General features: G+C 38.8%; 8 protein-coding genes and 1 pseudogene across 16 annotated transcripts in view; 5 read left to right on the top strand and 4 right to left on the bottom strand.

Annotated features, from left to right (window-relative positions):
* Window positions 1-1,077, bottom strand: part of LOC116266921 (F-box protein At5g39450) — a 5,866-nt gene extending 4,789 nt beyond the window's left edge. For both annotated transcript variants that reach the window (XM_031648421.2, XM_031648422.2), the window contains exon 1: window positions 1-1,077. This exon is cut by the window's left edge. In XM_031648421.2, the coding sequence (XP_031504281.1) occupies window positions 1-486 (486 nt within the window). In that variant the 5' untranslated portion in view covers window positions 487-1,077.
* A 5,270-nt stretch (window positions 1,078-6,347) lies between these two features.
* LOC116266861 (disease resistance protein RGA2-like) lies at window positions 6,348-11,441 on the top strand (annotated as a pseudogene).
* A 206-nt stretch (window positions 11,442-11,647) lies between these two features.
* Window positions 11,648-14,583, bottom strand: LOC116266860 (farnesylcysteine lyase). The gene is made up of 5 exons (XM_031648299.2): window positions 13,848-14,583; window positions 13,509-13,676; window positions 12,402-12,761; window positions 12,133-12,308; window positions 11,648-12,060 (listed from the first exon to the last, which is right to left on the bottom strand). The coding sequence occupies exons 1-5, from the start codon at window positions 14,373-14,375 to the stop codon at window positions 11,793-11,795; spliced, it is 1,500 nt and encodes a 499-aa protein (XP_031504159.1). The 5' UTR covers window positions 14,376-14,583; the 3' UTR covers window positions 11,648-11,792.
* A 26,765-nt stretch (window positions 14,584-41,348) lies between these two features.
* On the top strand, window positions 41,349-47,910 carry LOC116266873 (protein disulfide-isomerase-like). Of its 2 annotated transcripts, none has more exons than XM_031648317.2 (11): window positions 41,349-41,654; window positions 42,885-42,915; window positions 43,059-43,346; window positions 43,433-43,621; window positions 43,788-43,913; window positions 44,436-44,573; window positions 44,672-44,791; window positions 45,030-45,147; window positions 45,786-45,898; window positions 46,012-46,238; window positions 47,645-47,910. In XM_031648317.2, the coding sequence occupies exons 1-10, from the start codon at window positions 41,452-41,454 to the stop codon at window positions 46,216-46,218; spliced, it is 1,533 nt and encodes a 510-aa protein (XP_031504177.1). In that variant the 5' UTR covers window positions 41,349-41,451; the 3' UTR covers window positions 46,219-46,238; window positions 47,645-47,910. The 2 variants fall into 2 exon arrangements, with proteins under 2 accessions (XP_031504177.1, XP_031504176.1); XM_031648316.2 differs by having other exon boundaries at window positions 41,351-41,654; window positions 46,012-46,225.
* Window positions 47,911-51,229: 3,319 nt separating this feature from the next.
* LOC116266880 (uncharacterized) lies at window positions 51,230-65,443 on the bottom strand. Its single transcript, XM_031648329.2, has 10 exons — window positions 64,802-65,443; window positions 64,494-64,591; window positions 64,368-64,413; window positions 62,870-62,952; window positions 61,956-62,020; window positions 61,172-61,233; window positions 58,100-58,159; window positions 57,353-57,385; window positions 51,519-51,584; window positions 51,230-51,441 (listed from the first exon to the last, which is right to left on the bottom strand). Exons 1-10 carry the CDS (start codon window positions 65,213-65,215, stop codon window positions 51,397-51,399), a joined length of 972 nt encoding a protein of 323 aa, XP_031504189.1. The 5' UTR covers window positions 65,216-65,443; the 3' UTR covers window positions 51,230-51,396.
* Window positions 65,444-71,220: 5,777 nt separating this feature from the next.
* LOC126410673 (uncharacterized mitochondrial protein AtMg00810-like) lies at window positions 71,221-71,826 on the top strand. Its single transcript, XM_050081137.1, has one exon. It carries the CDS (start codon window positions 71,221-71,223, stop codon window positions 71,824-71,826), a length of 606 nt encoding a protein of 201 aa, XP_049937094.1.
* Window positions 71,827-75,669: 3,843 nt separating this feature from the next.
* Window positions 75,670-83,130, top strand: LOC116267170 (BTB/POZ domain-containing protein At4g08455). The gene is made up of 2 exons (XM_031648766.2): window positions 75,670-76,017; window positions 82,518-83,130. Exons 1-2 carry the CDS (start codon window positions 75,751-75,753, stop codon window positions 82,968-82,970), a joined length of 720 nt encoding a protein of 239 aa, XP_031504626.1. The 5' UTR covers window positions 75,670-75,750; the 3' UTR covers window positions 82,971-83,130.
* An 8,325-nt stretch (window positions 83,131-91,455) lies between these two features.
* LOC116266537 (uncharacterized) lies at window positions 91,456-109,327 on the bottom strand. Its single transcript, XM_050081136.1, has 4 exons — window positions 109,175-109,327; window positions 106,474-106,638; window positions 91,878-91,985; window positions 91,456-91,584 (listed from the first exon to the last, which is right to left on the bottom strand). The coding sequence occupies exons 1-4, from the start codon at window positions 109,325-109,327 to the stop codon at window positions 91,456-91,458; spliced, it is 555 nt and encodes a 184-aa protein (XP_049937093.1).
* Window positions 109,328-125,535: 16,208 nt separating this feature from the next.
* The window catches only part of LOC116266916 (uncharacterized), a 26,148-nt gene continuing 7,504 nt past the window's right edge, over window positions 125,536-144,179 (top strand). The window contains exons 1-5 of one of the 7 annotated variants that reach the window (XM_050081227.1): window positions 125,536-125,771; window positions 125,863-126,098; window positions 127,760-127,956; window positions 128,064-128,155; window positions 135,538-135,637. In XM_050081227.1, the coding sequence (XP_049937184.1) occupies window positions 127,817-127,956; window positions 128,064-128,155; window positions 135,538-135,637 (332 nt within the window). In that variant the 5' untranslated portion in view covers window positions 125,536-125,771; window positions 125,863-126,098; window positions 127,760-127,816. Of the gene's footprint in view, window positions 126,099-127,759; window positions 127,957-128,063; window positions 128,156-135,537; window positions 135,638-144,179 lie in introns of all 7 variants that reach the window. The other 6 variants (XM_031648405.2, XM_031648404.2, XM_031648403.2 and 3 more) reach the window with 6 other exon arrangements.

Raw genomic sequence — 144,179 nt, 5'->3', positions numbered from 1 at the left:
TGGAGCCCACAACAAAGGACCATCGAAGCCGAGCGGACCAAGCTCTTGAGGAATTACCCTACATGCGACGACTGACATGAATCCCCACATCACATAGACTACGTTTCCTAGCTCAGGGTTCTGATGAACCCAAATCCCGATCAACGGCTTGACCTTAACAAGGAACCTACAGATCGCCTTGTAAGAATCGACCACCTTTCTCCAGGATATGAAGTCGTGAGCATCAATCAACCCCAATTTCTCGCATTGCATGAACCAAACCTTATCAGAAGCAGCCAGTCCGTTGAGGCTCCGGCAGCAAAGACTCAAATTGCAGAGATCAACGGGGTTCAGCAATCCCGAAACAAGGGCCAAAACGTCTTCTGGAAGAGCTAAAAGCAAGCTCGACCCACAGTTCATGTCAGGATCAATTCCGTGACCTAAAATTCTCCCGCAATCCGGCGACATCGCCGCAGAGTACGAGCTCCCGGGCAATATGCAAGTCATGTCTCACAGCTAAACCGAACTTTAAGCAGGCCAACATGCAAAATTTCACGCACCCATCACGAGAACAGCCTTGAATTCGCTTCAGATTTGATGAAAAGCCGTGAGAACCACCCCAATGTCCGAGCTTTTCACGTCCAATTGATCGACAAAGATACTAAAGAAGGGAGTCTCACTTTCCCCGCACCAAGCAAGCTCAGATTCTGCAATCGTAGTTCCTATCCAGACCCGCTACCAACCTTCCACCTCAGAGGTTCAAACCAGACCGCAATAGAAACTAAAACCGACCGAAGGAAAAAAAAAAGGAATCGAAACGGAAAAAGCCGCCATCGTCCGAGAAAGGATCAACGGAGACTTACAGATCGGAGTGAGTGGGTCGATGATGATTGACCAACTCCGTCAAGGAATCATTCCAACAGTCAGATAACCATAAAAAAAAAAAAGTGAAAAAAGGTAAGAAACCCTAGCATGGCTGCATGATTGGGATCTCATTCCTACTTAAAGGGGAGAGGTTCCCTCTCTCTCCATCTCCCTCCTCTACAGTTCAAGGCTTCTAGAGAGAGAAACAGATACGTCATCACCGAAAATATTCTCCCCTCCTCCCACCATTGACGTTATCTCCCTCTCCTGCCAATTTGGTGAACGTGCTCGGTTTCCGAATTACTCCCTCAGTATCTCAGAAAATTTCCAAAAGGCTACTAATGGTTTTACCGAATCGGGGCAATGCTTGCTAGACACGTCTCTCGGGGACATAACCGTCAATGCGCACCCACGCTACCACCCCATTGTTTATCATTCCTCTGCCCTGTCCTCGAGAACATAAATAGATTATTTTCATTTTTAAAAAATTTAAAATGCTGCAAAATTTTTCCGTTTTTCTTGGGGGTTAGGATCTTGTTAGGATCCAAATATGGATCTAGATTTGAATAAGATCCAAAAGGTAATGCAAAAAAAAAAAATTGGCTCATAAAATATGCTCAACACCACATTGATGGAATGTAAGAATTACATTATTTTACATTTGAATTTTGATCTGCTCCCAATATAATATGAACCAATGAGGGCGAATTTGTTGGAAAGAGATAATATATTCTCTGTGCAAGAAGGTGTCCACGTGTATGTGTTGAGTAACTTGAACGGGTTCGGCTTGATTAAGTTCGGTTTCAACTCGACTAAATAATGGAAACACCCATCATTTTTTTCTTATTTTTCTCATAAATATTCATCATGTTAGATCAGTTCTAAAAAATTAGAATCACAATTTAATTTTCATGTACATATATATGTGTGTAAAGTGATATATATACAAAAAAAAATGTACAACTAAAAACAAACCAGTTAGTTTGGAGAATAAAACCGTACCTATTAAATACTGGCTAAAAAAGTACTTTAAACAAAACACAAACGTCATAGTAGTTTTTGTGAAAATTAATTCAACTTAAGACATGCCTTAATTCAAGTTGTTGTCTTGAAAAATATTACTTATACTAAAATTTAGATGTTATAAGATTAGTTTTTTTTTCTTAATATTATAACATGAATAAATTCAAAACATTATTAATTTAATGTATATTCCTTATTAAAACTTTCTTTAAAATCACATCTATACAGTTAGATTGTGTAAAAAGGATTTTAACAATCAATCTTGAGGGATCTGATTTTTCCTCGACCTTGTCCGAATGGTATAGGACATACCAATTATACTCTACACCTGTGACCTAAACCGTGGGATCAGATGGTTCTGATTGAAAGTAGTGATCACTATTTGTTTATTTTCCCTCACAGCATGCTCTACTATGCATTATTTAAGTGCTGTGCTATATGGATGAAGCATTATATATATATATATATATAAAGAGATTTGGCCTTTATTTTGCAGTGTTTTTTTCGTGTGCAACCTTGAGGGCATCTTCGTCACTAAAGAAGACAAAGAGCGAAGGGTAAGTGACCAGTGAGAGTGGCGATCAGTTTTGAGTAAATGCTGAAGACATCGTCTTCCTTCCGCTTTGCTTATCATGTCATTTGTGCGAGTCTTCCACGTACACATCTCAAATTCTCCTCGCTATTCAATAGCTGCCGCTGATTCTAATTAATCTTTCTTTTTCCAAGTCTCCAAACTGACTTTGACCAACGCTCATAAAGTCGGATTCATGCAAAGCATGATTTGATTTGGTGATAAAGAGTGGCTCCAGGAAAATCGATCCCCTATCTTTGAGTTTCCGCTTTATAGATCTTTCATTTTTTTTTTTTTTTCATACAATCACGTCGTGAGCGAGAAGTTAATCCTACCGTTCCCGTGAAGGCAGACGCATTCACTTTTTCTTATCTATCTTTGTATAGTTCAGAGCTGCTTTGGTAAGTGTCTCGTAATGCACCGTTTGCATATCCGTTGATCAGTGTTCTTCCTTTAGCAGCATAAAAAGTTAACACTACAAGAGATTGAGACAGTGTTTTTCAATGGTATGTTTAACTTTTATTAGTTAATAAATAAATAGATGCTCAACTGTCGAAAGAAATTGAGCCGCCTACTGATAATTAACCTTGGATGTAGAATAACGAAGGTGAATCATGAAAAGTTGGTTGGCTGATGAAAGAACTTTTTTTGCTCTATTTTCACCATTTTGTAGCAAGAATTAATGTTTTCTATGGTAACCGCGGTTTAAGAATTTCTTTTAAAAGATGAGTGCTTATATATTAACTTTTAAAAGTTGAACAGTGGTTTATTATTTTTCCTAAAAAAATTCGTACATTTGCCATAGTAGACTGGCTTTCGACCCTAATGTGGGCATTGTGTGGCTAATTGCCCACACAGACCAGACCAGACCAGACCCACAAAAAATGCTTATTTTCATATTGATATTTTAAAATAATTTTTATCATTTACGTATTGATAGGTCTTAAAAATTTTAAATTTTATAACTGGTGCTCCTCACCCAAATTTTTTTGAGTTTGCCTTTGATTAGAGAGGATCATTGAAAACCATACCCATCATGTGCTTATGTGTGTTTGAACATGGTGATGAGAGAGAGGGAGAGAACCTTGCGGGGGTTTTGGATCAAGTATAGCTATTACCATATTCTATTTGGAATTTGGTCCAAGCTTAAATGTAGATTAAAATATACAAAACCGTGTATCAACATATACATGTAATTGTGTGGTAAAAATTGGATATCTATTGGATTTGATAAGAAGAAGCTCATCTCATGACATCCACGTTCAATTACTAATGCAATGAATTTTTTCTCTTATGGAATTAACTACTTGAATCTCGAGTTGGGTTTATTGTTAGACTATGTTTTGAATTAGTGTTATCAAAATTGAGTAGAAAGCCAAATTCATCCAGTGAATCTAAATAAATGCAATTGTATGCAGATGCTTGTAAATTAATTGGATTTGATAAGAATAACCTTGCATCTCGTATCCGTCTCCAATTATTGATGGAATGCCATATTTTTAATGGATTTGAACCGCCAGAAATTTGATTCACGTAACCATACTGTCATACATATGTAATGTCAAAACCTCATGGATCAAATCAGAAGGCCAAATTATTCAGTAAATAGCCTGAATTGAATTATAAAAAAAAATTGTAATTGGAAAAAAAGTATTGTCGTTAGGGGATTCTAATGCATCCCAGCCCAAGCGTCCTCAACACTCTTTTTACAAATTTCCAAACTAATTCAAGCTTTATAATATCTGTTGGATTGTAGATCTAGATCTGCACATGATGGGTTAGATCCAAACCCACACTGCAACTCAATTGAGTTACTTAACCACCCATATAAACCAACCCTTAATGTGGTGGTTATAGTAAACAAATATACAAAAGGATAGAGCAAACTAAAGAAAAAAGGCATATGAGAGGATTCTTCAAGCTACTAGGGTTGTAAAACATTCAAGGTTTTTCCAAAAAAACTGGGAAAATCTTGTCACCATAAAGCAAGCGCCTATTTCTTCTTCATAAAGACTAGGACTGCACCATTTCCTTTTTTTTTTTTACCCGTTTTGTGATGGGCTCAACATCTTTATACAACTGCTTTTAATGTTATCATCTCCAACATTTTTTCTATGTGGGTGGTTCATGACATATTACTCGGTTCGAGCATGTGTCGAGCTTTACTATGTCATGTTGAACTCGACTCGCTAGATTGTATTGGAGCTCGAGCTCTACTCAGTTAATCTCGTGAATCAAGAATACTTAATTTAGTTCGACTTGAGCTTGATAACAAGCTAATGGTTGAGTCCACTAGACTTGGTTCAGCACTATAGGACACAAACTGGACCTGGATCCAGCGATGCGAGTTGAGTTGGCTCGACTTCTTGAACACTCCTAGCCGTACGCAAGCATACTTGAGTCGAGTTCATGTAACTCAAGCTTGACTTGTTCACAAACTCAAGTTTTAATATTTTTCGAGCTTTATCTTTTTAACAGATAAATCGAGCTTGAGTTTAAGTTGAGCCGGCTTAGAGTTCAGTTTCACTCGTTGCATAACCACAAACGCACGCACATACACAAAAAGAAAACTAGTTTTGCAAATGTAACGGATAAGCAAGTAAAAAAATCACAGCAGTTTGATGTATAGATTAAATATGCCAACAATCTCTTTTTGATCAAAATCCATAGTGTTTCTTTATTCCTAGAGAAGTTCACACACTCCTCCCGGTAGGTAATGTGAATCAATATCGACGAAAGCGCTGTTGTCTCAAAAAGTGCTACAAAAGAGAAAAGAAATGTATAAAATTTCATTCTGTCCAATCGAATGAATGTCGTGAACAACTTTCAATTAAGAAAGCAACAAAATATTCGTCTGTGTTGACTTGATTAGTTCTCACCTTTAGTCATCAGATTAGTCTATTACAGGGAAGGCACTAATTTAAAATATGAAGGAAAAAGAAAAGTTTATTAATGGACCAATTTTAAGGGTCAAATGATCAAAATGCCCATGTGTTTGGAGACAGATCTCCCATTTTGTAAGGGCAAAAATGTAAGAGGGGAGTTTTTTTTTAATAAAATGAGCAAAATACCTCCTTTTTTTTAAAAAAAAAAAAGAAACTGAAATTAATACCCTTCATACAAAATTGTGATAGGAGTCGAACGGCTACGGCTATGATACAGTTCATGGTGGCACAATAGGAGCTTCTCTCGATCTAAACGATAATTGAAAATGAAACAAGTATAAGAAATGAGTAATAATACACATATATTATGGTCACTAAAAAAGTATGTGGGATCCCAATGGACTGATCATCTGTTGTCAATGTTGTTAACGCAGGTTCTTCAATCAAACTGGCTGGCAAAAAGATTCAAAGAAACAACTTAATTGAATGAAAAATTGGAGTTGTTTGCGAATTAGATCCAAATAGAAGATGGGCAATCCATTATCAAATGAGTAAAAGGAGCAGAAGAGAACTCAAACTTGAAAATGGAGTTGTGGAATGACGGAATCTGGTTTGCAAAATTATACTCGGCCTTGGTTGCTGCTCACACTGAGATGGACCAACATCCATGGTACCTTAGACCTAATTGTGGCCACTTTGAATTTTTCTTAGCTGTTCTTAGGGACAGATTCTTCATTGTGGAGAAGGATATATAATTAAATGCAATTGAATAAATTTTCATATGAAGATTTTGAAAGAGCGTCTTGCCATGAAAGTGCAGATCAAGTGATAATAGGATTCTTCTTGGGAAAAGTGAAACCAACTCAATTAGTGTAATGGACATTACCATTCATTTTCCAATCCCCGGGCACCGTTAGTATAATCAATAATGGTGACATGTCACAACAACTCAATATCTTTCCATGATAATCTCAGGGCCCCACATGTCAAAAACAAAAAAAAAGAAAGGAAACCGGTGAAGCGTGACAAAACAGAGGTTGACCCACCTCCAATTTTTCCAGCCAACATGGCCCATCCTTCTAACTCGCATTGACAAAGGAAGCAGAAGCGAAAGAAATGAAGATCAGTAGGTCAGTATGAACCACAGAAAGTAAACGCTTACTCTTCTTCTCCTTCTTGTTTGTGCAACCTGCTCAAGTTCAACCTTTGTGATCTCCAAATTTAATTTGTCTTCATTTCTGAGGAATGGCAGAACCATTCATTTCACTGCTATTGACAAAGGTGGATGCCCTCATCGCTGCTGAGGTTGGACTCATCTACAATCTGAAGGACGACTTGGAAGATCTGAAAAGTGAGCTTCAAGCCATCCACTCGGCTGTTAAAGTTGCAGATGGCATGCCGTATTTCGCGGCTGCTTGTGGGGAAGATGATTGGGTTCAAAAGCTCAAGGATGTTGCTTATGATGCAGAGGATATCATTGATGAGTACCAAGTTAGCATTGAGCTCAACAGGCAGAGGAGGTCCAACAAGAGCAACAAGGTATACAGAGCATTGATATGCCCTATTTCTTGCTTTAGTGAACATGTCTATTCTCGTCACCAATTTGGCAATAAAATTAAGTGTGTCAATCAAAGGCTTGGACAGATAGCCAAAGAAAGACAAAACTATAGGCTTGATGAGTCTGTAGTAGGAAGGAAAGGAAGCAAGAACAACATCAATAGGACCATGAGAGCAGCCGATAGCGGTAGCAACAGAGAGACTAGTCCTCACATGATTGAGAAATACATCATAGGTAGGGGTGATGATAAAGAAGCACTAGTACAAAAATTGTTGCTTGAGAATTCTGTCAGTGTGCCTGTGCCTGTCATCTCTATAGTAGGAATTGGAGGCATTGGCAAAACGACTCTTGTTAGGATGGTGTTCAATGATGTCCGAGTTAAGGAACATTTTGAAGGAAACACATGGTGGGTGTGCGCATCAGAGAAACCAGAAGCGAGGGAGATGGCTAGAAGGATATTGGAAGTGATCACAAAGGAATCCATCCCTAACTTGCAGTTGAGCATTCTGTGCGAGCAGCTTATAGCAAATTTTTCTAAAAAGAAGTTCCTTCTCGTGCTAGATGACATATGGGATCTAGATTGGTGGGGTCAGTTAGAGGCAACCATTGTAAATGCTGCAAGTGGGAGTGGAATCTTGATCACCACAAGGAAAAAAGAGGTTTCCGATGAGATTAAGGCAACTTACGTGCATGAGCCAAAATGTCTTCCTTTCGAACACAGCTGGTCGCTCTTTTTGAGCAAGACTCTAAGAGAGGGTGAAACAGAATGCTCCTTGGAAGGGGTGATTGATATTGCAAAGAGCATAGTAAGGAAATGCTGGGGCTTGCCTCTAGTTGTCCAGGCTGTAGGCAGAGTCATGTACTTCAAGGACAGAACACGGAAAACATGGGAGTCCATTTTAGACAACAAAATATGGGAATGGAAATCTTCTGCATCATCTTCAGACGGCATTCTTCCTGGCCTGATACTAAGCTATGATGATTTAAGCCCTACTTTGAAACGTTGCTTTGTTTACTTTTCTGTATTTTCAAAAGATTATGAGATCAGAAAAGAGGAGTTGGTCAAACACTGGATGGCTCAAGGGTTCGTTGCAAGCAGAAGTGATCAAGATATGGAACTCACTGGAGAGGGATATTTCAATGATCTGGTGGGTCGTTCTCTGATTGAACATGGGGGCTATGAACAAGTATTTGGCATGCATGCTGTTATTCATGATCTTGCCATGTATGTTGGTAGAACGGAATATGGTCTCGATCTTGCTAATCAACAAATACGCCATTTATCACTCACAAACAAGGTGCACGAACACTCACTAGACCCCTCTAGATTACAAGTGCCTGAACTGCTACGTACACTATTTTGTCCACTTGATTATTTAGAAAGTTTGCCACTTGAGAAGGTGTTCAACAGTCTTAAGAGGTTGAGAGTGCTAGACCTGCGTGGAAGCAGCGTCAAGGTGTTGCCCGAGGCCATTTGGGAGCTCCCCATCCTGAAGTATCTCAACCTTAGTCATACAAAAGTAGAAGAATTGCCTGCTTCTGTTGGAAGACTTCACAGCTTGCAAACGCTTAATCTGGACTATAGCAAGATCAAGAGAATCCGCAAGGAAATCAGTCGACTGTTTAACTTGAGGCATCTAGAGTTGCGTGGCACATCCCACCTGGAATTCATGGCAGAAGGCTTGGGCAAGCTTACTGGCTTACGGACCTTGGACAAGTTCATTGTATCCGATGGCAACGATCAGGTGCATGCAACCTTACGGAATTGAAGAATCTCAACAGGTTAAGAGGGAGGTTGGTAATTGAGCACATGGAGAGAGTAAAGGACGAGTGCTATGCAACAAAGGCACAACTTCACAGAAAGAACAACCTCACCAATCTTAAGTTCGAATACGACCGTCAAATGGATGTCACCGAAAGGAAGAAGGTAGAAGCTGTGCTTGAAAAGCTAACACCTCCTACCTATCTGGAATGTATGGAGCTGAATGGCTATGTGGGTAGAATGCTGCCACTCAGTTGGCTTGCCAACAACAGCAGCCTGAGAGTGCTGCGACTTGAACACTGTATGTCCTTGGAAACCTTGCCCACACTCCCTGTGACGCTAACGGACTTGGATTTGTCATACTGCAGTGAGTTGGTCGCCATTCCACCAACAGCGCCGTCATTGAAATCATTGAGCATCTCCTTCTGTCCCCATATAAGCTTACTACCCTTTTTCCCATCAATGGAGACCACAGAGGTGGCATCATTAGACAGTTGGGAACGGTGGGCATCTGGTAGAACAACAGCCGGTGAAACAGTTGCCTCCATGCCCTGCCTGCAGAAACTAAAGATATTGAACTGCCAAAGGTTGAAACACTTACCTCCTCCCGTCTTCCCTTGCCTCGAGTACCTAATGATCAAGGGATGCGTGCAGCTTCATGTCCTCTGGGAGGACGAGCAAGATTCAAATTCCTCACAAAAGGAGGCAATCGACCTCCCCAGATTGAAATTTTTGAAGTTGAGAGAACTGCAGGAGCTGTCTGCCTTGGCAAAAGGAACCACCAGCCTCCCCATGCTTGAAGAGCTGAGAATAGAGCTCTGCCCGAGACTCACATGGCTTCCAGAAGGGCTGATGGAAGACCTGCCTAAGTTAACAACATTGCTGCTATTGGACTTGGAGGAGCTTGCTTGCTTGGCACAAGGAACAATCAAGCTCCCCAAGCTAGAGAGATTGTGGGTCGGTGGTTGTCCCAAGCTCACTTCACAACAAGTGGACATGTTGCTGCAAAACCACACACAGTTAACTCACCTGTGGTTAAAAAAGCTTGAACGATTACGGAAGCTGAGTGCCTTGGTTCGAGGAGATGCCAGCTTCCTCAAGCTTGAAGAAATGAGAATCGAGTTGTGCCCCATGCTCAGCTCGATACCAGATGGGCTGCTAAAAAGCCTTCCTAAGTTGAGAAAATTGGAGTTGTTGCAGTTGTATCAGATGACTTCTCTGTCTGAACAAGGAACTGTCAGCCTTCCCAAACTAGAGAGCTTGTGGGTCATTGGATGCCCTAACCTCAGCTATCGACAATTGGGTAGGTTGACGCACGACCTGCCTCAACTGACAAGTTTGTTCTTGGGGTGGCTGTCCTGGTTGAGATCCTTGCCTCAACAGATCACCAACATCCCCAAGCTTGAAACTTTGGAGATTTCTCACTGCCCCAATCTCGTCTCAGTGCCGGATGGGTTAACACGCCGGCTTGGAAGTGGCCTAGAAATAAGCAACTGCCAGGGTACGGCAAGTCTCTCTCTCTCTCTCTCTCTATCCTCTTTTCCTGCCAATTACTTGCTCATCATGGTACATAATATTGTGCAGGGCTTCTTTGAATACGTCCAACTGATAGAATGCATTTGAGCAGTTCAGTGCCCTGCACAAGCCCCTGCAACTGATGATCAAACAATGCGGAAGCAAAATATGGCGTCTGTGCTCGGGGTTTGACCTTATTCATGATTAAAAATTTAAAAACCATGCTACTTTCTGGTTTTCTGTCTCTTCCGTCTTATGGCTTAAGATAATTCCCAGCCCGATCTGTATCTCACATTTTTTGTCAAGGTAAGAGTCCAAAAACAGTAACAAACATGATTAAGAAATGCATCTAACAGTAATATACATGAATTGACTGGAGCGCTTGGCTCTGCTCAGACTTCAGGAGCCTTAAATAAATATACATTGCTATTGTCTGCTCTGAGCTCGAGTCTGACTCCTTGCTTATCCAGTTCTTCTGCTATGTTTCTATTGAAGTTTCTGAATATGGTTTCATGTTGCAGCAAAAATTGTCCACCAGTTATTCAAAGGAGAGAAAAAGGTGAAGCTGCAGCTTCTGTAAATTATAGAAATTGCTCTGATAAGAGCTCTATAAACCCTGTCAATGTTGCATAAATTGGTAGGAATGCATGCATATACCTGCAGCCTGCCAAACTGCACTGTTACTAAATGCCTTTCTGTAGCAGAGCTGGTGCTTTGGTTTGTGGAGAATGAAATTATTTGATATAGAGTATCGTAAGACATTAGGCAGAGAAACGCGCTAGCTATACTTGGGGTAAAGCACTATGTGCCTATGTGGCATCACTTAGTTTTTAGGCAAATTTTCAGTCAGCAAAATGTTAAGCAATTGTAATAAACAGACTTAAATTTTCAATAGTGTTAAAAACATTATAAATTTTTTCATTGTTACTTAAAGAGGTTGTTGAGTTAATTTTTCCTAGAAAAAGGATCCAAGGACGCACCCTAACTTTTTGAATAATTTTAAGGATGTGTAAGCTATAGGAAAATAAAGTCAAAATTTACGTCAAACAATTTGGTAAAACTCGAAAATTATTCTTCAATTTCTATCTCTATTAGAAAAGCAGATAGGTAACGCGATATAACTGAAAAACATTTAATTAATTTGTATATAGATCAATATGTATAGGTAAAGAAGCTGACAGAGAACTGTGTAGGTGTTTATGTGAAAAATTTTCAGAATTGCTATTACCTTTAGAACAAAAGGTCCCTTGGCGGGAAATCGCTTTCCTGCAGAAAAAGGTATGGGAGCCCAAGCACAAAGAATGTTCTAAATTCCAGTAGGTGATGTGAATTTTCACAGATTCATTAGCAGACTAATTTAATTCTGGTGGAGTCACTTAGCAGTTAGCGCATACTTTTCAGGGACAAACAGCAAAAACAAGTCTAAGCGAATTTGAAGAGATCCTGACAGCTGAATGCTGCACCAACATGATATTAAGATCTCTTCTATCTACAGCCTGAAGCAGAATACATTCAATGACAAGTTTTCTTCAACATCCATACACCTTTTTTCCTTCCACCGTCTGGCAGAGGATATCTGACATAATTGTACAGAAAAGGCAAAAGCTCAACATCGCTCATGCTGGACCAGTATTCTCACAGATCTACATGCAGATTTTCAGGTCCAACACCTTGAAGCTCCCCCGATCTTGATCCTACATGTGCAGAGCTAGAAAGCCGGGACAGAATAAGACGGGCAACATTTTCAGCAGCAACGGCACTTGTCTCTATTGTACTTGCTGCACTTTCAAATGCATTGATGTAGTACAAATGTGACTGATCCAACATGAATGGTGCGAAAACCTCTGGCACTACATAATGTGGGTAAGCAGGCCAGTTGATCATTCTTGTGTCACTTCTAACACTGCAAGAAAAATTACACAAGCATAAATTTACTGGAGTTAAGTGGAATAAGCTCCACAAATACAAACAGTACCTGAAAAGCTTGTCCAGTAACTCATCTGAAATTGGTGCGCGAGAGAAAATTTTATATGTTTTATCTTTGTCACTGTATCTCTTAAGGACAGATACAGATGAGAAAGGCAATCCTTTAACTTCTAGAGTGGCCACAAGATCAGGAATTTCTGATGATGGAGACAAGCCAAAATATTCCTAGACAATACACCAGTACGTTTCAGTAAAATCTTCACTATGATCAAGATGCATTTCATATTTAAATCTCCATACTACATCAAACAAACTTACTGGATTTAGAAAGCCCCTAACAAATGTGGCGTATGTATGCTGTGTTGATCGTTTTGGAAGTGTGACTGGTGGCGAAAAATTGATGCGAACCTCATCTAATGGAGTAGCAACAAGTGCTACTTCACAGTGGTATGAATTTTCTTGGGTGGAATTAAGTTCATAATAGTCACCATGATTTGATACTGATACTATCTCTTCATGCAGATGCAATGATGCATTTGTGTTATTTATCAAGCCAGCAGCCAACTGCCAGTTTCCTCCTTCAACAGACCACAATCCACCACCCGAACCTGCCAATGAAACAGCCCCAGCAAGTCCGCTGATGCTTACATCTTGGCCATAGTTAATTCTTGTGATAACCTGAAAGAGCCATGGTTTTAGCAGAGCATAACACTGAAAAGTCCATTTGTTCCTTCCAACAGGATGTGCTCACCACAAATTACTAAAATCAGCCTTAAACATGTCAACAACGTTGATCATATTTAGAATTTTATCCAAGAGAACAACAAACGTTCAACTTTTGCAACAGATACTTCAATGAAACCTTGAAGCAATGAGTAACCATGAAAATGGCCTTTTAGGCATTCCCAGGGTTCGCAATAAAAAAAACAGTCAGACAGAAATAATGGCACTCTGTTTCTTAGATAGGATGTTGCGGACTCCCCATCTGAACGGTTCACACTCAATATCCGGCGTGTGTCCACAGCAACCGGAGACTTTCTAAGTAGACAAGGGAAAGATAGTGAGGGTTTTACATGAAGGGGCAACCAGAGTAGGGCATGGGACACGTATCTCTACATCAGCAACCCGCATTTTTAGAAAATTCAACGATTTCGCGGATTATGGGACAAAAAAATACTCTGTGCAGATTAAAATCAGGGAATGAAACCAGATGAGGTTCAGATAGCTCTAACAGCAACACCGTGACAACAATAAAAAAACAAAAGCAGCAAGAAGAGGAGCGAGATTGCACCAGCATGAAAATGGAAGAGAAGCAGGTCAGTAGTTATGCAACAACGACGACTGCTCCAACAAAATGTTCGACAGCAAGGAAGCATTCAATCAGAAAACCAAGAAAGCAAGTCGCGAAGAGGCGCGGAAATTCACCGTGACAAGTTCAGATATCAACAGAGACGACAGCCCAGCATCGTCCAGTTCCTCCCGCAGAGTCCGCTGCGTGAGCGAGTACAAACCTGCCCACTTCAACATTTCCTCAACCGAGCTAAAAACCGGTCGATCTTTTTCATAGTACCTCAAGAAGCTCTCCAACATACCCTGCCAAATTCCAGACGGAAAAGAAAAGAGAACAAAACCCGAAAAATCGATTTCAAATCCAACTAAGAATGGGAATCCCAGAGCAATGAGGACTGCAAGCGCAAAAAGGTACCGAGATTCAAACACTAACATTCAGGACTATAATTTTCGGGAATCCAAGAAGTGCCATACCTGGACGAACCTCTGCATTCGTATCAAGGAGAAGCCGTACCGCCTAAACAACGTAACTGTGTTCCAAAGGCGAGCGATCTGCTTGGAGATGAACGATTTCCCCTGGGGAATTGTCTCCAAGACGAAGCGCTCACCGTCCCAAATTCCAAACCACCCGTCGTCGACGCCGTCGTCGTCTCTGCCGGTGGTGGTGCTGAGGTTGAGCAAGGAGGTGAAGTTAAGGGCATGGAAGTTCTTGGGATGGAGGATTGTCCCTCCGGCCTCGAAGGTGTCTCCTCCGATGCTGACGGTGGCCATTCGGCCCCCGACTCTACCGCGCTTCTCAAATATCAGGATCTCGATGGGAAGAGAGTTAGGAGAGAAAGTGCTCTTCCCGAGGTCATGGAGGAAGTGAGCCGCAGATGAGCCGGCGATTCCGCTACCAATTATGCAGATACGATGGGGACGAGAGAAAGAAGAAGAATAAGTAACAGAAGAGAGGAGAAGCAAAAGACTGGTGATTAGCAGAGTAGCCGCCCACGGCGCCATGGAAGAAATTGTGGGAGAAAAGTGGAAGACACAGCTATTTGTGCCGATTGAAATATTGACTGATGGAAGAAGCCTATGGGAGAAGCCTCTTGGGGCGACTAACGAGGCTTCCGAGTTGCTGTCGTCATTTCAAATCTCTGATCGAGGTGAGCGGGGTTTTCTATCGCTATCGCTAAACCGTAGGCTCAACCTTCGTTCAATTCATTCCCGTATCTTCTTTTCATACAGGTTTATTTTCGATGCAATGGGTAGTTCAGTTTGTACTCCTTTTTTTTTTACAGCATAAAAGATTGACTTCACCTCCTTGCTCAACCTCAGCAACAAAAACCAGTCGTTTAATCTCCACCCCCTCTGTTGCATCAACCCCTAGGTAGGTTTAGATTGAAACTTTCAAAGGAAACATGAGTTCCTCTGTGACAAGCTTTGTTGGAGGGAGAAACAGCAGCTGTCAGTCTTGGAATTATTTCATTTGCACATCTCAATATTCGCCATGAACTGCAATGCTGGAGAAAGTTTACTTTATTGAATAAACTTCATTTTGTTTGTGTAATCTGTGTTCTGTTGTGCACATGGGGATGGATTATATAAGCCAAAAATATTCCTACAAATTGAAATATGATTTCCATGTGATAGCCCATCAGTTTTCGGAAAGCCTCATGTGACAACCACAAGTTTTCACAAAACACCTTGAAATTCCCGGGGAGTTCTGTAAACTACAGTATTGAAAGCTCGACACAGCCATTTCCTTTTCTTTTAGTTGGGAAGCCATGAAGCTCGATCCAGATCAGTGGGAGGGTAGAAATTTTTGGCAAAGTAAAGGGCTATCAATTCAAAAAATTTTAGACCCAGCAAATAAATGGTGAAATGATGGCATAAATAAATAAAGGACTGAGGGACACTAACGATATAAATACAGCAAATAGTTAAGGCTAACTAATATATAAATAAATGAATTCAAAGAATTGTTTGGTGAACTGCCCACACAATCTCACATGTAGCTCATTGATATTGTCAATAAATATAATACTTATTTACGTGTTTGCGTTCTGTATTTAAATTTCTAGCTCCACCAGTTTCTGTTTTAGGGAAGGGAGCCGCATGTTTTAAAAAGTATGTTTAATAGTCTTGGATCTCAGATCTAGAATTCATACGGAACTTATGATTTATTGGTAAACTCATTGTTTAAATACAAAGTGACGCAAAAAGAGACCAAGTCACCGAAGACTTTAGCTAAACTCAACCTTTAGTGATACGATCTAGCTTCACGTTACTAAAGGACCTAGGGGAGTTCAACCTTCAGTTGCACGATCCCGTTTTCTGTGGTGACGTGATCTCATTGCACATTACTAAAGCACCTGGTTGAGCTCAACCTTTAGTTACACGATTTAGCTCGTTTTGCGTCATTGAAGATCTTTGTGGGCCTCAAACCTTTAATGACAAGACCACATCACTGGACCATGACGGGGTGAACCTTTAGTGACATAATCTCATTTACCAACAGCATCCAGTATCAGTCACTGTAGTGACATGATCACAGTTTGCATTACTAAAGACTGCGGTGGGGTCAAGATTTAGTGAAATGATGTCATCTCATTTCACGTCATTAAAACCCTATCCAGGCTCACTTTTTGTAATGACATCTCATTTTGCATCAGTGAAAACTATGGAGGATTCAACTTTCATTTGTCGTCAAGTTCATAACCATGCTCAACCTTTATGCTCTCACTTTGCATCAAGTTCGACTTTTAATAACGTGATTTCAACCTTTAGTGACATGCACAGCCTTATATGGCGTCATGAAAGCCGTAGCAGGTTTAACACGAATTCATTTCATGTCACTAAAGAACATGAGCTGGGCCTTTACTCATTGCTTGTGTCGCGTCAAAGAATGTGATCAAATCATCAATGACACTATCTTTTCCTTGCGTCAGTAAAAATGTTTTTCCTTTCTCTCCCCCGTACCCTTTCTCTCCAACCCTACCCCCAAGTAGACCAGTGGTTTGTAATATTATACACATGGGCTGGTGACCATGGGCTTTAACCGTACCTCAACATTTTTTGTTTTAATTTACATGTAAATTTTAAAAAATTTTACTTGTCTTGTATAAAAATTTTAAAAAATAATATTTTAACCTGTGTCAAAATTTAAAAATTTTAATTTGGACCCCTTATAAAAAATTTCTAACTCCGCCCCTGATTATACAAGTCATTCTAACATATGATTAGTGCGGGTTTAGAACATGAGCTGTGGAGATTTTTTGAGTTTTCTATCCAACTTGAATTGATTGGTCTGAAAATCCAAAACACTTTCTTTTCTTATTAGCCAACCATAAATGAGTACGCAGAAAAATAATCAAACTTGCCCTGAAAGACAGTTGGATCTTTTGTGTAATTCCTTTCTTTAATTTCTTAATTAGTTGCACTTCGTTTCTCTGTTTTCTTTTATTTAATTTGAAGGTTAGTACCCTACGGCCTTTGTCTTTTTCCTTCTTTCATATTTAGCCTACGTATTAGTGGCTAAACCAAAATTTTCTGGCCGAGGGGCACTTGAGTCATCGGCTCAGGTTGGCATCAATTCCCAATAACTAAAAAATGTATCATGCCTGAATCTAACTGGGGTTCACGATGGTTGAGGAATTGAATCAGGAAAAAAAAAAGATTTTAATTGTAAGATATCTAATGAAGCAGTAGCTGGAGTTGAGATCTCATCCAAAGAAAAAGATATCAAATATCTAGAGTTTTTTTTTGTATCCTATACGGATGATCCAATCAGTAAGGACTATGGTTGGGAATTGTTTGACCCCTATGTAGAGTATTACACAATTTTAATCATTTCAATGAAAATTTTAATGCCCCCATGTATCTCCACCCTCTCTGTCTCTCTCTTTATCACTTCAAAGGAGTCATTCACAGGTAGCCAATCTCTCTCTCTCTCTCTCTTTCTCTCTCTCTCTCTCTCTCTATATATATATATATATATACTTGGAGTAATGACGGTGTTCTGACAAGGCCTCATGGCTACGACTTGTTGATGGTCTAATATAAGATAATCCTAGGTGATGGTGTGCCGAGTGCCTAACACTTTTCGTTTAATTCGTGGTTCCAAAAAATTGATGAAAGCTTCCGCTTCATTAAAATTGAGTTAAAGTTGATTGAAGGCTTGAAAAACTTTCGGTGCTGCGTGGGCCAAATAGGCTTGAAAAAGTCAACACACACTCTTTCTCTTTATTCATGGTTGGACCCAGCCTCGTAATTAAGTGGTCTGAGCTTGGATGGCCAGCATGAGCTTCAAGCCTGGTTTTGTCGAGCCTAGAACAGGTCCGGCCCATATGCCCAGCTCTATTTTGTGGTTGGACGATTCGATTCTTTTCTCTTATTCCACTTCTTTTCTCCTACGTTGCTTCCAAATTTCTCATGCCTTCCGATACTTGAAACCTGACTGTGCGATCATTTCATCCTAAAGCTTCCTCGTGAGCTGGGTTTGAATTAGCACGCCAATTCAAGGAATAAGTCTCCGACTGGCTTTATATTAAATAACTCAGTTTCCTTATTACAAAAGCAAAAATCAACCTGTCATTTCATTCACTATAATAACCTCCCCCAGTCTGTCTGTCAACCCCCAGAACTTGACATTTGAGAAAGAGTTGTGGACGTGCATGCAAGATTATATACACAAAAAAAAAAAAAATACGGTAAGGGTTGAGGGTATTTTCAAAATTATTAAAAAAGTCTTTTATATTTTTTTTAACTTTTTGGTTTTTTTTTTTTTTTGCAAAAAAGTTTTCTTTATCTATTAATCAGGGGTTTCTGAACAAGATTATGCACCAGCAGGCGCATATAACCAGTTCCTATATACCTCTCCAAGCACCACCTTCCATATTGCTAAATATGGAAAAAACAAAATCAGATTTGATTCGGTCCCTGAAAAATGTCGCAATCACATTAATTTGGATCTTAGTATCATTATCCATTTCTATCTCCATATTGGAATTGGTGTAGTTGAATTAGTATGTCTCGCCAATATGTAGTTTGGCCTTACAATCTGCCAGAATTTAATTAAGTAAGACTTGAACTTAGATGTATCCGAGTTACCCTGCCAAGTTGGATATTCAATTGGACTAGGCCGTGGTTGAAGAATTGGATTTGGATATTGCTTGTTTTTCAATTCATTTGAAATGTCATATATATATATATATATATATATATATATATATTGATAAAAGCCAGACAGTTAGGTTAAGGGTAAAAACCAAACCCTTTGATTTCGAGTTTTCAAGTGTTTTTTGTTTGCAATCTAACCTTATTCATATGATTGTAAAAATGAGTTGATGCAAAACATATATTAAGGTCATTTGTTAGACCTTAATGGTGTTTTTATAATAAGAAAAAACGAACGTCGTCATGCCATGACATGATAATAAAAAAATCAACATTTTTTATTAAAACAACTTGAATCAAAGCATGTTTTATATCAAAATAGTCTTTATAAATATATTAAAATGTTTATATTGCAATTTAAAATAGCTTTTGAACAAAAAAGTCAATGGGTTTGACTTTTTATTTCTGACGTAAGTGTTTGGTTTTTACGAAATTGTATATATATAATATAGACTATTTTGATATAAAACATGCTTTTGAAAGATTCAAGTTGTTTTAATAAAAAATGTTGATTTTTTTATTATCATGTCATGTCGACGGCAGTTCGTTTTTTCTTATTATAAAAACACCATTAAGGTCTAACAAATGACCAACTTAGTATATGTTTTGCATCAACGCATTTTTACAATCATATTTTTACAATCATATGAATAAGGTTAGATTGCAAACAAAAAACACTTGAAAACTCGAAATCAAAGGGTTTGGTTTTTATCCTTAACCTAAGTGTCTGGCTTTTATCAAAATATATATATATATATATATATATATATATATATATATATATATATATATATATATATATATATATATATATATATATATATATATATATATATATATATATATATATATGACATTTCAAATGAATTGAAAAACAAGCAATATCCAAATCCAATTCTTCAACCACGGCCTAGTCCAATTGAATATCCAACTTGGCAGGGTAACTCGGATACATCTAAGTTCAAGTCTTACTTAATTAAATTCTGGCAGATTGTAAGGCCAAACTACATATTGGCGAGACATACGAATTCAACCACACCAATTCGAATATGGAGATAGAAATGGATAATGATACTAAGATCCAAATTAATGTGATTGCGATATTTTTCAGGGACCGAATCAAATCTGATTTTGTTTTTTCCATATTTAGCAATATGGAAGGTGGTGCTTGGAGAGGTATATAGGAACTGGTTATATGCGCCTGCTGGTGCATAATCTTGTTGTGCGTTAGTATGATTAATAACCAGAAACCCCTGATTAATAGATAAAGAAAACTTTTTTGCAAAAAAAAAAACCAAAAAGTTAAAAAAAAATAGAAAAGACTTTTTTAATAATTTTGAAAATACCCTTAACTCTTACCGTATTCTTTTTTTTTTTTTGTGTATGTAATCTTGCATGCACGTCCACAACTCTTTCTCAAATGTCAAGTTATGGGGGTTGACAGACAGACTGGGGGAGGTTATTATAGTGAATGAAATGACAGGTTGATTTTTGCTTTTGTGATAAGGAAACTGAGTTATTTAATATAAACCCAGTCGGAGACTTATTCCTTGAATTGGCGTGCTAATTCAAACCCAGCTCACGAGGAAGCTTTAGGATGAAATGATCGCACAGTCAGGTTTCAAGTATCGGAGGGCATGAGAAATTTGGAGGCATGAGAAATTTGGAAGCAACGTAGGAGAAAGTAACTGGAATAAGAGAAAAGAATCGAATCATCCAACCACAAAATAGAGCTGGGCATATGGGCCGGACCTGCTCTGGGCTTGAAGCTCATGCTGGCCATCCAAGCTGAGACCACTTAATTACGAGACTGGGTCCTACCATGAATAGAGAGAAAGGGTGAGTGTTGACTTTTTCAAGCCTATTTGGCCCACGCAGCATCGAAGGTTTTTCAAGCCTTCAGTCAGCTTTAACTCAATTTTTATGAAGCGAAAGCTTTCATCAATTTTTTGGAACCACGAACTAAACGAAAAGTGCTAGGCACTCAGCACACCATCACCTAGGATTATCCTATATTAGACCATCAGCAAGTCGTAGCTATGAGGCCCTGTCAGAATACCATCATTACTCCAAGCATCTATCTACTTCCATACAAAATGTGGGTGGGGATAGACTTCCCTTGAAAGGAAGTCCCGAGTCAAAACCAATTGCCAACTATATATCACTACGTAAGGCAACCGACCATCACTCTACTCGATGATGAGCTTTCACTTGCTCGCCTCCGCATGACTCTACGCGGTTGTGGACGCAACATATGTGTCCACTAAGAGAATTGCCTCTAACTCATGTGCACCCCCATGTGCATCCAAATGCTACACTTGAGGAACCCACCGATTCCCTAATGACGGACTTGCACCTACTCACTCAAACAATGTTTTTAAATGGAAGCCTTATTTCTGTTTTGGCACATACCTTTTGCGAGGAGTAGTTTAGTAATTTTGTAAATTATGAATTTTATAATGAGAAAAGTTTTCCTCTTTTCATTTTTTTCTTTTAGTAGGAGGCGTCTGTGTTTCACTCGATAAGCCTAAGCACGGGATTCCAATCCCAACATACAAACCTCTCCAACAGTATTGGAGGGAAGCAAGTCATATTCATGAGTCCGACTAATTGGAACTTAGCTGGACATAAAGCAACTCAAACACAAAAAATGAACATGGAGTTGAAAAACCAAAGACCATGGAGACACCCTTAATCACTTATTACTATGGACGTCACATGTTTTGGAGAAGATGAAAAGTTACATGATTCTCATTTTGTTCCAAAGATTAAACATATTGACTCATATTATGAGGGTCAAAATGAGCTCTTAAAAACACTTTCTTATCTGAAAAAGGTAATATTTACCACAAACTGCTTGCGCTAGCATGCCCCAACAAAAATGGTGCTGCCAAACGCAAAATTCAGCACTTATTAGTCATGGCTCATGCACATATGTTTCACATGAATATGCCCCAATTACTAGTTGGATACGATTGCCACCACTTGCTACATCATTAAACACATTCCTAGTGAAGGATTAGCAAATCTTACTCCTATTAGGATTTAGACTCAAAGACAAAAGTGAGTGGCAAAGAGAAATTTCCAAATAAGCTTTAAAAACTTCCTGCCAATTGTGTTTTGTAGGTTTTTTTAAAAAGGGGGTTTAATTGTTGTGATCCTCTTACCAAATGGGACATATATTTTTTTAGAACTTTTTTTTCAGGTCTAATTTCTTATCCAAAGGGAACATACTAATAGTGGCTATAATTACAATGATGTTCATCACTCCAAACCAGCCAATATTACCTATGTTTTGATCATTTTTAGTCATCAACTCATACTATTTTCCACACCTCATGTTCCTCAACTAGTCGTAGCCAACCCACCCACTCACTACCAAACCAAAACTACTTCCTCATAAATCAAGCTCTTTTTATATACCTCAATTACTACTTGTGGCATCCCACAACCAAAACATTGTATACTTGAAGTTAAGAGAGTCACTTGTGTGTCTAATCCACCAACATGTTTAGTTATCACTATTCCTATTACTCTAATTAAAACTACTTTAGTATCAAACATCCTATTGAAAACCAAACAGATTGTAGAAAATTATCAATCATATACCACAACTATTTGTTCAATACCTTTGCCCACGAATTCAAGTTTTAAAGAAGCTAATGCGGACCCTAGATGGAGAAAAGCCATGAGTGAAGATCTAGTTTTCCTTGAGAGGAATCAAGCGTGGGTATTAGTGCCTCTACCAGCAAATCAAATACAACTAGTTGGATGTTAAAGGGTGTTTAAGATAAAATCTAATAGTGATAGTGTAGTAGATATACAAAGTCAGACTAGTTGTAAAAAGATACATACAACAAAAATGTATTATTGAGTCCTTTGCTCTTATTGTCAAAATGCAATTTAGAAGATAAAATTTATATGGAATATAAACCTCCTGCTAGTGTCAATTACCAAATTTGGTTTATGATCAAATTTAAAAAATCTATTTGTGGACTTAAATAGTTTTCTTAGGTTTGGTTTTTAAAATTAAGTGGTATTGTTACTAGTATTGAGTTCAAACAAAGGAATCTTGATTATATGATGTTCACCTTTCATACAATTAAAGGTATTGTTCTTCTCCTTGTGTACGTTGATGACATAACCATGGTAGTCAATAATAAGAAATAAATAAAGAGAATCAACTCAATGCTGATAACAAATTCGAAATCACAGAAGAAGGAAAACTAAGGTATTTTTTTAGAATTGAAGTTGCTCTTTTGCAAAAAGACATGTTCCTATGGGAATTACAATATACTCTGGATCTATCTAAATGCACCAACATTTTGGAGCAAAACCAACTGCAACACTCCTTGGAACTAATTATAAACTCAAAAAGGATGATAGGGACCAATTCAAAATAATGGAAACATTTTGGAGCAAAACCAACTGCAACACCTCTTGGAACCAATTATAAACTCAGAAAGAATGATATGGACCAATTCAAAATAATTGATATTTTTAAAGGTTTGTTGAAAATTGATTTTCTTAACTATTAGTATACATGATATAAACTTGTTGTCAACGTGATAAGCAAGTTCATGTGTTGTCCCCATTCTACTCAATTGGAAGCGGCTCATCATATTTTGAGATATCTAAAAGCAACTCTAAGAAATGGCACACTAATGTAGAATACTAGTTTTGATGTTATTAGTTATGCAGACGTAGATTAGGCAACAAACTAAAATGATAGATGATTCATTATTGTTTTCTGTTCTTTTGTTGGAGGAAATTTGGCTACATGGAAAAGTTTAAAAAATAGTCCCTAATAGCTAAATCTAATGCTAAGATCAAGCGTAGAAAAATGATAGCATGTGCAAGTCAACTTGTTTGGGTCAAGCCTTACTTTAAAAGATGGGAATCAAGATGAAACTGATGTTCTCATGTGTGAGAATATGCAGCTATCTATATTAGATGTAATCTACTATTTCATGGAAGTATAAAACCATCGAGCTTGACTATCACTTCTTTCATGACAAAATTCAAAATAAAATTATTTGCACTAGCAAACATATTTACAATAGCATTGGAAAATAAATACATCAATGGGTTTTAGCCAAATTGAGGTAGATAGATATTTGCCTACCAACTTTAAGGAGAAATTTTTGGCAACAATTCATTTATCTTTCTCCAGCAATCAATGAAAGATAAAAGTTGTTATTTCATATGATCAATGAGAGCTTAACACACAAGATATTTTGCATGACATTATTTTTATACTAGTTATAACAATTTCTTGTGGTTGTATTGCATGTAAATTTTAGTGTAAAATGTATTTAATGTTTCACCAGCAGATGTGGGCAACAAGCTGAACCACAATAAATTTTGTGTTTTTGTGTGAATATGAATATCTCGATAAAGTGCACCTATTTAAGAGGTGTGTTCATGATCGGTAGCCACCCCTTAAGGTGTGTCCCTTGGTCACATGCCTTGACGGCTTTGCCTGCAAAATTAATTTCTCTTATACCTTGTCAAAATTTCATAAGAAAAATGAATTAGCATATTCGAGAGGGCAAAGCAAAACCTGTTGATGGCATAAAATGGCTTACAAGTTATGACTGAACCTCAAAGAATGCAAGTAATGTAGAAATCCAATGCTGACATGATGCCCAGTGGAGATGAATCAAAGGTGGTGGTGGCTGTGGAGATGACTAGGGTGTTACTGCTAACCAAAATTTAAATTTGGAGATGAATTTGTAACTAAAAGTCAATCCAATCCAAACGTGCTTCCAAAAACGTCTCCAAGTCTTGGATCTTCAAAAACCCACCTAAGATTCTTTTGTTCAATCTACTAGCATGATGTCCTTTGTGATACTAGGAGAAATGTTGGGAATTATTGCATGCAGAAACTTATACTAATACTTGTACATTATTACAATGCTTTAGTTTAACTATAAAAGAAAATTTGCATCTATTGTGTAATACATTCCGGCTCAAATGTTTTGTTGTGCCTATACATCTTACCATCCTTTTGAATTGCTCATTTTTGTGTATAAGGTATGCCCATTTGGATGGCACATCTTCAAACTATGTCTCTACAAAACTAGATTATCCAAAAACTTTGTTTTTTGATTGGGTTTTTAAAAGGTAAAAACCATGTTTGTTTGGATGGATGACAAGTACGATCAAGCCTGTTAGGGAAGTTCAACAAATTTTTAGTACCAACTAACTGGATTACAAAAAATGAATAAAAGAAACAGTACAAAAAAATGAGGAATGTGATTCAAAATAAAGCCCAAGGTAAAACAAAGCTTCAATGAGTCTATCCCATTCCCATACAGCATTAAAGTATATCAATTTACAAAAGAGTTTAATTACATTCTTATCAAGATTACAACAAGTCTGATCAACAAGCAAACTCATTCTGTCTATACAAAAAGGTTGGGATACCAAAGCCATCAAATTAAGACATCAAGTAGCACGATTGATAGCTTTCCTCCATTTAGCAAGGCGTTATAGTGATAAAAATATCACCTAAAATGGGGAAATAAGCAAAGTATAAGTTAGCAAACCTTTAGGATTATGGTGCTATCCAATAGGAGGGGAGGACAATTTAGCAAAAAAAAATAGTCTGCTCCTTTGATCTGATCATCACCTCCAGTTGTTCAACATTATTGGTAATGACACATGTAGTAGATAAGTGCCAATCCAGATAAGAAATGGAAGGCCATGGGTCTCGCCTAATGCTAGAACAAAACCATGAACCGACCTTCTCCTTGTATTTGTTGCCCCAACAATGGCTGGAAAACAATATTTTCAGATCTCCCCAAAAAGCACCACATGAATCAGCCGCGTAACATGTACTCTTGTCATTAAACAAGGCATTCCTGTGGTGCCAGAGATGCAAAAATCCCATTGTGAATGCTGCCAACCAGCATTTCTTGATCCATCGTACTTTAAGCTTCTTCAGCCCCCACCATGCCCATGTTTCATGTAATGAAGGTAGAAGATTGAACTATACAATTAAAGATATCACCGACACAGAGCTAAAATATTTTGGCCACAGAACAATGCAAAAACAGATGATTAATAGTTTTAGTGTGTCATTTGCACACGAGAACTTCATTTCCGCATGTGTAACTTAGTTTTTGTTTGGATCATCCTAAGTTTTCTGGACATTAGTAATAAACCTGATCAATAAGAGTGAAAAGTTTTAAAATTCCAAACTTGGTTTTTTCCAGATTGATCTTCTATAACACTTTGCTTGACTGTCTTACAAACACGCCCCAGACCAGGTTCCTTTCTTTAATTGGATTAGACATCCTATAGTGGAAGGGCACACAACCATCTACAAAATACCTTTATCACCCAGATTGATTGTGTGTCTTACAGCTCCAAAGAGGCTTGCCTTTCTCCTATTCAATAGAGGATTGTTGTGAAGGAAGAACATGTCGACGTCCTATATCTGTAAAGCAACATGTAGAGCTACATTCCTGTATAAGTAGAAAAAATAACTATGTGGTACATATAAAGTTCAGAGTATATTATATGTTATAGCTCCTAACAAGGAACCATGTGTTATAGGCTGAAAATTACTGAAATGCCCCTATTAGTCAAATTGAAGACCTACCCCTATAAGGGGAAAATGGAACCCAAATTTTTCCCCTGTAGAATTGCGAAAATGCCTAGCCCTCTCCTAAAATGTGGGAACATTCTTTCCATGTTAGTGATCTAACATGGAATGCACTCTACAAAAAGTTAACATCAAGTTCAAAAAATAACAGGGCAAGCTAGAAGTGTCATTGTTAGATTCTACCCAAGAGTCTTCTTAGAAATGAATGCAATGGGGAAAATAAAAGTGAAATCCTCTTCATTTCGTATCTCCACGCAAATGTAAATGTGGGTCAACTTTTGCGATATCCATGTCTTGGATCTTTTGGACCGTTCAATCTCACCTCAACTTGGTTCATTCAGTCACTGAGTTGAACACAGATGGAGTTGATTGTCTTGTATGCAAATCGGGAACTAGTCATGCTAATTGAGCTTAGATCGCTTAGCATTGCAAAGCCAGTGTGGTCTCTACCAACACAAACCCACACAATTTTCTTATTTATATATTGATGACCTTCGACTATTTTGTAGTTATTTGTATATTGGTTGTCCTTCAACTTTTTTTTCTTGTGTTTGAAAGGTCTTAAATTCTTCAAAGGGCCTAAAATTTATTTACTATGTATTAATGTCGATCAGCCAAAATTTTCAGGCTCTCCCACTGCTGCTTAGACTTGTCAGTGAAGGCTCAACAATCAGCCATCTTTATATAAACCAATACATAAGCAAGTCAGGACTTTGGTTTAACTCTCAAATCACTTTTACTTGATCTTATGATCGCATGATTCTGCAAGTATCTTCCAATCAGAGTTTGAATATGGAGTTAAAGCATGGATGATTATATTAACCAAGTAGTTCACGGCCTAATTCCTCTGCAATTTTTTTGTTGATTATTCACTTAATGCGCAAATGGGAGGGAAGGAATTAAAAGCTTGGTTACTGGCTTAATTTTGAAGGTCAGGAGATAATGTTGGCAGAATATACAAGTCGGCATAGTGGGGGGTTTTACCTCGAGGTATCGAAAGTAGGTGCAAATTTTTTGTTGATTATTCACTTAGTGCGCAAAAATGGGAGGGAAGGAATTAAAAGCTTGGTTACTGGCTTAAATTTGAAGGTCAGGAGAGAATGTTGGCAGAATATACAAGTCGGCATAGTGGGGGTTTTACCTCGAGGTATCGAAAGTAGGTGCAAATTTTTTGTTGATTATTCACTTAGTACGCAAATGGGAGGGAAGGAATTAAAAGCTTGGTTACTAGCTTAAATTTGAAGGTCAGGAGAGAATGTTGGCAAAATATACAAGTCGGCATAGTTGGGGTTTTACCTCGAGGTATCGAAAGTAGGTGCAAATTTTTTGTTGATTATTCACTTAGTGCGCAAATGGAAGGGAAGGAATTAAAAGCTTGGTTACTGGCTTAAATTTGAAGGTCAGGAGACAATGTTGGCAGAATATACAAGTCGGCATAGTGGGGGTTTTACCTTGAGGTATCGAAAGTAGGTGCAAATTTTTTGTTGATTATTCACTTAGTGCGCAAATGGGAGGGAAGGAATTAAAAGCTTGGTTACTGGCTTAAACTTGAAGGTCAGTAGAGAAAGTTGGCAGAATATACAAGTCGGCATAGTGGGGGGTTTTACCTCGAGGTATCGAAAGTAGGTGCAAATTTTTTGTTGATTATTCACTTAGTGCGCAAATGGGAGGGAAGTAATTAAAAGCTTGGTTACTGGCTTAAATTTGAAGGTCAGGAAAGAATGTTGGCAGAATATACAAGTCGGCATAGTGGGGGTTTTACCTCGAGGTATCGAAAGTATGTGCAAATTTTTTGTTGATTATTCACTTAGTGCGCAAATGGGAGGGAAGGAATTAAAAGCTTGGTTACTGGCTTAAATTTGAAGGTCATGAGAGAATGTTGACAGAATATACAAGTCGGCATAGTGGGGGTTTTACCTCGAGGTATCGAAAGTAGGTGCAAATTTTTTGTTGATTATTCACTTAGTGCGCAAATGGGAGGCAAGGAATTAAAAGCTTGGTTACTGGCTTAAATTTGAAGGTCAGGAGAGAATGTTGGCAGAATATACAAGTCGGCATAGTGGGGGTTTTACCTTGAGGTATCGAAAGTATGTGCAAATTTTTTGTTGATTATTCACTTAGTGCGCAAATGGGAGGGAATGCATTAAAAGCTTGGTTACTGCCTTAAATTTGAAGGTCAGGAGAGAATGTTGGCAGAATATACAAGTCGGCATAGTGGGGGGTTTTACCTCGAGGTATCGAAAGTAGGTGCAAATTTTTTGTTGATTATTCACTTAGTGCGCAAATGGGAGGGAAGGAATTAAAAGCTTGGTTACTGGCTTAAATTTGAAGGTCATGAGAGAATGTTGGCAGAATATACAAGTCGGCATAGTGGGGGTTTTACCTCGAGGTATCGAAAGTAGGTGCAAATTTTTTGTTGATTATTCACTTAGTGCGCAAATGGGAGGGAAGGAATTAAAAGCTTGGTTACTGGCTTAAATTTGAAGGTCATGAGAGAATGTTGGCAGAATATACAAGTCGGCATAGTGGGGGTTTTACCTCGAGGTATCGAAAGTAGGTGCAAATTTTTTGTTGATTATTCACTTAGTGCGCAAATGGGAGGGAATGAATTAAAAGCTTGGTTACTGGCTTAAATTTGAAGGTCAGGAGAGAATGTTGGCAGAATATACAAGTCGGCATAGTGGGGGTTTTACCTCGAGGTATCGAAAGTAAGTGCAAATTTTTTGTTGATTATTCACTTAGTGCGCAAAAATGGGAGGGAAGGAATTAAAAGCTTGGTTACTGGCTTAAATTTGAAGGTCATGAGAGAATGTTGGCAGAATATACAAGTCGGCATAGTGGGGGTTTTACCTCGAGGTATCGAAAGTAGGTGCAAATTTTTGGTTGATTATTCACTTAGTGCGCAAATGGGAGGGAAGGAATTAAAAGCTTGGTTACTGGCTTAAATTTGAAGGTCAGGAGAGAATGTTGGCAGAATATACAAGTCGGCATAGTGGGGGTTTTACCTTAAGGTATCGAAAGTAGGTGCAAATTTTTTGTTGATTATTCACTTAGTGCGCAAATGGGAGGGAAGGAATTAAAAGCTTGGTTACTGGCTTAAATTTGAAGGTCAGTAGAGAAAGTTGGCAGTATATACAAGTCGGCATAGTGGGGGTTTTACCTCGAGGTATCGAAAGTAGGTGCAAATTTTTTGTTGATTATTCACTTAGTGCGCAAATGGGAGGGAAGGAATTAAAAGCTTGGTTACTGGCTTAAATTTGAAGGTCAAGAGAGAATGTTGGCAGAATATACAAGTCAGCATAGTGGGGGTTTTACCTCGAGGTATCGAAAGTAGGTGCAAATTTTTGGTTGATTATTCACTTAGTGCGCAAATGGAAGGGATGGAATTAAAAGCTTGGTTACTGGCTTAAATTTGAATGTCATGAGAGAATGTTGGCAGAATATACAAGTCGGCATAGTGGGGGTTTTACCTCGAGGTATCGAAAGTAGGTGCAAATTTTTTGTTGATTATTCACTTAGTGCGCAAATAAGAGGAAAGGAATTAAAAGCTTGGTTACTAGCTTAAATTTGAAGGTCATGAGAGAATGTTGGCAGAATATACAAGTCAGCATAGTGAGGGTTTTACCTCAAGGTATTGAAATAGGCCTAGTGTCTTGAGGGGAAAAAGGGGGGGGGGGGGGGGGCACTCTTGCTCACCAAACAGAAGAGCACATTGGTAGGAGTTCATTGTGTTATAGCCCGTTAAAGCGGTGGGATCTGCTGGTTGGCATATTGAAAATTCAATTCAAAGGGAAAATTGGGATGGTAGCAGCTCCTATCATCTGAAGGAACTAGTGCAGACAGGCCATTGGAAATAGGCTCCTCATCGGGAGGGCTTGTTTATAGAAAAGAGTCTTCATTTGTTAGATTGTAACCATGCTAAAGGAGCAGTGGAAGTCCTTTCTTACAGCATGGTCGTTTACCTCTTCATTTGTGAGGGATATTAGTTTTGTTTTCTATTGTTGCTTGCAGTTTTCTTTGTACATTCTTCCATTCTTTATTGAATAAACGAGGGTAGGGTACCTTTGAGCCGCCACCAGAAAGAACTATGAAGGGGCAGAGCCAAAAAATTTTGATTAAGGGGCACTAGTTATAAATTTTCAATTTTTTAAGGAACACACCAATATGTAATGAAATATATATATATATATATATATATATGTATATATATATATATATATATCCTCTCAAGTATCAATATAACTAAACATTTTTGTGTGACTATGTGGGCATTGCCCACACTGTGCCAACACCTGCCTCCCACTCAGTCCAACCACCTAATTTTTCATATGGTAGCTACCAGATTCTCTGGATTTTGGGGGATATATGAGCCCTTCCTGCTGGATGCTTCCAAATAGAACTTAACAGAATCTAAATTTGTTCATGCATTCAATCAAGCTAGATTTTCAGATTTTTTTTCTCATCTCTGAGCTTTCACATACCAATCAAATAGGAAATTTCTGTGACAAAGTCAGCTGTTTTCCATTTCTTATTTCTTGAACACGATGCTGTAAATCTCAATTTCCGTCTGAGATCGACCGATCTATAACAGCCTATAAGAGCAATATGCGTCGGCCTATATATCTTAGACTTAAAAAATTAAGTTTATTTAATGCCAATACTAATGCCTGAAGTTGTGAACGATTTGGACAATTCAAACCAGAATTTGATGACGCACCTTTTTTTGTTAAGAATTTAATACTAGTTGACCTTGATTTTCAGTTATTCAATTCTATAACCCAACTAACTGTACCTCATTAAATTGTTGTTACCACATTTCACCTAATCAGATGTGCCCAGTTTCTCAATATGTTTTTTTTTTCATCAATATTGCATGTTTTCTCACTCTCGTTGAATTTGTGACGTCCTCCCCACCTTTTTATCAATCTATGTTAACAACTTCAAATTTAGTTAAAAGTAGGCCTGAGTATCGGGTCAGGTACCCTTTTCTATCTCCCTCTCCCTCTCCAATCGGGTCAGGTACCTTTTTGTAAGAATCTCTCTCTCTCTCTGCCGCCTACTGGCTGCTAGTGAGGCCCGGTGAAAGGCTGTCGGTGTGTGTATATATATATATATATATATATATATATATATATATATATATATATATATATATTTTTTTTTTTTTTTTTTCTGATGTCTGACTTTCGCATGGTGGATGATATTAATGGAGAAGGCAGCACATTGGACCCACTACTGTGCATATTCAAGCCCTTGTCTTCATGCGCACTAATGTCCCCGGATAAGGTTGATGGTCTTTGATCGCGGAGTTTTAATTTATGACAAGTGACAACTGGAATTCCTGCCATCTCAAGTTCAAGTTCAGTTGCATTGCATACTATTCAAAACACAGCAACAGTTTTCAGTGCCTGAAAGTTCTCCATTCATTAGGTCGTGTTTCTTTCATTGGGGATGTGAGATTGACAGCGATATGAGATGTTAAGATCTCATATCTATAGATTTAAGATCAAACCATTCTCTTCTGACTTTAAATTCATGGTTTTTTAGACGTATCATAGATTTATAGATTTAAAATTCATGCTGCTGAGATCTTCAGTTTGAATCTCTTAAAACACACCTTTTTATACAGCCTTGAATCTAAGATCCGAAACCTCCTCTGACTGCTGCATATTGAGCGTGCTTGGATGCTTGAAGAAACGATGCGTCCCCATCTAACATCAAAGAAGCTGAAGGTGTCTCCCTCCTTCATTTTGCTTTATTCTTTTAATAGACTTCCAGAAAAAAAAAATGTGTAAAAAAGATTAAATGATCATAATGAGTGTTGTAAAAGGCGATGAAGCGAAGCAAGGCGAAGCATTGAGCATATCATGAGGTGAGGCGAGGCGAGACGGTGATTGAAGCATAAGCCTTAAGGTCAAATTTGTTAAGTATATAATATTTATAAAAATAACATGAAAATTGAAAAAACAAGTAAAATAACAGTAATATGAAAGTAGATCAATTTGTTGTGAGTACTTTTTTTTTTTTTGCTTTGTGAACCTCGTTGAAATATTTTTTGTTTTTATTCAAAGTTCATTAATAAATAGTATAAAATATTAAAAAAACAGACTCTAGGCAACAGCATGTCATGTGCAAGTGGTTGCCGTGCTAAGAGGAGGTGTGCAAATGCAAAAATATAGTGATATGCTGTCATAGTGTCACCGTAGAGATTTTAAGTTTAACTTTTCATTCATTTGGGCATGTATTTGTGCAAGCACCCATAGTATGTCTGAACAATCTTGATGGCAATAATAATGACAATTAAAATGTGATAATAATAATTACTTCTTAATTCCACATGCATTATATGCTAGTAATGTACATGACATTAAAAATCAACCAACTTGAGAGTATATACCCTTTCATTAAAATTGATAAAGTTAATTCTTTGCATAGCATAAATTTCAAACATTGATGAACTGTTAATGCACAGAGGTCACAATGTTGACACTTGAAACAAATTGGTGGCAAGGAACGGAACAAGTGCAAAAGAAAATATGAGGCTGGATTTTTTGCACCAGTGAAATTTTTATAAAAAGGTAATTAGTTTCCAATTAAATTCCTAATTTTCATAGTTTGTATCAACACTTTATTAATTCACCTTTTCGGTCATTCTTAAAACTTAATAAGCGTAGTAATGGTTGGGCAGCCACTTTCTATCCATTTTCATCTATGGCTGACAGGTGCACTCTCTCCCTCACTTTGTAGAGAGATTGAGTAAGAGGAAAGTTGAGTGGCAAGACCGATTGAGAAAATAAAAAAAAATGGGCATTCCAGCAGAGTTGATTTGGGTGGTGACTCAGGGTTAAATGCTATGTCACCTGAGTGCGGGGTGCGGGTGCCGGTGTGGCACATCTCAAAAAATTTAGGTACGGCAATATGGTTGAAGTATTTTATTATTTTTAAAATATAATAATATAAACCATAAAGTTATTAAATAACAAGATCAATATCATTATCAATCATCAATTCAAAATTCAACAACAAATATATATCATCAATTCAAATTCAACAAAAAATATATCATCAATTCAACAAATATATTTTAAACTATAAAAAGTAGCTTTGTCCTTGAGACGTACGCCTTACATAGGAGCGTACATTGGGTTGAAGCATATGCCTCAACCCGGTGAGGCATACGTTTTATGGACACTTGTGCTTCACCCTAGTGCTTTGAAGAAAAAAAGCTTCGAAGTGCATTTTTCAAAAAAAAATGCTTTGAAGCGCATTTTTTTAACATGAGGCGTACGCCTCTTACAACTATGGTCATAACAGGGGCCAACTTGTGACTACCAATTCAAGTGGCTCGGTTGTCAATCAGCTACAAAATATATATATATATATATATATATATATATATATATATATATATATATATTATCCATAAATAAATCCTCGTAAAAGCTTCATGAATGTCTTGTAGACCACTTTAATTGATGCCATTTATGTAGATGGAGAACAATTTTCTTCTATATTGGTTATATTTAAACTGAGGATAGAAAACTCAGTATTATTATCGTCATCCTTCAACCAACGAGTCCTCAATTTCTTCCTCCAAAAACTTTCATCTTCCTTTAGAGCTCATTCTAGTTCTTTCCTCAGCACCCATTGGAGTTGATGTTCATGGCATCCCTCATGCATATTACTCCAGTAAAGCTTCTCCAATTCGACACAAATAGCCTTAGATTTTTATCCAATCTAGCCCAAATGTCTGCTATCCATATGGCCAACTTTTGACGAACCAGCTCTAGTTTTTGTACCCAGACTATCACTTCCACTCTCATCTCCAATAGTTCTGAATAACATGCAAACAACTCTTTCCAAGAGACCAACAAGAATAAAATCTGAATATACCCCTAGCTATGTTTGGTCTCAAACATTAATAACAAAGAAGAGTGTTTGCATTCTTACAATTTATTTTGGTTTTTTAAGTACTTTAAAAAAATAAAGTTTTATTTTTGAAATGAGAGACTTGCCCATCAATACAATGATTGGTTATTCTCCAGTGATTTTACTTAAGGTAACTAATTTAAGAGCTATGCTTATTATCAATACATTTCATTTTTATTTAAACATCTTCAATATGGTCTGGTGCATGAAAATAATGTTGAAGATAGATTTAGTGTTTCAAATACTTTTAAATGAAAAGTTTTTGAATTATGATTTGAGAGAATAAATAATGTGATCAGTAAGCAGGTATTGAATACATATTTTAAATCATTTTGAAAAAAATAATGTGAGGCAAAAGATAAAGGGGAATTGTGGATCCAACGCAGTCACGTGGTGACCTTGCAAAGACGAACATTCCAAAAAGGGCACCAGATTCGACGTCAAATCACGGGCACCAGAACAAACGCTGCTGACGTGTCGGGCATGCCACGGACTTCATATTTAACTTCTCGGGGAATTATTTTTGAATATTTGGTAAACAGATCTAAATATCGTATTCATAAACTCTACACACCACAACGCACGCGAGCGTAGCCCTATGCGTTATGTATCAGCATGACCAAAATACCCCTGCATGTTAAATGGAAGAGTCTTCCCTCGTAAAGGTAAAAGTGAAATTTAGAAAATTTCCACCTTGTAAAATTGACAAAATACTCTTAACATGTATATCCACACCGGCCTTCACAGCGATGGTGAATTGGAGAGATTTTGTCCATTCTTTGACAGTGAGAGAGGATGATGATCTCCTTTTCATTTTTACTGGGGTGTTGTTTACTGTGGTGTTGTTAGATATGTTTATTTCGACCCGCCAAAATGTCCTCATCCTATGTCCCCTAGGTATGGAATTGCTCCCTCTTTCGCCTCACGACCTTATTATTTACTGCAAGACCAATAGGAAGGTGGTTGTAATTGTCAACAAAGTCTTCAAAAAATTTAAGTTGAAAGTTGCCGTGCTTTTTGACAATGAGAAATCATAGTTGGCAAACTCGTGACTCGGATTTAAATCGACTGATGATTGGGTCACCAGGTGTGTGAGTTAACATGAATCAGCGAGTTAGAGTTGAGTCAAGGCAAGTTGGGCCGAGTTAGGGGCAAGCCAAGCCAACCTTGACTCATGGCCAAGTTTTTTGGTGATCTGAGTTTACTCGAGCAATTCCCGAGCCAGCTCGGTGAGTCAGCCAACTATGGGAGGGATCCTTTATCAAACCTTTTAAGGTCTTAAATTCACTCTTTGACCAGATTTGTAGCTGGTTGGGGTAGGAAATCAGCTCACTTGTGTGTGGGACTCCCTTTGCTTGTGGGTAGTATAAAGGAAACCCAATGTCACGGGTTAACAATTTCAGTCCGTACGGCACGACAAGCACCTTATGTCGTCAGTCTTAAAACCATCGAAATGAGCGCAGAGATCATTTGAAAACCAAAGTGTATTAAAAATACAAAGTAATGAATAAAGAAAACTCGCAATATATATCTCTTGAAAAACTTTTACATTAGGAGGAAGATAAGAAAAGATAATAATCTTAACTTGCTTACATAGGGTTGGTTAAAACCATCTATAAGATTTCTACCAACCACTCAAAACAATGAACCTCATTACATACACTTGGAACTAGATTGGGGATGCTCCGTTTGTAGGTGAACATTCAAGCATAAACCAAAAACTTAATATAAGTAAAGGAAATGCATAACAAAGCACAGACACACAGAAAAACACCCAGTGTACCTTGTTAAAAGACAAATCTCCAAAAAATTAAGTCATTGGAAGAAAAAGAAAATTGTCATTTGCTTAATTAAACATGTTCTAGCCATCTCACTGGCCATTGGACAAGAGCATTGAAGGACCGAGGTCCAAATATTTTGAATTGCAACTTTTAAGGAGCACTCAATCTGCAAATAAACAAAAGTATATGTGGCGTTGATATAAAATAAACAATTTATGTGTAACCTGTTTGAATCGAGGGGCGCTCCTTCAAAAATTCTTACTCTTATGACACGGATGTGTATAAATGACAAATAGTTGATGGTACTTATGGCTTATGGCAACTGCTTGTATGCAACTAGGCACTTGACATTAAAAAAAAAAATTATTCATCGAAGAAAGTATTATATTTAAAAAAATAGTTTTTGACATAAAATGACAAAAGTTGCCTCTCATAAACTACCACTTTTTCTCTGCCCCAATAAAAGATATTTTTATTTTTAAGAGGGACATTTTTGTTTGTTTTACATCAAAAGCTATTGTTTTTTATTAGTAGGCTGCTCTTTCAAAAAGAATTTTCTTTCAAGCTTATTAGTTAATTTTCAAAAATTCAACATTATCTGTCCAAATGTAGTTGCCTTTTTATTTTTTTTATTAATAAAAAAATAATATTTTAGATTTATAATCAGCAAGTACAAATTGAATAATAAAAGGGTATGTGAAATGTTGCTACGGCCAAACTAAAGTCTGTATTCAACGTCGTTTGACTTTTCAACAACTGACACTAACTCGGATGCCAACGCACCAAGTCCATTCCGAACCGTCCATCATCTTAATGAACGGTGGTTGGCGGAAAGTTGATTAAGAAGCGCAAACGCGAGCCCTCCTAGTGGGTCCCACCATTTCCAGACCCCCTTCGCTTCCGATGTGACACGCCAAATCACGATGTGGTTCATGTGCAGGACATGTTTAATTAATGTGCCAAAATATCGTGAATGAAAATGTCATAGAGTTAACAATGATGAAAATATACTTGTATTATTTATTTGGATATCTAAATAATCTTCTAAATAATTGAAAACGTATTGAGGTTTTATTTTTATCCAATCAAACCTATTCAATTGTGAATTTAAAAATTTTAAAATTAGAAAATGATCTTTAGATAGCTCTAGTTTTGGTGATGAACACACGGATTTTTTCAAGCCGCCAGCCATAAACCTCAACCAAACCATATCAAATTATCAAATGATAGTAAGGTTGGATACCAGGCCAGGCCACCACTGGTACTCAAATTATCAAAATGATAGTAAGGTTGGGCACCAGGCCGGGCCACCACTGGTACTCGGTACTTGGCTCGATTCAAGCTTGAAAAAAAAAAAAAGCATGGGTTGATCGAGGTGGGGCCCAATTAATAATTTTATAATATATATTTTAGTATTTTTTACATTTAATTATTATATTTAATAATGTTTTAATATTTATATATTATTTTATATTAAAAATATATATTTTATAATTTAATCGAGTCCGAAATGAGTTTGAGTTCAAGTTTCAAGTGTCGAACTCACTCAAACCCGATTCCTGGCCGGCCTCATATGCGGAGGCTTGTTTAATAGAAGGTGAGGAAATAAATATCTTCCCATGTTAACCTCAATGTGAAAGCGAGAAATGTTCGAATGAAAGACACTAATATTTTAAATTTCAACTTTTATGAGGCGGCCAACAAAGTATATACAGTATTAATATGCAAATAAACAATTTGTATGGGACCGGTTTGTAATGAAGGGCATTAGTTCGAAAATTTTTGGACTCTTGCGGTTCCTATATGTATAAATGGCAAATAGCTGATGGTACAATTATCTAAATTTTATCGGATTGTGTGGCAATATGCAAAAAATGACAATATACAAAAAATTATCAATTATAATTAAAAAAACATTTGTCGACATAAAATGACAAAGTTGCCTCTCATAAACTGCCACTCTTTCTCTGACCCAATAAAGATGTTTTAAGAGGGACAGTTTTTATCGTTTTACATCAAAAGTTATTGTTTTTTATTAGTTGGCGGATCTTTGAGAAATAATTACTTTCAAGCCTTGCTAGTTAATTTTTAAAAATTCAGCATTATCTGTCCAATGGTTAGCCGCCTTTTATTTTTATTCATTTACAAAAAATAATATTTTAGATTTTTTATGAGCAAGTATAAATTTCAAAAAAAGAGTAGGGTGAAATCAGAAATATGGCGCCCCTCAAACCAAAGTCTGTATTCGACGTCATCTGACTTTTCAACAAGTGACGCTAGCTCAGATGCCAACGCACCAACTCTAATCGCAACCGTCCAACATCCCAATCAACGGTGATCGGCTGAAAGTTGAAAAAGAGGTGCCAATGGGAGCCCTCGTAGTGGGTCCCACCATTTCCAGTTCTTTCAATAAGAAGCGCCAAAGGCACCAATGTCGCTGTCTAAGCACAGTGGGCCCACGACTACAAGTGTATTATTATTATTATTATTATTTGTGACAAACTGTTTGACATGCAGAGCATTTTAATTAATGTGCCAAAATATCCTGAATAAAAAATGTGATAAGAGTTAACAATGGTGAAATTATAAATTCATAATTCTATAAGTGGTTGGAAATATATAATCTGGAGGCCTTTATTTGCATCCAATCAAATTGAGAGTTTGTAAATTCTAAATTTCGTTAACGATCTTTATATAATTCTAGCTTTCTGATGACTATATGTCGACCGCAAACAAGAGTTAAAAGCCATCTTCCTTTCTTTCTACTTCCCTTAGCCCCGACAACCCTTATGGGTTCGGGCAAAGCATTGAGCATATCATGAGACGAGGCGAGGCGAAACGGTGAATGAATCATAAGCTTCATAGTCAAATTTGTTATATATAATATTTATTAAAGTAACATAAAAATTGAAAAAACAAGTAAAATAACAAGAATATAAAAATAAACCAATTTTGCTTTGTGAACCACGTTGAAATATTTTTTGTTTTTTATTCAAAGTTCATTGATAAATAGTAAAAAATATTAAAAATAGACTCCATGCAACATCATATCATATGCGAGTGGAGGACGTGCTAAGAGGAGGTGTGTGTGCATATGCAAAAATCCAGAGTGTCATCAGAGAGATTTTAAGTTTAACCTTTCATTTAGGCATGTATTTGTGCAAGCACCCATAGTATCTCTGAACAATCTTGATGACAATTAAAATGTGATAATAATAATTACTTGTTAATTCTATATGCATTATATGCTAGTAATGTACATTATATGCTAGTAAAATAAACTTGAGAATACATATATTCTTTCATTAAAATTGATAAAGTCAATGATTTGCATAGTACAAATTTCAAACATTGATAAATTGTTAATGCACAAAGGTCACACAATGTTGATAATTGAAACAAATTGATGGCAAGGAATGGAACAAGTGCAAAAGAAAATACAGGTTGGATTTTTCGCACCTATGAAACTTTTATAAAAAAAGTAATCAATTTCCAATTAATTTCCTAATCTTCACAGTTCGTATTAACACTTTATTAATTCACCTTTTGGGCCATTCTTAAAAATTAATAAGTGTTGTGACGGTCGAGTGGCCGCTTTATGGATACTTGTGCTTTGAAGCGTTTTTCATAAAAAAATGCCTCTAAGGGCATCTTTTTGGCAGGAGGGGTACGCCTCTTACAATTATGCATATGAGTATAGTATCCACAGAAATCAACTAAAAATATAAGACTTGGATGGCACAATCTCCACCCACTAAACTATATAGTTAAAAACTTGAAATTTAAAAGAAATACAAGAAGAAAATGACTTTTGGATTCATGGGGTTGTTCATATAAAGCAGGAATGGTTGGGGCTCATGTTATTGGTTGTATGTGAGCAGCGGCAGAACCAAGATTTCATTTTTAAGGAGATGAATTTTTCAGTCACTAGGAAATAAATTTTTTAATATTAAGTTAACCCTATACTTTCATAAGTTTTACAGGACCCGGATTAGAATTTTTGAAAATTTTTAGTCATCAAATTTAAAATTTCAAAACTTGGAGGGTCCATCGCCATGTCTTTATATCAAGACCCAATTTTTATAAAAAGAAGATACTTTGCATAAAAAAATGACAGAAAAGAGCTTAGAGAGAATTTGATTAGCCACTGCTTTTGGGATCTCTATTATAATCATTCTCATTCTTTTTCTCTCAAGATAGGTCCGCTACCATGAGATTTGAACATCATACCTCTTCAAAGTGAAACACCTAGCTGCCCAGTACACTACAAAGCAAAATATGATAGATGAAACAATAAGAACATAAATAGTATTAAAAAATCATAGCTTTGTTTCCTGTTCTTTGGAAACCAACTAACTTTATTTAACCAAGCTGATTATATGTTTCTAAGAAGACGGCAGCGTACAAGTGGCTTCCTTACTTGACAGTTATCATTAAAGGATGGAATATGTGTAAAAAAAAAACATGAGTGTACATTACATTAAAAAATTATAAAAAATAGTAGCTTTTCTAATATTATGAGAAAAAGGTAGTCCTAATTCAAACAGTATGCACTTTAATGACAATTTTATACGTTGGAGGTTTTCCACATTCCTTTCGATAGGGACTTAAATGAATTAGGCATGTCCTAATTATAATTATATTTTCCATTTTGAATTTGTTCAGTGGGATTTGTCAAATAAATTTAGGAAAAACGGGTAGTTATCGATCCATATGTATCAAATTTAATGGAATCATTTGTGCATTTGTGCTTTCCACATTTAAGCAAATCAGACAGTGGATATTAAGTTAAATGTATAAATTTTAAATTGTTTTGATTTCTTTCCCTTTTTTGTCACAGACACCTTTTTTTTTTTGGTTTTTGAAAAACAAATTGGCTTTCAAAATTTAAAATTAATTTTCACCGTCTAATCTCCTTAAAGTCTGTAGTTACTTAGTTTCTTAAATGTAAATCTGATTCAATATACAGATCCAGTACTAGATCTGTATTTGACTTCATTATTGGACTAAAGATCCGATCCCACTATGTATAAATATCCTTATACATTCAATTTTATGTTAACCGTATAATCCAAATCAGGTCAAAAAACAAATTAAAATTTGATTTGGAGCTTGAAGCCGAGTCTTAAAAATCCGATCAAGACTGAGTTTACAAGGACTGAGTCCGACCCGAAATCCAACTTGTCCTCTTCCCAGACTAACTTTATGTGGGAACCTCCGATTCGATTCGGGGAAAAAATGGGGAAACGCGGTTCCCCTTTTCTGCGGGTAAACGGGTAAACACTTCAATTCACATGGGAAATTCCGACTCGCGTCGGAAGAGGGAACCGGGAAAAGCGGTTCCAAATGGCTGGGGGTAAAAATGGTAAAAAAGGAAAAGGGGGTCAAAATCACCGTTTACATCCGCAACGGAAAGACGACTCAGAAGGAGTGAATTCCCTGACGCCGTCTTCAATTTTCCGGGGGTGCGTTTTTACTTAATTAAGATGGAAAGAAAATCTTCTTCTCCCGTTCTCCTCCTCTGCTTCTCTTCTCCTTATATAACGAGGAAGTCAGACTGAGACGCCCACACACACAGGGGGAGGAGGGTCTGGCAATGGCGAGAGCACTTAGGGTTTTCAGCTACGGCGCCGTTCTTTTCGTCTTGCTCGCCATCGCCTCCGTCTCATTCGCGGAGGAAGACGCCGCCCAGGAGGCGGCCGCTCCCGCGCCGGAGTCCGTCCTGACGCTTGACCACTCCAATTTCTCGGAGACGGTCAAGAAGCACAAATTCGTCGTGGTCGAGTTCTACGCCCCTTGGTATAAAGACGTCCAGATCTTCTCCCCTTTTCCTCTGATCGTCCTCGTTCCTTTTCAGCATTTTTCTTTCTTTTTGATCTGACGTCTTTCTCTGAGATCCTCTTTGCTTTTTCTTCCTTTTTGTAGAACCCTGCGCTCTGAGTCGTGATTTTCTTCCTCTCTTTTCCTAGTTGCCGATTTTCCACGAGTTTTATTTTAGTTTTCCTAGAAATCGGTTATTGTAGCTGCGCCGAATCTGGTGGTAGCCTAGTCAGGTTTGCTTGTTCTGATGAGCGAATCGGGGCGTGAAATCATGGTTGAAGGTGTTAATTGCAAGTAGAGAAAATCTTATCTGTGAAACGGTCAAGTTGTTTGCAAAAATTGCACCGTTCCTGACGATCTATAGGAGACTTGTCTCTAACGAGCGTCCTGTTCAAGGATCTTCTGGTTTGACTCTTCGGCCACTGTGCCTGTGGATTTCTGTTTGAGCGTCGTGACTCTGTAGCTGAACGTCTAGTTTTCTGCGATCCTTTCGCGCTCGTTTACATTTTCGCTTTCGAATTGGCGCTTCGTCCTTGATTTTTTTTTCCTTGTCGTATTTGATATTTAAGAAGTCACCTTGGAACTTTCCTTTTATAAGATCTTATATTTTAGCGACATATGAGGAGAAAGCAGAAGTTTATATGTGGTCGAGTAACTGAAATAATCTCTTATCTCGGATTTGCTATTTTCCTCTTCGCCAAAGCTTCTGCGCTTAATATTTTAGGCGGTAAAATTATGAAACTTTATATCTTTCTGAATTGAGAAGAGAGAGGAACACCATGGAGATTACTTTTATGAGATCGATTAGGTTGAATATGCTAGCATTTCCCTCCCTTAAGAAATTAATGCACCTACTAACTGATGGGGATGTTCTCATTTTGGTAGCGTACTTTTTTAGCATAATCTCAAAATTTGAGATTAAAGTTTGTAATTTGCTTGACCATCAAATAGGATCTATACACCTACTAATGACTTTAGTTCCACATGTGGAACTTGTGGTAACCTTAGGTGCACGTTTATGTTAAATGTGTACACTGTTTTAGTGGTTTTCAGTAACAATCATGGGCTGCCGATGTGCACGCTATACCTGAAGCCTGAAGGATTGAAAGTGCGATTCCACTTGTTTGTACACTAAATTTTACAAGTTCAGAAAATATACTTATGCTTTATTTAGATGGTTCACCTGATGAATGGCGTTCTCTGTAACAGGTGTGGTCATTGTAAGAATCTTGCACCAGAGGTAATCACAAGCCTTCCAGCTTTGTGTTATAACTCTTCCTCTTTAGCATAACATGCTTCTCATTTCTATTCTGCACACTTCACCAATTTAAGTACAAAATTTGTAGTTTCTTATGCACTTACATATAATTTTGTGACTTTCAGTATGAGAAGGCTGCAACTGTTCTGAAAAGTCATGATCCTCCAGTTGTTCTTGCTAAAGTTGATGCCAATGATGAAGCAAATAAAGATCTTGCCAGTGAGTATGATGTAAAAGGTTTCCCAACTCTCAAAATCTTAAGGAATGGAGGAGAAAATGTTCAAGAGTACAAAGGTCCAAGAGATGCTGATGGCATAGTAGAATATCTAAAGAAGCAAGCTGGTCCTGCATCAGCTGAAATAAAGTCAGTTGAGGATGCTGGTAAAATTATTGACGATAAGAAAGTCTTCATTGTAAGTGTTCATTTTCGTATAATTGTTAAGTTGGTCATTGTCTCTATGTTGATGGTAAGGATACTCATTTAGATTTGTACATTCAGGTTGGTGTCTTTTCAGAATTTTCTGGGGAGGAATTTGAGAATTTCATGGCATTGGCTGAGAAGCTACGTTCTGACTATGATTTCGGTCATACATTGGATGCAAAGCTCCTTCCCCATGGGGATTCACCCATAAAAGTACCTGCTGTTAGGTTGTTTAAGCCATTTGATGAACGTTTTGTTGATACTCAGGTTGCTCTTCGGTTCTTGTTTATTGCTTGTTGAATATATTTTCATTTTCCTTGAGCTGTCCTACTTCCAAAACCTGAACTCCTTCTGAAAGAGTGCTTTCAGAAACACTGGTTATTCGGACTCACAATGTATACTAATTTGGGAACACTGTAAATCTCGTCTGCAGGATTTCCATGTTGAAGCATTGGAGAAGTTTGTTGAAGCAGTTAGTGTTCCAATAGTAACTGTTTTCAACAAAGATCCAAGCAACCATCCCTACGTCCTGAAGTTTTTTAACAGCAACAATGCTAAGGTAATTGTTATCCTTGTTATTTGGAGTGTAGGAGATGGATTAGATGTACATGTTTTGACCTGTACTCTTGTCGGAAAAAAAATCACCCAGATCTTGACTCCCATTCTCTTGCTTGGATGTGTTAGATGTGATATGTAATTGGTTCTTTCTGTTGCATGTATTTGTGGCCTCCATGTCTTGGCAAATAATGGTGGTTGGCTTGCTTATGGTATTTGATCCAATTGTTTTTCATAAGCATATGTGAAACCAATATGTGTGCATGATTTTGGGATTGGGAGACATGACAAACCTGTCATTGGAACCATAAATACTTGTGGTTCACTTGGAGGTCCAATTCTGGAAATTAAACAACAAGATGTATATTGGTTGTTTAGTAACTTAGTTATCCCATTCTAGCAGGAAGTCTAAATAATCTGGATATATTGTACGCCAAGTTCTAGCTTTGTGAATTTAGTCAATGATTTATTTTAGACCACATGATGTTCCATGTCTTCTAATTGACTGGCTTCATGGATTTGGCAGGCTATGCTTTTTGTGAACGTCTCTACTGAAAAATTTGAGAGCTTCCAGTCTAAATATCATACTGCGGCTGTGGAATACAAGGACAAGGGTGTGATCTTTTTGCTTGGTGATCTTGAGACTAGCCAGGGGGCTTTTCAGGTGTGTGTTGTCTCATTAAGAGATTATGCATTATCATGTTTGTGCTGCAAGAATTTTTCCTGTACAGAGTGCTTGGATTGATTATTTTCATTAAACAGTATTTTGGTCTTCAAGAAGATCAAGCTCCACTTATCCTGATACAAAATGTGGATGGCACAAAGTTTCTTAAGGAAAGAGTAGAACCAGATGATGTTGCTTCTTGGTTGAAAGACTATAAGGTCAGTAATTTTTTCTTATCATCTATCCTATTGTTTTTTATTATGTATCATTGATTACACTATCATGTCTTAGTCCATGTTCATTATTTTCCTAATATTTATAGCAGTAGCCCATGTGAGTTCTAGGAATGAAGATAAAGATAGTTGACTTCTTAGTGTGGCTGTTCGGACATGTAATAATTTCTGAGTCCTCCTTTTCTTTCTTTTTTTTGGTTTACATGTTCTCCTATGACTGCAGGAAGGGCGTTTGAAACCATTCAGAAAGTCTGAACCTATTCCAGAAGTGAATGACCAACCTGTTAAAGTTGTTGTTGCTGATAGTCTCCATGATGTGGTCTTTAACTCAGGAAAGAATGGTAAGGACCTTGTGTATGGGCATTAATATCTATGGTCAAGATTCACTGTATGCTACTGAAATCGGAAAAGTGGTTTTATTTTATTCTTTTCAGTTCTCACTGGCAAGGCATATCCTTGCATGTTAGAAAATGTAGATATAATGTGTGTTTCTATTTAAGTTCTTCTTTAGGTTTTTGTTATGAAAAATAGTTACATACCCACCATATGTATGTGCTTATGATTATCAAGAAGTCTACAAGGAAAGGAGAAACAAATTCTAACATGAGAGGCCAACTCTAACAATGACTAAGTTCAGTTATTTAGATTGTCATAAGCTCTCAAAGCATGAAAGAAACATATTAATGTTCTATGTTCTAATTGAGCTTTTGAGTTATTAGGAGCCTCTGATGTTTGTGGTCTGTCTATTTTATGTCATCCTTTTTCCAGTGATGGAGAAATTTTTTTAGCACTTCATAAACTCTCCTCAGAAAAATTCATGAAACAGGAACTCCACTTTTATGTACTTTTGGTAATTTTTATTTATCAATGTCCAGTATCATCTAGTATTCTAAAAGCATTTTATTAGTTTTAAGTTTCAATTTTAAATTCTTTTAAATTTGTTGAAAGGCACTTGATCACTTTTTTTATTCTTTTGTAGTATTACTTGAATTCTATGCACCTTGGTGTGGGCATTGCAAGAAATTAGCTCCAATTTTGGATGAAGTAGCTGTATCATTTGAAAGTGATGTGGATGTTGTAATTGCCAAGATTGTAAGTTTTCTCCTTAGTTTCCTACCAATGGTGACAATTGTTTTTTTTTTTCCCTATTTATAACATTTCTCAGGCACCTAACTATTTTGTTTCACTAATGTGTCTTGTTGTAGGATGCAACTGCAAATGATTACCCGATGGATATTTTTGATGTTAAAGGTTATCCTACAATGTATTTTTCGTCCGCAAACGGCAAGATAGTGCAGTATGAAGGGGATAGAACTAAAGAAGACATCATTGATTTTATTCAGAAGAACAAGGACACAATTGTACAAGCTGAATCCGTAAAAGATGATGTACCAGTAAAAGATGAGTTATAGTCTATAGGTAATTCTCTAAGGTCGCTTGGTAATATAGGGGCTAAAGTTCATTTACAAGCTCTTTGCTGCCACAAATGACTTTTTCCTTTGTCTTTCATGGTCTGCTTCCTTCAAGTAAATCGTTTTCTTAGATTAGCATGGACTTGTTCTTTTAAGATCCATGTTTTGTATTTTATTTTAATTGTAAATGCAGTCTCTGCAGTTGTTCCTTCTTATTATGCCCTTAATTTGCTTTTCCATGCATTATTGAGTCTATTTCCTCACCTAGAGGCTTTAGTTGTGTTGCCTTAGTGTATCCGTTTGCTCATATCACTTTGCTCGCTTATGCACAGTGAACTAGAATTTTAAGACCTCAAGATAAGCACTGTATGAATTATTTCGTTGTGAAAGGTCATGTTTGTGTATGACATTTCAGAGTAACAACTGCTTCCAGTGAATTCAAAAATCCGCTGTTAAGCTCACTGAATAATGAATACTGATACAATATTTCACCAGGGAAGCATGGCATATTCCATGAGAAGGGGAAAAAAAGTTCATTGTGTCTTTATTATGGTATTAATCTAGGAATAATTTTCCTGTTTTTTTTGCAGTTGACGTTTTAAGTTATATATCTATATTTATGAATAGTGTATAGTATGTGTAGTTAAATAGGTTGATTTAGCCCCTCCTCAACCCCACCACAGGAAAAAAGGCATAGATGGTTCTACACTCGCAAAGAAAAGTAGAGGCAGCATGGCCAAGATAGGACTTTCGAGACTCATCCACCTCAATCGATATACAGGAAGAACATACAAAAAAAGGAGTTAAAATTTGAAAAAATAACTAGTTGGCTTGGCCAAGGTTCCAATGTTGACACTGAGCTCCTAAGTGCACTTTTGACCACAAAGAGTGCATGTACCACTACTTTCTCTAAAATATAAAAACTAAAATATAATGTAATTTTCCTGAAAAATGAGATTTTTAATCATGGGTTCATGACCATACGTTTGAGTGCAAGGATAATTTCCATGCATTGAAGTATGTTACTGGACATTGCACTAAATCATTGACTTCATTATCAAGGGAATATTCAAAGTGTTGTGACTGGGCTGCACTGTGACAGCCATTACTATCAAAGCATGACTTCGCCAAGCAAGTTGGCAGCGTTCCTAAATTTTCACCTTGATTACTATAATCCTGCTTCATTTCACCAGGTCCGTGTCCGCTCCGAGCATTCAATATACCTGATTAAGTTGAGCAATCAATCCACATGATTCTTACATGTATAATACATAAATTGTCATGAAACTTTGCAAATGGATGCATGGAAACCTGAATGATGAAGAAAATTGTAGCATAAGCACTAATCTAGATTTTCCTTTTTAAAGATTTTTCGAGTGTCTCCACTAGGTGGGGGCGTTGACATCTTTTTTTCTCTTATGTCCAGAAATTTGCTTTATGAGCTCTAACCAGTTAGAGGTCAAGGTGGGGAGGCGTTGGATGAAGAATGGAGTTCCTTTCTTCACCTTCTCAACAACAGGCACGAGGACTTGTAACTTGAAGCTTTTACCGCATTGAGCTTACTATTCGGCATCTGGGTAGCTTACTTTCAATAAAGGGGTCACTTGCTTTCGTCATGTCCTGCAGAACGACGTTTTTTGTTAGATGTAGAATATTTAGATTATGCTATTAAGTTATGCTATCACTTTTATCTGTCTTGTTTCAAATTTATGTGCATCAGCAGCTGCTTGCCTTGTAGAATATTTAGGTGCACAACTGTATTGTTAGCTCTCAGATTGAGTGTTCGTTGTGACGAGGGGCGAGCTATATGAACATGTAATGACTTGACGAAGACTAATGTTGGTTGTTGGCCTGAATCCGGAAGCTCATACATTCACTTGGCTAGTGTTCGGATTCGGCTACAATGGGCGTCCGGTTGCTTTGTGGCGATCATCTTTTCCTTTTCTTGACAACATTATCATACCTCCTACTCAAAATTTTATCGCTTAATTTTCCGTAGCCGAGGGGTGGATTCGCCCATTTCCCATATATAAGAGACAGATAGGGATGGAGGGAGAGAGGGCGAGACTAGGGAGTTGAGAAACTATATCTATAGATTGTTGATAACTAGATTGCTTTGACCGGTCACATGTTTTAAATTGTTTGAAAAAAACTGTATATGGATGCATTCCCCGTGCCGAAAAAATTATGACTACCGGAAACAGATCATAGTTTTTGGTCATCTGCGGAAATGTAGATTGAAACATTGAGTTTAAAGGTTTTATAAAATTTTATTTATATGGTAGACTTCCCATGATGACGATCCAAAAGGACTTGGAAAAAAGGTGATTGGGTAGGCAAATCAAAATGCCTGCTGATCTTATGTATTATCTATGGATACACGCCCAATGCAATGATGCAAATATAGTTTTAAGTTGATCAATTCACCAATTCAGTTAAACGGTTGTAAATTGACCAAAATTGCTAAAAAATTGACACCGCAGTTGCATTCTAATCACCGACCCCATTCTATCAGCCAATTCCAATGCAATGCTGCCGGATTGCCAAGAAGTTAACGAATATCAGTCACAGAAAAACAAGATCAGCCATCACTAAGAAATGATACTGCTCTTAAGTAACAATAATCGATAACTCTTTCAGTTCTGACTAGCTGTTTGGTACAAATAAGCCACTACCATCTTGAATTGGAAACTAGATCGCATTGGATCCACATGACCGCCACCTTTGGTTTAACTTCTTGAAGCAAATAAGACATCTCCCTTCCAGCTGCATTACTAACCAACCCTCTGACGTTCCAAGATAGAACTCATGGTGAACAGGAGGCTAAAATGTTATCTGGTCCCATCACCTCGATGACAGACGACTTACTCCGACCTTCTTCATTCAATCCTCATCTCACTGATCCACCCCTCGTATCCTATAGGACCTATATTCAAGAGCCAGTTCTGCCTCCATCAAACTTCGCCTCAATCTTCTCCTCCATCATTGAGATCTCCCCTTTGTGGGAGAGGCCTCCCAAAGATGAACTAGTAATGTCTGTAAATGGAGGTTTGTCCTACCTTGAGTATATTTGGAACAGACTGCCTTATTGGGTGTCCTACCATCCAACATGAGAGCTGAAGCCCCCGGGCTTCCCTCTATCCCCCCAAGGTATCGGACCTGCTTTTGGTGTGTCAAAGCACTGCCCCCTCCATGCTTTAACTTCCATACCCATGTCTTTCCTTTTACAACACAAGATCTGTTGCATTTCCTATGCATTTGGTGAACACATAGCTTCCCCTTTTGGATTCCACTGGCCTCCAGCACTTCCATCTCTTCCATATCCCCCTCTTTCTGCCCAGATAATTTTTTAGTTTCCCCAAGCAAACTTGTCATCGAAAAACCTGAAGGCCAATTGTCCCATCACCACACTTCTCAAAATTTTTGTGTCCGCTCCTTCAAACCTTCATTCCCAGGAAAAAAATACCGGCAATAGAATTGGCGTTCCTGGAATCTCTGCTACAAGGCCTTCTTTCTTTCACCAAGTATATGATCTTCTCTTTTGGCTTCATTGGGGATCAGTTCTTAATGCATTTCCAAATTTGATCTCTAGCTGCACCTGCTGATCCATGTCCTCTTCATTCAACAAGGACTGAAACCCGTTAGGGTTAGAAAAAATTTCCCTCCTTACTTATCTACCAATTGACTTCTTATCTTCCTCCCTTTAACTGCACCTCCCAAGATCTTTCCCTTCCCCAGAGCACTCTTACGCCCCATCCTGCGATTGGCTCTCCTTTCCAACCATCCTTCCCCCTCTCAATGGTCTATCTTCATGCTTAGCACTCCCCATATTGCCCTACTTGCACTGCTCCCTAATAATGCTCCATAATATGGGTGCTGTATCTGCACCTTGTAGAGAATTTTATGGTGCTTCCGTGTACCAAATTCTAAAATGTCCTGCTTGTTGTCCGCATCTAACTTCAACATCACAATGACACAAAATGCAATGGAATATCCAAATGAATTCTAACATAGCTTATCTCAATAAGGATTTAACGTTAACACACTACCAAGACTACCACCCCATGGAAAATCTTTTGATTGCACGAAAAAGGAGAAGCTCGAGTAGTTTAATCTACAATGGAACTTTGCTGTTCTCCTGTATACCCAACAAGTTTCTTTGGCACCCATTTGTTCACTATAACCGGTTGTTTGACACAATCTACTATTTAGGCAGATTCATAAAATAGTCACACGGTATTCATAATGCCAAACGACCCCTTATAGTAATTAGCCCAAGTAGTTCGACCTACCACAGAACTTTGATGTTTTCTATATTCACCAAGTTCTCTCATCCATCTATTCACCGTAAGCGATTGATTGGCATTAAGAACACCGTGTGCCTGTTCCACACACCTGCCCTAAAATTAGAATAAATTAACCATATAATGTTCCTAGTACCACACAACCCTTAGACATTCTACCACAAAAACTCTTTGCTCCCTCTCTAAGCGCCATGTGAAGCTCCTCTCATCTTCAACTTTGACAAGGCTTCCCCAAGCTGGGGAGATTAATGTTCACAATTTCTTTCCTGATCTAACAAAGCATGCTACCGCAGTCCACCCAAAAGGGGATTTCACCCTCTGCAGAACAGAAGCAGCAACAACCGTTATTATTGGTTTCCCTTTAACTAGGCGAACCTCCAGTCTTCATCATCACCACATTCATCCGGCAATATTGCTGACAAATCACCCAAGAAACCCTCATCGGAGGCTTCACCAGTAAATCCTTCAACCCCATCCCCACTAGGGTTTCAGGGACCAGAGCTCCCCCCTTGTCAACACAGATTTTCCTTTCAACATCGCCCGTACTCCTAGCCCACGGATTCGCATGTTCAAATCAAGTCAAAATAACAGGGACGTTCTTTTTGAACGTCAATTTGATTGGAAAATAAATTCGATCCCTAGTCTGTAGCTAGCCGGCGACACCATGGACTAACTGACCTACCAAGTCGACCATGATCACAGACTGCTTACTAAATAATGGAGAAGACACTTCATCTTTTCCTTTTTTCTTTCTACCATCCAATTGCTACAAATTCAAGATCACATAAATAAACGATGTAAACCGATCAGACAGTGCCAACCTTTTAATCTACATTAGAAATGTCAAATTTTCTGAACAGCCTCCAGAGGACCATTAGCGTTCGCCCAATACTGATTCAAGAAGAGCAGACTCTTCTTCCTGCAAAAGATCCAACTTGGTGACATTAGAATTCAGATATTTAGATCATACTGAGAAAAGGGTAAGCATGCACATACCACTAGAGCATTAAATTCTGTCTCCTCATCAATGGCACCAATTATCCCAGGGTCTTCCAACAACTCCTGCATTTTTTTTTTCAAATTCAAGCAATCAATAGTCCAGTAGGATCAATAGTTCTCAAAAACTCTACGTGATTAATGTTCCCACAAGTGACATCCAGTATACTGCTTCCCTAACAGATGATTTTATTCTGAATCGACAGTCCAGTAGGTTCATCCACTCCCAAAAATTGACGTTCTTGAGAATCCCAAGTTACGTATCAGAAACAGCATTTAGAGAATGAGTTGTTGCCAATGAAAGATTTTTTTTTTTTCTGTTTTTTTCTTAAACAACATACCAGATAACTTAAGAGACATCTTAAGATTTGAAAAGCTCTTCTTAAATACTGTTTATTCAGGTGCAACAGAAAATAAACTTGTGGGAGCACTTTTTGTTTCCCTGTAACAAGAAGTCCCTTTATCTTTCTGTTACGGTCTGGTTGTAAACAGAGTCTTGAGGAAGAGAGAGAGCAGAGTAGGAGGGAGGAGACGGAAGAGGAGAGAAAGAATTGAGATGAAAACCATATCATTCCATTAACAACTAAGGGCCTTATAACTTCTCTAGCAGAAGTGGAAGCCTCAAAACATGGATCGTGGCAGACCCACTAACAGGGATAACTCACGCTAAAAATGTGGAACAACCCACTTCTTGGAATAACTGTAATCAGCTTAACTGAACACTAACTAAGCCCATGACGCTTACTAACTGTTGCCATGATGCCACGATGGAGACCTTAAGTAGTGACACTCGACCTCCCTTGGAACTGTTCTTGTCCTCAAGAATAGCAGTGTGATTCAATTCTGATATGATGGGGAATTGAGCCTTAATTGCATTATAATCCTCCCATGTCGCCTCATCATCATGTAAATTGGCCCATTTGACAACTACTTGGACGATTGCCGCATTGTTACGCTTCACCAAACGGCGATCCAATATTGCCTCTGGTTCTGATCGGATTAGACCATCCTTATCAGTGACAGGTGGTGTAGTGATCGGTACCTGCCCTTCTCCAACTCGTCGCTTAAGCAACGATACATGGAAAACTGGGTGGATTGCACAGGACAGAGGTAGATCAAGTTTGTAAGCCACCAATCCTACCCTAGCTAGGACACAGAAGGGTCCATAATATTTGGCTGCAAGCTTGAGGTTGGTACGGAATGCCAGTGAGCTTTGCCTGTAAGGTTGGAGCTTTAAGAACACACCCAATCTCCTACAACGAACTCCCTCTCACTTCGTCGTTTATCAGCTTGAATCTTCATGCGATTCTGGGCTTGAGCGAGAGATTCAGATAATAAGCGCACCGTTTGAGCATGTCTGGTGGTATAATCTGCAACCACGGCCACCGAAGGCTGTTCGTCTCGAATTCCAGGAATGGGAGGTGGCGAGTAACCATAAACCACCTCGAATGGTGAGCTCTTGATGGCAGTGTGGTAGGAACTATTGTATCAGAATTCAGCTAGTGATAATCAATTGCTCCAAGTGCCAGGTCGATTGAAACACATCGAGGTCGATTGAAACACATCGCTCTTAGATAATGTTCGAGGCATTGATTGAGTCTTTCTGTCTGGCCATCGGATTGGGGATGGTATGCTGAGCTAAGGGCCAGCTGGGTGCCAAAAGTTTTGAAGAGCTCACGCCACATATTGCTGGTGAAGATCTTGTCTCGATCTGAGACTATTGTTTCAGGAAGGCCATGGTTGTTTGAACACGTTGCTGAAGAGAGCTTGTGCCACTTGAATGGCAGTGAACGGATGCGCTATGGCAATGAAGTGGCCGTATTTAGAGAATCGATCCACTACCACTAATATCACATCTTTGCCATGCGATTTTGGCAATCCTTCAATGAAATCAAGCGCAATATCCTTCCAATTGCCTGTTGGAATTGGTAGGGGCTGAAGTAAACCGGGGTTAGCAACGTTTTTTGATTTGCATCGTTGACATGTGTCACAATTAGCAATGTAGGTATCAACTTCCTTCTTGAGGCCAGGCCAATAAAAATGCCTTTTGATTCGTTTGTAAGTTGCTAACCTGCCCGAGTGCCCTCTGACTGCCATGTCGTGTAATTGCTGAATGATTTCGTGGCGAAGATTTCCAAAACAGCCTATGTAAAAACGACTCTTGTACCTCAGCAGACCTTGTTGCAACTTGAAATTGGGTCTGCCATCGGGAGTAATTACTAATTCCTCCTTGATTTGAGTGGCCTTGGTATCTCCAAGATAACTTTTCTCAATCGAAGCCTTTCAGGCTGGAATGACTGATGAAATAGCGCGCACCTCGTTTGTAGTTGGAATTTCGGCCTTGGTTACCTTCGTGAAGCGCGATAGAGCATCGGTTGCCTTGTTATCGAAGCCCCTTCAATATGCGATAGAGAAATTCAACCCCATTAAGCGAGAGACACACTTTCGTTGCAAGTTTGTATGAACCTTATGATCCAAGAGGAATTGTAAACTGCGATGGTCCGTCTTGATCACGAAATGGGCTCCTTCCAAATAGTGCCGCCAACGCGTCACTGCGGAGAGAACAGCCATCAACTCCTTTTCGTAGGTAGCTAAGCCGGCATTACGAGGGCCTAATGCTTCGCTCATGTATGCGATTGGACGCTCGTTTTGAGTTAAGACTGCCCCGATGCCCCGCTCTGATGCATCTGTCTCCAACACAAACTCACTATTAAAGTCAGGGTATGCAAGGATGGGAGAGGTCGATAGGAGGTGCTTAAGATTTGTGAAAGCCTCATCCGCGTCTGGAGACCAGCAAAAGGCATCCTTTTTGAGGAGCTGGGTCAGGGGTTGCACCACCACGCCATAATTCCATATGAACTTTCGGTAGTAACCGGTTAAGCCGAGGAAGCCCCGCAATTCTCTTACAGTTTTGGGTGTAGGCCAACTGAACATGGCCTCAACTTTCTTTGGGTCGGTGCTGACTCGTTCTCCCGATATGACGTGTCCCAGGTAATCGATTTACGCCATGCCAAATTCGCATTTGGATAACTTGAGGTAGAATTGTTCACGCCGTAGTAGCTCTAGCACCATCGAAAGGTGCTCAATGTGCAAGGCCAAATCGCTGCTGTAGATTAATATGTCGTCAAAAAATACCAGAACAAATTGACGTAAGAATGGAGCCAAAACCTGATTCATTAAGGACTGAAAAGTGGCTGGGGCATTAGTAAGACCAAAAGGTAGCACCCGAAACTCGTAATGGCCTTGGTGTGTCTGGAATGCCGTCTTAGGAACGTCCTCCTCCTCCATACGAATTTGGTGGTACCCAGCCCGTAAGTCGAGCTTGGAAAATACCTTTGCGCCAGGTAGTTCATCAAGAAGGTCGTCTATGACGGGAATCAGATATCGATTTTTGATGGTCCGACTGTTGAGTTGACGGTAATCCACACACATTCGCCAACTACCATCCTTCTTTTTAACGAGCAAGACGGGCGAGGCGAAGGGACTATGACTGTGACAGATAAACCCAGCATCCAGGAGGTGTTGCACTTGGACCTCTATTTTCCGTATTTGGTGGTAGGGGTAGGATATGGGCGGACGGCTACTGGTGAGGTTCCCGGGACTAGTGTGATCCTGTGGTCATGAAAACGCTGAGGTGGGAGTTGATGGGGCTCTTCAAACATGTTGGCGAAGGAGCGGAGGAAGAGATGCAGCCTTTCTCGGAATTCCATGGGGAGATCTAATCCTCCGTAAGTATGAACTGCAATTGAAGTCGACTTTGGAAGTGCTGCCAGCATGTTGCCATCATCCACCTCGAATACCCAGGCCACGTGCTCGACATGCTAGATGTTGATGTTTTTGGGAGGACAACCAGCTATCAGACAACTTAGCTCCTCCAATTGTTTCGAGTCACCACGATGGCCCTTAAGAATGACCTCATTTCTGTTCTTCTTAATGGTTGCCTGGACTTGTACAAAGTCGAAAGTTATAGGGTTCACCTCCTGCATCCAGTCAATACCAAGGACAATGTCGTAAGTACCAAGATCAAGAATGCGAAAATCACATCGGAAGTGACTGCCACACATCTCCCAGTTCAAGTTAGGACAAGTTTTGGAACACACGACTCTGGTGCCATTGGCTAGTGCAATGGTCATTTCCGGACAGTCCAAGACTTCTAAGTGAAGAGCATCAACCAACTTGGAATTAATAAAAGTTGCGGTACTCCCTGTATCTAATAGAATTAAGGCCGGCTTGTGATGGATGTGCCCTCTCAATTTCAGGGTGCCGCTACCGGTACTCCCATTAATGGCGTGCATGGAAAGTTCCACAAGTTGCTCATCCTAGGCTGGGACTGGGTTGTCGTCCCCGACTTTGCCATCATCAGAACTTGGTTCGTCCAAGACATGAGCTTCACTAGTTGGACGGGGTCTGCAAGAGTGTCCTCGAAACCAGGGGGCGCCGCAGCGGTAGCATGTGGGAAACTTCTTGATTGGCTGTGGTTCCCGTGGGGGTTTCGTTCCTCCAAAATTAAATTGGGCGGCGGCAGGCTACGAAATGGTTGGTGCTTTGTAAGGCGGCTTCGTGAAACTTGGCCTTTGCCATGGCCTCCCGAATCGTGAGGGGGGCGTGAGCCTGGACGAGGGACTGAAGCGAGTCGGTTAGTCCGCCAATAAAATAGGAAATGAAGTACTTATCGGATAGGGTGACACTTTCACATAACACATGTCCTTTTAAGTCCTTGAATCGCTTGATGTAATCCGCGACAGTTCCTATTTGTTTGAGGTGGTTGAATTCGGCAATCACGCTGTCAGTATCTTGAACGCCAAAGCGTTCGCACAATCTGTCCACGCATTGAGCCCAGGTGAGGTCATTGTGTTGGAGCAGTTCATTGTATAGCCAAGTGTCGCCTTCTTCGTTGAGATGGAGTCAGGTAGCTTTACTCTGCGGTGTTTGTCAATGTCATTAACGTCAAGGTATTGCTCACATTTACGAATCCAATACCGGGGATTAGTAGGAGTGAACTCGGGAAAATTGAGGCGTAATGGGATATCACCTGAACGCCGGACCATAGTTGGTATGGTGGTTTGTGCTGTGGTGGACGGAGCAGAGGATGCCGCAGTGATGGAAGTTGTTGCTGCCGTCGTGGTGTGGTTGGGAGGTGGGGCACCTAAAAGCCCTCTATTATCAGAGTCCTTACCAGCAATAGTACCGGAAGCAATTGTTTCTTGTAACTCGGTGAACCTCTGGTCAGCATGTTGAAAATATTGTTCCATTCGCTGCCAAGATTCCTGAAGGCGAAGATTGACTTCTTGGCGAAAGTCGGCCATGGAGGACTCCAGCTTTTGGACAAGTTCGTCTGACGATTTGTTGTTCGTGGCTTTGGAGCGTGTAGCCATCGTGCTGTCTCTGATACCACTTGTTACAGTCTGGTTGTAAACAGAGTCTTGATGAAGAGAGAGAGCAGACTAGGAGGGAGGAGACGAAAGAGGAGAGAAAGAATTGAGATGAAAAGCATATCATTCCATTAACAACTAAGGGCCTTATAACTTCTCTAGCAGAAGTGGAAGCCTCAAACCATGGATCGTGGCAGACCCACTAACAGGGATAACTCACGCTAAAAATGTGGAACAACCCACTTCTTGGAATAACTGTAATCAGCTTAACTGAACACTAACTAAGCCCATGATGCCTACTAACTGTTGCCATGATGCCACGATAGAGACCTTAAGGTCGTGACACTTTCCAACACAAACCTTTTATTTAATTTTGTTTCATACTTGGGATGCGATGGCAAACAAATTAATTCTAAACGAAGGGGAATAAAAGAACAAAGAAATGAAATACCAAATACTTACATCTTCCGCAATTTTCAGTAAACCATTTTGGTCCTGCATGCACAGGTCAAGATTATCAGTGTCACATGTAGCTTAAGCCTTTAAGAACAAAGTAGTTTCATCCAGAGAATAACCATCACAAGGACAGCCACAAAACTTTTGCAGGGCTTCACCCAAAATTAGCAGGGGCAATTGGAAATCAGAATATCTATGTCCCTGTAGGTAGGGATGTCAATGGGTCAATTTTACCTAATACCAACTCAAATTGGATATGTTTATATGAGTCTGGAAAAGAAAAATAGAACCCAATTATTAATTGCTTCCAGGTCTCGTAAAATTTTGCACCAGAACCTGGATTCGAGAATGCATATCTTAAAAAACTAGCCATTTACCACATTTTACATGTAAGAATAGAACCTCTTAAGCAACATTGGCCCAAACGCAACATTGGCCCTGGTTTGGGTTCAGAATATAGACCTGAGCCTGAACCCAATCACATTAGATCATGTTATGTCAGTCTTCAGGAAGGTAGGGGTTAGAGCTGCACCAAAAGCCCATGCCTTGACAATCCCACCTGGGATAACCCAGTCAAATCTTTACATCGTTCTCTTGGAATTAAACCTGTGATACACATGGAATGGCAGTATAGAGCTAGTCCAAACTACTGAGCTTATCACTCTAAGAAGGGGCAAATAATGGCTTTATCCTGGTCGACTCCTTATTGCCAGAAAACGAAATTGATCATTTCACAAGACACGTTTGACATACCTTCACTGCAACAAAAAGAAGTGGATCAGAAGGGGTGTAGATCATAAAGTGTGCACCGTCCTGCAGAACAAAATGAACAAAATGCAGTAAGTAAAATCTGAAGACCCCAAGCTGATGGTATCTGCTGAGGGAAATAGACTGAAGAACCATTGCACCATAAATTTCAGAATAAAAGAATAACCACACTCATGTACCAAATGTATAAATAATAAGTCTGAATTATTAAGGCAGAATTCGAATCAGACCAACATTACAGTTTGAGAGGAATGAAATTCAAAGCAAACAACTAGTCCAAAGTACAACAGGATAACAGGTCCACAAGAAAGAACAATTTTAGGGGCATAAACAGAAGCAAAGGCAAATGGAGCTCCTCGGAAGTGCCAAATAACCTCTTGAATCATGTTTTAACTGAGCAGTAGAAAGGAGAACTTCTCAACTTGGTTGAGTTGTATTCTATTCAACAACCTTTAAAGGCCACTTCTAGTGCCTTAGGCAACAATGACCTATCATGATGTAAGAAGCCACATCTGCTACAAAGCGTGAAAAGCTAGAATAATTTCAAAACTCATTCCAAATAAAAATATTCATATTCAGAAATGTAGAAAGCATGCTATTTTGTGTTCACAGAGCTGTGGCTGATCATATGCTTTCATTTCTTCATGTCTATCAAATTCCGAGTTTCTTGCAGCAGTGTTCTGCAACATCTCAAATGCTATGTAACATAGGTACCTTAATTTTGGTGGAGTACCTGTACCAGTCGGGTGCAACACGGATACGGGTACAGTGTCGGGTGTGGCTCAGGTACAAGTGAACAGGTACTGGGTACGGTCAACATACCCAGGTCCGTATCTGTCCAAAAACAGACTCGGTCAATGTTGATCGAGTTCATTTTCATCCAAAATTTAGGGTTTTTTTTTGTTTTCTTATTTCCTTTCAAAAACGCAGAGCCTTGACAAAATTGTAGGCAACCTCCGGCGACGTCCAGCAACTTCCGGCAACCTCTAACGACCTCCGGCAACCTTCCTGCATGAACTATTTTTTCTTTTTATTGTTGTTCTTAGTAGTATTTTTGTTTTTCTACATGAAAATTCGACTAATGTTTATATTTGACTGTCTAGGGGGCTGCTCAGTTGTCCATATATTTAAACCTTTTCATAGGTGTCTTAAAAACACTGCTGCAAGATCCGTTGATATATATTTTCTAAGTATTTCTTATATATATATATATATATATATATATATATATATATATATATATATATACTGCACTCTTTGGCTATAAAAAAATTGATCCACCTCATTCAATTTGTCATGTTTCTTTGAATCATTCAATGACTAATTATAAATTACTCTAGGATATACAGAAGAATATGTTTCTTAAGAACTTAAAGAGTACTCTTCAGACCTATATCCTTTATAACATTGTGATTATCCAACCAATATGCAGTCAGCCTGCGACCTAATCCTCTTCTTCGATAACTGTCTACTGGAAACGGAAATGGGAATCTTGTTGAATTGGACATTGGACACCTCTAATTATGACAAGACCCCCAAAGATAAATTCAAATTAGCTTATCCATCATCATATGCAGGACAAATCATTTCCCATAGCCATCACACCAAGAACATGAAACAAATTAGCCAGTAATAGGTCTTTGCACAATAAGATCTTCATCTATCCATACAGGGACGACATTTAATAGATCCTTCTTTTTGGTCAATAAAAACCCCTTCCCAAACTGTGAAACTTTTTCCAAATGATATGACTTTCTGGATGTAGATGATGATATCTAGAAGGAAAACCACTATTATATCCTATCAGAAAAATACCTAATTATCCCTTTACGGCTTCTACTCACATAAAGTTCTTGTTTTGACAATTCAAGACTGGGAAAAGGCTTTTTAGTAATCAATATTAAAAGCAGTCCAATCCTGAATCTTTTGTTCCAGCAAAACGTTGGTACACTAATTAATAAGAGCGATGTAGTAGTAATTAATGCAAATGGTTCATAGGTACAAACTTTGGAACTTCATGGTATACCCTTGGCAACTTCCTATTTGTAAGGCTGCAATTTTCTAACCACCCTTATTAACTGCTCAAGGCATCGATCCATGAAGAATCAATTGTCAGTTTATTAATAACTCATGGTCAACTTTTCTTTTTTAAAATGGAAAAGTTTCCAATCCAAGAGAAGTAAACAATTAAATGATCTGATCAAGTAATATTACATTAGTATGGTTCGAGGAAGTAACAGTATCTACTCAGATACTTCTAATGTTGAAGCAAGATCAATTAGGACAAAAATTAAGCATTTGATCGAACTATTCTATGGTGGGAAGGTAGTAGCTATGAACAGACATCGACTTCCAAGAAATCATCGAGTTGTTCCAGTGAATCACAACGATCATTTATTAATGGAATCCTTGTCTGCATTGAGCAATTCAATAACAGGTCTCTAATCCAATCAATATTGATATATCGAGTATCTGTTGATAGGAAGTACTTGGGTGATCCCTGCAATCCGAGTTTGAGATGTTGGAACAGGTTCAACGTTTGGCAGCGGTCCACAAAAACGAGGCTTTAGAAGTGCAATGGGCAAGGCATTCCACAGCATGCCAATACTCAGTCATAACTGTTATTCTATGCCAATTCAGCCAACTTCACAAGTCACATGTTTATCCCACTCATCTTTCCATCCCAAGGCACAGGCTTTCCAGAACTAGATTTGTTAAACTGATGCTCAACAAATAAAGTGACATCTCCACTACTCCCACAAAGACAAGTATGATCTTACTTTATCCTGTCCATAGAGAAGTTGGATCTTTGTCCACTGTCCACTACAAACGCACACGTCAAACTTAAACACACACATACACATAGCAGATATATATTTATGTAGTCAGGATATATCAGCAATGCATCAAACAGAGGTTACGTAACCTCTTGTGTCTCATAGTTAAAAAATAATTTGCGGTCCCACTCTACTCTCATGAAGCACCAAAAACAAATTGCAAAGTTGCAACATTTTTAAAATCCAGTTAACTAGGTTTACTCATTCTCAGTAAGCTTACCTGGTGAAAGCACGTGATTTCTATGCCTTCTGGAGGCAGTCCATCTATTTCCTCACCATCATCTGCATGATACGAACCACTTAGTTGATGCTATATGAAAGGTAGTATTCAGCCAGGAAAAAGAGGAAGCTGCTCTACATGGCACAAACTTCCATGCTGACACCAATATATTCAGAATGGCTCTTAACATTAACAAGAAAAAGAAAACAATTGGATATGATTTGACCCAGGTTTGATGTGCTGCCGTAAGTATTTAGAAAAGAATTCAAACACAATCATTCTTGGGAATTTCTTGGGAGATTACAGTATCAGCTACATGATAGCCTATTTCCTTTATTTCCAAATGAAGAAAAAATAACACACAAGATAAAATGAACTATAAGGAAAACATTAAGCTAGTTTTCTAATCAACTAAGATTACCCAGACATCCAGTGTGGACCTAACAGGGCTTTTCCCAGATCTGGGTTCAGACAGGGAAAGGATAAAAGACTCCACCAAATAGATAATGGCATTATATTTGACACGGGAATTTTACTTGGATTAATAGCATAAGAGAGACAGATCACAGTTGCCAGAGACAAAAACAAATTGCCGAACAGAGATAATACTAAACGATGACAATTGTTGTATTTTCAGTACTAGCTTATGCCATAAATATGTAAGGGGTGCATACAAATGTCTAGATCATGTGCAGCCCTTTAGGGACTTGAAACACTAGATGTAGGTTTGCACAATCAACAAATATGACCAGATCTATAACCAATGTAGTAAAGAAAGCATTACCTGTTCGAAATTCAAGTATATCTTCCTCAGAGTAACAAAATCCTCCTCTGGCAGTATAGCAAAATCTGATCATACAAAAATAATAAATCAAACAAGATTATACAAACTGTTCTAAAACTCCATAACTATAAAAATACCCACAACAGACATCTTTTATTAGATTAGACATCAGAAATTTTGATGAGACTATTATTTCTTGAAAAATGAACCTTTTTTGTTTGGCAGGCAAGCTCAGGGACAGCCACCACCCCCCCCCCCCCCTCACCCCCGCCCCCCAGCCCCCCGGGGATCCAACTCCAGATCCTTCAGTTATTATATTGCAACCTAACCATCCATCCATCTCATTTGATCCCCATGTCTGAAGCATCCCCACAGTAGCCAAAACATCTTTACATAATGAGTTCATGGTAAAAGGGACCTTGGCTTTGAATCATAACGACAAAAGACATAAAAATTGAGGTATATATATAACCAAATGGTGCACACTTTCCTTTATAAGAAAAGAATATAAGAGAAAATGTCATTTTCATTGAAAAGTCCTAAAGTACTTTTCCTAGGCATGCTCTTTCATTGCATAAACTCTATCATGAGAGCAAGCTCATTTACAAAGTTCTGAGAAATACAGCATTGAACATTTTTGGCCTAATTAAAGTTTCAGTGGAAGAGACACACTTCAGACGCTTGGCTATGTTCATCCACCTGATACCAAGTCAATGAGGTAGAGCTAAACAAGCATAGCAGAATGGAGCTTGGATAATGGACGTCCCAAGACATGTCTTCATGTGAGATCACACACTAATGTTTGCTAAAGAAGGTCATGTCATTTAGAGTAAACTTACAAACCCAACGAACTCTCAATAATAAAAATAAAAACAAAAACAAAAATAAAAATAAAAACAAAAATAAACTATTACCCACTCAAAACCAGGTGCATATGAATCTTGGCAAGAGCATAAGCAGCAGCAGGGATAATTTCATCAATTTCATTGTCATTTAGCTGCAAAAGAACTGACTGCATTTAAACAACCATCCAATTTCCCAAAAAGAATAGTAAGTGACTATTTTAAAGGAAACACATCTGAAATACACTAAACTCCATAAACAGCAAGAGAGCAATGCGGCAACAGAAGAATGGACAATAAATAACCAAAGCATCTCTTCCATCTCTCATGCACTCTGATGCCTCCAGCTCTCTGAAACTAGAGGGAAGAAGGTCCCCTTTTTTTTCTTCCTTTCTTGAATAGAACAAATACCGTTCTCACCTATGCTGGATGCAGCAGCCATGTTCAATACCAGACAAGCATAGTGCTCTGTGAATGGTCTGTCTCCATCAAAAGGTATCATACAAGATGGAATATGATGTTGCACCACTTATGGTTGACAACTGAAAAGGTCTACTACCTCTATGAACATCAAGAAGTATAAGACATATTGTAACTTGACCAATAATTAATGCAAAAAAGCCAGTTGGAATCTCCCAGTCTCAAAAAGAACTTTTGAATCGCATAGCAGCTGGTGCTTTTACTGAAATGGATGGTGCAGTATGACATTTGATTTTTCTCCCTCCAAAAGCATAAAAAAGGATAAAAGACAAGAGGAAGAACGGATAGCAATAGCAGAGCTTGGGATAATATTATATTTGCTCAAGCAATAAGGAGTTCCATATCAATAACCCACTCGATTCTTCGAAAAACACACTGCATAATTACATGAGTACGTATTCCATAGGTACTGCACAACTGTGAGCATAGATATAAGATATAACGTTGATGAATAGACCTCGTGCAATATTTCCTCCGGGACATGTAAATAAAAATATGTTGTCAAACGTTCATCGACACCAAAATATGATACTACTATACTAGCATTACATACTTAATATAATCATCCCAGTAACTTCTAGTTTATCAGGCACCTCAGTAAGGAATTTTCATTCCCATACAAGCAAATATTTTGAACATTTGCCTCCAATGTTGTTTTTACCTCCTCTTGGTAAAGGTAATGCATCCATGTTGCTTCTTTTTTTCTTGTTTTCTGATGAAGTTAACTTGAAAAAAATGATTTTTTTTCACAGGCCCAATAAGGGGAAATTTAAAAGCAACTGAATGTATCAAAGATGCAGAATTTTTTTTATAACACTAATATTGAAAGAAAAATTCTACATAGTCCAGCTATTAGCGCAATTTCACAGCCCAAATAATCCAGTAAACAGGATACACAACAAGTGATTGCACACCTGACCCTTCATCCGGAAAAATTATCAGATACCTTACATTGGGTTGCAAAATATGGGAAAAGCCCGTGCACGTTAGGGGAGAAAAGTTTAGCAAGAGGAACTTCTAAGTTCTAATAAAGAAGCAAGTGCATTTGATAGAAGCTCATTCAATGTAAATAATGGTAAAAGGGACATACTGCTGCCCAGCCGTCAAAATTTGTGCTTTTCAGTATCTGCACTGGACTGCAAGCACAAAAATCACCACAATTAGATGCATGAGACAGAAAATTATCTTTTACTAATTACAACGGTTTTTCACCTACGTATCAACAGGACACAACAGCATACATTCGTCCCCTTTTGAGCTGTAGAAGACTCTTCTCACAACACATTCTAAAGGTTGATTATTTGCAGAATCAACCTGCAAAAGCAAGAATACACTTTTAAACAAGGAATGGATAGAAGACAGACAAGGTCCACCATACACATATCATCTATCGGAGAACACAAATCAAGACATCGTGTTTAAGACAAGATTTTGAGTATGGCAACAAATTATTAATAGGCATTCTTGTTGGCATCTATAGATATGAGAATATAGTGAAGAAGCCTAAAGGAGGAGGGTACATACAATGGTAACTATCCTCCTGGACGAGGCCATAACGACCCTTCCGTTGGCGTCAAGGATAAAGCCAGCAGGAGGCTTCGGAAGGGGATGTAAGGGACGTGGATCGGTTGAATTCGAAGGAGAAGCTTCGTCATCGGTTCTGTCGTCCAGTGGAACGGGAACAAGGGCGGTGGTCTTAGCTGGAAGAGGCTTCCTCTTAACACCGCTGCCTCCATTGTTACTGGTCCTTTTCTTCTTCGATGAAGAAGAAGATGATGATGAAGAAGAAGAAGAAGAAGAAGAAGGGGTACCGCCTTTCTGTTTGCAGGAAGGGAAGGTGGAGATGAGCGGTTCTAATCGAGAGACCCTGCGGAACGGGCGACCCAAACGGGTGCAGGGGCGAAGCCAAGTAGTGGAATAGGGCGTCGCAGCAAACATTTTTTGTGATTGTCAGAGAGAACCCATTACTGCACATCCATTAAGAAACTCAAGGAGAAGGCAAGGAGGAAGAAGGAGACGAAAATTTGGAGCTCCACCGCCAGCGGGAGTTACCAGGACCTGTTCTGTGTGATGGGGGGAACTGACCGAGGCGATGTTGTTGTTTTGTTGATTCAATCAGATAGTTCTATTTTGGTGCAAAAGACGGACACCTTCGACAGTATGGCGCCCTTTAATATGCACTGTTGTCTCTCCAAGATTTTAAAATATTTATGTGGAACAAAAGATATCCCCAAGGTGTGAGGATCTCTTCTGTGGATGAAATCTTTTTGAACTATGAATTTCTCAATAATACACATTTTGTTTATGAAACTTTTAGAAATATGAATGTGTACAAGTCTCCAAAAAATATGACGAGAGCAGCTCAGACAATCAAGCCTTAAAACAACAATTTCAAAACTCATCGACACTGCAGCCATTAACTTCACACCAGACACATTTTTTAGTATATATATATATATATAATTTAGCTTGGTATGTTATGCACGCAAATTTGAATAAGACTCCGCACTGGGCCCAAACTGCTTAGCTTTTGGGCCCTCCGCCTGAGTTGGGCTCGTGCTGTAAAAATGGGTTTTGGGTTGGGCTAGGTTTGACTCAGTCAAATAATTATTTATTTGTTTATAGCATATTTTTTATTTGTATATAAAACATAAGTATTTTATTTTTTTGTTAAATTTGAATTGGGCTGATCGGACTGGGTTGTGCCTTACCTAAGCCTGACCCATGATGGTTGGGCTTGAGCCTGGGCTGTTAAAATGGGTGGGCCCGATGTCCAGCCTTGAAATTGAACATACACTAAAATGTCAATAATTTTATGTTTATTTCTTGGTACCATGTAAATAGTTATAATTTGTTTACTCCTAAAATGTTAACGACTTTAATTTTTACTATTAAGAAATTAAAAGTTTTTTCTTTGGCATGCTTTACTTCAAGGGTTGTGAAAACTGTCAAAGTTAGCACACTTATTCATAGGCACCACATCTGCCCTCAACATCCCTCTTCCTTTTAAGTTCACTTTCAAACACTTAGTCCATAAGGTGCCAATGGATTGGAATAGAATCGGATATACCTTCATCGTGTCTACATTTTGGGATATTCACATATTCAGAATTTAATATGAATAAAAAAAGTCATATGAATCAGAATCTAAAATCCGATCTTACAAGCTGAATTTGATCTTAATTCGAATTTTACATTCATATCTGAATCCACGTCCAAATTTAGAACCAAATTTAGCTTATTTTCAAAATGTAAGGGCATTGGATATAAGATATTTATTTAAAAAAAAAATTGATCTGAATCTGAACTAAAATCTGATAGGATATTTATGTATATCTGAATCTGAATCCAGTTACATGTCATTTCTTAAATCCGAATTTTATTGATTTAAAGTTTTTTCCCTATCTGATTTTTTTTTTCAGAATGGTTTGGTCGGATATCCGATCCAAAACAGTTATATTGACATCCCTACTAGTCCAACCCTTTTGATTTGCAAAGTCTTTAACTAAATAAGATTCAAGAGTAAGATCTAGAACCTCCAGCTCTCTTAGGTCTCTAACCATCGGGTAAATCTTCCTATGACATTCACCTCCGTCAATTGTATAGATGACACACATCTTTGATCCTCTTTTAGCATACACAAATTGAGCACTTAGCTCTCCATTTACACTGGTCAGCCAGTCTGCTGAAAATATCCTTGATTTTAGCCAAGTAATGCATGTTTGAAGGTATTCCTTCATATCCTTTATATTAGCTGCAAAGATGTCAGAGCACAATTTCCAATTTTCTTTTCCTGCCCCATTGATTGAAATTTTCTGGCCCTCTATCATACATATGTTTCATAGCTTCCATAGGCTCCAAATAATTCTATGGAAATATTGAAGATAACGCTCAAGGCAAAACTATTGTCGGCAAATCTGTTGCCGCTTTTGTTGATCAAAAGATTAGGAAAGAAAATCAGATGTGTAATCAACAATATCGTCAAGATATTGATGTCAATCAAGATCTTAAAAATCAGGAAACGAATGACCCTTGTATTCCTTTAAATGTTAATGGAACCTCTCACACAAATTATTAAAGGTGTGAGAGAAATATTTTGATCGTGGATGTAGACTCATTTCTGAGTCGAACCATGTTAAAATCTCTGTGTTTTTCTTTCCCTTTTTTGGTATCAGAGCCTTGCATAGCTGTGAAAACAAACTCTGCTCACGTTGATAATCCTTGCCGGCGTTCTCAAATCCGGCAATACAAGTTGTTACCAGGAATCTAGAGATATCCTACGCTCCTGCAGATCATCCTCGAGTTGTCCCTGAAGTCTTTGGAGCCAAGCGAAAGAAGCGATTGCTTTTCCTGTTCCTGAAACAGAGAAAGAACAGAGAATCGCTGCTGAAACAGAGGAAAAACACACCAACGATTTTTGTTGTCGTTGTTAAATCTAAGCACTATAGCAATCGAGCAGAAGTTCAAATGATTCTTGAACTTCTGTAGATACTTCCAATGTATTTGCAGATTTTTTGGTGTTGTGAGGAGGAAGCGCCTGATTTTTCTTTTATCGCCGGTCAAGAAACAAGAGGAACAGGGCAACACTGCTAATTTCCACCCCCTTCATTCTTTTGTTTGGCGTTGTCTCCACGGACAATCTTTTCCAACGAAATTTCACTGAAATAACCTCTCTTCTAGTATAATATATTAGTTCTGAGCTTGACAAAATCCATGACCAGAGCATCCCAAACTCGTTCGAATTCTGAACACCACTTCTGCTACAATTTTCTACTTCTGTCACCGTTGATGTCTGCAAGAATAGAGTAGAGACGCTCGTTGTCGAGTGAGTCTCCTTTCTCTCTGCTGGTGATCAAGATATTAACTTGTGGTTGTCCTCAACATTCGTTCAAAAATGGCTAAAAACAATGGCAATTACGCATCAGAGTCTGTTACACCATATACATCTCAAACTACAAGTTAGATTTTTCCAGTTCTTCCTGCGCCTACAAATCTTCAGTATCTGTTTTCAATTAAGCTTACATCAGACAATTATTTGATTTGGGAATCTCAGTTTATGCCTCTCTTTAAGAGTTATAATCTCATGAGTTTCATAGATGGTAAACAACCATGTCCATCTGAATGGATTGATGACAACAATGACTTATAACGTCGCAATCTAAAATATGATGAATGGTATATATTAGATCAGCTTGATTAAGTTGGATTCTTTCATCTTTAACTGATCTTGTTCGTAATCATGTTGTGGGAATTTCTTCCTCTCATGAATTATGGAATGTCCTCAAGCTTATGTATGCTGCTCGCTCAAGAGCTAGAATCCAGCAATTGAAAAACCAACTTCAGAATTTAAGAAAATGCACCGAAACTATTTCATAATATTTCTGTAGAGCAAAAAGTAATGCTTACCAATTAGCACTGGCATTCAAACCAGTGGATGATGATGATTTGATCACCTGCATTATGATTGGTTTACCATCAGGAGAATATGGGTCTCTTAGAACTGCGTTGAATACTAGAGTCGATCCTATTAATCTGGAAGACTTGCTTGCTATGTTGCTTATTCATGAAGTGCAATTGGATGAAGCTGTAATCTTCCTATTGGAACCCCATCATTAAATTTTACTATGAAAAACCAAAATTTTGGTGGAAATCACTTTAAGCATAACAGAGGTCACAATAAAACTCAAGATCGTTCTTCGAAAAATTAGGCTGGATCTTGTTTTGCTTGTGGAAATAATGGTCATATTGTTGCAAATTGCCACACAGTTTGTCAACCATGTCGTCAGCCTGGCTATGGTGCTTTGAAGTGCAAAACATATAAAATTCAGAAATTTGATGGCGCTCCTTCTATTGAAGCACATACCGTTGATGTCTATGGGTCATTTGATCATGGAGAATGGTACCCTAACTTTGGAGCCACCCACCATCTAACACCAGATTTCAACAACTTGACAATCCAATGCAACTACAATGGAGGAGATCAAGTTCGCATTGGAAATGACCAAGGTTTGAACATTAACCACATTGTTACTTCTGTTTTCTCTCATTTTGATTCCAAGCTCATAAAGAAAGATATTTTGCATGTGTCCTCTATCACCAAAAATATGCTTTCAGTACACAAGTTTACAAAAGATAATGATGTGTTGCTTGAATTTCACCCTGCAATTTTGTTATGTTAAGGATGCCAAGATAGGGCATGTTCTTCTCAAGGGAAACAATGAGCACAAGCTCTACATGCTACACTTGGGAGATATTGGGCGTCAACAACAACTTTACTTGGTGAATGAACTACGTGGCAAAAATGGCATGAGCGACTTGGGCATCCTTCCATTAAAATCGTGCAACATGTCCTTAGTAAATAAGGGCTTCCTTCTAGTTTCAATAAATTTGACTCTTTGTGTGAAGCATGTCAAATGAAGAAGAGTCACACTTTACCTTTTTCTAGTTCAACTCATGAAATAAATGGACCATTAGATCTTATATTTTCTGATGTTTGGGGCCCTCTGCCCATTGCTTTCATACAAGGATATTATTATTATGTTAATTTTGTTGATAAATATTCAAGGTTCACTTGGTTATTTATTATTAAAAGAAAGTCTTAAATTTTGTCTATTTTTTGAGACTTTCAAAAACTTGTTGATAGACAATTTAAGTGACCCATAAAGGTCTTTTAAAGTGATTGGGGAGGAGAATATAGATCCTTATCTACTTACTTAAAGTCATGTGGAATTGATCATCACATTTCATGTCCTCACACTCATCAGCAAAATGGGAGAGTAGAACGAAAATATCGTCACATAGTGGAGATATGTCTCACCTTACTTGCTCATGCTAGCCTTCCTCTCAAGTTTTGGGATTTTACTTTTCTTACAACTGCATTTCTTGTTAACCGCCTACCATTACCTATTACAAACATGAAAACTCCATTTCAGCTTCTCTTTAACCAAACTCCTGACTATGCCTTTCTTAAAACATTTGGATGTGCCTGCTACCATTCATCTTTGCCCTTACAATGCTCACAAATTATAGTATTGAAGCACAAAATGCATCTTTTTTTGTTATAGCACCACACATAAAGACTATCTTTGCTTGAATTCTTCAAATTCAAGACTCTACATTTGCCGTAATGTCATTTTTGATGAGAATATTTTTCCCTGTAAATCCATATCTGCCCTCAAACCTGAGCCACCATCTTCTTCAAACTCTCCACCAATGGAGATTCCTCTCCCCATTACAGCCCGGTCACCCTCCCCATCACCACCATCAATTTCTCCACATGAGCCTGCCATTACAATATAAACACCACCTTCCCCTTCACCACCCTCTCCCTCACACTATCCTTACCTAATGAATCGCCTCCTCCAGCCCCCAAAACTCACTCCATGATCACTCGCCTCTAAACTGGATCCCTTAAGCCCAACCCCCGTTACATTACTCACCTTACTGAGTTGCATTTAGAAACTGAACCCAAAACATTTACCCAAGCCTCTAACTCTCCCATTGGCACAATGCAATGCTTGAGGAATATAATGCTTTGATGAAAAAATCAAAGTTGGATTTTCGTTCCTTTATCTCCCTCTCACAATATTGCTGGCAATAAATGAGTCTATCATATTAAGAGACAAGCTGATGGTAGTATTGACAGATACAAAGTTCATCTTGTGGACAAAGGGTATATACAGGAATCTGGCACTGATTATTTTGAAACCTTTAGTCATATGATTAAAACCCACTACAGTTCGAATTGTTCTTACTCTGGCTGTTTCGCACAATTGGGCAGTTTGACAGTTAGATGTCAACAATGCTTTCTTGCAGGGCACTTTATCTGAATATGTTTATATGTTACAACCTCAAAGCTTTGTTAACCCTCAATATCCGAATTATGTATGCAAGTTACAAAAAGCTCTTTATGGACTTAAGCAAGCCCCTCAAGCTTGGTTTCAATGCCTGAGTTCCTTTTCATTTCAAATGGGTCATCTGCTTCCAAGATTGGCACTTCCATCTTTCTTAAATTTATGGGCTCTCATTCAATCTTTATTCTTATTTATGTTGATGACATATTGATCACTGGAAGCTGTCCTGCCACCATTCATCAGTTTATAAGTCAAATGAGGTGTGAATTCTCCATAAAAGATCTTGGGCATCTGCATTATTTTCTTGGAGTTGAAGCCCAGTTTACACCTCAAGGGCTCTTTCTTTCTCAACGTCAATATATGCAAGATCTTTTCCAGCAAAGCACCATGGTTGCTGTCAAGCCCCTTCCTTCGCCTTTAGCTGGTGGAGAAAAGTTGTCTAAGTTTGATGGCACACCACCACTTGATCCTACTCCTTATCGCCCAATTGTTGGTGCTCTCCAGTATACTACTCTTACCAGACCTGATTTTGCTTATGCTACCAAGAAGGTCTGTCATCTTATGCAAGCTCCTACAATTGTCCATTGGGCTGCTGTCAAACACATACTTCATTACATTAAGCACACTCTTCATATTGGATTCCTTATTTGGCCATCCTCTCGCCTATCTCTTACAACATATTCTGATACTGATTGAACTGGGATTCTTGATGATTGAAGATCTACTACCAGATTTGCCATCTTTCTTGGAGATTCCTTGATTTCTTGGTATGCAAAGCAGCAAAATACTGTTGCCTGATTAAGTATTGAGGCAAAATACTAGGCGTTGGCCTCCACTGCAATAAAAGTTCTCTCCATATCTTATTTTTTACAAGAACTTCATCGCCCTCTTTCTACCATTCCTTGACTCTTATGTGATAATATGGGTGTTGTTCAATTCACTGTCAATCCAGTTTTTCACCAATGAACTAAGCATATTGAAGTCGATATTCATTTCATCCGGAATCATGTGAAAAATCATCATCTTATAGTTCCTGCTACTGACCAACTTGTTGATACAATGACCAAGCCCCTTGCTCGCTCACCATTTGAATCCATTCGTGTCAAGCTTAACGTCCTTAGGCTGTTTAGCTTGAGGGGGGCTATTGAAGATAACGCTCAAGACAAAACTATTGCCGGCAAATCTGTTGCCGCTTTTGTTGATCAGAAGATTAGGAAAGAAAATCAGATGTGTAATCAACAATATCGTCAAGATATTGACGCCAATCAAGATCCTAAAGATTAGGAAGCGGATGACCCTTGTATTCCTTTAAATGTCAATGAACCTCTCACACAAATGATTAAGGGCGTGAGAGAGAAATATTTTGATCGTGGATGTAGACTCATTTCTGAGTCGAACCACATTAAAATCTCTGTGTTTTTCTTTCCCTTTTAGGAAACAAGACTTCAAGCATATGTTACCCACTTAGAGTTGTGCTTTATTGTAAACCATGATTTCAATGCTTGGCATATGTCGGATTTGTCTGCTCTCCTTTTTAAACTAGAATTCAACATATTTCCATATCTTTGTTTCTAATGAATAGGATAGGACACCGTGGGCAGTTTCCTTCCCCTTTTTACATATATAGAATCTATAAGCAAGCATCATACCTCTCTACTTCCCTCTATTTTGTTTAGGAAGCTGACCATTGCATGTGACATAAATGAACCAGCGAGATCTAAGGTTAGCTCTTTATCATAAATCCATTCATTTTAGTCTTCTATGATATCTTTTTGTTGTACCATTTCCATAAGATATGAGGATGTGATCTTATCCCAAGTCTTACTGCCAATTATAATATCATCTTCTTTATTTTGAGGAAGGGGGGCGTTCCCATGCAATATTGCGGGATCACAAGGATCTTCCAAGTCTTGCAAGTTTCTAAGGATCAGTAGGTTTGTTATGTTACTTACCATCTAAGAGATAATGGCATAATGCTCGTCATTGGTGGGAGTCAACCAAAGAGATCTGGTTCGAGAAAGGCAAATCAATCTCTTGGGAGGATTTTGAGAATGCCTTCTTAGAAACCTATTTTCCCCAAAATGTGCAGGAGCAAAAGGGACAATAGTTCACGGACTTATGTCAAGAAAACATGATAGTGGACGAGTGTACCACGAAGTTCCACAACTTGGAACAGTATTACCCAACCAAGCAATCGAGAGCCACCAAGTATGCTCTGAGGCCTTGCAAGATCGAGTCATGATAAGATGGCCCAACACTTCGGCTAAGGCCATTGCAGAGGCGAGTGAGCTTCAATAGGAGTATGGGCTTACCAACAGGAATAATCATTCTTACAAGAGTGGCTAATTATTCAACAAAAGGAAATTCAGCTCTCATTAGGGGCATACTTATCAGTTTGGGATGTCGCTAGCTAACCAAGGATGATTAGATCACAAAAACAATACAAATGCCAACCTCCATAGTCAGCAGCATGAAGGACAATAGCAGGGAGGCTAGCAGAACATTCCACCACAATAAATATGCAATTGTAGCTCGGTTGTCCATGGAAATGAGTCTTGTCCTCGTGATACAGATGCATGTTTGGCTTGCAATAAGATGAGGAACTCATTTAAGAACTATCCTTAATGAAGGAATCATGGAGTGACAGAAGGTCAGCAACAGCAGCAATGACAATAGCTAGGGAACCGTGCACCCCATGAACAGCTTACCCAACATGCATTTGTCATATATTGCTAACCATTTAGCGCGAGTTTTACTTGACTTAGGCACAATACATTTGTTTGTCTCTCATAAATTTGCTAGTATGATAAATAAACCACGTGTATGCATTTGTTATTCATGATGTGATTACGCCTACTGGTTGGCACACATTTATTTACAGAGTATTACAATATAGATTAGTGCATGGAGTCTATCGACTAATCTCATAGTTTTTGAGATTCTAAATTAAGATGTTATTTTGGGTCTGGATTGGTTGTCAGAACATCATGAGAAAGTGCATGTTGGGGAAAGATTTACTCGTTTCACAGCTTGATCGGCCAAAGATCAAGTTTCATGCTGGAAAATCATTCAAGTCCGTCAAAATGCTATCGGCAGTGAGGGCATAGCTGAGGGTGTGAGTTGCTTTTGGCTTGCATTATATTAGAAAACAATAGTCATGGGGCAATAGACCAAGTGGAGATAGTGACTAAATTTTCAGACGTGTCTCCAAAGGAACTACCAAAATTACCACCTCAGGGGGATCTAGATTTTGAGATTGAGTTATTATTAAGTGTAGCTCCAATCTCTAAAGCACCATATCGGATGGCAACTGCAGAGTTGGAGGAGCTTAAGAAACAAATGCAGAAACTCTTGGACAAAGGATTTATTAAACCAAGTGTATCACAACACTGATATTTTTTTTTCAAGAAGAAAGACAGGTCGATGTAGCTATGCATTGATTATAGGATGCTTAACCAAGTCCAAGTACCCATTATCCCATATTGATGATATGTTCGACCAATTGAAGTACGCTAGAATGTTTTCAAAGATTGACCTCAGATCCAGATATCATTGGTTGAGGATCAAGGACTCCAACATTTCAAAGACCGTTTTTAGAACTCAATATGGGCATTATGAGTTCCAGTGATGCCTTTTGGATTGGCCAACATTCAAGTAGCTTTCATAGATTTGATGAATCGAGTTTTCTTATAGTATTTCAATGAGTTCGTTATTGTTTTTATTAATGACATTTTGGTGTACTAGAAAAATGAGGGAGATCACAAGGTGCATTTGCGGCTGAAATTGTAGACACTTAAGGAGCATAAGCTGTATACTAAGTTACCTGTCTCAGTAGGAGGCTACCACAATAGGTGGCAATGGTCAATTGACGATAGGTGGTAATGGTTGCCACTTATTGTCAGTTGATTGTGACATTTTTCTGTTGTAAGTGGAATATCACAATAAATATTCTGCTATGAAATAAAAAGATTAGCAATAGTAGAAAATGTTGCCAAGTTCTTATATTTTTCAAAATCATGTCTGTTTTCTTTAGACTGCTCTTCTCATATTATTTCATTTTCACTGGACATGTTCCCACGCACGATTTAACGAGAAAGATATTTTTGTCAGTTTATCATTTTTTCCACTCTACTGTTGCCTTTACATTAGGTTTCTATTTTAAAGTTGGAGCGTTTTGGTCATTTTTGGTACCCAACACATGGTTTAGCATTATGGGCCACTGCTACATATTTTCTTCATGGTTAATGGAAAATTTGTTTGTATTCCAAATTAATTTACATTGGTGCAACTGTAAATCTGTATATTTTTTTATCGAGAAATCCCACTGTAGAAGTGAAGGCAATGAAAAATTTGTTAGTGTTTCATTCGGGTGAGGGAAGGTTAAGCTGATGCAAAATTTAAGTCGACTTTAATTATACTTTTTTCATTATTGTCACATATTTAAGGCGTGATTGGAAATTCTTCTTCTTTTTTCTCGAATTACTAAATTTGAATAGTGAAACCGAATATAAAATCAACTGAGAGGATGCATAGCAGAAGGTATCCACCTTGGAACCAATTTTCTGAAAGCCGTTGTCTCTTCGGCGATTGCCACCCACTGAGAGAGAGAGAGAGAGAGAGATGGTGGCCAACGAGAGGGAAGCATGGGCGAGGATGAGCTGTATCTCGTGCAAGGATCACTACACCCCAACCAACGCAGGAACCTGTAGAGAGTGCTACGAGGAGGCGAGCGAGACGGAGGAGGAACTCAAGAAGGAGATCGAGGAGCTTAAGGCCAAGATCTCCTTCCTCAAGACTTGGGCACCGCAGCCTGTCCTCGACCGCTTCTCCGACGTCCTCCTCCAATGCTCCGACGGCTCCACCATCCGAGCCCATAAGGCCGTTCTGGTCCGTTTCCACCTATGCTCTTTTTTTTTTGGCATTATAATTTTGCTTATCTGAAAGCCAAATCACGAACGTGGTGATTTCCTACATTATTTTAGATGGAGAACTGTTGATGGGTATGCTGTGGGAGGGAGGAACGGATAGGATTTCTATAACACCAATGGGTGATTGTTTCATGGTATTTCTTCAACGAATGATGTAGGATAGTGCGCCTAGTTGCTTAGCGGTTGAAATTACAAAGCTGATAATAGAATGGTGTAAACGGTTTCACGATTCCGAAGGGGCGTCGTAGATGGTGGTGTGCGCAGAAATAGCGTCAAGCCTATGACTTGACGATGGAGATACTTGTTGATACGAACATAAATTCAACCTTCATCTTTTCGTTAGGTTTCTTTCCTTTCGAGGTTTTGTTGTTATTCTGGACGAAGGAGATGGTATCATGATTCTGTAGTGGAAGGTAGGTCTTTGCTCGTAGTTGCACGACCAGTGCTTATGTACCCTATCGATTTTCCATAAATTTTGATTTAATTGTTCCCAGTCAAGGAGATCTTTTTGCAAGAGAGAATGCCAACCGCACTACGGTATTTTGAGAGTTGAAAGCGTGAGTACAAGGTGACTCCTTTTTATCCTTGCGTCTCATGTGATCCCTACATGATTAGTTGGCTTTCGTCCCATCTATCAGTGATCAACTTGAGCTGCATTCCAAGTTATAAGGCATTTTCTCAACTTTAGCCGTGTGCCAAGTTACAAGAAAATTTACTAATTTAGTTGCCAATTGCCCTTAATCGTACACCATGAAATGGTGATTATTCTGCACTTCTGTGATGATCGAGGGGTCTTCTGATAAATAGCATCGGGATGAAGTTATTATGATTCTTGTTGCCAATTGTAGTTATTTGTCATTAAAATAGAAATGCACTGCGTCAAAAGTGTTTGATGCCTCTGTTGGCCCTGTTGTATTTATCTGCCGCAACTTAGAATTGCATTGTGTTGAAAATGTTTGGAAAGCAAATTTCAAGTGATAGTATAGTGGTATGACTGACAGAGCAGCATGTTTGATACTCAGTAGATCAAAAAGAATTTTGAAAAAATTCCTCAACCATAACCAATCTATTTATTAGTTGAACCCTATAAATCAACCAAAATACTTGGTTCAATGTTTAATTTTTCATACCTGAATAGACTCAATGAAACTTTGTGTTCATCAGGATAAGGTCATACCTGCTTTCTAACATTTGCAATTGGCACACGTGCGTCTGTTTGGGCCTGAGAAAAGCAAGGTCTGTCTACGTTTGAGTCCAAGGTGGACAGTACCCACACCAAACCAGGAATTACTACTGAAGTTATCTTTGGTCAGATTGGCATTCGCCAACCCTGGCCGAAGTATGGCCAAACATCATTAGTTTGCATGAGGTAGGGGACGTGGAGACCTAAAGTCTGCAACTACAAGCTGGTGCATTGCATGCTAAGCATAGCAAAATATCATGTCACAAAACAGTTATAGACACTATAGAATTGAAAGAAACTTAAATACCGGAATATAATTAGTAAAGTATCACTTTTGTAATGTTGGTTGACTTGAGAAAGCTGGGCATATGACATAAAAAGCACTTATCTGTCTATCATTATTTGCTAGATATGCATGCAACTTTAACGTATTTTATACTTTAATCCATACAGCATCTCTATTTCTATTCTGTTGGGTAAAGTACGGCATAAATGTAGAAAGAGATCCATTGAAACATGTAGAATGACTCAGATATGTATTTGAGTAGACCTGGATTCTCTACATTGAGAAGGACAGGAAATGAGTAAGCTACATAAAGGAGAGGAGAGATTGTTTATAGGGAGGTACCAATATATGAACTGCTTGATACCTGTTGGGTAATAAGTTGGATAGGACAGCTAATCTTTTGATCTTGGAAGATTTTTGGATCTCTTCTTAGCGGGTGGAGCCAAAGTTCTTCAAAAGCAGTTCCACTCTGCTATACTGATTGGATATCTATGCTTTAAGTTTGTTAAGGCTGCAAATGTTTAGAAGTCCTTATTAAACATCACTAGGGAAATCATAGTTGGCAAAGCTAGGTGTTTAGAAGTCCTTATTGAACATCACCAGTGTGCATCTGACGAAATATTTGTGGTAGGGATCTGTAATCTCAATAATGTGTAAATTTGTGCTCTAGGATAAGATGTTTGTGTTCAAACCTGAGGAACTGAAGTAACCTTAATATGTGCTGTGTAGAGCTTGCATAAAGAGGAAGAATGTGGCACAAGTCCAGGAAGGACAATTGCTAATTTGCTATTCTAATTGTGTCCATCTTGTAAGTTTAATGTGGTTAAGCAACAGAAGTAAGGAATTGAAGGTTGTTTGGAAGTAAGTTATCAAAGACAAATAATTTTGGTCCATTCTGACGGCTGTCAAGAATGTATTGGTTCATCAAGAGGGCTTCAAGGATAAGCCCTCCTGCAGTTTCTAATACTTGAGTGCTCAATTGGTGGATCCTAGATCTTCATGGGTGGACATATACAGGTGCAAAACAGGGGGTCCTTGTGACTCTCAAGGAGAGGAACCCAGATGTAGTTCCTTACCACGTACCATAGGTTGTGATTGTTTAAGTGCTTGGAGATCAACTTGCCTTGCTCATCTTCATATATTGACTTGAAATGGCAGTTTCCGGGAGGGCCTAGGACATAAGATTGTGCTGCTCTTGTCTGGACTTTGGACTATTTGATGGGTCTTTATTGTGGTTCCATGCTTGGAGGAACTGAAAATGATAATCATACATGGAGAGTGTCCAGGACTTGGGTGAGTAACTAAACTTGTTGGGCATCAGCCACATGGAATTGTAGGCCAAACTGTTCCAGAGTTGTTGAGGTCTAGGGCCATATATCTAAAGGAAGAATTTTAGGTATTCCTGGAGATGTCTTTGTCAATTGTAGCACATAATCTGAGACCTATGTCACATGAGTGCGGGGTGCGGGTGCTGGTGCTGGTGCCAGAGTGGCACATCCTAAAAAATTTAGGTGCAGCAATGCGGATATATATATATATATATATATATATATATAACAACATGAGCATGTATATATTGTTATTACAATTTAGTTATTAATGTATATAACATACTTGCATAATTGAATTGCATGCTTATATGGTGGAGTCTCAACGCAGCAATGCCTCTTGTGACCTCATTGTTGGATGGTGGCTGAATCAATGCCTCTCATCGCGGAAAAAGGTTGAAGACTGCCGCCGCTTGTAGAAAGACTGCCTGCTGGTCACTAGAAAAATGTGAAGATCACCGAAAGGAGAAGCACTCTGCACGGCAGGGCATGGGCAAAGGTTGCAGGAGTGAGGGCTTCGACTGAAAAGAGTCAAAGCAAGGGCTGGGCCCCTGGCCGGGCCGCCGGTGGGGGCCCGGGACCCGGCCCGGACTCAATGGACTGGTCCGGGTCGGCCCCGGCCTGGCCCGATTCGGCCCGTTAAGGATTAAAAAAATAGTTTTTTTACTAATATATAATTTATTATTTAAAATATATATTTTATATTAAAATATTATTTTATAATTTTAAAAACATTATTTTATTATATTTGGGGCCAGGCCGGCCCGGGTTTCGGATACCGTGCCGGGCTTGGGCCCATCGGGCCGACCCGGCCTGGCCCGATGCCCACCCCTAGTCAAAGCCCTAACCCCCTTTTCGTTTATGTTTTAACAAATTAAAACAAAAAACGAAAAAAATGGGACACATTTAGGCTGTGGATGCGGGTTGACCGCACCCGACTCGAGTTTGACGCAAGTCGGGTGCATGTTGGAATTGGATGAATATAGTCTGGTGCGGCTGACCGCAACTGAATCGCGTTGCCTGGGCTCGGGTGCGAGTCGGAGCTGCACCCATGTCCGCACCCACACCAGAGTCGCGTCGACTTGGGTGCAACAGCAAAATAGGAGTCTGTGTGACTTAGTCTGAGACCACTGGTTATCATCTCCTGTTGACAGACATATAAGGCGATAGACAAAGACTAGATACAAAAAGGCACTGAGTGGCCTAGGTCTTGTTGTGTGCCAGACAAGACATTTTCTAGTTACCTCAGTAGAGAAATTGAGACCCAATCTATTACTAGTTGCAATGTCATTTAACAGCTATATGGGACTTATTTAAGGTACTTTTATTAGGTCATCACAGCAAAGAGGTGCATAATATTTTTTTGGAGAATGGAGATAATGGTTGAAGCTCAAGTGCAGCCGTTGTCTGTTGACTTCCCCTATACACCTCTTAGAGGAGGTGTCACTATCCTTGCATGGATTGTTTTATGAGTAGTCATCTTACGGCTAATTGCTGATAATGTCTGCATATAATACCAAAACAAATTTACTCAATAATGAAAAATTCAAATCATTGAGAGAGAAAGTAACACAGTATTGAAACTTAATCAAGATCAGACAATGAACTATTGCTTGCCACATTGGCCACGAATAAACAGAGTTTGGCACATAGACACAGGAATAGCCCATCATACTCTAAGTAACATGGGTAAATCTTGAGGCTGGTTTCTTACTAAAATAATGTCCTTTCTGAAGATGTAGTTCAACCCTATCAAACATATTAAGAGTTGTAGCACCAAGATTATGTACCATATCATCTAAAATAGCCTTAAGAGTGCTGTTGTTTCTCCTTAGCTGTCAAAAACATTGTATGGGCATGAGTCTGACACAGTGGTACATATCTACTATGGAGCCTTGTGTATATTTACACTTGGAAGCTTTTGAGGGAATATTTTTGCTCTTCTTCATAGGCGTTCCATTTCCATCAATATCTTTGGAATGGTCTAATGGTGAACCCAATGTAGAATGTCTTTAGTTTGTGCTAGAAGCTCTGCAGGAGGCATTTTACATCTTGTTTGTGAACCTTCAATTTCCATCAGTGCCTAGAGTTATCTTTCCTAGTTCGCTTTGAATTTCACATTCTAGGGTGATTAGGGGTTAGGACATGACATGCCCATTGTCCATCTGATTCCATCTGTCGCTAAATTCTAGTGGGCAAAGGATGGATGATGCGATAGGTCGAATCATTATTTTTTCTCCTTACTAAACTGGCCATGTGTCTATCTTTTATTTTTCAGTATCTTTCCCCTTTCACCAATGATTTGCCATCATCCCTTTCCTTTGACAGCCGTAGATTCTTTTGTGATTCATATGATCTTTTCTAACTAAGATCAAAGGTGTATCTTATACTACAATATTGAGCTTCGTCAATTGCCCATGCAATAAAGGTCAATGTGTATATGGTGTTGAAGATATTATCACATTTCTCACACAATATGAATGAAAATTTGTACTTACTGCATAAACTTTAATTGCTTGCATAGAATTTTCATAGTTAGATCAGAAAGATGGATGCCTCAACATTTGGTACTTGCCAAATCCTTTTGAATGCCTATTGCCTGTTTCACTTTCTGCTTTCTGGAAGCTCTGTGCTGTGGTTAATAGTGTCTAAGTCAAGAAAGAGAAATAATTGCATATTTGGGAACTGTAGTTCTTGTGGTTTATTTCTTATCATTGGGCATTCCTTTTTTGTGAACTTATCTCGTTCGTTGATGCTAAGCTTCAACTTCTTTTTTATTTCCAAAATCTGCTCATTTGATCGGGAAGTTGTTCAAGAAATATTTCCTTTTTTTGGGGGTGCTTTGGAACTTCAAAACATACCGTCAATGGCTATACTGCTATTTGGTAGTTAAAAGCAAAATCTCTTTTAGGAAGTATAGAACATTTTAGATTAGTAGGCCTATTTCAACAATCAACATAATTTTGTGCCCATAGGTCCAAATTCTTTCTACTTTTCTCTCTGATTTATATTTTCCTAATACGTTGTTAGCTTATCTACTGTTTCTTTCAAGCATTTCGGTTTATGTAGCTCTTAAAGTTATGAGTTTGATTAGACCCTGGTTCTCAGACGTTGCTTCCAAAAAGAACTGCATGAGAAAAAAAAGGTCTCAATTTCTAGATCCTCGGTTTGCCTATTTATCTGTCCTTGTTCAACCATTTAAGCTTGTTGTTTTTATATGCTTTCAATTTTTATCCTAAGATGCTGAGGTTGACTTCAGCACTGAAGAGAGGGTAACCATTAAACAGTTTGTTCGTACCTCAAAGACAGATTATTGATGCTAAACAATCATAATTCTTTATGATGATGCTCTAATGTAGCCAAATATTTTGTGGCTATCTTGGATTTTAAACTTTGAATGTTGCCTGAGCTAGTAATCTCCTTGGGAAATGGTTGGTACTTTAGTGGCATGAGTTGATGTCTAAAAGCACTTTGAGGACCCAGCGTATGTCATTGCAGTGCTCCCCTTCAGTCCTTGGAAACATTTTAATGTTAGTTCGGATTTCAGTGATCAGCTTTTGTTTCATTCTAGTTTTCCTTTTTTTTTTTTTGGGATCAAAATCCTGATGATGATTTAACTATTTCCTGGCACCGAATATTTTGCATTTCCCATGTTTTTTCAGATAAGCAAATCTCCAGTTTTTAAAGCAATGCTAGAGAATGACATGGAGGAAAGCAAGAGTGGCACCATCAAGATAGTGGATGTTTCCTATGAGGTGTTGCGCTCTTTCATCCATCACCTGTACACAGCTGATGCATTGTTTGATGAACAAATGGCTTACGAGCTCTTAGTAGTGGCAGAGAAGTATCAAGTGAAGCATCTAAAGGCTGTTTGTGAGAAGTTCATCACATCCAAGGTCAACAATGATAATGCAGTCATGAGCTTTGCATTTGCACATCAGCACAATGCAAAGCATCTGATGGAGGCAGCACTGTCTCTGATTATTGATAACATGCACATGCTGACTGCCCGAGATGAATACCGGGAGCTGGTAGATAAGGATCCTAGACTAGTTGTAGAGATATATGAAGCTTACTTGGCCAAACAAGTCAATACTGCTGCCAAGGATTCGTAGCCTGCATTATAAATGGTTCAATTACGAACATACTATTATCCCTCTATTTATTACATTATTAATGTATTTATGATGGACGATGATGACATGGAAGGTGAAAGGTTTTTTTTCTTTTTTTGGGTGCTAAACTGTCAATAAAATAAACTCATTCTAGAGTTCATACCTGTTAACGAGTCTGTGACTGGATGGGTCTTAAGTGTGGTAATTGTCGTCAGAGGTATGTTTTAACCCTAATTTAAATTTTTTTTAATGAAATTAGGAGAGTGAGTGAACGGCTGCGAGGGAGCGCTGTTCGTCCTCTTCAATCATGGTTTTTTCCTTTTGTTTTTTAGGGGGTTTTCACGTTAAATTTGTGTGTTCTCTTTTCTTTTTCGTTATCCATTTTACTTGGTATTAAAGATTTATTTATTTTTTATCGAAGAAGACTTTTTCCTTGGTGACCCGTCGTTGGGGCCACTTTTGGAGCCGTCGTCTGAGTGGGCCTTCACTGGAGCCATCGCCCATCGCCTGAGTGCATTGCCATTGGAGCCATCGCCTGAGTGCGCCATCGCTGGAGCTGTTGCTTGAGTGCCCCATCGCTGGAGCCAATCTGCTAGAGCTGTTGCCTGAGTGTCCCATCGTTGGAGCCATCCGCTTGAATCCATGCCTTGGTATCAACGCCACCTGTGGCTGCCGCCTCTGGTGGGAGATAGCCGCCTGTCGTCAGAAGACCATGAATATCGTCAGAACTTGAGGATTGCTTGCTGCACGGCACAAACAGTAACAGCGAGGACTTTGACTGTGTGCAGCTCTGTCGCAAACTGGAGCAAGTCCTCTTGCATAGTCGGAAGTGGTGTCGTCTTCTATGTGTAGGTCTAGTGCCACAGACTGGAGCAGGTTCTCTTGCATCGCCTGGTTTTTGTGCGTTGAGATTTCCATTACGCCTGATTGCTGCTGAGCAGAAGGGGATAGCTCGACTAAAAGAATGGATTGCTTGATTGCTGCTGAGCAGAAGGGGATAGCTCGACTAAAAGAATGGATTGTATGTCGCAGAAATCAGATAATCTCCCTTTCCAAGTTGAGACGATCCGCTTGACCAAGGATAATTACCTTCCCTGGTCTGCAGCCATTATGATAGGAATTGCTGGTTGTGGCCAGATTTCATACATAAATGGGAAGAAGAAATAGCATGCTGAAACTGATCCTTATTGGAAAACATGGTATGTTGAAGACAACCAAGTAAAAACCTGGATTGTTAACTCAATCTTTATTGAAATTCAGTCATTGATTCTTGAGAAAAGGACTGGCTACAATATGTGGTTTGTCCTTGAACAGATGTATGGGCAGAAAAAGAAAGATGTCTATGTCTACCAATTGATGAAAGATATATATGCTCTTTGGCAAGGAGATAAAATTGTAGCTGAATTCTATGCTTCCCTCAAGTCGAATTGAGAAGAGTTGGATTGTTACTCCAAAGATAAATGGGAGTATGCATATGACAAAAAACTGTTTTTGGAAAAGTCACATTTTTGTGTTTCTTGAAGGCTTTAAGGATGAATTTGAGGGCATTTAAAGTCAAATTCTTAACTCGGGGAAGTTTCTAACATTGATGAAGTTTATTCTAGAGTCAAGTATGATGAACAAAGGCGACTTGTTATGGTAGGCTAAGATTCAGTTTATCTGTAGCTAGAAAAGGAAGTCTTGTGCTATTAAATAAATATCTAGTTCATAATGCTTTTTACATCATCATCTCCCTTTGAATCTTTTGTCTGTCAGCAAAGATCACAAAGGAGTTGAAATGTAACTTTTAATATTTTTTGTTGATTGATATATTTTGCAAGACTTGGTGACAAGGAGGAATATTGGATTGGTTTGGCTTCAAATGGGTTGTATCGGATGCCATTGACGGTTGCGATTGCTCTTATGACAACAATCGGTGAGAAAAAGAGTAGAGATGATCTAATTAAACTTGTTTTAAGATTGGCATGAAAGACTCAGGCGCCTTCTTTTTGTTTTACTTCAATGGTTGTTTCCTAATTTGTTTTTCAGCACTAGTATGAACTTAGTATCATGTGCAGTATGTCAACGGTAAACATTTTCAGACTTCGTACCCTATTCCTCATAGTCCATCTAATAAAGCTTTTGCCTCGATTCATTTCGAATGTGTGGCCCCCTCACACCTTTTCTTTGGTCATGGCTTTCAATACTTCATTACGTTTATTGCTGATTAATCTCACAACACTTTTGTCTAAAAAATCGTAGTGAAGTGGCTCATGTCATTGAAACCTTTATTATTCTTGTAGAAGCATAATATAATGCTTATGTTCAGATCGAAACTGATAATGCTTGTGAGTATGTCTCTCATTGAAACATTCTTTTATGTCACAGTTTGCCAACACAGAAGTCATACGTACTTATCAAACTGAGCAGTTAATTCCAGCATTTTTAATTTGTTAAGAAGGGGTACTTATCAAACTGAGCAGTTAATTCCAGCATTTTTAATTTGTTAAGAAGGCGTTTGATGGTTTGGAATTTTGAATGAAGGAGTTTTCAGAATCATAATTCCTCCTTAAATTGAAATGGAATCAAAATTCCATGTTTCAATTTCTTAATTCCAAAAACATGACACCCCGTTTGTTTAATAATTTTAATTTCTTAAAAAATGAGCGTTTTGATTATAAAATTTCATGATTTGAGATATATTAACCCCCAGCCCACACCAAACGTGAATATTACCTTTGTTTTTTTTTTTTTTTTTTAAATGTTTTTTTCTCTTCCTTTTTATAAAAATATAATATTGATCAAAATCCCCACGCACCAGAGGTGTGCCTGTCCCTGCTAAACAGGTGGTCTCTAAGAAGCGTGCTCTTGTCCATACGTCACTAGCCAAATCGTCAACATCCAATCTCTCTCCTGCATCACAACGAACATGCGAACCCTACGTTGCCAGTGGGGACAGCAAGGGGCAATGGCTCTACTCAAATTTTTCAAAAGGAAAAAATTCTATATACAATTTAAAAAAATTACTTACCCTTTATAAAAAATTTTAAAAATTAAATTTCAATTCATGTCAAAGTTTTGAAACTATATTTCTTCTCCCCTAATGAAAGATTCCTATCTCCACCCATGTCAAAGCCGACCTTGTATCTTAAAGAAATAAGGGGTTGGGTGGAAGCTTCAGCCTTATGCAAGGTGGTAGAAAACCTCGCTCACCCAAAAAATAAAAAAGTATAAGGAACGATAATGATGTATAGGTTGGCATTTTCCCATTGTAGTGAACTTTAATTAGTCATCATATACTTTTCCTACATTATCTCCTTACCACCATCCCAAACAACTTGCTACATGATGAACAAGAAACACACCACATCAATCTCCAAGCAGATATATGTGTCATCATGGAGATATAAGGTCATGTTTGATTGCTTGGAATGTTAGTGCTTTCACAGCACACTTAGCATGAATCTTAAATTTGAGAATTGTATAGGTGAAGAAAGCTAGACAACTTGCCACAACCTTTTGTTCTCTGAAATTCAAAAAGTTAACCAGTGGTAAAGGCATAATATTTTTTCTGATCTAAACTTTTGTGAAATCAGAATACGTTTTCTATAACTAAATCTATATATTGAGATCCTTAAGCCTTTGATTCTCAAAATTTCTCAAATATCTATTTGGGTTCTTGTATATTAGTTGATTTGACACAGTTCTTTGATAAAGAAACAAGTGCCTCACTGGTCTGTGTGGTCGAATTCCTATAAGCTGTTGCAAGAACAAAAAAGGTAAAGACAATTGATCGTTCATCGCACGCATGCTTTGAAGCCTACACATGGTTAGTGCGCATAAGGTCGATGTCAAAGTTTGCCTCAAAGTGATCCTTGCATGATCTGGACCGACTTTTAATGAGAATGAGTTTTGTCTGCTACACAACTAGCATAAGCAGAGGGTGGACCCTACTACCAATATGTACATTTACTTCAACACCCTGACATTGCAGGAGAACATTTTTAACTATGTCTGTCCTTTATCATTATCTCATGTCCATAGTGTCTGAGATCTGAGATAATGACAGAGGATGGTATCAAATATTGACAGTAGGTATAAGAGAATGACAAGAGTATGTGATAATGATAGGTGCATGAGATAACAACATAAGCAAGACAAAAAATAAAGACCGTTCTTTGCCATTTAGCGACATTTATATGGACTGACATAATCGTTCAGTCTGTGCTTTATCAAACCCTAAAACCTTTGATCACTACGTAGCAGCATCACAAGGCCTGTGCAAAAAATTTTCGTGCATAAGCCGGTGTATATAACCCGCTTTGTCTTCTAACTAAGTATATGTCTAAGCACTGTTGACGTTAAAATGTGGGCTCATGTGGGTCATTCAGGTTAAGTTTTGGCTATTCATTCTTATTCCAAATTAAAATCTGGAGGCGGAGATACATGGGGGCTGGCCCAAACCAGTCCCTCAAAGGGTTCATTGGAAAACTTAGAAACGACAATGTAATGATTTAGAAATTGCATAAGGGCACTTACATCGGACCTGGGCTGGTGGTGAGAGTGCTTCTTACCCAAAAAATTCTGCCTCCCTTTACTGGCATCAACGGCTCATGTTTGGGGCTCTCTTAATTAACGAGGGTAAACGGACCACATCATCTGCACTTCATTTTCTTCTTTATTTATTTCTCTTCAAATTCTCCATGCATGTGTCCGTGTGTGTGTGTGTGTATATATATATATGTGCGTGTGTGTGTGTAAGATAGCTTTAAAGTGTGAAAAGTAATCATGACAGCTTCATCTCTTGATAAGAGGCTTCTGCAGTCTTCTTTGATCAGTTGGTCCTAAAACTGAACCCTTGAATGGTTATTTCTTTGAAAATAGGGGAAAAAGATGTAATTTAAGCTCAAATGATCCTTTCCACCAAGCTCTTGCAACTTCATGCACACAAGGTTCTAATTTTGGCAATTTGAACACTGCTTGACACTATAATTCAAAGTGATCTAGCATTTAATTACTTACCAAGTTTAATTTATAGAATTCGTTAGAGTGAGAGAGGAAAGGGAACAAGGTTTTTGTGTTCATTATGGTAAGAACTACTCCTTGGAAGGTATGACAACCGGGATTACACTTACGGGAATTTTAGGAGCTGAAAAACATAAAGAAATGGAATTTCAGACATCATTTGGGGGAGGTAATATTTGATGTTACACTCATGCATATGCATCGCCCTCCACATGCATTGTCCATGTTTAGGAGGCATTTGACAGTATTGGATTTGAGGTCCTTATGATTTGAGAACTGTGGATTTAAGATCATACCCTTCCCCATTATATTTATATATATATCATATCATTTAAATTTCACAAAAATGCAATCCAAATATATACATGTGAACACTGACTCTAGCTTTTGTTTCAGAACTAGTATTCTAATAGCAGTTTACCAGGATTGGGTAAGCAAGTTGAAGCTAGGTATATGTGAACACTGACTCTAGATTTTGTTTCAGAACCAGTATTTCTAATAGCAGTTTATCAGGATTGGGTAAGCCAGTTGAAGTCAGGCTTGCTGTAGTTGCCACCTTACCAAATCCATGATCACTGCCTGCTCTCAGTGTTGAAGATCCCAAATCTAGGGCCTTTAAGGGTTATTTGGCAAGAAGAATACTCTCTAGATATTCTTTCTGCCAAATGACTTCCTACGGTCTGTTTGACAAATAGAACCATTTGTAACTATGTCATGAATCTACCTTAAAAGTTGAAATAAATTTATATAACATATTTTAAAGTGTTCTATGCCTGTTTATATCTTTTGGGTCATATTCATGAAACAGTTACATTCGGTTTGTCAAATAGATCTGTAGAGGTTGTTTGTTTGATACGATGAATGCTTTGTAAGTATTTTATAAATCTACGGTAAAGATTAGGACAAATTATCGTTTCATGAATTTACTTGAATCATTCAAACAAATTTACCGAACAATCACAAGTGCCCCAAATGCTTTGATGAGAGAGAGAGAGAGAGAGAGAAAGAACGAGAGTCTTCAAAGAAAAACAAACTTTTCCTAAATAAAGAGTGGCCGCGTTAAAGTAGTACATTTGCTGTAGCAAGCAAGGGGGCCGCTGAAAATCCAAAACACGAACTGAGGTGTGCTGTTGATAAAGGGTCGGTCCTCTTTAAGTGTACGAATTGATCCCTCAAATGGAAAAAGAGAAAAAAAAAAGATTGTAGAGGGAATGATTCCTTTGTGAAGTTGATATGGCAAAGATTTGTCCCCAAAATATTTAAGTACCCATCGGCATAGGCCTCAATCATCCGGGCATCTTACCCAATAGACTTCCACTTTCAATAATATTGTATTATGTAAAACTTGAAGTTTATTTTTGCCGAAAACAGAGTTCTTTACACAAAGCACTCGCAAAGCGTAGGCCTTTGCTCAGGGCGTGACGTGATGGTCAAACTTTCCAAGAAGGCACGACCAAGGTGACAGTGACCGCGAATCACTTCTGTGGCATGCTTTTGCTCATGTGGCAACCGATTCATAATGAAATGCATGGTTAATTTCATAAAACTAAGCTATTAAATCAAAACTTAAGACCTACACATAAGTTCCTCATTTTACCTTTTTTGTGTGGAGAAAATGTCTGATTTAAGACGAGAGGAAGGTTACCCCAGTCTTGATGTTGTTGCTATACTTCATGACCTGTATTTGATGCTCACTTCTTGGATTGCAATTTTTGACTTACTGTCATAAAAGGATAGAAGGCCTAACCTCCAACGGAAGGAGGGTCTGATCTTAGATCCATGGATCTCATATCCTAAGGATCTTAATCAAAGTAGATTGAGGGTAATCAAATGTCCCCATTTGGAAGATAAATATAATATAATTTCTGAGCCCAAAAGACGATAAAGGCTTCCCAATTCTTATAGTTAAAGTTCCTTGCCAAAAACTAAAACCGGTTCTTCTTCTATATAACTGCATGAGCCTCCTATCACAATTGTAGTGCATGTTTATATTTAAGTAGGTTTCTGTGTTAATGCTTAAGAATATCAATAGATGCGATATCCTACTGAACCGCATAAAAAATCGAATATGAAAAAGAAAATGATATTCGATAGACTTTGAAGGGGATTTGGATATAAGATATGAAATCTGATTGAATTTAGATTTAAGTAAATATTGACCAGTTTCATATTTGAATTCGGATTTAACTGAATAGGCCGTTTAGGCGTTCCCGTAGCCTACCACATCGCTGGAGCTGAATCGTCTCAATTTCTAATGTTGATAGTACATGCCAAGAGATCCGAACCTGGAATAAGGATCAAGTGCAACAGCTCATCCATCGCCAACTTTTATGCAATTTATAGGTGCATCTCATTTATAAGCTTTTGAAGAAAATGGCAGGTTTATTGATGACAACAAAGTCCTCCTTACTCAATGACCTAACACCTTGTGTTGCTAAATTGGAAAAAGAAAATGTATCTTATTAAAGAATTTTTCATTTTCAGGCTTACCTCTGGACTATATTTCCCAATTTTTTTTTTTTTTTTTTACAATTTCCTTGAAAAAACAATACTCTACAAAGAAACTGTCAAATAAAGACTTCAAATTAATGAAGTTTTGTTAATTTGGAGAAATAGAAAACGTTTACTGCAATTTCCAATATTACCCTAGATTACATTCTTATCCTATTAGCTCACGTTTTTTGTTTTTTTTTTTTTTAGGTTAAATAAATATCCATCCAAGCCCTTATCTGAAATTATCAAATGAAAACTTTGTCTTTTGCAGTCAAAATCACAGAGATAGGCCCTTTGTCAAAATTATAGGCCAAAAAAAGAGGCTCTGAAATGGATTTTTTCTTTTTACTACTTGCTAAGGAGGACTGTACCTGCCGGAGGTCCATCAGAATATTGCTAACGATTGGTGTCCGCCACGATATAGGATTACTGCTGTAACCCTCTTCATTAAAATGGAGGCGATCTACTTTGATGATGGTGAAACCAATACTCATCAATTTTTATTTCATTACACATAAGAATTCAGTTCTTCATTATTTTCAATTTGCAGCAAAATGACACATGCTTGACGCATTTAACTCGAAAGATTTATTCACGTACATGAAAATGGCAAATGAAGCAACAGTACGAAATGAAAGCGAGAAAACCATTGCTTTAAGAAGAATTTACATGACAACATACATGAAGTAAACTAAGAGCAAGAAAACCAATTTAAGAGAGTAAGCCCACCCTCCGCTAATTATCTGTGAAACAACATTGTTTTCCACCAACCTGGATCATGTTTGAAATGGCTTTCATGATGATTGGCCCAAGCATGCATGCATCAGGAGGGTTTAAGCCTCTCGCCAAACATATAAAACAGACAATGGAAATATCTATGCATAAGTGTATCTATACACACAAATTTTTGCACAGACACTCGCAAAATGCGGGAGCAGCGGTTCAGTGACTGAAGAAAATGCATAAGAATCTGCATGTCAAGGTTATGTCAAGCTGTTAAGAAATGTGCAACAGCTTTCTCCATATCATTATCATACTTTGCCAGAACTTCAGCAACCGTATTTGCTGCGAACCCCATTTCCCGTAGGCGATTATATGACATGACAAATTCGCGAACCTACAGGGAAAAAGGTCAAGTTTTCATTTGTCCAAATTTTTTTTCCCTAAATGGTGATTCACTACTCCAGATTGGTAGATAAATACACTACAAGGTTTCCACTCATCACCGGCGCCTAAAAAGTTGTCAATAAGGGGATAACATCAGTAAACTTTTTATTGACACACGCTTGTGGCCTAGGGGAAAAAAAAGCCACCGGAGGTCATGCAAGCCAATACTTTACTGGTGAAATGTGCATGCATTAGTGAGGAGGCATACCTTCACTGGACATCTAGATAGCAAAGGACACTCACCTTGGTTGGATTGTCACCATAATTTTTCACAGCCAAGGTAACAGCTTCTGGGCTCAGTCCTAAAGCAACATATTTGCTCACCAATGGATCTTGGGGAATGGAGAAACTCTGCATACATTCCAGGAGCTGATTTAGAACATTTTTCAGGAATAAACAACTTATTTCAGTCACTTGCGTTCATAAAATTCATCAGACTACTCGAGTGAAGTCAATTCAAGATCAAATGCATGGTCAAATAAACAAAGTGCTAAGTATGTAGGCCCCAGGCATTTTCCACCTTTCCTCAATGTCAAAGAGCAGTGTGTAGTTTTCTATCCAAAGAAAAAGAGAGGTGCCCTACAGAAAGATGGAACTGACTAGTTGCAAGAGTTGTTTAAATGCAACTCCTTCTGCGGTTAGCATAATATCTGTGGTGCAGCTACAGCATGCTGGAAGGTCACAAAAACACCACAAGACCTGTGTACAAAATTAGGCACCCTGGCCCACCCTGTCAAGGCCAGCAGGAACGTATGGTGTTAAACTGGGGGTGTGGAAATATGCAGTCCCGTCTTCCTAAAATGTAACCTGCCCTAGTACAGAAAGACATGAGGCAAATCAAGCTTAAGCATCAAAAAAAAGTTGAGAGACTTGTCAAGAAATGTAAAATCATCGCAATGTTTAAATAAACTGAAATTATAAGATGCTATAATGAAAGGATAAAATGTTAAGAATAAAATAAAGGTACAAAATGAGATGTGAAAAAAGCCAAGGCCCTAATTTGTCAAAATTGGAAGTCAGATACAGGTAGCTGAAGGCCTTAACAGACTAGTTAGGACCTATGTCACACGGGAGGAGTACCCGCACGGTACGGGTATGGGTACGGCCCTGGTTGCGGCAAAGGTGCGGTCAATGCAACACCGGGTATGGTCAACGTACCCAGGATCATTTTTGTCCATTTTCGGACTCGGTCAACTTTGGCCGAGTCCAAAGTTGTCCAGCTTTTGAGTTGAAAATTAAAAATTCCCCTCTTTTCTGTTTCCTTTTTCACTCTAATCCTTTCTTGTACATAGTTCCTCACAACTTTTCATTTAAAATCTTCCATACAATGTTTCGAAAATCGATCCCTTCTCTATAACTTGACTCTTTGATAATAGTGTGAGCCATAACCATAGCAATGTCAATATATCTTAAAAGGGTGACCTGTTGCTCATTCTAATTTTGATGAGGAGACGGAGAATCAAGAAAGCTGATATATTTGTATGTTAATTACTTCCATACTGTGTTTTGGATCATGATTTATGAATATGCTATTCATTTTGAAATTTTTTTGACACACACACACACACATATATATATATATATATGTATATATATATATATATATATGTGTGTGTGTGTGTGTACGGCCGTACCCGTACCTATGTGACATAGGTTAAGACTAGTGTGGCTGACTAGAAAATCAATAAAGAGGTCCAAAATGGAACATTGAAAGTGATAAAATCATAAAAGTAAGAATTGACAAAATATCATTATGAGTCAAGCAAACCACATAGTTCCCCTCATGTAACATTTCCACAATGCTACTGTAAGCTAAGTATCTAACTTACTTATACATATGCAGAAACATATATATCTCCATATGTATAAGTAAATTAAAAGCCTAAAGTGGGATAAGAGGAAAAAAAGCTCATGCTGATTTGGGCCAGAACGAGAGTTATATGTACAAAAAACACTCAAAATAAGGAGAACCAAAACATGGTGCAGATTCTCACCTCAACAGGGAAGAAGGTAGAATTGTCCATGCAATTTGGAAAGGTGATGAAAAGGGCAACCTTAGACATGAAGTATTAAGAGCAGGCGGAGGTCATGACAGGACCGAGATGCAATTACTGTTGAAATGGCTCGGATCCACCAACGAGAACAATGAGAGGAAGGGAGTTGTATCCAATAACAAGGCATGGACAAGAAGGCTTAACTGGATGCTAACAGGCTATAAAGACAGACCCCAAGAATGGAGAATATTAGGGATTACAGTGATCTTGTATATGTTTCAGAAACGCCTCCATCACTTAATGCAGGCCTGTTGATGTGCAGATAAGGGGTTTATGAGACACAGGCGGATAGTTGAGCTTGCTTCCCTCTTGGCCTTGTTGGTGGCCAAAGCAGGGAGTGATTATTTTGGCATTAGCGTTTCTGCTAGTTTTGGTCGTTGTGCTGGTATTGCATCTGTGTTTCAGTTGTTTGCTTTTCTAATCTTCAAAGGGTCCGGCTTAGAGTGGGTTTGATGTTTTTGCATCCCTTCTTGTTCGTATTTTTGTTGTAAATACCATCATTTTTCTTGAGAAAGGACAGGAGCCTGCCTCCCAGCAACTTACCATTAAAAGTAAATTAGCTCTGTTGGTAGAGAGAGGGAGAGAGAAAATCCTAATCTTAAAAAAGGGAAGAATATGACATGACAGACTTTAATCCCAATAAATTAAATACACGGCCCTGAAAACCCACTTCAGTGCTTGGATACTGTTAGAATATGTTGTTGTGGGAACCGGGTCCATATCTGGACCCGGTTCTATGGGGCGCGGGTACCGAGGGGGCTCGGTACCCTAGGCGGCTTCTCCTCTCTCCCTCTTTATATTGTCACTTATGTTTAAGTGTTGAGTGTGTGAAATATAATTTTCTCTCTCCTAGGGTTGCGGTGAGCCCCTAGGTCAGAGCTTCCCCGTGGTTTTTCACCTCTTTCTGAGGTTTTCCACGTATATTGTGTGTTCGTTCTCTACTCTCTCTTTGTGGTTCGTGTTTCTACATGGTATCAGAGCCAGCGAAGTTGGAGAAGCGTTTTTTTTCCGAGGATCTTCAAGTTTTTTCATCGCCCGACGCCGTTGAAGTTCCGGCGCCGCTGCTGCCCCTGTGACGTCGCCCTGTTCTGCCGCCGCCGTCCTCTGTTCCGCCGTCCACTGTTGCGCCTCCGCAGCTCTCCGTTCGGCCCGTTCTTGGTCTCTGCCACCGTGGGTGGCCTCTGTGTTGCGCCGTCGCCTGCCTTCCGTCGCCGCTGCCTCATTCCCGCCGCTGTCGCCGCTGCCTCATTCCCGCCGCTGTCGTCGCTGCCTCATTCCCGTCGCCGCTGCCTCATTCCCGCCGCTGTGCCTCTTGTCGCTGTGTGCTTGTTTGTGATGGCAGAAGCGATGGGGACTCAAAAAGATGCCGTTCTTGACGCGGGCAGCGCCTCCAAGACTGAGAATGTGCCGATCCAGGTCACCTCCATCCGTCTGACCAAGGACAATTACCTATCTTGGTCTGCCGCTCTCGAGATTGGGATTACTAGCTGTAGAAATACGAGCAAGAAGAAGACGAAGAGAAACAATGATCACGATGTAACGTGGAAAACCCTCAACACGAGGGAGAAAAAACCACGAATGAGGAGGAGTTGGTGCCCACTAGCAGCCAGACTCTCTCTCTCTTAAGATTATCATTAACTCTTAAGGATTAGGGTTACATGACTTAAGTAGAGCCCAAAACGGTCTACAAGGCGGGTCGGGTATGGATCCGGACCCGAAACCCACAATCTATCAACACTCCCCCTCAAGTTGGGCGTACATATCAAACATGCCCAACTTGGATACATTCCTCTCAAATGAAGCTGAAGGAAGAGCTTTCGTCAGAACATCAGCAGTTTGGTCTTCAGACTTCATGTAAGGTAAGATCAACTCTTTCGCATCAATCCTTTCCCGAATGAAGTGACGATCAATTTCAACATGTTTTGTTCTGTCGTGAAGTACAGGATTGTTGGCTAAGTTGATTGCAGACTTGTTATCACAATACATCTTCATAGGTCCTTCAATCTCTATTCCAATGTCAGTCAACAATATCTTCAACCATAATAACTCTGACACTCCCATAGCAACTGCCCTATATTCTGCCTCTGCACTGGATCTAGAGCAAACATCCTGCCTCTTGCTCCTCCATACAACAAGGTTTCCTCCCAAGTAGACACAGTACCCTGTAGTGGATCGTCTGGTATCACCACAACCTGCCCAATCCGCATCAGAATAGCCCTCGATTTCCACAGTCTCTTGTTTCACATACAGGAGTCCCTTACCAGGATTTTTCTTCAGGTAGCATAGCACTCTGTCCACAGCCTTCAGATGTGCATCGGTTGGCGCATGCATGAATTAGCTCAAAACATTCACCGCAAAGGTGATATCAGGTCTCGTGAGGGTAAGATAAATTAGCTTCCCAACCAAACGTTGATATCTTCCCTTGTCTTCTTCACAGAGAGGCTCTCCATCTCTAAGACTCAACTTGTGCCCAGTGTCAAAAGGGGTAGGAGTAGGTCTACATCCCAATTTACCAGTTTCTTCCAGCAGGTCTAATGTATATTTCCTTTGGTTTAGTACAAGACCAGTACTAGACCTAGCAACCTCCATACCAAGAAAATACCTTAGTTTGCCAAGATCTTTGAGGTCGAATTCTGTAGCCAGTAACCCTTTTAACTTGATAATCTCCTCCTCATCATCTCCAGTAACAATCATGTCATCTACGTAGACGAGCAGGAGAGTAACCTTGCTCTCCTTCTTCTTCACAAACAGAGTGTGATCCCCATTTCCTTGTTTGTATCCATGACGTATCATCACTCTTCTCAGTCGTTCAAACCACGCTCTGGGCGATTGCTTAAGGCCATACAATGCCTTTTTCAGCTTACAACACATTTCTGGTTCTTCATATCCTGGAGGCATATGCATATATACTTCTTCTTCGAGGTCACCATTGAGGAATGCATTCTTAACATCCAGTTGATACATCTTCCACTCCTTCATCACAGCTAGGGATATAACCACCCTCAAAGTCTTCATTTTCGCAACAGGAGCAAAGGTTTCCAAGTAATCAATTCCATATTTCTGGCTAAACCCCTTGGCCACAAGTCGAGCTTTATATCTTTCAACACTCCCATCTGGTTTGTACTTGATGGTATACACCCATTTGGATCCAACTAGGTGAGCGGCTTCAGGAATCTTCACCACTTCCCATGTCAAGTTTCTTCTTAGGGCATCTATTTCTTCTTTCATTGCATCAGCCCACTTGGAGTCACTTTGAGCTTCAGCGACAGTCCTGGGAATCACAGCCAAAGAAAGAGTAGAAACAAAGCACTTGTAATCTTTCCCAAGTCTGGAATAAGAAACAAAATTACCAATGGGGTGTTGAGTACATGACCTGACACCCTTTCTCAGGGCAATGGGAAGATCGTCATTCTTCTTTTCAACCTCATCATGGGTCTCCACGGTCTCCTCGGTAGGACTTGGTTCATCCAGGGAAGGAGTGGCATTGGGATTGGAAGTAGATCTAGCATCACAAGTCATCACCTCTGTCCGAGTACCTCGTCTAGAGTAGAACTGTCCAAACGACTGAGGGCCTTCCTTCTCAATGCTATTGTCACCCCTTTCCTCCTTCTCAGGCACATCAACAGTATTAAGTGATTCTGTTTTCTTGTAGTCCAAAAAATCTATAAACTGAAGTTCCTGTCTCTGAGAATACTCTTCCCTGCCCACAGACTGCTCCCCCTGAAGAGGATTCGCACCAAAGTAAGAGGCATGTTCCAAGAAGGTAACATCCCTCGTAACATAAGCTCGACCAGTAATAGGATCAATACATTTGTATCCTTTTTGCGTATGGGAGTATCCAACAAAGACACCTTTGATAGACCTAGGATCAAGTTTCTTGACATTTGGACTGTGATCATGGATAAAACATACACAACCAAAAACACGAGGAGGAAGAGGAAATGGTGGACGACTGCCAGGAAGCAACGAGTGGGGAGTCCTACCATTCAAAACACGACTGGGCATGCGGTTAATAAGATAGGCACTAGTAAGAACTGCATCACCCCAATAGTGTTTAGGAAGATTTCTCTGAAACAAAAGAGCCCTGGTGACATTAAGAAGTTGACGATTTTTCCTTTCAGCTACCCCATTTTGAGGGGGGGTGTAACTACAGGATGTCTCGTGAACAATCCCCCGTTGTCTAAGAAACTCCTCAACAGGCCGACACATGTACTCACGGGCATTATCGGACCTGAAAGTTTTAACATTCGCACCATACTGGGTATGCACAAGAAGAATAAATGTCTCGATGATTCGAGGAACCTCGCTGCGGTCTTTTAACAAGTATATAAATGTAGCACGAGAGAAATCATCAATGAAAGTGATAAAATACTGGAAACCTTGACGGGTATGAATGCCCGAAGGTCCCCATACATCAGAGTGAATCAGAGAAAAAGTTTCATTACCACAACTAGAAGAAAGAGGGTACGAAGCCCTCACATGTTTGGCAAACTGACAAACATCACAAGAAATGGAAGACACATCAAAGGAGGAACACAAGTCTGGAAACAAATGTTTCAAAATCCCAAAAGGTAAATGCCCAAAACGTTCATGCCAGTACATAAAAGACTGAAGACAATCTTCTCTTCTCTTATCTGTCTTGCGGATCGCTGTCAACAGAGCAGTAGCCACACGTATGGGAAGACGATATAATCCATCAGAAGCTAAACCAATCCCAATCCTCTTCCCTGTCACCAAGTCCTGCAAAACACAACGATCGGCAGAGAATATAAGTTCACAATTCAATTCTTTAGTAAGTCTACTGACTGATAAGAGATTTAAAGGAAACTGGGGAACATGTAAAGCGCCCTGCACATGAAATTTGTCCAACAAGGACAGAGTGCCTTCGCCTGCCACACAGGTAGAGGAACCATCTGCAAGAGAAACACGTTCCCTTCCCGAGGACAACTTATACTCATGAAACAATTTTGGATTACCTGTCATGTGATGAGTAGCACCACTATCGGCAATCCATTCCCCCACAGAAGAGTTACCTTGATTGCCAATAGCTGCAAGAGCATGATTAGCTGTAGTTCCCTCTGAGGTCTCAGTCTTGTTGACATCGAGCCTGCCCAAATAAGCCCTTAGTTCACGAAGCTGGTCAGCAGAAATGGAGACTTTTTCTCCACTGGAGGCTTGCACCTTAGACACGGGCGTTCTCCCAGTCAAAGATCTCCCTCTGTTCCCCTTCTTTTCTGGATGAAGATCCCAGCAATAATCCACAGTGTGACCTGTCTTCTTGCAGTGAGTGCACCGGCGAAGAGACCTAGATGGGCCGCCAGGACCACGACTCACGAGAGCAGATCTCTCGTTATAGGGCACAAGTTCCCTCTTCCCTTCTTTTGTAACAAGCCTTCTCTGTTCTTCCGCTTCAACACAGGAGTACACATCTTCAATACTGGACACCTCCCCTGAATTCAAAATTTAGCTTCGAACACCTTCAAACTCATCATTTAAACCTGCTAAAAATAGGAACACCCTGTTTTCCCATTCATGAGCAACATAGAGCGCCTGATCATGGGGACAATGCCAAGGAATATCAGAATGATAGTCAAGCTCTTCCCACTTGGCTTTCAAAGCCCCATAGTACTCTGCAACAGACGAGGTCCCTTGTCGAATGCCATAGACTGTCTTCATTACTTGGTAAGTACGAATTGCGGTCTTCTTTTGGCCATACATTTGCTCGAGGACCACCCACATGTCTCTAGCAGTCTTCTTCCGAAGGATAAGGGGCTGAATATCGGCGGAAACGGAATTGACAATCCAAGTTTTCACTTGATTATCCTCAAGAAACCAAGTATGCCACACATCACTTGTTCTTGCTGGTTCGGGGTTGCTCCCATCAATATAGGCCATGCGACCACGGCCAGCAATCCCCATGGTCATAGCAGGCGACCACGAGAAATAATTATCCTTGGTGAGGCGAAGAGTGATGACCTGCATGGGAACATTCTCAGTTCTAAAAGCCCCTATTTCAGTGGGATTGGTGTTGACGGTTGACGAGGAAGAGGCTGCCATAATCACAGACCAGTCTAGCTACGGGTGAAGCCCAGTAGGCAGCAAGGGCAGCAGGGAGCAACAGCACAATACAACACCAAAAAAGGCAGAGAGCAGGCAACGGACAAAACGGAGAACGCCTAAACCTCACCGGCAGAAGAGACAACAACAGAGAGGCAGCGCCGGAGAAAAAACGAAGCAGAACGGCGCGGCGCTGGGCGGAAACAGACCGCCGGAACCAGGCAGAGCGGCGCACCGGCGGAAGCAGACCGCCGGAAAAAGACACGGCGGTGGGCGATGCGTCGGATGACAGAGAGGAACGCCGCTGGACAGAGCGTCGCTGGGCAGGCCGACGCTGGGCGGAAGCGACTGAACAGGAACGACGCTGATCAGGGCGTCGCTGGGCTGGTCGTCGCTAGGCGGAGACGGCGGAATCCTGAGCGGCGCTGGGCGGAGACGGCGGCGGGGCGACAGACGAAGCTCAGGCGTCGGGCACGGACGTCAGACACGGGCGTTGGGCACGGACGTCAGGCACGGGCGTCGGGCGTCGGGCACAAGCGTCGGGCAAGGGCGTCGGGCGAAGCTCGGGCACGAGCGTCGGGCACGGGCGATGAACAGTGCCGGGCGAGTCAATGAACAGTGCCGGGCGAATCCTCCTCCAACACAGGCAAAAGACAAACCAGAAACGCCGGAACTTCACGGCTCTGATACCATGTAGAAATACGAGCAAGAAGAAGACGAAGAGAAACAATGATCACGATGTAACGTGGAAAACCCTCAACACGAGGGAGAAAAAACCACGAATGAGGAGGAGTTGGTGCCCACTAGCAGCCAGACTCTCTCTCTCTTAAGATTATCATTAACTCTTAAGGATTAGGGTTACATGACTTAAGTAGAGCCCAAAACGGGCTACAAGGCGGGTCGGGTATGGATCCGGACCCGAAACCCACAATCTATCAACACTAGCCGTGGGCGTCTCTCTTACATCACTGGCGACAAACCTGCGCCCATCAAATCTGATCCTCAATGGGCGACGTGGGCGTTGGAGGACAGCCAAGTGAAGGTGTGGATTATCAGCTCCGTGTCCTCCGATATCCAGCCCCTCATTCTGCGGAAGCCGACCTCTTTTGATATGTGGACTGTGCATGCAAAGATGTATGGTCGCAAGAAGAGACATCTGCGCACCTATCAGATTAAACGCAGTATTTACTCCTTGACACAGGGTGATTTGTCTGTTGCTGCCTTCTATGCTGCCCTGAAGACCAAATGGGAGGAGCTAGATTATCATGTGACTGATGAGTGGAAGTGCGGTTCAGATCATTCCCTCTACTGGGAAAAGGAATGGATGGACCGTACGTTTCTGTTTCTGGGAGGCCTGCGGGATGAATTTGAGTCTATTCGTAGCCAGATTCTTAATGGTGATGAGATTCCGGGGATAGAGGAAGTATATGCTCGTGTTGAGTCTGAAGAACAACGTCGCCAGGTGATGCATCTTGACACCGGTCATGGCCCTTCTGCCTTTGTCAGCCGTGCCTCAGGGACTGGGCAGCGTCCTGCCCGGCATTGCACTCATTGCAACAAGTTGGGGCATTCGGTGGATTTCTGTTGGGATCTTCATCCCGAAAAGAGACTGGTCAGAGGTCGTCCTCCCTCTGGCAAGCGTAGCCCTTCTGTGTCTGATTCCAGTCAGAGCAATTCTTCTAGTGGTGCAAAGTCCAAGCTGTCCCCTGCTCAACTCAAGGAGCTACAGGCGTACATCAGCCGCCTATCTACTACCCCTGAGGAGTCCTCCACGTTTGAAGGGACTCAGCTAGCCCAAGCCTTCGTTGCCTCGACTGATCAAGGTAACCCTTCTCTTGGTGATTGGATTGTTGATAGTGGAGCCACTCACCACATGACAGGGGACTCTAAACTCTTTCAAGAATATCAACTTTCCTCTGGCAAGCAACGCGTGTCTATGGCAGATGGGTCTTCTATTTCTGTGGCTGGGAAAGGGAGCTTGTCCTTGTTGAACAACTACCGTCTCCACAATGCCCTGCATGTTCCAAATATTCCTGTGAACTTACTCTCTGTCAGCAGTATTACTAAAGAATTAAACTGTAATCTGATTTTCTCTGCTGATCACTGTTCCCTGCAGGACTTGGTGACGGGGAAGAAGATTGGGATTGGTTCGGTTACTGATGGGCTTTACAGGCTGTCGGTACAAGTTGCTTCAGCGTTGATTTCTGCCACGAGTGGTCACTTGTTTGGTGTGAACGATAGATCTACTGTTCTGCGATGGCATGAGCGTCTTGGACATCTCCCCTTCCAGTTAATAAAGAAGTTGTTTCCTCATTTGTTTGCTTCTGTCTCCATTGACTCCTTCGCTTGTGAAGTCTGTCAATTGGCTAAACATGTCAGGGCTTCGTACCCTATTTCATTGAATAAAACCACTCATCCGTTTGCCTTAGTTCATTCCGATGTTTGGGGTCCTTCTGGAGTACCCACGTGTGGTGGTTGTCACTATTTTTTGACGCTTATTGATGATTACTCTAGATGTACGTTCGTGTACTTGTTGCGAGAACGTAGTGAGGTTCCAGCAGTTGTGAAAAACTTTGTTGCCTTTGTCGAGACTCAATTCCATACTACTGTTCAAGCTTTCCGTACGGATAATGCAAGGGAATATGTCTCCCAATCCCTTGATGAATTCTTGAAAGGCAAGGGTATTGTTCATGAAACCTCCTGTAGTTATACCCCTCCTCAAAATGGTATAGCTGAACGTAAAAATCGTCATCTATTGAATGTTACCCGGGCCATTATGTTCCAACGTCATGTCCCGAAGCGGTATTGGGGTGATGCACTTCTCACTAGTGCACATCTCATTAACCGTATGCCTACTAGGGTGTTGGATGGTCAGTCTCCTTATTCTACCCTGTGGCCCACTCAGAATCCGTGGCCTCTTACTCCTCGTGTCTTTGGGTGCAGTTGTTTTGTGCATAATCATAGCCCTACTCTCAAAAAACTTGACCCCCGGTCTATTAAAGGAGTTTTCTTGGGGTACTCTTCCACTCAGAAGGGGTATAAATGTGTGGATCCCACTACTTCCAAAGTGTATGTTTCGAGGGATGTCACATTTCATGAACATGAGTCGTATTTTCCGGTGAATCCTCTTCAGGGGGAGTGTCTTGGGAACAAAGGGGAAGAGTATTCCTCTGATCAGCTGATTCAGTTTATGGAGTTTTTGGATTACAAGGTTAGTCCCAGTGCGATTGACACGGTCACGGTCAGTAATGAGAAGGGCAGTCATATGGAAGGGGTCACGGTGGATGCTCAGCCCACTGTTGCCCGGGATCACTTGTTTGGCCAGTTTGGCCAGGTTTATGTCAGAAAGGAGAAAGCTACAGTGGAAGATGTTGGTGATGAGGATAGAACCAATCCCAATCCTGTGATCTCCCCGGATGACCCAAGTCCATCGAATGAAGAGCTCCCCATTGCTTTGCGCAAAGGCACCAGGTCATGTACCTCTCACCCTATTCAGAGATTTGTTTCTTATGCTAAGCTCAGTACAAATTACAAATGTTTTATCACAACCTTATCCAAAGTTGTTATTCCCAGGTCAGTGGATGATGTTAAGGATGATCCCAAGTGGTTACATGCTATGACGGAGGAGATGGGTGCGTTAGCTAAGAACAAAACATGGGAAGTTGTTGATATCCCTAAAGGGACACACTTAGTTGGCTCTAAGTGGGTTTACAACGTGAAGTACAAACCTGATGGCACTGTAGATCGATATAAAGCTCGTCTGGTTGCAAAGGGGTTCAGCCAGAAGTATGGGATCGACTATCTTGAGACCTTTGCCCCTGTTGCTAAGTTGAAGATCGTGAGGGTTATTCTTGCTCTTGCTGTGCACAGGAAGTGGCGCATGGACCAGCTTGATGTTAAAAATGCGTTCTTGAACGGCCATCTGGAGGAAGAAGTCTATATGAGCATGCCTCCCAGGTATGTTCAAGAGGGAAAATGTTGTCACCTCAAGAAAGCTTTGTATGGCTTGAAGCAGTCGCCTAGAGCTTGGTTTGAGAGACTAAGGATCGTTATGAAGTCTACTGGGTACAAGCAAGGAAATGGAGATCATACCCTGTTCATAAAGCAGAGAGATGGTCTGATGAGTCTTCTCTTTGTCTACGTTGATGATATGATTGTCACTGGCAGTGATGAAGAAGAAAACAGAAAGATGAAGGAGAGATTAACTAAAGAATTCGACCTCAAGGATCTGGGTAAGCTGAGATACTTTCTGGGGATAGAGATTGCTCGATCAGAGACAAGGCTGGTTATGAATCAAAGGAAGTACACTCTTGACTTACTAAAGGAGACAGGTAAACTTGGTTGTAGGCCCTATCTTACTCCTATGGAGTCGGGGACTAAGATAAGTATCAAGACGGGCACTATTCTGGATGAGGAAGGAAAAGGGCGATATCAGAGGCTAGTCGGTAAGCTTATCTATCTTACTCTAACTCGCCCTGATATCACGTATGCGGTAAATGTGCTAAGACAATTTATGCATGCTCCCACGGATTGTCACTGGAAGAGTGCAGAAAGAGTGTTGGGATATCTAAAGAATGACCCAGGAAAAGGACTGTTGTATACTCGACAAGACAAACTTACTATTGAGGGCTACTCAGATGCAGATTGGGCAGGTTGCACTGACACAAGGAGGTCCACTACAGGGTATTGTATCTTTCTTGGAGGTAACCTAGTTGTTTGGAGAAGTAAGAGGCAAGAAGTATGTTCGAGGTCTAGTGCTGAGGCTGAGTACAGGGCTGTTGCAATGGGGGTTACAGAGATGCTGTGGCTGAAGATTCTTTTGACTGATATCGGTGTGGAACTGGGAGATAAAATGAAGATGTACTGTGACAACAAGTCTGCGATTAATCTTGCCAATAATCCAGTTCTCCATGACAGGACCAAACATGTGGAGATTGACCGTCATTTTATCCGGGAACGCATTGACTCAAAGGAGCTGATTCTGCCATATATGAAGTCTGAAGATCAAATTGCAGACGTCCTAACTAAAGGGCTTTGTACTTCTTCATTCGAAAAGAATGTTAGCAAGCTTGGCATGTTTGACATGTATGCCAAGCTTGAGGGGGAGTGTTAGAATATGTTGTTGTGGGAACCGGGTCCATATCTGGACCCAGTTCTATGGGGCGCGGGTACCGAGGGGGGCTCAGTACCCTAGGCGGCTTCTCCTCTCTCCCTCTTTATATTGTCACTTATGTTTAAGTGTTGAGTGTGTGAAATATAATTTTCTCTCTCCTAGGGTTGCGGTGAGCCCCTAGGTCAGAGCTTCCCCGTGGTTTTTCACCTCTTTCTGAGGTTTTCCACGTATATTGTGTGTTCGTTCTCTACTCTCTCTTTGTGGTTCGTGTTTCTACAGATACCAAAATGACTGAAACAACCAAGAGACAAGAAAAGTGACAACACCCCCCATAAGGACAAAAGTTCCGAAGGTAAAAGTTATCTTTACCAAAAGGTAAAACACCCTCATTCAGGCAGGTGGTGGCTTGTGAGGGGCAACCATTGAGTTTGATAGTCGACATCCGTGTTCTAGACTCTTATTACAGGTCTTTCCTTTTAACTTACTAAAACTGTCCTACTTAAAAGGTTAAAAAACTAAAACTACTGACCAAGTGTAAAGCATATAAGCCCAAATTACTCGCCAATCCATCAGCAAATTAGTCCTCAGCGACTTAGTTGACCTGGTCGGTGGACTAGTAGACTAGGTCCTAGTGAACTTGAGACCAAGGCCAAGTTGCAAGACCACTCCGTAGGCTGATTGGTTGATTGTCAAGCAGACAAAATGTTAGTTTAGCAACAAGCCAAGGACATTGCAAAAGTATTCCTTGTTAGATACGTCTAAGGGTGGGCAACGGGGACGGGTACCAGATGGGTAGTTTGGGTACCGGCCCACGATGCTTGGGCTGGTTATTTGACAATTCGGCTTGGTATTTATATAACTCGTTTGTTCATATTTTTTATTTTGTCATCTCTCTCTCTCTCTATCTATCTTCATCGGCATGATGCTTAGGAACTCTTGGCGCATCACCAGAGCCTCTCTTAGAAACTCTTCTTGTCGCGCTGATGGCACCCCTAGAAACTTTTGGCACATTGCGAAGGGTGTGTCAGATATTAAAATATAAAATGTTAAGGGTTCCAAATAAGGATGGACATCAAATTGGATACAAGATGGGCAGGTTGACGATCGGGCCCAGTCCGATAACTAAGCGGGCCGGGCATGGGCCCCCGGCAAGGGCTTTGTGCCAGCCTGAACCCGGCTTTGTCGAGATCGGCCGGTCCCAATGTCCAGCCTTAGATACAAAGCAGAATCCTGGGCAACCATTTATAAGAATATGCATAAAGAAGTATATCTGAAGAGGATTAATCAGGCACCAAGATACATTTTATGTTCAAATGAGATAACAAGAGTTCAGAACATTGCCAAAGTATATTCTGTCAGATACAAATGATAAAAGCAGAATCTTAGAAAAGTGCTTTCAAAACGTATGCACAAGAGAAAAAGAAACTAAAGAAGGTTGATCAGGTACTAAGACATGGTCCATATGTACACATTCTTGTTCTGATGAAGTATGCACAGGCATCTCACTTCTACTATTTACCAATAAGGCATCATCAAACATCAGTATTTACTTTCTCTCCTCTTCAGTCAGAACAACAAGTATAGATAAATACTAGTGCAGGGAAAGAAATCTTACTAGAGAACTAGTCTCTGGAGTCCTGGATGTTGGTTCATTTTCCACGACCATACTGCTCCAGTTCTGGCCATCTTTCTCTGCCTCTGCTAATATTTTTCTCTCCAAGTCAAAATCAAACTGAAACGTGCTCCTTGGGATTTCAGCCATTTGTGGTGACAATTCTGGCTGCCCAATCAGGAAATTCAATGTAATATGAGAAAAGACATGGACCAAAAATATTTGTAGACAAAACAAAAACCAGCCACAACATCCTTCATATGGTAATTTGTGATTCATCAAGGCAACTGAAAGCATTGTAGTGATGCCATGGAGGAGCACAGTGAATGACACTGGATAAATAAATGGCCAATAATGCTTTCAAGAATGCAGTTGGTTCCAAAATGCTGCATAATTCGAAAAAATGAAGATCAGATGAAAATTTTACTAGTGGTGATATTCGATATTCTGGCTTTATTGCAACCCTGATGCCCAATCCTGCTGAAAGAAGAGGGAATAAAATATTAGAACCATAGCAATTCACAATTATGGTCATCATCTGAGTGGTCAAGCTTGAATGCCTAAGGACAATTTTATGTCAAACTTAAAAATGAAAGCACATAAAAAATAACACACTAAGAATGCTATTCAATTGAACGCACTTGTTTCCCAATATCCTTAAAAAAACCCATGAAAAATTCCTATAAATTAATTCTGTAAAGAAATTTTATATGTGCATTTATGTCGAGAATCGAATCATGTCCAGTAATGATCAACAGCAACATAGAAACATAACTAGATGTATGATTTTAAATTGTAGAATCTCAAGTGTTAGATTTCAATCGTGACTTTTACTAATTATTTGAGATTCAAAAGGACTTCCATTTAACATGTTATAACTAATTTCTAAATCTGAATAAGGGCTAACAATAAACAAAGTTTTCACAGTGTAAAGAATATGAATTAGATAGCAGAAAAGTAAAAGAAGATATATCCCTAACCTAATACAAGCACCACAACAAGAACACTTGCAGAAGAAAAGGATGCAAACATCCAATAGATGGCCAAAAACAAGAAAAGCTAGATAAGCATCATGCCACAAGAGAAAACACAAAAAATAAAGAGGACAAAGATATCGTAGATGGCCAAAAAATAGAAGGTATCCAATTCTATAACAATCATTCAACAAAATGAACACAGAAAAGAAATTAACAATGAAGATGACAAACAAATAGGAAAAGGAAATGAGAAGTTCTTGATATTATGTTGCCCGATCAAAACACTCTAATTCTCCGTTCCTCAGTCCCCAGCATGCTTTTGTCTTAGGCTCTTAGCTTGTCTGGAATCATCTCAAGGAACTCCAGTGGTATATAATTCACCTACTATGTTCCTTGAAACTGCTTCGGAAAAATGAAAAAAAGAGGGTGGTATGTTCAACCACTGGTCTGGTATGACTTCAAGCAATGAAAGAAACAGAACGAGAGAAACCTCACATACTTTGACCACAAGCAGATAAAGACGCTTTTTTTATAAAGAGCAAGTAACAAAGTGGGGTTTTATATAGAATAAAAATGAGAAAAACTTTCAAGACTTTATTTGCTGATTGCAATGCACTTGCATAGACATAAACATAGACAAAGAAATGAAGATGCATAACAACTACTAACACTCCATCAATTTCAGGACTCTTCTATCCGCACTCACCTTTTGTTAGACACCTCTACTATCATCAATTTGGTACAGGTTTAATAATTAGCCGGAGATTGAAAAAAATACTCCTTCGTTGTACAAGTACATGCTATGCTATCTTATGCCGATAACAGACAGCACAAAATAACTACCCATCCTCCGTACTTGGAAGTGTCACATACTAACATCTTCTAGCTTACCTAATGACTCGGAGAATATTGAATGATTAACGATTTAGGTCGACATGTACAGTATCTCACACTCAAGAAAATCTTGTAAAGGAGTGGCAAAAGGAAAAGAATGATAACAGCATCCTAGAACAATATGATACAATCATCACCAGTTCTGTCACCAAACAGTAAAAATGATCAATACAATGAGAGGCAATCTAGAAACAAAGAAAATCACACGAAACAATCTCCCACGTGGATTATTATGTGGGACTTCAATGGGGAGAAGGAACATCTCTAGACAGAAATCCAAGCATATAAACTGATTATAAAGTAACACAAAAAGCCAGGACTATTCTCGTTTCTACTGCAACGATCAAGATTGTACTGCAAACTGCAAAACCAACTCCATCAACTTATCATGATACTAGGGAGTAACACGTAACAAATTAAGAGATGGCCAAGAGAAAAGGAAAAAAACGAAACTAAAATAAGTATATAAAAACCTTAAGAACAAACCCACGAATTGTGAAATCTTAATTCTATTTAAAATTAACAATAATGAACAAATTTCTCTAGGAGAAATCAACGGGTTTTCTCAACCCTCATATAGAATTAGGATGCGAGGACACCAACCTCATGCTTCATAAAAAAAATACCAAGAGATCAGCCACCAATCACAGAAAATTTTCGCGCAGACAGCAACAAATACCAAGAGATCAGCCACCAAATGCACAAAAACCAAATTCCTCACAAAAAAACAGATAGCCCACAAATACTCATCCACCACACAGCAAAAAACACAAGGGAAGAACACCAACGCACAAACAAAAGAAAAAGGACTTACATGGGGTTGCCGAAGAAACCGGGACGGGAGCAGGAACGGGAGGTGCCCGGCCAATAGGCGGGCCGGGATGCTGACCAATTCGCGGATAGAAAGATTGGGCAGGATGGCCGCCGCTAGGCGTGGCTCTGTAGGGATCATACGGAGGTCCATTCTTGCGGAAATCGTAAGCCATGGCTCCTGAAATCGAGAATGAACTCGATCGCTGCCTGAGATTGACTTCCCCCACTCGACTACCCACTTTTCTGCTCGGAACTAAGAATGATCACCACCGTTCATGAACCGTATTTCTTCTCTCGGTGACCGCCTCAAATTCTCTCTCAACTGCTTCGGGTGGAAGAAAACATGGGCAGACTTCGGAGGCCTGTCTTCTGAGGCCAAAGTCAAAACTCAAAACCCCGAGTTTTGCATTTACGGCGTCGACTCAATCTTTCATCGGGAACGAACGAGGGACATTTTTGTTTTTTTAGCCTAATTTTTTTCCATTAATTTCAATGAAAGGATTGTCTTTTCTGATTTTCTGATAACAGCTTTTCTGTCTTTCCACTCAAACTGCCAAATGAAGGCTTAAATTGAGTTTTGGTTAATTTAAAAAGATACAAATATTAGTTGAATTTTTTTAAGATTATTTATAAATTTCTGTGCTTTTCTATATTTTTTGCTTTTCAAGTCAATAAAAGTTCACCTCAAACACTTACAATTTTTATTAAAAGAAAAGCCACTCGACCCCATCGGACACTGTGTTTGTGTTTCTTTCTTTAATGTAAAATATGATGAAGAGTTTGCAGAAAGGTTTACTGCTTGGTAAAATTATTATAAACTATTATTACATCATAAATAATTGTTTATATTAAGTTTTTCTACTCTTTAAGCATCTAGCATCCACATGTTTGAATTTTCAAAAATATATATAATGAGTAAGATATGCTAGAAGTTGACTATCGTCATTTTACTAAAATCTATTATTAAAAGCACCAAAAACCATTCTTAAGTGCAATATAAAGAACTGTTTTTTTAGCTATGTAACTTTATTTAATTGTTGGATATTTTTTTTTCTAATAACTATTTATTGCTATAAATTTCACAGTAGATGCATGTTTACAACCTAATTTTTTTCAAGTTTTTACAAATGTCAATTTTGAAAAATTTCAAGAAAATTCTTCGACTGGATTCCATATCTGCCCAACCCAATCCTAAATCCAAGTCTAGAAACCACTTGTAAAATACAATAGTAAATTTCAAAAATGAGGATTTGTGATAAAATTGAAGCAAAATTTTGAGATAAAGTTTGAAATCCATCCAAATTAATCTAAAATTTTCAATCAAGACTAAAATTTTGGTTAGTGAGAATTAAAATTCTTATTCCAACATGAAGAGAGGAAATAAATTGGCGTAACTCTCTCTCTCTCTCTCTCACTCTTTATTCTTTTTCGTGAAAAATCTAGAAATGGATTGCCAAGAGCGAAGATTTCCTCAATTTTCCTACAAAAATAAATAAAAATAAGAGATCAATTCACAAGAATTTCAATTTGGAATTAGGTTGGACCAAACCCAATCGAACTAATTCACTCTAAATTAAAACGAGCGAAAATGCTCTTTTATTCTCGATGCGCCAAGATAAAATGCTCAAGGCTAAATCGACAATGATCTAGACTAATAAACTCTATTAAAAAAGATTAAATTAACTAATCAGTTTTTCGAAAGAAAAACTGAGGAGGCATTCGAAGAATATGTTCTCCTTCAACCCTTACTTGGAATTTCAGAAAAATCAAGAGAAAAAGTCAAAAAAAAAAAAAAAAAAACTTGCCTCTCCTTATTTCCAATTTCAAGAAAGCTGATTTAGTTTTTAAAAATTAGGGGCTTAATTAAAGTTTCTAAATTTTTTAGAACCGAAATATTATTCTTTAAAATATAAAATAAAAAACAAGTGAAATTTTCTAAAATTTAGATATAAATTTTTTTAAAAAAATTAAGGTAGACACCTTGGCTCCACCTTTGGAGCTCTCCACCGGCCCAAGGGCGTCACCTCCAAGCTTGGTCAGGCTACCAAACTTTAGGGAGGAGACTAGAATTTTTTTGATCATGAGATCAAATTAAAGTTTCTAAATTTTAACTCGAAATATTATTTTTTAAATTTTTTATATAAAACAAGTAATTTATTTTAAATTTTACATGTAAATGAAAAACAAAATTGAGCGGGCCCTACCTTGAGATGCTCACTCCCACCAAGGCGCGCTCGAGTACCTCAGCCCAACCGGTTTTCAATCAAGCAATGTTATGCTCCAGCCAGCGGTTTGCTCAAGGCTTCACCAGCAACAACGCCTCCCAGGCTGGTTGAGTCCACAGCATAGCTGCTTGCTTAAGGTGTCCTCAAATCAAACCCCACCAAGACAGGCTTGATTCATCTCCCTGGCCAGTAGCCAACCCTTGCTCGAGCCAATCTCAGCTCAAGTCCAGCTCGGCAACCCTGTTCTGCTTTATTCCAGCCCGTCTTCGCCTCAGTTTTTCTAGCAAATCAGGTCAGCTACCTCTCTAACTTGCTTGCATGTATAATTAATTATATTGTCATGCATGTCTAAAGTTTTTTTTTAAAAAAATGAGGATCTGTCCTCGTTTGGCAGCCACAAAGCGGCTGGCTGCTGAAGCGGTTAGACTGACTCTGCCATGCAGTGGCATAGCCACATTGTAACTGGTGTGGGCAGTTGTTGACAGTTGCCCACACCAATCTCTTAAAAGTTATTTATTTTTGAATGAGAATCTTAAATATTTATCATTATATAGTAAGTGCCCTACCAAATTTGAAATATTTTTGAATGAGTATTTTTAAACAAGTGTCCCTCCAGCGATTTTTTCTAGCTCCGCTACTGCTGCCATGGCTTGCTTTGCAGCGGCCTTGGTGAAATCGTTGCTTCTTTCTACCAAGTTAAAAACCATGGTTCAAATACCCTTGGTTTTCAACGCTCTAACGCCCAAATCAATGGGTTTCATATTTGCTAATCAATTAAAACTAGCAAGTTAATTATCAGCTTACCAAATTGGTGATTCATTACCGTGATCTAGACCTTAACTAGTCCCATAGTTTGAGGTCTTCACCGAGCTACCTAACCCAAAATGGCATTTCTCTTGCTGTTAAAAAACAGTGACTTTTATGTATGATTTTTCTCATTCTAATTCTCATGATTTGTGGCATTTTTTCAAGCGTTTCATTACTGGAAATGGTGGATGTTCTATGTTTGCCTCTTCATGTAAATGATGAATGGAACTGACAAACAAATCGAGGGTTTCTTTTATTTTAAAAAACTGAGAATGATGTCCAGCTGGGTTGATACGAAGAAAATCTACATGCTAATGCATGTGTGCATGCATTCCCTTGATCATCCTAACCCATTTGAGCTAAAATTCTGTTTTCAACAAAAAAAAAAAAAGTGGTTCTCAAATCTGATTTGAAGAAGTCTCAATCGTGCAATATAAGAGAAATACCACCATGGTTTGGGCAAGAATATCATCCTTTCATCTATGTGATTGAATAAATGAATGCAAAGAGTGAGAGCGGAACAAAGCATCAAAGTTCTTTTGAATGCACCATGGATTGGATCTAACAACATTACCAAAACAGTTCCATAAAACATGGGATCTACTCAATCCATGAATATGGTCCATCTTAAAATGGAATAAGCCAAGCAAGATCAGCGCACTTCAAAGTATCTCGTTTCTGAAATTTTCAGAAATCTCTATGATTTTGAAAATCAACAATTAGAAAAATATCTAGTTGGGTTTCAAAAGAAAACCCTAGATCCAAAATAAACATTTTGGTCAAATCCAAAACTACTAGAGAAATTCGATTCTCACCAAACTTGTTCGAGAACATCCATTTTCAAATAGTCAATCGTTTTCAAAACCAATACCAGAGCTGTTTTCTATCCATTTTCAACTTAAATTTGGTTTTCCAAAAACAACAATATAGAGAAACTTGGAAAATTTCGCTAGATCCAATTCCTAGAACTTTCAAACAATGGGTCCTTGATTTAAGAAACCTGTTTTTTCCTACATTTCATGCCAAATACAAGCTGAAATCAACTTGTCAAAGCCAAATCTCATTTCTAAACCAGTACTCTAGAGGAACTCACAAATGTGATTTTTCCCATAAAAAAAAAAAATCACAATCCCCAAGTTTCCAAACGATGGGCCTTGATCACTCAAACTCATATTCACCAATGCTCTAATCAAAATTCGTCTTGAAATCACATTTTCAAAACCAAAACTTAAGCCCATGAACATTGTCTCCAATAGCCTCTTCTACATCAAGAAAACGGTTGGAGACGTCCTACATTTCCCACATACAAGATGGGCCTATACCTATATGAGATCCGATTAAAATTATGCATGAAGTGAAATAGAGCGAAGTATGAATGTATATGTAGTTTATTTTATGCATGCATTCTTGTACACACTCCACCAATGCATTCATTTGCTTTTGCAAAATCTAAATGAGTCAAGTCGGAGTCGCTACCGCGACCAAGTCATATTGTGACAAAAACTTGAACTCCTCATTTATTTTAATACGAAAACATTATATTTCCAAAATGGTTGTATAACCTACATTTTCAAAATCAATTTCAAATCCATGATTGAATTTTCCCTAAAATCAAACCCAAATCAAACAAATTTTCACGATTTTGGTCAAAAGTTCCAAAATCAAGTTTCTCAAATCAAGACAATTTTCCAAAACTACGATTAAAATCCCAATTTCCAATTTTCCAATTTCGCCGATCAAATGAGATCAAGTTTTCCCAAGTCTTCCAAAAAACTAAGTTCAAAACCTCAAGATGTCGGTTGATTTCCGGCAATTCCGAGCTTAGAAATTTCAATCCTTAAGTTCCAAAACATTCTAGATTTCAACAATTAAAATCCAATTTTTCTAAAACCAACATTTGGTTTCAAAATTAAGTTCCAAGAATTTTCAAGTCCAAATCCAAAGTCTCACTCAAACCTTCAATTTTCAATTCAACATCTCAATCTCAGTCCCCAATCCTATTTCAAAAATCTGATTTCAAATTGCAATTATATTAAAAAATCCATCTTGAAATCCTAATTCTATTTAAAATTTCCATCTTCCATCCAAGGCTAAAATTCTCAATTTCCTAGACTCCAATTTTTGGATGAAATCAAAGTTTAATTTCCGGGATTAATTCAAACATTCTCAAACAATTTCTCTTTCTCCCAATATCCAAAACACAGAGATATTCTCAATCAAATCCAAGTCTTGTTCTAAATGAATTCCAAAATTTAAAATCCAATCTTTGCACATGCATGTAGAAAAAAGACCTTGTCAAGCTCCTTGTCAAAGTTTAGGAGATCAAAATTCTCATTTCTCAAACTCCAAATTTTAGACCAAATCAAAGTTCAATTTTGAGGATTAATTCAAAAAAACCCCATACAATTTCTCATTCTTACAATTTCCAAAACACAAAGATATTGTCAATTACAAGTCTTGTTCAAAATGAACTCCAAAATTCAAAATCCAATCTCTGCACATGCATGTAGAAAAAAGAACTGGTCAAGCTTGAGAAAATATAGACTTTGAATCGATTACCCATATTAATGGTGGCAGGAATGGTCAACTATCATACCGATGGGTTAGTCCCTTTATCTTAAAATATATTTGCCAACAAAACCTAAATTTTTCTACTTTGCCCATGGTTTTCCTTTGTACACACATCACAATAAGATCAAAGTGCAAATTAATGGCATACATAGTGGGAGCCATCATCATTTGTCTAGTTTCTCAAGCACAAGTTATTTTCAAATGTAAGATCTCAATTGCATGATTCATTCATGATCACACCTACCAGCATTATGCATGATTCTATGCATTAAACCTTCATGAACATAGAAATAGATGATTCTCAATTTCTTAATCTAGGGATTGTATGAGGTCAATGTTTTGTTCTCTAAAGTTTCAAAACTTATCTCTTACATGAATGTATATAGGCATCTATTTCTGTGTTCAAGTTTTCAAAAACCCCCCATAGCTATCAAGTCTTGGGCATCATGTTGTCGGGCTACTTCAATGACCCATTCTAAGATATGACCTTACAACTGGTACAACTGGACCAACCAATTGGATTGAAAAATCTTTCTTTTAGTACTGAAATAGACAACAGTCTCCGGTATATCGATAGGTGAACAAAGAGAAATTGAGAGCCCCAAACCCTGGTTGAACTTAACAAGAGCTAATACCATTGATCTTGGTATAGCAAAGGCTAGTTAAGGATCCAAGACTATTTTTCCAAAACAATAGAATTTTAAGAAACAATTGTTTGTTTTTATTTTTGCTCAAAATTGAGTACAAAAATGAACTTTTCTGTACAGCCTCATTAGTTCTCCCATGTTGTTTACTTATAGTGACTGCATTTCTTTCATCTATTTGACTCTACGATCACGAGCAAAATGACCTAATTTTTCACATCTAAAATACTTCTTCTTTGGTCTCCAATGTTGTGCAGTTTCTCTTTTTTTTTTATATTTTTCTTTTTTCTTTTCGTCAATGTTCCTACTTGAAGACCATGACTGGCTTAGTCCATTGTGATTTTTAACACTGACTAAACAAAGCTTTCTCATTATTTACTATGAGTAAACACCCAACCATTTTCTTTGCAAATATTTCTTGATTGATCAAAAGATTCTCTAACTCCAATAAAGTTAGTTGAATTGATCACTTAGACACCAATTATAAAACTACTAAATTCTGGAGTCCACGAACAAGAATTGTCCATATATGGGCCTCACTAATCTTAGAATCAGGGTCAATTTGAGAAATCTCTATAAATGTGTTTAACCTCCATAAAATATTCTACTATCAACACGTTCCCTGAGTTAATGTAGCTAACTTAATTTCTAATAGTTGTAGATGGGTGTCATTAGCTCGAAAAAATAGCATTGCAAATGCATCTCATGCTTCTTTAGAAGTCTTGGCATCACGTATATGCTCTAATAATTTCTTCTCAATTGATACCATAATTGCGAATAGAGTTTTCTCTGCTTTGATCATCCATTTCTTTTCAGCTTCCTTGTCGATAGGAATATTTGTGTCTAATCCAAATACTATATCTCATAATTCCTGTCCTAAAAAATATGACTCCATGCAAGATTTCCAATAGCAATAATTGCTATTCTTAAGCTTTTCAATATTATTTAGTGCAACCATTAATGCTGCCATAATTTTAGAATAAAGTTAGCCCAATAAACTAATAAATTGACCCTTAGATTGAACCTCGCTCTGGAACCAATTATAAGATAAAATGTGGGCCCTAGATATAACTTAAATCCAAATCTGAATTATTTACGTAGAGAAAAACCAGCAGAGTCTCGACATCCAAAATCATTATCAATAATAAACTTGACAGAGTTGACTTTGTAAAAACTCATTAACCAAGCCAACGAAGTTCACAAAGTGAACTTAACTAAGCAACGATGTAAAGTATGCACCAAGGAGACTTTAAATAATACACTTCTAGTGATTGTTAAAATGAAATTTACAAAAGAGGAGACATAAGAACTCACCTCAACAAGCTCACATAGTGATGGACTAATATCCAAGCACCCAATGCCCTTGCATTTGAGCACACACTTGAAAACAGTTCACGAAGTGAGCACACAACATCACTCAACTTGAATTTTTTTGATGCTTTACAAAATGGCCAGTCACTCCTATTTATAGGGAGGACTAGTAGGTGGTCGATGAATCCACCAAATTCTACATATATTTTTTTTTCCCAATCATTACATTCACCACGTTTAAAAAGGGAGGCTCAGAGCCTTTTGAGTCTTTTCAACTCTTCCAAAAGAGTCGGTCATGACTCTTTACAGTTTAATGGGGTTCTCCATCTCAGTAATGAGATGGGAGCCGAGCAAAACACCCAAGCCCTGCAAGAAAGCATGCAATAATACAACAAAGGTTGTTGGCGAGGCACTCCCAACAACCAAGGGAGAGCACGAGCATGGGCAAGGTGGTGCATGAGTAGAGTTGGAGGAAGCAACATGCAGAAGGAAAGGTTGCCTACCTGATGCAGGAGCATTGCAATCCCGAGGGTCTAAGTAGATGCTCACTGAGGAGGCCATTCTCGTGGCTTAAGTTAATTGCAACTACTGTAAATTGTACGTAGGTTGAAACAAATTAGAGACCAACTACTGGAACAAAAAAGGGAAGACTTGCAACATGTGGAAGACCAAGGGTTGCTGGCCAAAAGCTGGTTGTCGGCAACATCGTTTGGCAATCAGGGACATGCCTGAGTTCGACCAAGTGAAGAGGAGGAACCAGTGGGGTGCCAGAAGAGGCACGACTAGTGAGCACACTATCAGGTAAGAAGGAAAGATATAGAATCTATTTTTAAGTAAAGATAATATCAAGAAATCCAAATGGTTATTATCTGTAAATTTTCTGTTGTAACTTATTGATTTGTAACCTCCATATCCCATGATTTGTGGATTATTTGTATATCTTTAAAAATTCAAAGGTGAATGGAAGATATATGTGATTCTTTTTAATTCATTCATCTCTCTCATTTCTCTCTCCCACGCCTCTTTTCTCATGGTATCGGAGCTTCTTTGAGACAAAGAGAGATACTACCCACCACAGCTCATCACACGGCCACCAATAACTCTTATATTCCTCCTATGTATCAGGCTAATGTTTTTGGAAATCAGAATCAGTTTCCTTTCTTCTTGCACCATTCTAATAATCATGGTGCCATTCTCAAGACCAACCCATTTGTTGGGGACAACTACTCTACTTGGCGACGGGCCATGAGGATGGCCCTTAGTGCCAAGAACAAGTTCGGATTTGTCAATGGTTCTATTCCAAAACTAGCATCCACGAGTTCAGACTATATGGCATGGGTTCGTTATAATGACTTTGTTCATTCATGGCTTCTTAATTCATTATCCTAGGAAAATGCAAAACAACGTCATCTATGATAGTGAAGCTCATGATGTTTGAATCAATCTTCAAGGACGATTTTCTCAAGATAACGCTACTCGTATTTATCAATTGAAGAAGATGATATTTTATTTACGATAAAAACAAAATTCATTGACTGCCTACTTTATTATTCTCAAAATTTTTTGGGGTGAAATTGGATCTTATTCAACTGTATCTGCATGTACCTGTGGTGCATTCAAAGAGTTTCATTCATGTCAAGATCGTGAAAAAGTTTATCAATTTTTAGTGGGGTTAAATTAAAGCTTTAGCATTCTTTGTAGTCAGATTCTTGCTATCGACCCATTGCCCAACATAAATAAGGTCTATTCTATGGTGCTTCAAGAGGAGATTCAATGTCATCTCACTCCTCAAATTTTTGGTGCCAATAATGTAGCTCTTGCAGCATAGTCTTCTCTTGCTTTTTTTGTCAAAAATAATCATGCAAGGCTGTCCAATAATACTCGCAATCATCCTCGACCAAAATGTAATCATTGTGGAATGCTCAATCACATAAAGTCTCACTGTTATGTGCTTCACAGTTATAGATTCAATGTCTGATTCTTTTAAAACTGAAAAGAAGCATTAGGGATGAACATTGGCAAACAACATAAAGGTTAGTGTTGTTTTGTCCCAACTTACCGAAGATTAGGTTTATCAATTAGTATTTTGGTTGAATGTTGATACTTCACCGACTGCTGTAAATCTTGTAGAAAAACAATCATTCACACCTCATTTTCCTTTGGTTATCGACACTGGAGTCTCATACCACATGACACCTCATTTCCATTTACTTTCTAAATTTAAAAATCTACCTTAAAAATGTGTGATCAACCTACCAAATGGACATCAAACACTAGTCTCTATTGTTGTAACAGTTCACCTTTCAACCAATATTCAGCTCATTGACGTTGTATACATTGTTGATTTTAAATACAACTTACTGTCAATTCCAAAGCTTATCAAGACCACTTATTGTATTGTTGTTTTCTTCTCAACCTGTTGTGTTTTTCAGGAACCTTCGTCGAGGAAGTTGATTGGATTGGGTAACTTAAGCGGTGGACTTTATCATCTTCTACTCCCTTCTACTTCACATGTTTTGTTTGCTTCTCCTAGTAATAGGACAGCTCATATATCACATATGAGACTTGGACATTCGTCATTTGGTAAGACTTTTTCTTTAAATGAAAACATTTCTATTTACAAGCATGATTTCTTTGTGATGCTTATCATAAAGCTAAGTTTACTGCTTACCATTTCCAACTAGTACTAATCAAGCAAGTGATCCTTTCACCTTGATCCACTGTGACATTTGGGGAGGATATGCCACATCATCACACACGGGGGCACATTATTTCTCACCATAGTAGATGATTTTACACAATCTACTTGGGTTTAAATATAAAACTTTCTCTTGTTTAACTCACTTTTGTGTGGTTTTTACTCAATTTAATATCCATGTGAAATGCATTCGAAGCAATAATGGTACTGAATTTAGAGCCCATAATATGCAAGCGCATTTTCATGATCGTGGCATAGAACATCAAACCTCATGTGTTGAGACTCCACAACAAAATGGACAGGTTGAGAGGAAGTATTATCATCAATTGGAGGTGGCACGAGCACTTAGGCTTCAAGCCAACCTACCAGTTAACTTTTGGGGAGAATGTATTTTAACAGCAACATTTTTAGTTAATAGAATGCCACCAACTCTTTTAAATGACAAGTTTGCATTTGAACTTCGTTTATGAAAAATTTTGTGCAATTGATAGAACTTGTATATGATCCAAATAGATCCTTAGACAAACGATGACGGGTCCCACCGAGTGTGCCATTTGTTCGCACCCAATCCCTTTCTCAAAGGGGATCAAAATGCGAATCAGCAAAATTCTTTTAAAATTGAGGGTTTTGAAGAAAATTTTTAAGAGAAAGGTATCCACCCATTGGTACGAGGTCCAACCATTCCTCCCACCTTTAACAGGGATAATTGGACCAAGGACTAATGATCATTTGGATCATGTATGAGTTATTGATGCAAATCCTATATGCTTATTTATTGAGGTTTTGGATTCAAGAACCAAAGTGATTTGTTGGATTCAAGAACCAAAGTTCATTTGAAGAAGTGATTTGAACTTATTTTGAAAGTGAATTTCTTTGATTTGAATATTGGAAGGTTTTTTGTTTTGGTGTCATTCGATTTGAAGAAGATTTGAGATTGAGTTCTTTGTTGTGAACTCAATATGATTCATGAGTTGAAATGATGATCATCTTATGATCAAAATTGATTTTGAATTCTTCTTTTGCCAAATCGTGTGATTTGATTAGGTAGAGTTCATTCTTTTGATTAAGCATAGGTTCCAAATTGTTAGAAAAATGTATTGTTTTCTAAACACACTTTGACCAAAATTATAAATGCATTGCTTATGTTTTCTTTGAAAGTGAAGTTTACAAATTCTTGTTGCAATATGACTTGGTCACTTTTTGCAACTCAAATTTGAATCACTTAATTTCTTGAGAATGTGCATGTGGTGCTATTGGCTTTGAATGAAAGTGAATGCATGAAATGAGAAAGGAAACTATATGAAACATTCATTCTTCTCTCTCTCATAATCTCTCAAGTCCATTCATTGCAATCACACGTTATACAATCTATGCATGAAGATTGATTTTAATTAAAATGTATGAGTTTCTCTAAATGTGTTCATCATTTATTAAGCACATGAATTAGAGATGCAGTCTACAGGCTTGAGTCATGGATAAGAAACTCAAAACAATTAAGAATTAGACAAATGAGGATGAAATCAAACTTTAAAATATAGAGAAAACGTGGATATCATCATTTTTCATCAAAATTTTTATAAAAATTAGATTTTATTCTGATTTAAATGGATTGAAATTAAAATATTGATTCTAAGAGTGTTTGACTCTTGTCATATGAACTAAATATCCAAGTTGGCAAAAATCATGTGCCATATGTTCTCATTCATGTCATGGAGTTTTAAAAATCTTTCTTTCTCCTCAAGATCAAACAAAATTTCAGATTCTTATCCTAGAAGATCCATTCATTTCTTGGACTATGAAAACACTTTTGATCTTGTTCTTTAAAAGATACAAAGATTAGGGTTTTTGAAATGTGATCTTACATTGCTTTTGAGACTCAATCAATCACATGTAAGTCTGAAAATTGGTGAATGAAATCAGAAATTTCTAAAGGGCTTTTAGAGAGCCGATTAGGTAGGACGAGAACCTTGTTATTGTTCTTCAAAACCTAGCCACTTTGTGACCGAAAATTGGCATCACAAATATATAAAATTTGACATTCTTAAGCTAATTTGAATAAAACATGGTGTGATTTCAACAACTTATATACACCTTACGTATAGATTGCTGAAATTAAACAAATTTTAAGATGAAATGAAAGTGCTCTCATAGCTTTGTAGTATAAAAATCAATAAAAATGATCAATTTTCTTAAAAATCAGTTTAGAAACGTGTTTCAACCTGATTTTAAAAGAGGAAAACGATTTTTAACAAGAACTTGTACATGTATATATATATATATATATACGTACCTTACTCTTCAAAATAAAATTTTACCAATTGACCACATAACTCATGATGATTCATGGCTGGTTTTTTTACTTAAGAAGATTGAAAACTTGTTTCAAATCTTCCTTACTACCCTTGATCAATTGAAAAAACATGAAACAAAATAACTTTAAATGGAAAAAGATGAATGAATGCTTAAGCTAGTTCATCCTTAATTTTTCCATGCAATGGTGGATTACATTCATGAAAATGCATCCATCCTTAATTGCAGCAGAATCACTCTTTCACCGTGGGATTCTCTCATGGATTCTCTCATGGTGCAGGGTTGAAAATGGTTTTTAAGTTGGTTGTTTTGAAAGGAGCGTGGCCTTGGAGCCCTTTTCAAGATTTGATTCATGGGTTCGTCTTTTAGAAAAACTACCTCATGCATGCATTATGCATTAACATGTACATTTCGTCATAGGTTCTCCCTACTTGGACATCATTTCCAGCTATAAAATAAATGAAAATAAAACCCTCCCATGAATTGCTAAAATTAAAATGAAAACAAGAAGCTAAAATAGGTGAAAAATGAGTTAAGATCACCCACCTTGCAGTCGGTCTTGATGTTTGATCTTCTTCTTCACTTGTTTTCTAAATCGAGCAATCTTAAGCAAGAATCCAAGCTTGAATTTGAGTTTAACAAAGCTAGAATAAGAGTAGCTTGCTTGCTGGAATTTGCAATGAGAAAGAGAGAGCTTTTTTCCATGAAAATCCTAAGTAATGATTCACTTAAGCACCCTCACTTAGCAAACTCAATTGAGAGAATAGAGGAAATGAAGAAAAATATGAGAGAGCGGGGGGAAGAAGACTTGGACGAATCTTCTTTCTCCTCATTGGCTTCTCCCTCTTAGCTCCTTGGTTACAAAAACTTGGTGAAATACTCAAAAAATTTGTGTCTCCACCCACTCCCCCGCCTTGGTGGCCAAGGGGAGGCTTATATAAAGGAGGAGGTGGGTTTAACCACCTTCTTTAATTTTCCTTGGAAGATTAATGGAGGCTTAGGGAGATGGAAAATGGATTAAATGAGTTTTTAATGACTCTATTTAATCATACTTATCCTATTTTACACGAGCTAGGTGGGCTGAGTTAGGTTTGGTCAACCTTGGTTTAGACTTAGTTGACCAATTTTGACCACAATTTTGGATGAAAATGACATTGCGCAGGGTTTTGCCTTATTTTGTTCCATTTATTTTTTTCTTTGTTTGAAATTGACCTTGTTAGGTTAAAAACTAGGTACCAAGGTCCACATGCCATTGAATTATGATAATTCAATTTAAATTTGAATAAAATTTGAAAATTTTATCTAATTTGGTTCGAAAAGGGTATTTTCGCCCAAAACTTGATTGAAGATTGATTTTAATTGAACTAAACTTTGGTTTGAAAAATTGAATATTTTTAATTTCATATTTAGTTTATACAGTTGACAAATACAAATGTATATGTGTCTTTCATAAACCAATTTTAGGCTCTATAATCTCAATTTGATCATAGAAGGCAAAATTGTTCAGATTGGTCAATTTTGGCCAATTGACCAAAGTCAAAGCTCATTTGTGAGTAGTTTGACTTTGTTTGAGATAATTTGATGAATTTGAGCTAAATTATATTTTGACTGAGCTTAGTCAAAGTGGACTTGATTTGGTCAAAGTCTACTTTCGTCCATTAATTGGATCGTGAGACAAACATACCTTTTTCTGAGCTCATGTTGACTGAGCTTAGATGAGATTTGGGTGCACTAGGGTCGAACCTACTTGAATTAAGTGGGTTTGACAAGCCTAGTTATCGCTTTTCAAAGATTGACCCCTCTTTAAAGAGAACCTCATTAAAAAAGAGAGAGATGCATAAATGTTTCTCTTTTCCTAACCTACCAGAAAACAAATCAGCCTACTAAGCATTATAAAAACACCATTGTTCTAATGTGATTTTCTTATATAGAAAAGCAACATATCTTCAGAAAGATGGTCTGATGTGGTGTTGTAAAAGAAAATCAGAAAAATTGAATATATATCTATATGTATATACACATGCCCATAGTATATGAAAATGAACAGAACTTGAAAAAAATGTAAAGCTTTATTTGCAGATGCCATTTGTTGGATTCAAATTGGCTGATTCAGGTGTCATAATGGAAAGGTTGACCCATCTTTATATTTTCGATACAGCAGTTATGATTTTATAGTTGTTTTTCCAAACGAATGATCGTATTTTTGCACTTCTATCTCAATTAGAATGCACTGTTTTACTTTACTTGGCATTTAGATTCTGATAAGTAAATAAATGACAGATTTTACTTATACTTACCTAAGGACAGAACGAGACCTCATTTAGATGGTCCATGTAAAGCGGCCATGCCATTTTGGTTTAGTACCTTGGTGCGTTTCACTGAATGTGAATGTGACAACTGATACACATGATTGCATTGTTATGTTAGTAATCTTTTTATGTTTCTAAACACATTTTTTAAAATATTAAAATATTATTAGTGGTTCTATACTGATGAAAAATAACCATCTCCTGCATTTCATGTGGGAAAATTGCAGGACAAATGATGCCACATGTCATCTTATGCATATATGATCGCAACGTTAACACATCTTCAGATAATTTTTATTTGTACTTGTTTTGTTTGACCATTTTCTTATGATCAAGTTATCCAAATGTTAACACATCTTCATATAATATACATTTTAGTTGTTTTATTTGACCATTCTCTTTTGATCAAGTTAACCAACGTTAACACATCTTCAGCTAATCTTTATTTCTGTTACTTTTGGTGCACATTGGATTATATTGGGACTTTTCTTCCAACCGCAAACAAATTATCTAATAGGTGTTGTATGTCTAATGGCTCTGGTCTAAGTCACAGGACTCTTCTATTTTACTGCCGCACTCGAGTCGCATCGATTCGGGTACGCACCGGACATGGGTGCGGCTCCGACTCACACCCGAGCTCAATTAGAATGACATATTACTAAATTATTTATATAATATATGTTGTTCTGATATTTTTCTATGCAATACAATTATTCAAGGATGTTATATACACTAATAACTAAATTGTAATAATAATATATACATCCTTATTCTGTTATATATATAATAAATTTAAAAAAATAATAAAATACTTTCGCTGCACCTAAATTTTTTGGAATGTGCCGCTCCAGCACCCACACCGGCATTGACACCTGCACTCTGGTGACATAGGCTCTGGTCTATGCTGTATTGGGTGACGATGCCACTCAGTTGAGAAATTTACTTCACAAGCCTATGTTTAGAAGTGTGAGTCGATGAAGATGGTTGCTGATGTGATTGTTTCAAACGGCTAATAACAGCTACAAACTAGACATTCATGATTAGCCTTTTTTACTAATTGTGTCATGCTCATACATGTTTCAAGTCTTTTTCAGGTTGTACCATGCAAAACCACTAAATAAAGTTTCAACTCAACTTAGAATGATGTTGTTTCAATTAATTATTGTGATAATTATTTTTTATCTCAGCTGTTTTTTTTTGGGTTGGATCTTTAAATTGCTGAGTGGAGTTATGAGTTCAAGCTAGAAGGCTGGAGAGTTTATGAATCCGGCGGTCACATGCTTCCAATTCCATATTTTTAATTCACTTTAAAACAAACAAACAGGTCATTTTAATCTTGGAACCAAAATTCCCAGGTTGTCAAACACAAGAGAAGACTAGAACTGGGTTCAGTTTGAAGTGGAATTTTGATCTCAGAAAATTTTTTGGCTGAATTTTCAGTGCAGAATCGGGCCATCTAACGCTCCATAAAGAATCAAAATTCCCCATTTAACTTTCTAAAATTTGAGTTTGGTTCGTTTAAAAAAAAATTGCCAACACGGCAGCACCCCGAGGCAGAGCGGTCTCCAGGAGCGCTTGTGTTTAGCAGGCAGCAGCTCACCTCTGTCGCCGCTTTCCTCAGCAGGCCCTTTTAGAGGCAGGCCTTCTCTTTCTCTGGCCTTCCCTTTCTTTCTCTGCCGAGTGTCTTCTTCTTCCTCTTGATCTTCTTCTTCTTTTGTTGTATGAACTCACCGGCGGCAGAGGTGGGGATCGAGCATGCTCTGTCACCAGGATTTCAATCCGCATTTTCATTCATATGTCATCTTTTAAGTTGTGCTACGTTTTCTTTTGCAGGTTTGTTCTATTGTTCCTGTTTTTGCAGATTAGGGTGTTAAATCGATTGCTTATTACGACTTTGAACATCGGGTGATATATTAGGGCAGATTTGTCGATCAATTTCTTGGCCGGGAGAACCCATTGTCACTTTTGAAGGATGGTTCATTTATTGAACCGCTTGGCAATTGCGGACGTAAGGCTATGCTCTGGTGGCTTCGTGTAGTAGCACGAGCGGACTGTAAATTCCCTCGAGGGTATGTTTCGTTTTAGTTTACGTGTGATTGATCTTCTTGAATTATTTTGTAGGATTTCTGTTGCATTCGATCACTTTGAATTGGTAAAAGCTTTTGCTTCTTATTTATTTCATAAGTTGGTATTCCTAACGAATGTAAGAAATTCAGAATTGATCCCTGTAATAGGTTCGTCAGCCTTTTGTAATGAATTTGTATATGTACCTCTGAAATTTTCTCCTATAATTTCCTTTACCTCATTGATATTGTGACATTGTTCTCACAAATTTTTGTATTTATTCCCCATGATGAACTTGTCCTTCGAAACTTAAAAACTTGGATGTGAATTGAAGTCTGAAATTCATGGTATCTAGACTTGTGATTTTTTCTACTAAGTTCGTTGAATACTGTGAAGTAATAGCATCAAAATGGGCGTTACCTTAGAGAATTTATTTGACATTTTTTGTGCTTGATCCAACCTAATTTGGGGCGTTTTCTTTTCCTTGATAGAAATCTGTCATAGGTTGCAACTCCTTTTTCTCTTGGATGGATGTTCACGCAGCAACACATTCTCACTTTTAAAGCAAGGGCCGTTGAACTACTGCCAGTTATTAGAGCTTGCTATCAGTCGCAAGTTCTATGATTCATGACTTCTACCATAGTTAGATTCAACTAAATAAACAGAAAACAAAAATTGCTGCATAAGATGATGGGGAAATTCGTGGTATTGCAGAACAAGAACAAGTGCCATCAAATGGGCCTCAAAAGTGAAAAGAGGGTGCTAAGCCCTTGCATGCCATGAGCCCCTACTAGCCCATGGTGAGGCTGGATTTCGTGTTAGATATCTAAGGGAGGGCCCTAGGTTCTACCGTTTTAGAAGAGGAGCATCTTTATTTTTTTCCAAAAAAGGAATTTTTGGTTTACCATTTTGTCATCATAAAGGGATAGTCAATTTGAGTGTCTTTCAGGGGAAGATAGGGAGTGTCTTCCCTGCATTAAAGGGGAAAGGGAACAAGCTGCCTTGTCTTCCCCCACAACATATAACCGTTTCCTCACAATGGGCCTTTCTTTGTGGGTATTTTAGTCATTTCCAGCTCCTAACACACTAGGGCCTAGCATATCAGCTGCTCCTGCCTATGGCCTGGTAAGCAACGCAGACTATATATTGGGCGCCTACTGTATGAAATGACAAAAATATCCTTGATGATAAACTGGAATGCCACTCTTCTCTACAAGGGCAAAAGTAAAACTTGAAAATTGACTATTTATAAAGAAGATAAAAATGCCTCTAGTTAAATGGTAGAACACGGTTTCCTGTGCTAGCTACCTAACATGGAACCTGGCCTACTTGGTAGGCAAAGGAAAGAATTGGTTTTAATATCATTCAATTTCAAACTCTTTTTAGTGGCTGCTTGAATGTGAGGGGTCTTCAGGTAATTTTTGAAGTACCCCAAATTTGGACAAGTTTTACACTTTTACTCTTGTCCCTCTTGAGTTGAACCTTCTCCTCCACCCAGAGGTTTTACGATCGCCAATAACAGGCCAGTATTTTTTTTGGTGCCAGCCATGTTTGGCCTATTGGCCTGCCGAAGATCCAAACTACAATTTTCTGTTTAGCCTTTTTATTTGGCTGGGTTTTTTGTGTCTGTTTTTGACTTTTTTCCCTTTTTCTGTTTCTATTTCAGGGAGCGCTGGAGGGGAAGAGCAATACACAGTTTCGACCTTCTTCTTCATTGACCCACATGGAGCAGGAGCAAGGGGAGAGAGTGAAGCAAGAAAGAATTGATGCTTCTCTTGAAGGAAACACATTTACAGGCAAGAGAAAGCCACGGTTGATTGGCCGACTTGGTCTTCTTCTGATATCTTACAGTGGCTTGGTCAGGTTGTCCTTGTTCCTCTCTTTTTTCATCTCTCTCTCGCTCTTTCTCTCTTCCTCTTCTTACTTTTTGATTGTTTCTGTTCATCTGACACACAATTTTGGGAAACCAGTTTGGTTTGCTGTTTGGCAGGTTTTATTGCCATACTTCTTTTGCCTGTTTTGGCCAAGAACACATACATCTCAGAAAATGCGCTCATGCCAGGTTTGTGTTACTGACAAGGATCCACACTTGTGATACAGTCTGTATGTCATTTATATTTCATAAGGCTGTTGGGAGGTTTGTGCTAATGTTGATTAATTTTGATTGGTTTGTTATTGTTTTGAAAGCTATCAAGAGAATTACTGAACAGTAAAAGCAAGTTTTATCTGATTATTTCATAGTTATGTTTTTGTAGAATCGTAGATCACTGAATTTTGTGTTGTCTTTGCATTGAAGTTTGGCACTTGTAGTTACAGAGAGTCTGTGCATCCATGCTTCTGGGAGCGGATGGAAATATGCTGCTTTCCATTGATTTATGAACCTAGAATAAATTGCTGCGGGGATGAGTTCATCGAGTCCTAGGCAAGTGTTGTCATGGGCTATATTATCAAAAGGCCCATCTAGGCTCTTATGCTTGGTTGGTCACCTATAGTAGCTGCTCCTATGCAATGTGTCCCTTAGAAATGCCTAAAACATTTCGTAGGAAGCCTAGGCTTGCCTAGGCACTCTATAACATATGCCTTTTTCTTTGACAACTTACAATTTTTGTTCTTTTTTCCTTCTTTTGAGAATCTTTTTCATTTTCCTTTGCAGTTTTTGTGCATTATTTTTCATTTTTTTGTCATTGCATTTGATTTGTATTAAAAATATGTTTGTGTGTGTGCAGTGTATGCATGCATAATTATAGTTAATAATTACAGTTACAATTCATATACTATTGCACTTTGAATATTTATATGTTATTTCAGGTTTCTACACCTGCTTTGCATATATATGCATTGTTTTTTTAATAGTTTTCTTATTATTTATTACTGACAGTTGTACGACATGCAATGTTAACGTAAACTGAGATTGTATCGAGGATTGATGTTCCTTTTTTTTATTAGACTAAGGTTTTTAGGTTTTCCTAGGAGTTTAGTCTAGAAATTAGAATTAGAGACTGGTAGTTGGCATTTAGAAACAGGTAAAATTTTGTAAAATCTATAAGACTATAACATTAGAAAACAGTTATATTTACTTGTAAGCTTTTCTTTTCTTCTATATAACTTGTAAACTTTAGTTGCTTAACTTCATTAAGTTTGACATTTTAACTTTTAGTTATTTTTATTGACCATGACATAAAATGTTTAAATATGTTTGTGTTATCATGCATTTTAGTTGTTTTATTGTTATAAGTTGATAACTTTAGGTTTCTCAATAAGAAATGGTTTGGTTTCATTGTTAATTTTAACAAGGGGGTTGTTTAATTTTAACAACTAGTATTGTATTTTATGCTGAAAAAGGAAATCTCAGAAGAGAGCAAATTTTCAAAAGAATGTCCTTAGGCTCATCTAATTTTTTAGGCTGTGCATAATGCATCTGACAACATTATATTATAGCACGGGCTCCCCTTGGATCCATTTGATTCCTCTTTTCTGACAAAATCTGTACTTGATAAATGAAAATCATCTGAAATTTGACTCATGAAAGATTAAAATACTGTTAATCGGAATATCAATGAATAACTGAAAAATAATTTTGAAATTTCTCCTTGTAAGATTTTCCAGAAATCTGTGTCTCTCCAGCCTGAAACAAGAGTAATTGAGTAGAGAAGGTAGATGCCGATGGAAGAGAAGGTGCAGTTGGCGTAAAAAAACCACACTGCAATCCTTAATCACTGTTATTAAGATAACCTAATCAGATTACAACAATTTGTACAAAAATGTGTAAAAAATTACAAGTATGCCACTGCCTAGTATATTTGGGCGTGTGGATATAAAAGAATTGGATCGGGTCGTCTGGACAGACCCGATCCTGGGCGCACAAACTTAACAGCCCCCCTCAAGTTGTGCATGAGATTTAATCATGCATAACTTGTTCTTCAATTCCCAGAAGTGCTGTCCTGTGAGTCCTTTGGTGAAGAGGTCAGCTACTTGTTCACTGGTGGGTACATAAGTAGGCAAGATCTTGACTTCTTCAACCTTCTGACGGATGAAGTGTTGATCAATCTCTATGTGTTTGGTGCGATTATGTAGAACGGGATTGAAGGCAATTTTTATTGCACTTTGGTTGTCACATAGTAACGATGACTGAACAATAGGAAGGCTGAGTTCTCCAAGCAAATGGCGTAACCATGACGCTTCAGCTATCCCAACAGCCATTGCTCTATATTCTGCCTCAGTGCTAGATCGAGCAACTGCTCGCTGCGTCTTCCTACTCCAACAAATGAAATTAGAATAAAGAAAAAGACAGAAGCCTGAAACTGATCGTCGATCATTGGGATCTGCTGCCCAGTCTGCGTCGGTATAGGTATAAATGCGATGTCCAAGCGTAACATTAGGGCATCTTGTGTAGACTAGTCCATTTCCAAGAGTAGCTTTGAGATACCATAAGATTCGCTTAGTGACATCCATATGTCCTTCCGTGGGTGCTTTAAATTGAGAGATCTGATAGAATGTAGGATTGAGATATGTAGCAGTTCCATCAGAGGCAGTCAATTTAGTGTTGAGAACACTAGGAGTAGTTATGGGTTTGCAATTAATCATGCCTGCCCTGTCCAAAATATCAAGAGTATACTTATGCTGCGTAAGAGTCAATCTATCGTCTATCCTGTCAAGTTCAACACCCAAGAAGTACTGTAATTCGCCGAGATCCTTCATCTTGAATTCTTGAATAATTCCCAGTGATAACAATATCATGAACACAGATAAGTAACCAAGTGGTAGCTTCCCCGGTATGGTAGATAAATAAAGAGTGATCGAGAGAGCTTTGGAAAAAACCAACTTGTTGTATATGATGAGAAAACCGATCGAACCATGACCTAGAAGCCTGCTTCAACCCATATAGAGACTTGTGTAACTTACATACTCATTTTTGAGGATCATGTGTAGCATAGCCGGGAGGTTGTTCCATGTATACTTCTTCCTTTAGAATCCCATGAAGGAAGGCATTTTTGACATCCAACTGATAGAGAGTCCATCCATATGAGACTGCAAGAGAAATAATTACGCGGATCCTTCCCATCTTGATGGCCGGACTGAATGTTTCTTCATAATCTTCCCCGTATTGCTGAGTGAAGACTCGCGCCACAAGACGAGCTTTATATCGATCAATGCTACCATCAGGCTTATATTTCAGTTTGTAAACCCATTTGGAGCCTACAACATTCTTACCATCTGGACGAGGAACAATCTGCCAAGTCTGACACTCATTCAAGGCTGCCATTTCCTCATTCATAGCTTCAACCCAACGTTTTTCCTTAGTCGCATATTGATAACATTTTGGTTCCACCTTTTTGCTGACTTCTGTCATAAAAAGCTGAAAATCTAAGGAAAAATTGTTATATCTCACCCATCTATCAATAGGATGCCGTATGCGTCGTGATTTGCGTGGAGCTGCGGTAGGGACTGACCGTCGAGAATACACCAAGCCTGAGAAGCGGTTATCTATAGGTGGATCATTGGGCTGAGAGGATGAAGGCAGGCTGTCCAAGAAAGTGGTGCTGTCCAAAGAACTATTGACAAATTTTTCGGGCTCATCAACAGCTTGCTCTCTCTGCTCAGGCAGCATTTCCGCCCCTTGTCTTAAAATTTCAGCATGTAACCAAGTATCATCATATACCTCATTTTTATCATCGAGTGTCACAGAAGGTGCCTTTGGATCCTGTAACTTGCTTTCATTAAAAATAACATGCCGTGAAATATGCACACGCCCCAGTTTTAGGATTGTAACATCTATAGCCCTTGTAATTTTCTGCATACCCCATAAATCTGCACAAAACAGCACGATCTTGAAATTTGTTTCTTAAGGAAACATCAATATGCATGTAGCGCACACATCCAAAAACACGCAATTCCTCATAATGTGGTTGTTCCTGATGTAATAGAAAGAATTGTGATTTGCCATCAAGCAAAGCCAATGACAACCGGTTTATAACATGGACAACCGTATGAAAAGCCTCGGTCCACAATGTCATAGGTAAATCTGTGTCATGCATCATGCTGAGCGCACTTTCAACGATATGCTTATGTTTCCTTTCAGCAATTCCGTTTTGCTGAGGTGTATGCGGGCATGAGATTTGTCTAGTGATCCCATGATTTAGTAAGTACTCAGTAAATTCGTTTAAAATAAATTCACCACCACCATCACATTGAAAATGCACAATATCACTGGAGTATTTATTTCAAACCAAGGCATGAAATTGAGTGAACAAGTAGAAAACTTCTGATTTGTGTTTCATGAAATGGATCCAAGTATATCGGGAATATGAATCAATAAAAATGACATAGTATCGACTCCCGGAAGAAGGAATTGGAGCGGGCCCCCAAACATCGGAATATATAGTGTCAAAAACCTTTGAAGCTCTTTCATTGATTAATTGAAAGGGAAGGGCATGACTCTTACAGATGTGACAACTCGAGCACATGCTGGACTCACTAACTGAATTCAGACTGGACTTATCTAAGAGCCCGTCTGCAACAAGACTTCGAACAAAAGACTGACTACAGTGAGCTAACTGACCGTACCAAATGGACGGCTTATTATACTCTGCGACATTAACTTCACTATGACTTGGAAAAGATGAATCTGAAAGGTAAAGTTTTGACATCTTTGGAGCTTCTTCAAGGACATACATATCTCCTTTGCGAGTGCCCTCAGCGAATGTCTTCTTGGTTCGAGCATCCTTGACATAAACAGAAGATTGTGTGAATTCAACAAAGAAATGAGTATCATCAATAAGTTTGGACACTGAGATAATATTTTTCTTGACATTTGGAACAACAAGAACATTCTTTAATGGTATGGAAGAACGACCCATAGGTATTTGTGCATTTCCAATGTGCGATATTGTGTGATGGGAACCATCTCCCGTGACAACTGAGCCTTGATCTAAATAAGGGAAAACACTAGAGAGATTACTTGTGTCACCAGTAACATGGGCTGCTGCTCCAGAGTCCACATACCATTCTCCTTGCTCATTTTGTTTCAAGTGGAGTTTAGATAGGGCTGTCATTAAAAGCTGCTGCACGTCTGCTGAAATATTTGATGTCGCATTTGAGCTGGATGATGATGAAGCTGACCCTGCTGCTTCCTTGAGGATTGTGCCAACATTCTGATTTTACATGCCCCCTTTTGTTGCAATAGAAGCAAGTAGGAACCCTTCTAGGCGTGGTAGATATAGTATTCATGCCTGGTGGTGTTGGGAGAATACCTCTTCCCATTCCTGCCTGAGGAGTCCAAGGACGGGTGCGATTCCCTTGTAGTGCATGTGTCCCTGTAATAAGCACATTGTGGCTGTTGGAAGGAATCAAGTTCTGTCGCTGTACACGACTAGCTTCGTGCTGAAATAACTTGGCCTTCAGATCTTCAAAGGATGGGAGGACAGGTAGAACTTCCAAAGCTGTGCAAAATATGTCAAAATCTGTTTCCAATCCACTTAAAGCTTGCTGCACCTTGTCCTTGTCGCTGACCGGATGTCCAATGACAGCAAGCTGGTCGCTTATATTTTTTATTTCATTCAAATATTCCAAAACTGTACGCGTCCCGTGCTTGATGTCCTGAAACTGCCTTTTTAATTGTACAAATCGTGCTTCTGATACTTGAGAGTACGTCGTGGCAAGCATAGACCACAACTCTAGGGCTGTTAAATCATCATCAACGCCTCCTAATACTTCCTCTGACAGAGTAGAAGTAACGTAGGCAACAAGAGACTGGTCGTGAGCCAGCCAAACTTCATACTCAGGGTTGTTTTCAGTAAGAGTTTCATATTCAAATCTGATCTCAGTCCCAGCAGCTTGATTTGCCACTACAGTCCTCTTCACTTCACGGTCGATGCACTTTGGAGGCGCTGGGGTGGTGCCATCGATATGTCCATAGAATCGATGACTCTTAATAAATGAGACTATTTGACGTTTCCAAGTCAAATAGTTGCTGTGATTCAGTTTTTGGGAGATAAGTTGGGAGAGAAAATTGGAGGATAAGAAAGAGGAGTTTTGCTGGTTCATGGCTGAATAATGAGAGCAGAAATCGAAGAGGAATAGTGGAACGGGTTAGGTATTTTGTGTAATGGTTTGGTTTGGAGTTTGGACAGAATTAAGACAAAGGAGATTATGATTATGTGATGTAGAAATTAAATGGAACAGAATTAGGGCAGATAACACAAAGGTAGAATTTAGGGCAAGTACTGGAATGAGGGCAAATCACGCCAGAAATAGGATTTTGGGCAAACAATTAGGGCAAATCACGCCAGAAATAGGATTTTGGGCAAACACTGGAATTAGGGCAAATCACGCCAGGACTAAATCCACTTACCGGAGGACGATGCTCAACCTGGCTCTGATACCATGTAAGATTTTCCAGAAATCTGTGTCTCTCCGGCCTGAAACAAGAGTGATTGAGTAGAGAAGGTAGATGCCGATGGAAGAGAAGGTGCAGTTGGCGTGAAAAAACCACACTGCAATCCTTAATCACTGTTATTAAGATAACCTAATCAGATTACAACAATTTGTACAAAAATGTGTAAAAAATTACAAGTATGCCACTGCCTAGTATATTTGGGCGTGTGGATATAAAAGAATTGGATCGGGTCGTCTGGACAGACCCGATCCTGGGCGCACAAACTTAACACTTTTTACTTTATGTTATCTTTATTTCTTCTTCTCTTGGCATCCAATGTTCTACTGGCAAGCATCTGAATTTTGTTGGTAAAGATTATCATGGTTTTGGTACAGCCTCTCCCTCCCGTTGTTATTTCTTATTATTTTTCTGTATATGCTATGTTTGTGATTACATTATCACGTATGGGGGTATATGCATTGGGGGTATATGCATTGTTAAGGGAAATTTGAATTCTGAACTATTTTTCATGTTCTGTTCAAAACGATGACTGTGCATGATAACCATTATCATATATGCTAATGTTCCTTAATTTCCTCCCATTTGATGGCCAAAGAACTGCCATGTCCATTAAAAGTTTTCAAAGGGATTGGTTTATTTGCAGTTCTAATTCATTGGCTTGTTGGCCAAGGGATTCAAGATGGCTCTACCCGTTCTAGTGTTTGCTCTGGTTTACTATGTGTATTTAGTACACTGCATTGCAATTCAGATAATTCTTATGGAAACATTTATGGTCTTTGTTCTGTACTTTTTTTGTGCTCTCCAATTAGGTAACATCTATGTGTTCTATGTTTCAATTTTCATGAGAAAGCTAAGCTTCTGGATATCAACCTACATTTCAAAACTGTCTCATTTTGTCATGATTTTTTTGAAGGCTATGTTTGCCATGACTTAACAGAATCTCGTAGACTCATACATCATATATTTGTTGTATGCCCTTAGTGATCTTATCTTTTGAGATTTGTTGTCACAAGTAATGCCCCATGATTCAAGCAGTCACTATTTAACAGGTTCGGCCAATCCAGTATTCTCATACCAAGATGTAACAGAAGCAAACAAATTTATTGCGGAGCTTTTGCACTGGAAATCCAAAAAGTATGGCTCTGGAATGTAAGACATATACTGACGGTGTGGAATATGCATATATTTAGCTTTTTATCTTCCTAAAAATCCACTCTTTGTTGTACTCTATGGTCAAGTTATCATGGACAAAATGAAAGAATACTATTAGCATAATGAACTTAATGAACATCAGCAAGTTTTCTGTTTCTACTGTAATAAATGGGTAATTGTCATGCTAATCATAGATTATCAGAAGTACTTAAAACAAATTAGGAGGACCAAGAAACACACAACTTCTGTATTTGGTGAACTCCTAAGTAACACAAACTCTTCCAAAAATTTGCTGAGGGCATTGGCATGTGGGTTCATGCGTGGCTTAGGTGCAATGACTTGGGTACAGCAACTGACAGTTTGTTTTTAGTTTAATCATTGAGAATTTGAGAGAACCATTACTTGTAAATTGTTAATTACTTTCTCTCTCTCTCTCTCTCTCTCTCTCTCTCTATATATATATATATATATATATATATATATATATATATATATATATATATATATATATAGGAAAATTGAAATCTGCTATCTGCTGGATGTTGCTGGATGACTAAATTCAAAAGACATGGTTAAATTGTCCATAAAAACACCATATACTGTCACTATACCATAAACCATTGCTAGTGCTTCCATTACATAGTATTTTTAATGATAGTTTTTAAATATTTTGTCATCGGGCAACATTTGGCAGCTGGCTGATTTCTAGCCGCATCCTCATCAGTATTTTTTTTTTTGAAAAAAACTGCATCAGCATGGGCACCTTTATGAAATAGGTGAACTCAAAGTCCTTTTCAATGTACTTAAAACTTCAGTTGTAGATTTGCTAAAATGATCCTCACAACAATTCTTAAAATCACGATGTTCATATGTTTGTAAAAATGGTGTGGCGTTCTCAATGTTTTGGTGTGCCTCATATACCCCAAGCTAGAAACAATGATTTGACTTGATTTAATGGCATAGGTAGATTCAATATAGGATGTTTGATGATTCTTATGCTTTTGCTAATTGTAGAAACAGTAAAAACGAGGGAACGAGGAACAAACACAAATGTAACATGGAAAACCCCTCAACTAGAGGAAAAAAAACCACGGGTGAGGAGGACTGGTGCCCACTAGCAACCAGACACTCTCTCTCATAGATTTTCCTTCATACCCAAAAATTAGGGTTACCAAGATATAAGTAGACCCTCAACAGGCCTAAACAGGAGCACACACTGGACCGGGTCCAGACCCAGACCCGTACATTAAAACACGTCAACACTCCCCCTCAAGTTGAACATACAGATCAAACATGCCCAACTTGGATACATTTCTCTCAAATGAAGTTGAAGACAAGGTTTTGGTCAAGACATCAGCTGTTTGGTCTTCAGATCTCATGTAAGGAAGAACAAGTTCTTTAGCATCAATTCTCTCTCGAATGAAATGCCGGTCAATCTTAACATGCTTTGTTCTGTCATGAAGCATAGGGTTGTTGGCCAAGTTGATTGCTGACTTGTTATCACAATACATCTTCATTGGTTCTTCAATCTTTATACCAATATCAGTCAACAATACTTTCAGCCACAAAAGCTCAGCAACTCCCATAACAACTGCTCTGTATTCTGCTTCAGCACTGGAACGAGAACAAACGTCTTGCTTCTTACTCCTCCACACTATGAGATTCCCTCTCAGATAGATACAATAGCCAGAGGTGGACCTCCTATTGTCAATACAGCCTGCCCAGTCTGCATTTGAATAACCTTCAATCCCAAGAGTGTCTTGCTTAACATACAGGAGACCTTTGCCAGGATTCCTCTTCAAGTAGCACAAATCCTGTCGACAGCCTTCAATTGAGCATCTGTGAGAGCATGCATGAACGGACTCATCACATTCACAGCGAAGGTAATATTAGGTCTAGTGAGAGTAAGATAAATCAATTTCCCCACATGACGTTGATATCTTCTCTTGGCCTCCTCACAGAGAGGCTCCCCATCTCTAAGACTCAACTTATGGCCAGCATCTAGAGGAGTAGAAGCTGGTCTACACCCCAGTTTCCCGGTCTTCTTTAACAAATCTAGAGTGTACTTCCGTTGATTTAGCACAAGGCTAGTACCAGTCCTAGCAATTTCAATGCCAAGGAAATATTTCAACTTACCAAGGTCATTGAGATCAAACTCGATCGCCAACAGTTTCTTTAACTTACTTAACTTATTTCATCTTCATCATCACCTATGACAATCATATCATCAACATATACCAACAGAATAGTAACCTTTTGCTCATTCCTCTTCACAAAGAGTGTATGATCTCCATTCCCTTGATGATATCCATATTGTCTCATTACAAGTCTAAGTCGTTCAAACCATGCTCGAGGAGATTGTTTGAGCCCATATAAAGCTTTCCTTAGCTTGCAACATTTTCCAGGTTCTTCATATCCTGGAGGCATACACGTATACACTTCCTCTTCAAGGTCTCCATTGAGAAATGCGTTCTTGACATCAAGTTGGTACATCTTCCACTCCTTTATCACAGCTAAGGATATAATGACTCTGATAGTCTTCATCTTCGCAACGGGAGCAAAGGTCTTCAAGTAGTCGATTCCATATTTTTGACTGAACCCCTTGGCAACAAGTCGTGCTTTATATCTGTCTATATTCTCATCTGGCTTATACTTAATAGTGTAAACCCACTTGGATCCTACCAGATGAGCAGCTTCAGGAATCTTTACCACCTCCCATGTCTTGTTTCTGTTCAAGGCTTCCATCTCTTCTTGCATTGCATAAGTCCACTTGGGATCACTTTGAGCCTCAACAACATTCTTAGGAATCACATCCAAAGAAAGAGAAGATACAAAACATTTGTTGTCCTTGTTCAGTCTAGAATATGAAACAAAGTTACCAATAGGATGCTGAGTACATGACCTGACACCCTTTCGCAGGGCGATGGGAAGCTCTTCACTTGCAGCAACAGTCTGAATGTCTTCTTCAACTTGTTTCTCCCGAGCATGACTTGGATCATCGAGGGAGCGACTAACTGGATTGAGAGTAGAATTCTCACCACCTGTCACCTCATTTGTACAGACTCTTCGCCTAGAGTAAACTTGCCCAAAAAGGTGATTACGTTCCTCCTTAGTCCCAGTAGAACCCCTTTCATCAACTGCTTGACTCTTCTCCCACCTATAGTCCAGAAAATCTATGAACTGAATTTCTTGACTCGAAGAATACTCTTCCCTTGACATAGACTTCTCCCCTTGAAGAGAATTCTCACCAAAATAGGAAGCATGTTCAAGGAAAGTGACATTTTTGGTAACATAGGCACAACCAGTGGAAGGGTCCCGACACTTGTACCCTTTTTGAGTGGGAGAATAACCAGAAATACGCCCTTAATATACCTTGGGTCAAGCTTTTTAATATGAGGACTATGATTGTGAATAAAACAGACACAACCAAAAACTCTGGGTGGAAGAGAGAAAGGTTCACGACTCCCCGATAACATAGAATGAGGCGTCTGCCCATTCAACACATGACTATGCACTAGTCAACACAGCATCCCTCCAATACTTTTTTGGAACATGACGTTGAAAAAGAAGAGCCCGAGTCATATTCAATAACTGGAGATTCTTTCGTTCAGCAACTCCATTTTAAGGAGGAGTATAACTACATGAAGTCTCATGAACAATTCCATTTTTTCGAAAGAAGCTATCAACAGACTGGCACGTATATTCACGAGCATTGTCAGACCGAAAGGTCTTAACAAATGCTCCATATTGAGTTTCCACATAAGCAATGAACGTCTCTATGACAGTAGGAACTTCACTACGGTCTTTCAGCAAATAAACAACGGTGTTACGAGAACAATCATCTATAAAGGTGATAAAATACTGAAAACCATGACAAAAAGGAATTCCCGAAGGCCCCAACACATCAGAATGAATTATGGCAAACACCTCGTTAGAACGATGGATAGACACAGGGTATGAAGCCCTAACATGTTTGGTCAGGTGACAGACATCACAAGACACCATAGTCATATATAACCTGAAACATAAATCAGGAAACAACTATCTAAGAATTTCAAAAGGAAGGTGTCCAAGGCGCTCATGTCAACGCATAACCAACTGAAGGGAGTCCTCTCTACTCTTCTTTGTCTTGCTGGCAGCCGTCATGAGAGCTCTAGCGGTATGCATGGGTAAACGATATAGCCCCTCATAAACCAAACCAATCCCAATCCTCTACCCTGTCACCAAGTCCTGCAGAACACACCGATCAACAAAAAAGATAAGTTCACAATTCAACTCTTTTGTAATTTTGCTAACCGACAAGAGGTTCAAGGGAAGATGAAGAACATGTAGAGCATTGTGGACTAAGAACTTGTTAAAAAATGAGAGAGTTCTTTTTCCAACCACAGAAATAGAGGAACCATCGGCAAGAGACACCTGTTCCTTTCTTGACGAAAGCTTATACCCATGAAGGACCTTAGGATCGCCAGTCATGTGGTGGGTAGCACCACTGTCAATAATCCACTCCCCCATATGAGAATCTGCCACTACTTCGGGTTCACCAAAGCAAAAAAGGCGTAACCAAGAAATAGGCACAAAGAAGGAACAACAAACGACAACTGGGAACAGCAGACGGGACGATGCTAGGTGGTGACGCAGGGAGCAGACAGATCAACCTGCACACAACAGACGACGGCAAACAGCAAGGGAGGCCTCAGGCAACTGCAACAGAGCACAAAATGGCGGGCGACGGTGAGCGCTGAGCGATGGATGATGCTAGGCGCTGACATATGCTGAGCGACGGGGACTTAGGGCGACGACAGAGAAGGCGGAGCTAGGCTGCACTGGCGATGGAGCACGACGGGCGTGAGCTGGGCAACGATGCTGGGCTGCAGCCAGAAACCAGTAGCAAGAGCAACCGGAATCGGCAGCAACAATGGAAGCGGCGACAGCAGCAGCAGTGGCAGCAGCGGCGGCGGAACAAGAGCAGCGAGCGATGGAAAGGTCAGTGCCGGAACTTCACGGCCGGCAAAAAATTTCACAAACTAGTCATGGCTCTGATACCATGTAGGAACAGTAAAAACGAGGGAACGAGAAACGAACACAGATGTAACGTGAAAAAATCCTCAACTAGAGGGAAAATAAACCACGGGTGAGGAGGACTGGTGCCCACTAGCAACCAGACACTCTTTCTCATAGATTTTCATTCATACCCAAAAATTAGGGTTACCAAGATATAAGTAGGGCCTCAACAGGCTTAAACAGGAGCACACACTGGACCGGGTCCAGACCCAGACCCGTACATTAAAACACGTCAACACTAATATTGCAGAAAATCCATACTGAAGTCCATGGTTTCATCAAACCAAAGGTTTTAGGGCAGGCCGAAGGTCCATGCTTAAGAACCTCATTTTACTTTCTACATTGGCGCAATGACTGATTAAAGTTCCAAAGGGGGATTCTGATCTTAAATGCATGAATCTCAAATTCTCAGGATCTTAAATCAGAGTAGATCATCAGTAATCAAACACCCATATATTTTTTCTTCTTGAAGATCAGGGTTTTTGGAAATAAAATCATGATTTTTTGGGCCATTAAATTTGATGCATTTTGAGTTATTGTTTTTTTTTTATGCTCATTATCTTCTTTTATTGCTTCAATACTGCGTTTCAGAGGTTCTTATTGCTAAATAAACTATGTACATCACATCCAAAATATTATCTTGGCCATTTGAAAAACTTTATCAAATGTTTTTAGTGCCAGGAAGACAGAACATAAAAAACTTCATGTATATAATCTATTTTGTCTACGCACCAGTCCAAATAATATGATAATTAAATCACCAAATCATTCTGTTGTTGGATCGTCTATGTATGATTAACATGCTCAGGGGAATGCTTTTGACCTAAGCATCTGGAGTACAAGATTCACCTTTTTGACAACAAAATTACACTAGGATACATGAATGGATGTATGGAACTAAATTACTTGATTTTGAGCCTGTTAATGCAGTGTGCTCTGCTTTTTTTTTTCCACCTTCCATCAGATTGAGTTCTGATAACTGGTGCTAAGTTAAGTTTTCATTACTATGGCTAATCATCTCACTGTTGGTTTTCTTCTTAGTAACAGACATCGTGCTCCTAGATGTGAAAAAAAATGTCTATTTGCTGTTCAAAGTTCAAACTGTACAAACACACACATTCCTGACAGTCAATCTAAGGAACATAGATCCGTCAGCTATGATTGTTTGGATCCTGAGAAGTCCACCTGTTTTATTTGATCATCTTTCTTGTAGATTGTATTGGGGCTGACATAATCATGGATATTGTGACCTAAAATTGAACCATAACAGCACACATGACACCCTTATGACGTATGAAAGATGGTGTAGCTTGTTATTTGTTATCATGTTAATTCCAGAAGAATCCAATTATCTAGTTAATTTATGAGCATGTTGGCTTGTCTTTATCTTTTTGAACCAAATAATGGACAGAGTGGTAGATCCCTTATGTCAGAAGTGTTCCCTGAATATTTCACCTTATGGTTGTAAGATTTTGATATCTAATACCAAACCACCGAATGAACTTAGATGCAAGAGGAGGAAGAGAGAAGTGGGCTGCACGTCCAAGCAAGAGAGAGATGAAAGAGAGTAGCAACAAATGACGTCTGCCTCTTGTTATCTTTATATACTAACCACGATTTAGGGTACATCATAAAATACACAAAATAACAATAAGATTACAAGTACTGCCCATGATGTGTTGGGCGTGTGGATCAAATGGGGCGGGTCTGGGTGACCCGATCCATATGTACAAACTTAACAACTCCCTTTAAGTTGTGCATGGGGTTTGATCATGCGCAACTTGTTCTTCAATTCTCAGAAATGGTGCCATGTGAGTCCCTTGGTAAAAAGATCAGCCACTTGTTCAGACGTGGATATATAAGTGGGAACAATCTCGTCTTCCACAACCTTTTGACGAATGAAGTGTTGATCAATCTCTATATGCTTAATGCAATTATGTAGAACAGGATTGAAGGCAATCTTGATCGCGCTTTGGTTGTCACAAAATAGAGATGACTGAGCAATGGGAAGAAAAAGTTCCCCGAGCAGATGACGTAACCATGAAGCTTCAGCGGTGCCTGCAGCCATTGCCCTATATTCTGCCTCAGTGCTAGATCTGGCAACTGTACGCTATTTTCTGTTACTCCAACAAATAACATTGGAATAATGGAAGAGACAATAACTGAAAACTGATCGTCTATCGTCTGGATCACTTGCCCAATCTGCATCAGTATAAGTGGAAATGTTGTGGCCATGCAAAACAGTTGACTGTCTTGTGTAGATGAGTCCATCCCCAAGAGTAACCTTAAGATAACACAAAATACGTTTGATAGCATCTATATGCCTTTCTGTGGGTGCATGCATAAACTGAGAGACTTGATTCACAACATATACTATGTCTGGGCGTGTAAAAGTGAGATATTGCAACATGCCAACTATACTCCGATAGAAACTAGGATTTGGGTAGGCATCACTCTCATCAGATGCATTTAATTATGTGTTGAGAACACTAGGTATATTTATGGGCTTGCAACTTGTCATACCTGCCCTATCCAAAATATCAAGAGTGTATTTATGTTGTGTAAGAGTTAAAGTGCCACCTTTTCTATCAAGCTCAACACCCAAGAAATACCGTAGTTCACCGAGATCCTTCATCATGAATTCTTGTTGCAATACCTCCTTAACATGGGATATATGACATAAAGAATTTCCAGTAAGAACTATGTCATCTACATATATAAGTAGCCAAGTGGTAACTTCACCTGAATGATAGATAAATAAGGAATGATCAAGTGAACTTCTGAGGAAACCAGCCTATTATATATGGAGGGAAAATCTATCGAACTATGAACGAGATGCTTGCTTAAGCCCATACAGTGATTTTTGTAATTTGCACACCCATTTGGTTGGATCATTGGAAACATATCCTGGAGGTTGTTCCATATAAACTTCTTCCTTTAGAAAGAAACATTTTTAACATCCAACTGATATAAATTCCAACCATATGAGACGACAAGAGAGATGATAACCCGGATCGTTCCCATCTTGATGACTGGACTGAAAGTCTCATCATAATCTTTCCCGTACTGATGAGTGAAGCCTGTAGCCACGAGTCGAGCCTTATATCTATCAATGCTTCAATCAGGTTTATACTTGAGTTTGTAAACCCATTTTGAGCTTACTACATTCTTACCATCTGGACGTGGAACAATCTCTCATGTTTGACATTCATTTAAGGCAGTCATTTTTTCATTCATGGCCTGGATTCAATGTTTGCTTTTGCACGCTTGCTCATAGCATTTTGGCTTCACCTTTTTGTTCAATTCTGTCATGAAGAGCTGAAAATCCAATGAGATTTTACCATAACTTACCCATCTATCAATAAGGTGCCGCACACGTTCTGATCTACGTGGACAAGTAGTGGCAGTTTCTGGATCAGTTGGAACTGATCGTCGATTATACACGACTCCTGAAAACCGATTAGGTGAAGTCATGCTC

The sequence above is a fragment of the Nymphaea colorata genome, chromosome 13 (genome assembly GCF_008831285.2).
Source record: "Nymphaea colorata isolate Beijing-Zhang1983 chromosome 13, ASM883128v2, whole genome shotgun sequence".
Lineage (NCBI taxonomy): Eukaryota > Viridiplantae > Streptophyta > Magnoliopsida > Nymphaeales > Nymphaeaceae > Nymphaea > Nymphaea colorata.
Note: the sequence above shows the minus strand (reverse complement) of the source record. Positions and strands in the feature narration are given on the sequence as shown.

Coding starts and splice junctions, on each gene's coding strand:
- LOC116266873 (XM_031648317.2), top strand. CDS start 41,452: ATGGCGAGAGCACTTAGGGTTTTCAGCTACGGCGCCGTTCTTTTCGTC. Junction 42,916..43,058: donor GTAAGAATCTTGCACCAGAG/GTAATCACAAGC, acceptor TGTGACTTTCAG/TATGAGAAGGCTGCAACTGT. Junction 43,622..43,787: donor AACGTTTTGTTGATACTCAG/GTTGCTCTTCGG, acceptor TCTCGTCTGCAG/GATTTCCATGTTGAAGCATT.
- LOC116267170 (XM_031648766.2), top strand. CDS start 75,751: ATGGTGGCCAACGAGAGGGAAGCATGGGCGAGGATGAGCTGTATCTCG. Junction 76,018..82,517: donor GAGCCCATAAGGCCGTTCTG/GTCCGTTTCCAC, acceptor ATGTTTTTTCAG/ATAAGCAAATCTCCAGTTTT.
- LOC116266537 (XM_050081136.1), bottom strand. CDS start 109,327: ATGGCTTACGATTTCCGCAAGAATGGACCTCCGTATGATCCCTACAGA. Junction 106,639..109,174: donor CCGTTCCTGCTCCCGTCCCG/GTTTCTTCGGCA, acceptor CTGATTGGGCAG/CCAGAATTGTCACCACAAAT. Junction 91,585..91,877: donor ATGGTGACAATCCAACCAAG/GTGAGTGTCCTT, acceptor TTTTCCCTGTAG/GTTCGCGAATTTGTCATGTC.
- LOC126410673 (XM_050081137.1), top strand. CDS start 71,221: ATGCCTGAGTTCCTTTTCATTTCAAATGGGTCATCTGCTTCCAAGATT.
- LOC116266880 (XM_031648329.2), bottom strand. CDS start 65,215: ATGTTTGCTGCGACGCCCTATTCCACTACTTGGCTTCGCCCCTGCACC. Junction 64,414..64,493: donor CTGTTGTGTCCTGTTGATAC/GTAGGTGAAAAA, acceptor TTGTGCTTGCAG/TCCAGTGCAGATACTGAAAA. Junction 57,386..58,099: donor TTCTTTTTGTTGCAGTGAAG/GTATGTCAAACG, acceptor CTGTGCATGCAG/GACCAAAATGGTTTACTGAA.
- LOC116266860 (XM_031648299.2), bottom strand. CDS start 14,375: ATGGCGCCGTGGGCGGCTACTCTGCTAATCACCAGTCTTTTGCTTCTC. Junction 13,677..13,847: donor GAATGCAGAGGTTCGTCCAG/GTATGGCACTTC, acceptor GGAATTTGGCAG/GGTATGTTGGAGAGCTTCTT. Junction 12,762..13,508: donor TGATATCTGAACTTGTCACG/GTGAATTTCCGC, acceptor TGGCTCTTTCAG/GTTATCACAAGAATTAACTA.